The 115,563-nt window shown below is 39.0% G+C and overlaps 5 protein-coding genes and 2 long non-coding RNA genes across 14 annotated transcripts; 3 read left to right on the plus strand and 4 right to left on the minus strand.

Moving 5' to 3' along the window:
• The first annotated feature begins 739 nt into the window (after positions 1-739).
• On the plus strand, positions 740-18,080 carry slc7a2 (solute carrier family 7 member 2). 2 transcript variants are annotated; one of them, XM_066649037.1, is made up of 12 exons: positions 740-955; positions 2,707-3,080; positions 3,536-3,691; positions 4,574-4,739; positions 5,512-5,648; positions 5,792-6,014; positions 7,096-7,235; positions 10,103-10,205; positions 11,667-11,857; positions 12,131-12,297; positions 13,617-13,725; positions 15,188-18,080. In XM_066649037.1, the coding sequence occupies exons 2-12, from the start codon at positions 2,717-2,719 to the stop codon at positions 15,340-15,342; spliced, it is 1,911 nt and encodes a 636-aa protein (XP_066505134.1). In that variant the 5' UTR covers positions 740-955; positions 2,707-2,716; the 3' UTR covers positions 15,343-18,080. The 2 variants fall into 2 exon arrangements, with proteins under 2 accessions (XP_066505134.1, XP_066505135.1); XM_066649038.1 differs by lacking the exon at positions 7,096-7,235 and adding an exon at positions 7,832-7,968.
• Positions 13,766-15,250, minus strand: LOC136673518 (uncharacterized). The gene is made up of 2 exons (XR_010795937.1): positions 15,178-15,250; positions 13,766-14,998 (listed from the first exon to the last, which is right to left on the minus strand). It is a non-coding gene; the product is annotated as an uncharacterized lncRNA (long non-coding RNA).
• Positions 18,081-19,249: 1,169 nt separating the features above from the next.
• pdgfrl (platelet-derived growth factor receptor-like) lies at positions 19,250-24,396 on the plus strand. Its single transcript, XM_066649039.1, has 7 exons — positions 19,250-19,295; positions 19,414-19,670; positions 20,494-20,767; positions 21,091-21,242; positions 21,972-22,271; positions 22,478-22,614; positions 22,938-24,396. Exons 2-7 carry the CDS (start codon positions 19,616-19,618, stop codon positions 23,127-23,129), a joined length of 1,110 nt encoding a protein of 369 aa, XP_066505136.1. The 5' UTR covers positions 19,250-19,295; positions 19,414-19,615; the 3' UTR covers positions 23,130-24,396.
• A 22-nt stretch (positions 24,397-24,418) lies between these two features.
• mtus1a (microtubule associated tumor suppressor 1a) lies at positions 24,419-63,043 on the minus strand. Of its 5 annotated transcripts, none has more exons than XM_066649033.1 (15): positions 62,839-63,028; positions 54,323-56,107; positions 53,416-53,644; positions 51,709-51,879; positions 47,925-48,029; positions 46,989-47,096; positions 38,145-38,368; positions 34,872-34,938; positions 30,300-30,514; positions 29,900-30,005; positions 29,694-29,767; positions 29,469-29,564; positions 28,792-28,905; positions 28,296-28,393; positions 24,419-26,171 (listed from the first exon to the last, which is right to left on the minus strand). In XM_066649033.1, exons 2-15 carry the CDS (start codon positions 55,964-55,966, stop codon positions 25,952-25,954), a joined length of 3,471 nt encoding a protein of 1,156 aa, XP_066505130.1. In that variant the 5' UTR covers positions 55,967-56,107; positions 62,839-63,028; the 3' UTR covers positions 24,419-25,951. The 5 variants fall into 5 exon arrangements, with proteins under 5 accessions (XP_066505130.1, XP_066505129.1, XP_066505133.1 ...); XM_066649032.1 differs by having other exon boundaries at positions 28,792-28,908; positions 62,839-63,027; XM_066649036.1 differs by lacking the exons at positions 46,989-47,096; positions 47,925-48,029; positions 51,709-51,879; ... (1 more) ...; positions 54,323-56,107; positions 62,839-63,028 and adding an exon at positions 43,870-44,067.
• LOC136673517 (uncharacterized) lies at positions 63,037-68,117 on the plus strand. Its single transcript, XR_010795936.1, has 3 exons — positions 63,037-63,135; positions 64,972-65,183; positions 67,599-68,117. It is a non-coding gene; the product is annotated as an uncharacterized lncRNA (long non-coding RNA).
• On the minus strand, positions 64,205-67,947 carry fgl1 (fibrinogen-like 1). Its single transcript, XM_066649040.1, has 7 exons — positions 67,855-67,947; positions 67,550-67,718; positions 67,260-67,419; positions 66,666-66,763; positions 65,550-65,638; positions 64,974-65,161; positions 64,205-64,548 (listed from the first exon to the last, which is right to left on the minus strand). Exons 1-7 carry the CDS (start codon positions 67,918-67,920, stop codon positions 64,389-64,391), a joined length of 930 nt encoding a protein of 309 aa, XP_066505137.1. The 5' UTR covers positions 67,921-67,947; the 3' UTR covers positions 64,205-64,388.
• Positions 68,118-69,637: 1,520 nt separating the features above from the next.
• Positions 69,638-74,613, minus strand: asah1a (N-acylsphingosine amidohydrolase (acid ceramidase) 1a). Of its 3 annotated transcripts, none has more exons than XM_066649301.1 (15): positions 74,394-74,613; positions 74,128-74,269; positions 73,992-74,038; positions 73,471-73,561; positions 72,706-72,789; positions 72,503-72,581; positions 71,895-71,969; positions 71,757-71,802; positions 71,517-71,661; positions 71,375-71,429; positions 71,125-71,206; positions 70,590-70,721; positions 70,372-70,495; positions 70,197-70,253; positions 69,639-70,077 (listed from the first exon to the last, which is right to left on the minus strand). In XM_066649301.1, exons 2-15 carry the CDS (start codon positions 74,203-74,205, stop codon positions 69,988-69,990), a joined length of 1,185 nt encoding a protein of 394 aa, XP_066505398.1. In that variant the 5' UTR covers positions 74,206-74,269; positions 74,394-74,613; the 3' UTR covers positions 69,639-69,987. The 3 variants fall into 3 exon arrangements, with proteins under 3 accessions (XP_066505399.1, XP_066505398.1, XP_066505397.1); XM_066649300.1 differs by having other exon boundaries at positions 74,363-74,613; XM_066649302.1 differs by lacking the exon at positions 74,394-74,613 and having other exon boundaries at positions 69,638-70,077; positions 73,903-74,038; positions 74,128-74,228.
• Positions 74,614-115,563: the final 40,950 nt, after the last annotated feature.

The raw sequence follows: 115,563 nt of genomic DNA on the forward strand, positions 1-115,563 counted from the left end.
TGATATTTTCTCACAGATGATATTTTCTAAAGAGTATGTAGGTACTGTTTCCCTTTACAGTAATTTTCACTTTCTTATTTTGCAGGAGTGTACCTCTAATCAAGCAGTTTGATGTAGATTTTCCTGCTTTGGAATTTTTCATTTATGTTTTGTAGTCCAAGTGTTCCAAATGTGCACAATGCCTTCCATAAAAGTCTTTTATCTGCGATCACTCCTCTGCACTTGTCTGCCCAATCAACAACCATGCTTTTAGCCACTTGTTCACGTTGAGCTTAGCAAACATATGTGTCTGTTTCAGTGTTTGTCAATGTCAGTTGATTAATGATTTCTCAGTGGTCAGTAAGTGCTCTGGCAGCTGGACATGTTTGGTCTATGTGTGCATTGGAAAAAAGCTGTTTTGTTCAAAGTGGTTATTTCAGCCTCTTTCTACAGATAGACATGCTTGCATGCACAAACACACATCTACACACACACACACACACACACACAGTTGACAGTGCGCTGCTTTCACTGGACCCAAAAGACCACAGTTGCATGCTTTCAATAGCAACATTGCCTCCCTCTGTCTACGCTTAGGCTAAACCCACCCTCATTACTGCTGAACTCCCTCCTCTCGGGGCGGTACGACTATCAGACCAATCCCCCACCACCCCAGAGTCCAACCACCAGTTCAGAGCAAGTTAAGACTCAACCAGGATAGAATGAAGGGAGGAGTAAAAATAGAAGAGTTAGGGTTCACATGTCAGTAGTGAGGGCTTGAGCTTGAAGGAAGGAAGCTTTAAACTTGAGACTGGGGCTTTATTCATAGAATCACAAATAGTCTGCATTTAAAGCAGTCAGTAACAGGGTTCACCAAGACGTTTCGGAGCAATAAGAATTCCCTCAGAAAGGTGCTTTTCTGATTATTAGACTTGAAACTCTCTTGTCACTCCCTGTTAATTCACAGCTTTTACCGGTGAGTACTGTCACACTTTGTGCATTTTTTCAGGCTTCAGCGTTTATGCAGGTATTAATACGTTAACTGTATGAATTTCAGCCAAAAACTGAAGTGTAATGGCCAATATGTCAATACATATTACACTTGTCATCATATGTTATATTTGGTATTTCATTTTAAGCCACTAATAGGTTCATGAAAAAAAACAAACATAGCCAAACAAAACCCAAAACCAGCCATGCATGCACACGTCCACCCTTCCGAATATTATAGATTTAAACAGGCTGTTGCTTTTCCTAATGTCTGCTTCATTTGAACATTAGCGAATGCTATAACACTGTATTTAAAAGAAAACAGCAGCTGTAGCCTTCATAGATGAATAAATGCATATATTAAAAAATCCAACTTGTTTCAAAGAATTCCAAAGGTTTCAGTATATGGATTGTTTGTGCAGAAGAGTGGGTGGTATTTTTTTTCTAAACTATGTTAACAAACTGAAAGGACATTCTTGTGCAGCAATAATGTCTTTTAATCAGTTTTGAAAATTGACTCTGAGGGTTTTCAGCTCATTTCTCTGTACAAATAAGTTTTGGTTCAAAGATTTCATGACAACATCATTTGAAGTTTGCTTGTTGAATTAAGTACGGCAAACCATCCTGGCACGTAATACTGAAAAAAATAAATAAATCTACTACTTCCAGTGAGTTCTGTTAAGGCAGACTGGAGATCAGTGATTGGAGTTGAACACAGTGAATGCTGATGTGCCCTGAGGTTTTCCTGGAAGTCTTCCTGAGTTACAGAGTAAAAAAGGTTTTCACAACATGTCCTTCTCACCATGGCTTCACACCAGCTTACTTTATTATGCTAATGTCCTTTCACACTCGTGCAGGAATTCCTAAGCCTTTGGTAAAGAGCATATTTTGTGTAGCAGTGCTTTTTCAATGGCGTGCCTTTGAGGTGTTTCATGCAGGATTTTTATAGTGCAATCCCAAATACTGGATCGGCAACATGTGAAACAGCATGTGGAAATGGCAGACAGCCAAAATACAAGTTCAGTCTCTGATCACTGAAATGATTAATGGGGCAAGGACTAATGGAAAAAAGTGTATTACAATGCATGCATACAGACTTCATTTAACCGTATCTGTTCCTGTGCAAAATAAAAGTAACCACAAAATAGTTCTTAATGGATCAATAATGAGATGATTTTGTAATGACCTCTGAACCACAAGTGGAACGCTCCCTTGGCATACACTCAGCATAGTTAAAACACACTGAGTCTTTATCAGCCCGCAGCTGTCAAAACGATTTTTTTTTCAAATCACATTGTGTAATACTTGCTCAAGGCTTTTTCTATTTTTTTCATCAAGCGTACTACTGAAGAACCTGCACAAAGTGCAGACATATGCAAAGCAATGCTTGAAGCAAATTTAATTCGTTATTTTGTATGCTGTACTGCACTGTACGCTGACCTGAGTGAAGAATGAATATATCACTGTTGGAATATGCTGTATTTTACAAATTCCTTGAAAATCATTTGATATTTCCATACAATATACAATGTGAATTTAACAAGTACGTTCGGGCAAAATGCACTACCATAAAATTAGTGCCACATTTATTAACGATTATGAGAAACAGGAGGAAAGTAATAAAAAATGTAATTAATAAATTGGCTGTAAACAATTGACTGTACAATCAGGGTCTAAAAATGTGAGTTTTTACTATGGACACTAATGTATTAAAATAATTTTTTTTTAACATTCTAGAGTTGAAAGAATGTTGTCCCACTTGCTGTCATTCGGCCGCTCTCTGGTGAGAAGGAAGAATGTGGACTGTCTGGAGGACTCTAAGCTGTGCCGCTGCCTCTCCACGGTGGACCTCATAGCTCTTGGGGTGGGCAGCACGCTGGGGGCTGGCGTCTATGTCCTCGCTGGGGAGGTTGCTAAGGGCAACTCTGGCCCCAGCATTGTGGTGTCCTTCCTCATTGCCGCATTGGCATCTGTGATGGCTGGTCTGTGCTACGCTGAGTTTGGAGCTCGTGTGCCCAAGACAGGCTCAGCCTACCTGTATAGTTATGTCACTGTGGGCGAACTCTTGGCATTCATCACAGGATGGAACCTGATCCTCTCCTATGTCATAGGTCAGCACAAGAAGTAGGCCTGGGAATGTCGGGGTAGATCACAATTCAATATCAGTTTGATTCAAACAAAGTGATGCAATTACATGATATTTTCAATCACACTTTAAGGTATAAAAAGGTATGTTTTTATCATTGACTGGTGTAAAGAAAATCACATTACATAATATAATACAAAATATCAAAACCTTTTTTAAATATTAATTTTGAAATGTTTTACTAGAAAGATATATTCATGGCTGTTTCTTCTCTTGAAATGACGAATGCTTTACTATTTTTCACCTTATTTTTCCGACATGTCATAAAAAAATACCTGGACTGCAGGATGCCCTTATATTTTTCTGCTAGGGGGTCACATATGGACTCATAGAAGTCTCTCTACAAATCTATTTAAATGAAGGAAAGCTCGATGTTACATTAATGTTACATCAAAACAATTACATTTTCTTTCGATGCAGGGACTTCAAGTGTTGCCAGAGCTTGGAGTGGAACATTTGATGAACTCATTGGTGGCCACATTGAAAAATTTTGCAAAACCTACTTCAGAATGAGTTTGCCTGGACTTGCAGAATATCCGGACTTCTTTGCAGTTTGCCTTATTTTACTGCTTTCAGGTACTTCCTTACAGTTTTTTAATATTCGTAAAATAGAGCATAAAAAAACATAAAATGTTATGTAAAACCAATAGGCTCTGCTGCTAAAATGGGACTTAAAACTGTTTAAAAGTTTACCACTGAAATTCAAACACAGTGCCTTAGTACTTTGTCGTCAAACCTTTTTGCTCAGTGGACAAGTTTGGGCATGCCCTTGATGAATGTTTCCTCATATCCAATAAGAGAAATAGAGCATTATGTAATGATGGCTAAATAGGAGCCACGCTCACATGGCAAAAAGAAAAGTAAGGGGCTTTTGTGGCCTGAGCATGTGGCTTTGTGTTAGGATTCAGTCAGTTGGCAGAATATTTCCACACAACATGGCGGCCTGAAGAACTACTTGCTAGGTGACCCTATATAAATATATGTCCTAGGTGACCTAGCAAGTAGTTCTTCAGGCCGCCATGTTGTGGTAATGTTTCTGTGAAAACCCTGGATTGCAATATGCAAAGATTATGGAGCCCACTGGTTTCTGTTGTGTAGACACACACACACACACACACACACACACACACAAATTCTATAAGTTCCATAGAAAAGCATTACTAATAGAATAAGCACCACATGTTTGGCATGAGTTAGCATGGTGCTTATGATATATAACTAATCAACCAGCATTTGTCCCTTTCTTCACTAACGCTCTTGTGGATGAGTGCATTCATATTATCACAGCAATGTTCAGTAATATTGGATGAGAAGTATTGGATATACTGGACAAACATTTGATCGTACAGTCTATTTTGCATTTTCAGATAACATTTTTCATATGAAATCATAAAATAGGACCTAGACTAGAGTTAAACTTGTGCTCTCTAATGCTCTCTTACATCTTTATTTTCTCAGGTCTCCTTTCCTTTGGTGTTAAAGAGTCAGCATGGGTCAACAAAATTTTTACAGCTGTAAACGTGCTTGTGCTCATGTTCGTCATTATCTCCGGGTTTGTAAAGGGAGACTCTGTCAACTGGAACATATCTGAAGAATCCCTCATAAACTTTACAATTATGACAAGGTGGGAGATACTTCCAAGTTGAAGAATGTTTTGTCTCAGTCTGAGATGAAACAGGATTTTAGGCACATTTATTCATTCATTCATTCATTCATTCATTCATTCATTCGTTCATTCGTTCAGTTCAGGGTCGCGGTGGGTCCAGAGCCTACCCGGAATCACAGGGAGCAAGGGGGAACACACCCTGGAGGGGGCACTAGTCCTTCACACATTCACTCACACACTCACATATATTTCAATTGCACATATCCATCTCAAATTTACACACTTACTCAACTTTTCTCTTGGTAAGCCATCATAAATTTCAAAATTGTCAACATTTTCAGTTAGATTCAAAGCAGAAGATGGGCTAAACCAGGAGTGTCAAATCAGATCCACGGAGGGCCGTGTGGGTGCAGGTTTTCTTTCCAACCATGCAGAAGCCACACCTCATTCCACCTGTTTTTAATCATTGGATCTAATCAATAGATCTTGACTTTCAGTAGTGTGGGGCTTTTGTGTGGTTGTAAAGAACACCTGCACCCACACGGCCCTCCGTGGATTTGGTTTGACACCCCTGGGCTAAACCATACAAGCACCTTCATCTTTGTCTTAGAACCAAGTGTTGGGCTATTTTAGTAGTATGTATGGGGTCCATGTCATGTAGAATATACGCTGCAGAATAAATTCACCTGTCATCAAAAGTAAAATTGCTTATTGCTTATGTTTGGAGATGAAACGATATGAGTTTCATATAAAAGTGAAATGCCTGTCATACTTACACAATTTGTTATAGGGATCTGTCGTACAGTGGGAATGTCACAAGTGATTATGGAGCTGGAGGATTTTTGCCTTATGGCTTTGGAGGCACCCTTGCTGGGGCAGCCACGTGTTTCTATGCATTTGTAGGATTTGACTGCATTGCAACCACAGGTAAAGACATAACTTTATTAATACATAATACAGGGATTGTAAAATATATAAAATATAAATTTATTTTATGTAAAAAATCTGTTGCTTATGATATAAATTCTTGATGATGGAAAATATCAATGAGTGTTTTATATATCGATCAGGTGAGGAGGTGAAGAATCCTCAGAGGGCAATTCCCATTGGTATAGTCTCTTCACTACTGATTTGCTTCTTGGCGTACTTTGGTGTGTCAGCTGCCCTCACCCTCATGATGCCTTACTATCTACTGGATGAGAAAAGCCCTCTACCTGTGGCTTTTGAATACGTTGGTTGGGGACCTGCTAAATATGTGGTGGCAGTGGGCTCACTGTGTGCACTATCAACCAGGTATTTATAACTGACGATAATCTCTGTGATATTCATTTAAGATCGTAAATGTTAAATGTAATTCTAAGGCCTGTGAGAAGGCAGGGTTTTACAAAGGTAAGATTTATCTAATTAGAAAAAAAGATCTCTGTTCATTGTGTTGTGCCTAACTGGGTCTAATGTGGATTGATTCCTTAAAAACTCTAATGACGATTTGGTGGTGGTTTTATGTGAAAGAGAAGAAAAAATACGTTGCCTTGCACCTTTGCCTTGTTGTTGCACTCTTTCAGAACAAAACCAAAGCATGCCTGATATCTTTCTTTTTTCCTGGTGAAAGTTAGTAAAACAGTAAAATTAGCATGGCAGTATATCTGGAATAAAAATAGAAGCTGTACAGAATTTGATTTGGCTGCACAGCTTCTCTAAATTATTTTTAAAACTAGTTACATGTCCCCATTATTTTTTAAAGAAAAACCCAACGTTTCTACCAAATTAATAAATTTTTCCCTTCTACTCTTTTGGGAAAGCTGGACACTAGTTCTTTGGCAATTTGATGGTATTCAGCCCTGAGAACATTAGAGAGGCCAGGCACTGATATTGGTCGATTAGTTCTGAATCACAAAAACCACTACAGTTCATCCCAAATGTATTGGATGGAGTTTGATTACTCCAGGGAACACAAGTCCACTGCTCCGTATCCCCGTGCTGGGGGCTTTGTACATTTGCAGCTGACTCTTGGACATATACACCACAGACTCATGTTCAGCTCCACCAGAGTGTTCCATTTAATTTCTCGCTTTTATACAAGCTGAAAATGGATGTGGCTGGGCTTTTTTAAAAAAAAAAACCCAGGAAAAATAAAGATATTAAGACTGAATGGACAAATCCCTTACTCCTCATTAAATGTTTAATAGTGTCCTCATTTTGAATTTCTTAAAAGAACACCTAACAATATTAAACACTTTATAATGCATTACAGGAGTTTGAGGATCTGGCCTTCCTTGTGTAATTGTAGTGCTGTGTATGTATGGTGTGTGTGGCTGGTGTGAGGGGCTGCCTGACTAACGTGTTGCTCCTGTGCATGTCTCTGCTCTATATGCAGTCTGCTGGGCTCCATATTCCCAATGCCACGTGTAATCTATGCAATGGCAGAGGATGGGGTGCTTTTCAAAGTGTTAGCCCGAATCAATCCTAAGACGAAGACCCCAATTATTGCCACAATGACATCCGGTGTAGTTGCAGGTGAGAGCTGGGGGTAAAATTTGCTGTGTAAAACTGGCAACGTGTACCACCAGGCAAAAGTGGACAGGAAAATAATCACACAGGATCAGTTCACACTGCAGAGCAAATCAGATTTTGATTTTCAGAAGAATTCTTTTTTTCAGATTGCTTTTTTGAGGGAATGTTGACTTTGCAAGTTACAAGTAACCAAGTCCAGTTTGTATGATCAGACCAAAGTTGTATTTGTTTGTTTAGCCACATTGGTTGCCATATTAGTGACCCAGCTATGAGTATACTGAGAGAAGGAAAGTTAGAAATGCTGTGCACCAAATGAGAACAATCAAACCAAACCAAGAAACGCTGGTCAAATGTTCAGAGAGCCAAATGAAGCCGAATATATACCACTTACAAATATTTAAACTTAAATCTGATTTGTTGCTATTAAAACAGCACAATGAACAATGCCAGGGAAACTAAATCTGAACAGAAGCTTAATGGCAAGAAGTCCCTGAACTTAGCAGTTATTTTCTCATTCACTCTTGCCTGTGGTGTCTTACATGTTCACAACTGTCAAGAATGCTATGTGTTTGAATCATGACCCCATTTTTTATCCCTAGCCTGTTGGGCTCCATGTTTCCTCTGCCCCGCATTCTGTTTGCCATGGCGCGAGATGGCATTCTATTCAGATTTCTTTCCAAACTGAGTAAGCGTCAGTCACCGGTGGCTGCCACCATGGCAGCGGGCACCACAGCGGGTAAGCTCCAGTGGAGAGAGGCTTGGCATGGCCTGCTGTCTCATTGTATCAGCCTGGATGACAGTGCAGTGTGTGAATACTTGGACTTGTGGTGGTGGTGGTGGTGGTGAAGGTTGCATGTTCTTGGTCTAGTTGTGGTGGTAGTGGTGGTATGAATCTGATTGGTGTTTATGATCTATATCTATTCAGTTATATACGTGTAGGGTATTCTCTGTTGCAAATGTTTGTCTTTTTTCCAGTAATCTGCTGAGCTGATCACATCTTATCAAAACCACATAACCTTCTTGTATTACAAATGCAAGATGTCTATTATATAGTGTGAACAAATAATGATATAGTTCATAGTGGATAGATCCAAAGCAAGAATACAGATTTGTCTGTAATAAAAGCAACGAACGAAAACAAATAAGAGTAACTGGGCAAGATTCACAACCCTGTATAAGCCTACCTCTGTAAAATGATTGATTGTAAGTAATTAATATTATATAAGAGTGCCTGCCAAATTGTGTAAAAGTAAATATCTGCAGTATTGATCTGATAAAATGATATTGCTCTGGTCAAACCAAATGTGCTTTAATGCTTGTACTGAACTCATAGACCATGTTCTCTGTAGTATCAGCTGTAGAGGGATTCTTAGAGAGAAAAGTGGACATTGAAGACTTTGATGCTAGCAGGGGTCAGTTATAACATTGGTGTTGAAAGACTGTACACAGCTGGACAGAGAGCGGAGAGTAAAGTAGAACTTAAAGCAGTGGGCAGAGGAACTCAGGGCGTCCCACATTGGTTTGGGAGGCCTCTGTGATTATAATGAGTTAAGTCCATACTGAATCAGTTTGGGTTTATTAGTGTTCAGTGAAGACCTGCTGGGCAGACCTTTGGGCACCTGGATAAATACACAAGAGTCATGGAGCAGGTCTGGAATTGATTGCTTACACTCTATTACCAAAGGTGTTGCATTTTGTCTTCCTATCACATTTGTTGCAGGCTTCAATAATCAGTATGCACTATTTGCCGATAATAGTTTGATAATATGTCAATATACCAATATGTGATGGATTATATTTAATAACTACTGAACGGACATGAAGGAAGATAGGCTATATTTACACATGAACATCTCTCAGTTTACTTAGCTGTAATTATGTTGATGTAATACATTTTGTTTGCCTGAAAATTATGTGACAATTTGGACTCCTCTGAACTAAAGGAATGTAATTCTAGTCACATTATATTCTACACAGATCTTTTTTTTATATCTTTTCAGAATGGTTTTTCAGTGAGTACATTTTTTTTCTGAAGTATCCCAATGACCTATAAAATTGAGCATGGGGTTCTGTGTGACATCTACTGTTGTTTTATTGGATGCATGGACGCATTCATTTTCTTTCAGTTTTTGGTGTATTTTGTTGTTGGAAAGATGCTAACAAGGAGTTCATAATACAGTACTTGACTTAGACATTTATACTTGAGTTGCTTAGGCGTGTCGACATGGTACAACATTATGAGCATATGTGAATATGTATTTAATGAGGTATGGTCATTTTTAACGTAATAACATATGGTATATACTTGGTAACCATATTGAAAATAATTTAGCATGTCTTCAGATGGCATGTTTATGAATTCCTGGTAAGCTTCTTTCAGATGTTTTCTCTCAAATGATAAATTGCACTGTTTATTTAAGCCATTTACATTGGTTTCTATGTGTATTTGGTTTTAATTAAAAGAATAATACAGCAACACTTTTTCCCATTTTTATTTTTATTTTTATTTGTCAAGTAGTCAATTAATCAAGACATGCTTGTTGTGTGACATTTGCATTCTTACGTGGCTTGACAAAACTAACGCAAACCCGCATGGCTGGTCTTTAGCACAACCAGCATATGTCGTATTCTGTACACTGGTATGCTGCTCATCCAGCATTGCCCTGATTAACATCAACCAGCTTAGACCAGAATACAATACATTTATTTGTCAACATTAACAGCAACATTGGACACCAACATGCCTTGTTTTATTCTGACATGTAACTTTTCCTTTAAGATGATCTTTACAATGTGCACAATATTTTACCAGTAAAGTCATTCCACTTTCCTTTGTCTAATCTGTATTTGTTTGTGTATCAACTCCACAGCTATCATGGCTTCTATTTTTGACCTGAAAGCCTTAGTGGACATGATGTCTATTGGAACCTTGCTGGCCTACTCTCTTGTAGCTGTTTGTGTTCTTATTCTGCGGTTAGTGTCTGCAACTTTAATGACATTACTGTGTACTGAGAAACAATAATATGCGGTAAAGCAATCCACACACCCCTGCAGCTGCAGAAAGTAACAGTCTGCACAGTCAAAGATACACCTGAATGATGCAGCAAATGCTTTTGCATTAGACTTGTGATGTAATCAGCTGAATACTACTGTTGTACACTGTCAGAAAATTTGTCAATGTGGTGGTACCCTCAAGGGTACGCATTTGTACCTTTTAATTAGGGAATATAATAGTACCTAATTCTATTAGAATTGTAGATTTTAAAATTGTGTTGATTTTATACGCTACATTTCATCTCCAGGACTTAGGTGTTTTTATTTGACACGGTTCTATAATGAAAATTACAAATATTCACCTCTCCTTCTGGAGAAGAGAATGTAATGTACCTTTAGGGAACACAACTGAACTGAACACTGTTGTACCTTTAAAGGTACATTTAGACTGTTTGTACCAATGTGATCAATAATGTAACCAGTGACCAATGACCAATAATTTACCTCTACCGTACCTTTTTTCTGAGAGTGTAGAAGCCTCTGTGGCATTTTTTTTTCTAGAGAGACCATACCTTAAGGAGCTCACAGTTATGTTTCCCATCATCATGGAAAAAAAAAACCTGAAATCTTAAAAGGCTGTGTGTTGTTGACTAAAAAGTACACAAAACTAATCCACACACCAAGAGCTCTTTCAGCAGTTTGAGGGAGGAAGGCGTGAAGGCCTATTAGAGACTATGAGTGTGTGTGTGGTGTTCCTAAACCCCAAAAAACATGCTCACTAGTTACACAACAACTTACCTCAAACACTTGCATATTTCGCAAGCAGGAATTTTTAGCAAACTACCCAGTAAACAAGGAACGTCCCTGGACGTTCAAAATAGGTTTAAAAGTAGTCTGTCCATCAAGGACATATTTTAAACGTCAATGGTCGTCCAAAATCCATCTTAATAAGTTAGTTAAGTGGTGACCAATCGATAACGTCAGTGGACGTCCAAAATGCGTTTTATACAAGTAATTTATTTCGGGACCAATTATTAACGTCAATGGACGTTCAAAATACGTCTAATAGTCGTCTTTTCAATGTCTGTGTTTGGACGTCTTTTCAACTTTCATTTTCAACCTTAAGAGAACGTTGATTAGACGGCAGTCATTACGTTATTTCAACGTTGAATCAATGGCTAATTGTTTACTGGGTATGTACTACTTTTACTATTGTGATATTTCGCAACACCATTCAATGTTACATAAGTACAGTACATAGTGAGTTAAATTCTGTAATATGTTTTATTACTGTAAAGAGTTTTGAGTCACATGTCATCATGAATGAACCAGTAGAAATGATTCAGGACAAAATATAAATACATTTTCTTACAATAAATTCCACTACAATTCGAGATTTTTTTTACTTGTAATAGTTTCTAAAGTTATATGTTTTTGCAGATATCGCCCAGACTCTGTGTTTGACATTTGCAAGATGAATAAAGAGGGTGAAGAATCAGAGCTGACAGAGTCTGAGTCCCATCTCAACAGGCTGAAGGATCGGGAGATGACTCTACACTCCATCCTCCACCCCTCGCCACAGCCCACCAAAGCTTCATCCACAGCAGTCAACATGGCTGTCGGAGTCATAGGTGAGCACCATGTCTTTTACCAAAACCTGGGATTTAATGTATACAGTTTTTGTAGTTAATTAGTTTTTGAAATAGGTTTAAATTTAAGGAGGATGTCAAATTAAAGATATTTTAGATCAAAAGCTGCAGTATAAGAAAAAGGGGCAGCATGGTGGCACACCAGGGAGTGTCACTCTCACACAGCTCCAGGGTCCCTTCAATTTTCACATGTTTTCTTATTGTTTGTGATTCAATCTCCTGCCACACAAACATATGGGTTTTTTCCTTCTGTAGTTGTGGCAGTGTGTCTGATCAGTGCCCTGACTACACATAATGGACAGGCCATTCTCTCCATGGTGCCCTGGGTCCTAGGAACACTAGCAGCATCCTTTCTTGTCTTTTTCATTTGTGTCATCCTGGTCTGTAGACAACCACAGACAAGCAAGAAGGTGTCCTTCATGGTATGTATCATGTGAATTTTGTTTAGTAATGTAAAGGATATAGTACCATATTAGTGCACAGTTGAAATGGTGGTTTGGCCTAAAGTGCATACCATTTTGTACTTGCTTCAGCTGTAGTCAGTGAGCACTTGTAAAAATGAAGATTTGGAGGCAGGACGCAGGCAGATGTTTTTGGTTTAATAGCATACACAGTGTGAGGTATTAGCATACAAGCAAAATATGTAAGTAGAAACCAAATTCAATGATATGCAAATCATTTAAACTTCATTATTTATTGAAAAGAGTAGAAATACAATATTTCAGATGCTGAAACTGAGAAATTTTTGGAAATTATATGCTCATTATGAATTTTGTTGCAAACAAATTGGGACATCTCAGTAAACAAGGAACGTCCCTGGACGTTCAAAATAGGTCTAAAAGTAGTCTGTCCGTCAAGGACATATTTTAAACGTCAATGGACGTCCAAAATCCATCTTAATAAATTAGTTAAGTGGTGACCAATCGATAGCGTCAGTGGACGTCCAAAACGCGTTTTGTACAAGTAATTTATTTTGGGACCAATTAATAACGTCAACGGACGTCCAAAATACGCCTAATAGTCGTCTTTTCAAATTTCATTTTCAACCTTAAGAGTACGCTGATTAGACGGCAGTCATTACGTTATTTCAATGTTGAATCAAGGCTAATTGTTAACTGGGATATGATATGATTGGCTTATATATATATATATATATATATACACACACATACTGTACGTAAATAACATACTGTAAGCACTTATCCTATCCTAACACCTATCCTCCTCGGTCCCGAGCCGCGGACACCAAACACGAAGTTCGCGTTACGACGTTTACGACGCAAAACCACTTAAGTCGAAAACAAGGCTTTATACAGTAAATAGGAGATGTGTCGTAACCACGAAACATCGTAACTCGGGACTGACGTAACCCGAGGACCTCCTGTATATGATCTTCTCTCAGTATTTTTTGCTTTTAGAGGTAAAGTACAGGCAAATATTACGCTTCACAGTTACTGCTAATAATGTTTTTAGCCAAGCAATGTATTTTTATCTTATCAAAGGGTAGTGCATTTGAAATTAATAGGTTAACAACACATCTATTAGGAGTTTGAGAAAAAATATGAATATGCTCAAGACAGACAGGTCTGAAGTTTTTTTCAAGCCACAGCCAATAGAAATGTGCTTAACAAAAAACAAAAAATAGTGCCTCAAATACCTTGACTTTGTCTGTTTATTATTCACCTGCAGTAACATATGTGTATCAGTGCAGATGTTCACTGTGTGTTTATTTGCACTGCAGGTTCCCCTCTTACCCTTTCTACCCATTCTCAGTATATTTGTCAATGTTTACCTCATGGTGCAGCTGAGTGGAGACACGTGGATCCGTTTTTCTGTCTGGATGGCTGTGGGTAAATGCACCCTTATTTTCTCTCTCTCTCTCTCTCTCTCTCTCTCTCTCTCTCTCTCTCTCTCTCTCTCTCTCTCTCTCTCTCTCTCTCTTTCTCCAAAATACACACACACATATTTGAACATGACTGATATTTTAGGAGCAGCAGGTCATGTGTAAATATAAAAAAAAACATTCAGACTAAGATAAATATGTCCATTTTGAACACTTTTTTTAATCTAATGGAGTGAAACACACAAAACACTATTACATTCCTTGTGTTGTATGTATTCCTTATACAAAGTCAAATGTTTACTGCAGTGGCTGTTGGAGCTTGGACTTAAACTTAGTTAAAACTGTAAAATGAAAGGAAGCGTTTCTGTTAGACCCTTTTATGGATTTGAATATGAACATACGGTGCTTTTCCACTGCATGGAACCTACACGACTCGACTCTGCACGGCTCTTTTGTTTTCCACTGGCCAAATCTGGTACCTGATCCCCGGAACCGGGTAAGTTTTCAGTCCCAGCTCGCTCCGGGTTCCAACCGTGAAGAGTACGTAATAAATGGTGACGTGTTAACCCTGCAGAGCGCTGATTAACCAGAGCCATGTCAATCACCACAAAATCATAACAAAATCTCTTAAGTTACAGCAGCTTTCACATTAATTTTTTAACGAACTCACAACGGCAGCTCGTAACTTTACCTCGAGGTGTTTTAGAGAGGTTTATATGCTCCGTGGGACGATGGCAGATGAAAATTTCCAGTGAAAGCCAAATGTGCAACAAGTAAAACTGATCTATTAGAACTGGGGCGTGGAGCCATGTTCAGTCCAAACAACAACAACAACCTGCCAATACACGAAGAGTAAATGGCGCCTACATTTACTGCGGTTGTTGTTGTGGTTTTCAAAGCCAGTGATTCCTTTCATGGGGTTTTGTGACATCACCAGCTCCATTTTGTGGCGGGAGCTGTGCCAGTGGAAAAGCGAGCATTGCGAGCTGAGTCGAGTCGTATAAAGACAGCCCCATGTGATGGAAAAGCACCAATATATAGAACGTTAGATGGGACTTGTACAATATGTAGAACTTGGACATGACCAACCAAATCCTTCCTCAACCCACTCATGAGATTGTGGCCACTGACACACGAAGAAGTGGTTCATGGTTGTGGGTTGTATCCATGCTTCAGGTCATTGTCTGTGAGGAGTTTGGTGTGTTCTCCCTGTGTCTGAACTGGTTTCTTCCAAGGGTCCAATGATTCTGGGTGGACTCTGAACCCACCATGACCCTGAGCTTGATTAAGCGATTATAGACAAAGACATTAATGAATTAATTAAATGCATATTCCAATAAAAACACTTATTTTATTATTCAATATGCGAGATTTCACCGATCTAAGGAAATATACAGCAGTTTAAGACAGGACGGTTTGAATGGACTGTAGACATGTAAACATTGTGATGTACTCTTACACTCTGGCAGGTTTCCTGATTTATTTCGGTTATGGGATGTGGCACAGCAGTGAGCACAAGAGGCAGCGGGAGACCCCCAGCGACACAGCTCCTGAAAAGAAGACAGTGAAGGAGAAGGATGGAGCTGAGAAATTCCTACATTCAGAGAAGACCAGTCAGTTTTAAAGTATTATGGATCATGCCTTAAGACTGATTCTTTATCAGCCGCTGAGCTCCAGACCCCTTCACCAGCTCAGCTCTGGACCCTCACAAGCCAGGGACGGACACGCTACTGAGGAACATTATTTTTCTCTTAAAGTTGATGTCCGTTGGGATGCATGGATGTTGACATAATGCACACTGTATAAAAAAAGCGAGTTCTCAGTCAGCACTCTGCATTTTAATGGAGATTAAGAACGAGTCTTAACTCTCTTGGTTCAGAAAGTTGAGTTTTTAACAAAAGCAGACTAACGGTTACCTCTGATATTGGACTGTTCAGACCTAACAGCTTTAAAGGAATATGTTAGTGTTTTCAACTTAATCTTGGCTACATCTGCACCATAGTTTCAGTTATTACGGTTGATAATCGCTTTATACTTGGAAGATGGCTGACAAACTAGCCTGCAGAAACTGTAGATAGAGATTAGTTTGAAAAAGAACAGGCGTATTTCTTTAATCGTTTTCAGATTTTGAACAGAGCTTGGAGAGCATATGCCAGAGAACTGCATTATGAAAGTTGATCATATATGCTCTGAATTACATAGTTTAATCTACTGACAGTTACCAGTATTTAAAAATAACCTTTTCTATGTTTGTTTAATAGTTTTTTTCTCCCTTAGCTCCATGTTGAAGGAAACAAATAGGAGGCAGGCTGCAAAGCCTCCACATGGTGGCACTATTAACAATAGGTAGCATTATTGTTGTATAGATAGCTTTTTATTTTTCAAAGAGTTTTCACGCCTGCTACTTTTTCTTATGCCAATTTAATAGAGCCACTCTTTCGCAAAGTGGCGTGTTGCAGAATTACAACATATGCATTTTTATGTTGGTAGTCTACATTCCTTGCTCTGAGTTGTAACTTTTTTTAGTGTCCTGCCTTGTTTTGCCGTGGTCAGTGACCACCATGGTGTAAGTCTAAATATATTCTCTCAGTCTCAAAAAACCAGAACGGGAAGAATCCAGCATGTTTATCTTTGTCAAGAGCCTTTAAGGGAGTTAGTGTTTTGTTTGTAAGTATTTTGTAATAGAATGTGCTATTCATAGTCTTTCTCGTCTGTCCTTGTTGTTTTAAAAGATAAAAAAGACTTATATTCAAGTGTAAATATTTGAGAACACGAATAGAATGCCTTAGTGTGTTTTGTTCAAGGTCTATACGTGTTTATAACACAGCTTCATGCATCATCTTTAACCCTTACAGTCTGGCACTTTAAATGTGCTTTACTGCTGTGAATCACTACTGCTTATGTAGTTTAATAACGATACATCTACTTATGCTATACACTACATGGCCAAATGTTTGTGGACACCTGCTTATTGAGTTCATTCATTATCTGTAACCGCTTATCCAAGTCAGGGTCGCAGTGGGTCCAGAGCCTACCTGGAATCATTGGGCGCAAGGCGGGAATACACCCTGGAGGGGGCGCCAGTCCTTCACAGGGCAACACAGACACATTCACTCACACACCTATGGACACTTTGGAGTCGCCAATCCACCTACCACCGTGTGTTTTTGGACTGTGTGAGGAAACCGGAGCACCCGGAGGAAACCCACACAGACACGGGGAGAACACACCAACTCCTCACAGACAGTCACCCGGAGCGGGAATCGAACCCACAACCTCCAGGTTCCTGGAGCTGTGTGACTGCGACACTACCTGCTGCACCACCGTGCCACCCTTGCTTATTGAGTTATTCCTCTCAAACAAGGATAATGACCATTTTCTAATCTTCTGGGAAGGTTTTACACCACTCCAGTTCACCCTAAAGCTATTGGATGGCTTTTCATCATTCAATAGAACACAGTTCCCTTGTCTCACAGCCCAGTGTATGGTGAGCTTCATACTCCTCCAGCATGCGATTATTCCAGCTGTATTATTAGAGATGTCTACAAACATTTGGAAATGTATTGTATGTAATACTGATGGCCAGTGTACTGAAACAGACAATTCATTAAATGGATACATTAGTGCCATATGCATAAAAACATATTGCATCAACTCCAGTTCTGCATTTATCCAGTCTGATTGTTTTGCCAGTGTGGGGATGACCAAATATGACCAACTGTATGGTGCTTGATTTTCACCACGGCTGTGAATGTTTAATGGCTTCACTGTAAAATTAATTGTCATAGCAAGTGAAATTTATTTTTGTAAAATTGCTATAACTTTATATTATTATATAAAAAAATCAATATTTCTAGCCATTATTTTCTAGTTTTAAGCAAATTTATCGAGTAATGTGTGTTTATAATAAGTGGGTGACACTGTGGCTGTCGCACATTTCCAGGATCGTCGGGTTGTGGGTTCAAACCCTGCCTCAAGTCACTGTCTGTGATGCGTTTGGTGTGTTCTCCCTGTGTCTGCGTGGGTTTACACCCCACAGTCCAAAAATACATGCTGGTAGGTGGAATGGCTGTTCAAAAGAGTTGACTGGTGTAAATGTGTAATGTCCAGTGATGGACTGAGACAAAATAGACTTTTGTAATATTTGCATTAGATAAGATTTATGTAACATTTTATTAGGTAGCTATTATTTTTTAGCAGTGTTGATGCTGCCTAGAACTGAGAACATAAATGAGCATGATCTTTAAAATCATCCAGAGGTTTCTGCTTGAACACCATGAGTTTTGTATCATTTGTAAAAATAGTCTTTCTTAATGTCTTTCCTCTGTAAGCCTTTGTACAGTGCCTTTTGAAATAAACAGTAGTCTTATTAACAAGAACATATCACCACGGGATTCTGTAAAACGCAGCACGGTGGTGCAGCAGGTAGTGTCGCAGTCACACAGCTCCAGGGGCCTGGAGGTTGTGTGTTCAAGTCCCGCTCCAGGTGACTGTCTGTGAGGAGTGTGGTGTGTTCTCTCTGTGTCTGCGTGGGTTTCCTCCGGGTGACTGTCTGTGAGGAGTGTGGTGTGTTCTCCCTGTGTCTGCGTGGGTTTCCTCTGGGTGACTGTCTGTGAGGAGTGTGGTGTGTTCTCTCTGTGTCTGCGTGGGTTTCCTCCGGGTGACTGTCTGTGAGGAGTGTGGTGTGTTCTCTCTGTGTCTGCGTGGGTTTCCTCCGGGTGACTGACTGTGAGGAGTGTGGTGTGTTCTCCCTGTGTCTGCGTGGGTCTCCTCCGGGTGCTCCGATTTCCTCCCACAGTACAAAAACACATTGGTAGGTGGATTGGCGACTCAAAAGTGTCTGTAGGTGCGAGTGTGTGAGTGAATTTGTGTGTGTGTGTGTGTGTGTGTGTGTGTGTGTGTGTGTGTTGCTCTGTGAAGGACTGGCGCCTCCTCCAGGGTGTGTTCCTGCCTTGCGCCCAATGATTCCAGGTAGGCTCTGGACCCACCGCGACCCTGAACTGAATAAGCGCTTACAGATAATGAAAAAAAAAAAAAGATTCTGTAAAACACTGCCAGCACTTTTTTGTTCATATTTTTTATTTATATATTATTATTATTATTATTATTATTATTATTATTTACCTTGTTGCTAAAGAGGCACTCGGGCCTAAAAGGGCTATGTACCCATTACCTAATCTGCCGTATAGAGGTGCTGAGAGTAAGGGTTTACACTATAAATAGTAGGAGTTAAAAATGAGTTGTTACTTTCTCAGTGTGTGGGTTGGTGGGAACGCTAGATCCCCAAATTAAGGTGCTAATTTGATCCCCATTTTATTCCCTCTGTTATATGTCCTATTTATGTCGAATGGCCACTAGGAGGCATGCAGAACAAAATTAAGTGGGCTTCATATGACAGAGGGAGTCTGCAGTACTCATAGCCAAAAGCAATTGGAGCTCTTATGTGCTGTTTTATTTTTGTCCATTTAGACCTACTACATCGCAGAGTTCAGTGCTGTTGCTCACAACAGAACTTTACCTTGTTAGACCTAGGAAGTCCCAAGATCTGGGAGTGAAGAACAGTGACACAGAGGTTATGTAAGAGCAGTATTTCACTTACCATTCTTGTCCACTGTAAGAACCACTGGGACCAACTTTAGATTTTTAATGAAAATGTACTGGCAGTTTTAGGAAAGTGTATTCTTGTGCCCAGCAGAGGGCACCACAGGACGAAAAACTGGACAGAATTTTGGGGGTTGATCTGGGAGTTGCAGGGTAGAAGGCATTGCCTTCTTGTGGAGGATGAAGGTTGCAGTGTAAACAGGTCAGTTAAATTCAGAGAAAGTTCTCCTGCCTGGGCCTCCTCTGCAACTCAAAAACAAAGCCCCCCTGGACCTGGAAGTGTCCACTCCTGCACCATGAAGCTCTGGGTCCTCCTCACACTAACTCTGCTCTTGCTGGAGCTTCAGAATGGTGAGCCTACCTCCCTTTTTCATTCTTCTGCTTTGTTGTTCATCTCCTACAAACTTCCACAGCTGTAATTTGGACAGTAACTGTGGGCGTGTGGCTTGAAGACTTTGCCAGGAGTGACACTGCAGTTGGTGGAATAAATGATGAATCCAGATTCCAGACTCAGGGAGTGAAGCTGAGAAGAAATCCTTGTTTTTCAAAAGTCTTAATCACTCTTTGTAGTACATACAAAGGCTCATTTCTTCTCCGCATGCTTATTAAAAGTGCTTACACATTTTTGACAATGGTAAATCCTTCCTTACTCTCACTGTCTACTGTCTCATTTGTCTTCCACGTTGTTAACCTTTGAGTTTATAGCTAACGTGCACTGTGCACATAAATAAGAAAGGTGCAACTATAACAGTATTCAAGATACAAATATTTTTCATACTTTGTTCAATCGACAACTTTAATGTTAAATGGTCTGCCCTCATTTGTGTATTCTACACTGGTATAAACAAGAAAAACATACTTTCTGCACAGCTGTTTATACAACTGTGGGTTGGAAACAAGAAAGTTATTTTCCAGATGGGAGTTCCCTTCTGCTTCTTTGTTCTCTGGCTCTCCTTCTGGACCAAAGAGGTGAACCACTGCAGAAAATTAGTCTTGTTACTGTGGCTCACTAATTGTAATCTTCATTGCCTCTAATTGTAATGAAACTTCCATTTTATCTGCATTATCTACCATTCAGTCTACACATTCTTCTCATTTCTAGATTGGTAAAACACATCAATACATACCCAGTAGTTCTACTAATAGCTTTGTGTTGAATGTCTTTTTCTGACAGGTGTGGGTCAACAGTCCAAGCGGCAGAAAGAAACCCCAGAGATCCGACCCAGACCAGGACGAAAGAGGGTCAAAGTGCATAAACCGAAAGACGACAAGATCGGAGGAAAAGCTCAGTCTCTTCTCACCCAGGTTCTAGACAAAGGTCGGTTCCTACGTCTGGGTGATACTCTGACCTTGAACCCCGGGATAACTTTGGAACTGAGATGTAAAGGAGCCAGGATCGGCTGGTCTTACCCCTCATACCTGGACACATTTAACGACTCACGCCTCAGGTACTATGCTAACTCCTGTTGCTCAGCTTGGGTTAGAACTAGGCCTCATTCATTCAAGTCCAGCTTAAGATTTCATTCTGTTTAAATAGTCAGATGGTGAAGGAGAATAAAATGGTTAATAAAAGACTCACATTTTCAATTCATTCCTTTATTAAAGACCATGTGCAAAAGATAGCATTCAACTGATTAGCTCTGGTGTTAGCATTAGCAGTCACTCATCTGAAAGGTCAGCTGTTAGATTAGGGTTGTGAACTCGTGCAGGGGCAGCATTGTCTTGAATATTTAATATTTACTGGACGGCTTATTTGTTGTGTTTTTGTTAGCATTAAGCAGCATGAGAAGTTTGGTCAGTTGATACTGACTTCACCCTCTGCTGCTGACACTGGAGAATACCGCTGCTGGGTGGTGCTTTGTGATGGTGAAGAATGTGAGAAGGACCCTGAACGCATATCTTCCACTTACATATACTTTACAGGTACAACAGTATTCCCTTAGAATACCTGGTTGATGCTAGGCCTAGACTTAAGTAAAACAAACATACTGCGAAGTATGCAGCACTTTCAACACATTATGAAACAGAACTAAGTGTACAGTAACAAAAAAGAAAGTTATTCTTCCAAAGACATTTCTGGCAGCCAGAGGAGGCAAACACAAGGGTCTAGATGGATCTATAGTGGTTTATGGTGCTGTATCTGAAAATCTCAACCCAATTCGTTTTAACCAATCACATTCATCCCCGCCTGCTGGTTGATAACCAATTATTTTCTTTCTGCCTTGAAGGCGGGGCTAACTCCAGAACCATCTGAGTAGTGATTTTGCACACATGCGATAGGATGGAGCCATCTCCTCGTGTCTATGCTCATGTTGCTTGCTATCCATGGTCAGCTGTTTGTCAGCTCATGTGACACATCTGGCTAGTTTGCATTCTCCTCTGGTGTGTTAAGCTGCGCAGTAGCATGGCATGACATCTCTCTCAGTGCTGTTTTTAGTGCTCGGGGGCTGGCACTAGTCACTCATTGTCTACTGAACCTGTCACTGACACGTTAGAGTAACACAACACAACATCCTTATTTTGATGTCATAATTTTTTCAATGCTGATACATGTTTGTAATATGGCTCTAATTAATTAGCAAGTAAATATTAACATTTAATATCACTCTCCTGAGCACAGACCAACGCAAATATCTATGTCTCTCTTCAAAGATAAAGATGAGCTGTTTGTCCCTTCGGCCATCCACTTTGAGATTGTGTACCTGCGTCCGGATACAAAAGCCATTGTGCCCTGTCGGGTGACCACTCCCAAAGCTACAGTCTCACTGCACAGAGAGGTCCCTCCAGAGGAAGTCTTGGTAGATGGAAACCTCATCTCCTACAATCCAACAAAGGGCTTTATCCTTCAGCACCCCAGCCCAGAATACACTGGGACTTTCTACTGCAAAGCAAACATAAGCACTAAGACCACCTCTCAGGTCTCTACCAAGTATCAGCTGCTGTATGTTGAAGGTCAGTAACATGTTTCTGATACAGATACTGACATGTCTACTGAAACACATGTACTGAAATTTGTTTACAACGTATTTAAATTATCGGCAGTTATCCAGAGTGACTTTAATGCTGTTCCACGTGTAGGTGGATGTACATATGGATGAGAAGAAGAGCTCACTGTGGTTTGCTGACTGATGTTTTCTTGCCTCACTTCTTCATTCTAGTCCCTAGTGGTCCACCTTTTGCAACTATCGAGGCTTCATCAAACGAAGTGAGTGGAGGGGACATCTTTAACATCACCTGCACTGTTTTGGGGGAGCCTGAGGTTGAGATCAGCTTCAGCTGGAGCTTCCCAGGCAAGGTACATGCCATATTTCTTACTACCAAAGAAGTATAGAACCAGACGGGACAAAGAGGCTTGATTCTGTCTTCTGTGGGACATAAATATCTCTACCAAATACTGTATAGGTCATTAACAATAATGGAGAAATTTGTAAATTTCAGCTGATTGTGACAAATGGAAATTGAATTTCATGGTTAGAGCATTGGCTTTGAACAACACGGGGACCGTTAATTCATAAAATGTTCCATATACATTTTTTATAATACTCCTGTATAATAAGTAACAATCAGTGTAAAGATACAATACTTATCGTTATATCCTATTCTTGTGTCCTGCTCCAGGGCCAGAGACCTGTCATAATTCAGGAGTCCTGGAGGCTGATTAACAGAGGTGTGGGACACACCACTCGTATCTCTCAGAGTGTGATGACAGTGGATGATGTGGAGACAATAGATTATGGAAACTACATATGCACCGCTAAAAATCTCCATGGAGAGACATCTGTGGCTACACTTGTCAACTCTTATGACTAGATCTTTTAAAAACCAGGACAGACTCCGTTTACGCTGCAGGCATCTTGCTGATTTTAATACATGGTATCATTTTATGAAGAATTCATTGCAAGTGTAAAGGAATAAATGGCTGTGGGGAAATAGTCTTTATAAAAAAAACAAAAATGTATTGCAAGGTTATGGTATTGCTGAAATTACTTGCACCAATCAGCCATAACATTATAAATAGCCTCCTTGTTTCTACACTCATTGGTCAATGGAACTGATAAAATGGCTATGGAGGTGTACTTTGTAGTTCTACAACTACAGACCCTAGTCCGTGTGTTGTTCTTTGATGTTCTGTAAATGGCAGGGCCACCAAAATGTTTAGATTAGAATTTTTAATCATTCCCAGAGCTGCAGTGGCACTGATGTGTTGGTGGTGTGTGTTATGGGTACTAGTTGATCAGACAGCAGTGCTACTGGAGTTTTTAAACCCTGCCCCCTCACTGGCTCGTATTAGACATACCAACTTGTAAGTCGCTGTCCAATGAATAACTTTACAAGAAAAGGGGGGGGGGGAGCTTAATGTTCAGTGGAAGCCAATGTAAAAATATTTTATTCCAAGTAACTTTAGAAAATTTCAATTGGTCCATTTATGATGTAATTTCCACAAAATGTGAAGGACAGATGCTATGTTCAAATGATGCATACATATTTTTAACTGGACAGCAAGCTAAGTTTGTTAGCCATCATCTAATCCTACTCAAGTGCCCACTGGACACAGTTTGATGGAGGTTTTTGGTTGGTGGACAGTGGAGCTGATGAAATGGACAAAGTAGGCAATTTTAATGTTTTGGCTGATCAGTGTATATCATCTATAACTGACTGTAGACGTCAGTGTCACACATTGGTGCATCACTGGCAGTGATCATGAAAAACAGCTCAGATGGTGGAGCAGTGTGGAACGAGTGCTAAGCCTCTAATGGACTCCGTATGTGGAATGTGCAGTGCAGGCTCACTGCTTATTTTGGTTCAGCGTTACTCTTTTCCCTTTTTTTTTTTTACTTTCTCTCTCACACTAGTTTTGCCTAAGTGTTCTACCTTTAGCGCTGCTGTTACTAGTACGTTATAGTAATTATCATCTACACAGAGGTCTACTACCCTGCAAATAACATCAACACAACTGCTTTTAATATGACTTTATTTGCATATTTCAAAAAGTCTCAGCTTCACACCAATAAATTTAACACCCACACGAATATCTTACACATAAACAAACTCATTCACATTTCTTCTTCATGTCACTTACTCATATAAACCCAACTTTTAAAACACATTTGAAATACTCAGACCTTAAAGCTGCAGTAGGAGGTTTCAGACAGTGAGGGGTGCTCCTGAGGCCACTGAAACATGCACAAAGACTTCTCTTGGTCCCATGGTCATATAGGTCATATGGGCTGGAGGTGGGGTAAAGTAACCCGCCTCTTTCTTCTGGGCTGAATAAGATCCTAAACCCGTATACATATTTAAATGAAGTTATTATACTGGCAGATTTACATTAGAGGCAGTCAGTAATGAGATTTTGTAAAGCTTAGAAACCTTAACGTTTGAATTAACACTCAAAACACTTGAATTACTGGCTCTACTTTGAGTAAAAACCAACTGTAATTTCTCCTTCAGGCTCATTACATACACATACGTGTCTGAATACTATGACGAGCTCAGATGTGTTTTTTTTACGTTAGATTTCTCCATCTTGCTTTTCAAAAACGAGTTTCTTCTCGTTCTAACACTTTCTATCACCAATTTGGTACTAGGCTTTTGAGACTATGGTAAAGCAGTTTTACCTACGTACATTTCAAAGCTGCTATCGGTAACACTTCTTAAATCACGGAAGGCCTTTGTTTTGTTTTGTTTTTTTTATTGCTGATGGCACATTATCCCTCTGTTTATAAACTGAAAACTTCAACAAAAGCATTTTGTAACTTGTTTAAAAAGACAGCATATAATGTGCATTCCTAAATAATGCAAGATTTAGAACAATCCAGTGACAGAAAAAAAAAAAATCTGAAATTAAAACAAAAACAGGTTCTGAGAAAGAGTGAAAAATGGTGTACAAGCCCTGAGATTTCTTTTCTTCCGATATCAGACATGAAAGAAAGTTAAAAAAGGTGGCCTCATTGGTTAAGTGCTTCTGTGCAATATTTTCTTCAGTATTTATCATTCGTCTGTACAATATTCACCTGAAGGTCTTTTCACACCAAGTCAGATTTTTACACACGAAAAAAGTTTTGAAAACAAACGCACATTAACCGCGTCCTTCAGAGTCCGACGCTGAAATGGAACTCGTTCTAGTTTGTGCGTTAAAAATCAGGCCAAATATTCTGAGCGCCGTTGTCATGGTTACAGCCCAAACAAATGAGCAGGATTGTGGTGGTTGAACAGCAGAACAAACACTTAAAACATAACCCAAACGCTGACAAATAAAACATGGAGGTTAAAAAATATATAATCCATTTTAATGCAAGGAGCAAGATGCAGAAGCGGAGCCTCATACCCCCACAATGACCTTCGGAAAATTCTTCCCATAATTTCAGAACACATGGGGGGAAAACAAAAACAAAAACAAAAAAAACCCACCACACCTTGGACACGGTGCAAAGGTTCCACTGTTTTAAAAATCGCATCTTTTTTTACATGTGGAAAACCAACGTACTCAGTGTGAAAAAGCCTTTAGAGTAGATCCGTTTTGGATTAATGTCCTTCAGGTGAGATGTCCCAGACCCAAACAGCTAATATAGCTTTTCAGTATAGAGGAGGACGTCTTTGAGAAGCTGCTTCCAGGAAGCTGAGGCACAGTGTTATCTGGGTGAAATAGGGGGGCTTGTGGAGAAGAGGCCAGAATTGCGAGGGCTTTGGAGAGTGATGGACGGGGACGATGGGGAGGTTTTGCGGGGGCTGCTCAGGTCTCCGTTCTGCAGCTTCCAGATCAACTCCTCGTTTTCCATAGAGAGACGCTTGTTGACTTTGGTCTCCTTTTGAAGAGATTCCTGCAGTACGGCCTGCTCTGTGGAGAGTTGCCTGACAAAAAAGTAGAAGTAGCTTATAATCAGTTTTCACTAGTACAAATGGAAAAGCACTGAGTGAAATGAGACAAAAACTGACAAAGGTTTTCTGGTTGTTCAAGGCCAGAAAAACCAAGAGACAAGGCATTACACTGATTTGACAGTTTTATGCTACACCTTGCATCTACACACACTTAATACAAAGGCCACACAGCTGCACTTTATTCACTCCATTTTCAAAATGTCATAGACACTGCAGAATGAGGCCTATTCTTGCTAAAATAACCATGCATAGTGGTTTTTAGGAAAAGGCAATGCTCTGATGGGAGTACGAGTCTCTAAAATACCAGTAATTCTGATATTTGGTCCATGCCATAGGAACTGATGCTTGACCCCAACAGACATTAACTGTCTGGACTGTTCATTCATCTCTGACATGGATAACACCACTTCTATACTCCTGGCTCTGTCCTTGTGTAACAGATTCGGGTTGCATTGCTAATGTCGATGGACAGCGTCAAATGAGAACAGGTTTCCGATGTACTCGAGACAAAGTGACTATATTTAATCACAGGAGTATGATGGGTCCTCACACAATGTTGAGGGCTATAAAGTTCACACACACACACACACACACACACACACACACACACACACACACACACACACACACACACACACACACACACACACACACACACACACACACACACACACACACACACACACACACACACACACACACACACACACACACACACACACACACACACACACACACACACACACACACACACACACACACACACACACACACACACACACACACACACACACACACACACACACACACACACACACACACACACACACACACACACACACACACACACACACACACACACACACACACACACACACACACACACACACACACACACACACACACACACACACACACACACACACCTGCTGGAGGTCATTTGAAGGGCTTTGCTACCTCCTCCTTTGTGTAAGGAGGAACAGTGCCAGTCTTGCTGCTGGTTGTAGCCCTCCTACAGCCCCCTCCACGTCTCCTGGTATGTCCTCCATGCTCTGGACACTGTGCTGACAGACACTGCAAAACGTCTTGCCACAGCTTGCACTGATGTGCCATCCTGGATGAGCTGCACTACCTGAGCAACTACACAGACCGGTCGTCGACAACCTTTACCACTCAAGGAGCCATTTGGAACCATTTCACACAGTAAAGAAAACACTGGGAGCCATAAAATCCTTTTGAAATTTTACATGAAATAACACTGCGCATAACAGGGTTTTTTGCCTTCGTGCTGTGTATAAACAAACTACACTGTTACATTTATGAAATTAATTAACGACTGCAGAAAAATTAAATCACATTTCTGCACGCAACAAAACATTTTTAACTCTGAAAAAAAAGACGTTGTGTTGACAGTTAAGTAAAATACTCAATGTCTATTTGAGTCCTTGTAGTAATGGGGGGAAAAAAAAAAACAAAAAAACGCCAAACTTAAATTATCCACTGGCAGCAAACAAAAATGCTGTCCTCTCTCTGCGTGCCGTCATCCTTTTACTGGCGCCATACAGTCAGCAGTCAAAAAGTTCAAGAAACCGCACACTGGCGGGTGTCGCACGTTGGAAGTTGTGACGTGTTTTAAGAGCGACAAAATATTTTAAAAATTTAAATATTTTAGATGATACAAGATCGCCATAATCTTCATAGAATTACATTTTGAAAATGAACGAACCAAAATAAAATATAATTTTATTTAAATACTCATTTTCAAACCTGAGCCGCATCAGAGGGATCAAAGAGGTTGCCGCGGGTCGCCGACCCCTGACCTAGACACTTGCCTCTCATTTCGACCCGTTGTCTGTTCCACTTGCACAAAAGCACATGAAATTGATTCACAATCAGTGTTGCCCCTAAATGGACAGGCTGATTTCATACAAGTTTGATTGACTTGGAGTTACATTGTGTTGTTTACGTGTTGCCTTTATTTTTTTGAACAGTGTATATAAACCAATGGGTCCAAAAGTGTCTAACACAGTGGTCAATGTGTGATGTGTGTGTAAATACACAAAAAATAGGAGCATATATGAATGAGTAAGATAATACCTTGATAAGGCCGCATGTTTGTCCATCCTGGCTTTTAGGTCCTCATTTTCTTGCTGAACTTTCTTAAAACATTCATCAAGCTTCACATTTTTCTCCAACTGGAATAAATAAAAAACAAATAAATACATTATTAAAAAGTCAATACTTGGATTAAATTATGCTTTAAACTGTAGATCTTTTCGTAAGTATGTCAGGTTACTTCTTGGATGTTTCACTTTTCCACCCCCATTGGGGGGGGGGGGGGGGGGATAAAAATAAAAAAGTGTTTTTCAGCACTTCACACATTATCATAATTAAACACCACATAATGCGGATATTATGGGATCTCACAAGACATGTCACACTCTGAAATTGCAACACAATTAATTAATATGTATAGGAAAAATACCTTAAGAAATGTCTGAAATATCTGTTATGAAAGTAAAAATGGAATGCCTTATTAATCTGATATAAGGGTAAGCTGAAGAAACCAATGACCAAAAGGAGTCAAACCCACCACTTTATCCATTTGCATTAGTTTCTTGTCTTGTTGGTGAATCTGTTTGTTCTTAATATCCAGCACCACTTTCAGACTTTCCAATTCTTGCTCCAGGTAGAGTGTGTGGGAGTCCTTCTAGAAGACTCAAAGAGTTAGTGTACAAGATCAGAGTATTTTAGCACATTCAGAGATACTTCTTGGTCTCCAGCACATATTCAAAAGGGACATACCAATTGGCACAAGGTGTTGAGTAGATACAGACAGGCATTGTGAAAGCAATGTACTGGGTTTATTAACTAGGTACATTTCACTGAAATGCAATGTTATTATTTTATGCATTGTGTATTTATACCTTTTCAAATAAACAATTTAGTCAATTAAAATAAAAATGACATCCCTATTACAGATTGTGGTGGCCAGTTTTAGTGGAGGATTCCTTATCTAAATCCTTTTGTGGCCACTTTAAATGCTATCAATGTCAGAACCCACTTAGCACTCTTCAGAGAGGCCTGCCTAATATTAAACTGCCACTCCTTGAAAATAGTTAGGCCCTAAATGGTGAGAAAAGTGTTTAAACTTTGCTATCAGTGAGCACTATTCTTGTCTAGCTGATAACAGACAAAACAGCATGTTAGAGTTGGAGGTAGAATAAAAAATAAATAAAAAAAAATAAAAAATAAAAAATAAAAAAGTACCTGACATTTATCTGCCAATTCTTTCCTTTTGTCCTCCTCAGCTTTCAGCTTCTCGCTGAGCAAGTTATTCTCAGATGCAAGTTCCTCAATTTGATTCTGATGGAGATACAAAATACCAATATGAAAAGTAGTTAGCACCTTTAGTTCCTGTATTATTTGTAATACAGGAAATTATGCTAGCTCTGTTTTTATCTAAAAAAAACAACAACATGTAATTTGGCTTACAGATAACATTGCTTCTGAATCTTTTAGTGTTTTTTCGAGAGAGGTCATGTCTTGCGCATGAGATTTTCTGAGCTCTGAAAGAAAGTAAATCCATAAAAAGATCATTTATATTTATAAAATCTTGTGATGCTGCTTTAAGGCATTTTAGACTTTTCAAACTGAGCAGTTAGATAACGTCTTGGAGGGAGAGAAAATATTTGACTCACCTTCAAAAGATTTTTCATAGTAATTTTTAAGGCTCTCCATCTTCGCTTTATGACTAGCTTCTAATTCTTTCTTCAGACCCTCATGCTTGGCTACCAACTCCTCAAGCTACACAGAGAAAAACAGTCTGAGGCATTCTGCCAAGTGTTTGAAGGTTGAACAGAACTGGTACACAAAACAATGTGTAAGACTGAAAACACAAGAAAATTAAAGTCACTAAAGACCAGCAAATCTAAAGAAAGACATAAGTAAATTGGACATCAAATGAAATAAGGACAAGGAAACTAGGCAAGCCTAGATTTGCAGGACCGCCATTAGCCATTGTCACAAAGAATTTTCTACAAAAGAACATCGTGTGAGAATTCAGATTGATATTAAATAAAAATCATGCTTCACGCTCACTTGCTGCTTCATCTGGGCTTTGTACTTCTCTGCCTCTTCTTGGTATGTCTGATGGACCTTCTCCCATTCTGCTGAATAGAAAGTTTTCAGACGTTCCTCCAGGTCAGCCAGGTCGGAGCGATGTTGCTCCTGCACTTTCTGCAGGACTCCATCGAAAGCTAAGCGTACCTCCTCCTTCTCTTGCTCTAAACGTTCACATGACTGCACTGAGGTCACTGTGGGAAAACAATCATGTGTTACATGTCAAAGGTAAATGTTACTGAATTCTTTGAGTGAGGCATACAATAAAATTTAATAATTATAATATATTATGCCAGAGTATTGGTGTCTTATAATAGTGTGGGTGCTAATTAATAAAAGAAACCTAAACATGCATAATGCATTAAAGTACTATAACCACCCTAACTTAAGATTTACTTAAACACTGAGCAACAATAACTACTCAGTTTCATAAAAATGTCATTTTTGAATTTTAATATATATCTATTGTATCACAACCTTGTATGATTGTGGCATGCTTTTGCCATATCACCTTTAATTATCAGGTTTGTACAGGTCCTATAAAATGTTTATGAGATGATCCAAGTTGTTCAGTGTGATAGGCTGTTTCAGATTTCAAAAAAACTGACAGTGTGTTTCATGATGTAATATAACCGCAGTAAATCTAACAAATCAAACATTAGATCAGGGGTGTCAAACTCATTTTCACAGAGGGCCACATCAGCATAATGGTTGCCCTCAAAGGGCCAGGTGTAACTGTAAGACAGCGTAAATGTAATCAAATGTAATGTAGACTAAAAGTACTCTTTAATGTTAAATAACTCTGAATTTATTACTTGTTCAACTTATAAATATTTGCATATATCTAAAAATATATTTGCTTGTTGCTCTGTCAACAACAAATCCTGTTAACTTGTCGGGTTAGTTACGCGTCTCTACGGCCAGCTGTGTTGCCAGGTTTCCTGCGAGTTCCTTAATTCGGTCCTGACATTTTTAAATGTCTGTATCCGGTCGGGACACACCTGCTCACAGACCTTCAGCACACACTGCTTCAGAAATGCACCCCGTGAAAAAGACTTAGACGTGCGAGCGATTTCTTCAGCTACAATAAAGCTAGCTTTCACAGCTGCGTTGTTTTGGGCCATAGCTCTCGTGAACATATTCTGCTGCAATCGTTTTTCTTTTCCTGGACATTTTGGGATTAGTATTTGTAGCTATTTCTTAATTCCACTTTTATGGAAAAAAAATAAATAAATAAATAAATATTTCGAAGAGGATACACGGCAATCTAGTGGTGGAATGCCGTAACTTGGCGGGCAACAATTGGCATTGTGGGAAATTAGTTTAAGGTCAATGTACGCTTTAGAATTAGTAGCGGAATAATTAATAATTAAGTCTAAAAGCGTGCATTGACCATAAACTTAATTTCCCACAATTCATGCTGATAATGTTACCCGTGAAGCGACGGCCACTAGATTGCAGTCAATCAGATCTTTTAAGCTCTTGCGGTCCACATTTGCCCTTGAGTTGAGCATTAGATTGTACTGGAACAATTTTCTGCCTTCATTTTATTCAACGACTTTGTTAACATCGGAATCTTGCCTGAACTGGTGTTTGTGATTGAGGCGCCAGTTTAAAACAGTGGCAGCTTCAAAGACAAGCTATTATATGAACAAACATTTGCTGCATTGACATAAGGTGCTGCCAACAACCGAAGTATGATTCATAAGAAAAGCACTCTCCTTGGATACACAGTTGTCAACACAGTTATGAAATAACTAGCAGTGTGACAAGTTAAGCTGCAACTCTTAAATGAGAGTAAATGTCGTGTTACAACTATCGAGAGTGTTCTGATAGATCAAAGTATGTTAGTTCACAACAGTATGAGTTCATGTGTGAAAACCAACACTCAAGATCAGCACAGGATTGGATATGTTCTCAATTTCTAAGCAGCTTCTCTTATTATTGGAAACAGTTGCTCCTTAACTGACTCCCAAAGGACTAGGAACACACTGCTGCTGCAGTTTGAACACAGTAATATATCTGGTGGAATCACAGCTGCAGCTGCTGTGTTCTACAGTGTGTATAAAGTGGTCAAACAACCACATCGCAGCAGCAGGCTACTCTTGTAAATATCCAAATGCATGCCCACTGTACAGTTTCAGTTTAACTGGGGTTGTAGAACAGTTATCCTTGGCTACATTATTAATGTTTATCAATACTAGCAATATCAATACTAACAGATATGCCAACAGTACAGTAGCCTAAATTAATTCAAACAGATGCTTCCCTGTGCTGAGCTTGAATCCTGATCTCTTTCATAGACAACCAGAAACAACTTAAAAACACCTCAAATCCAAACCCGTAAAAAAAGATTTAAAAATACATGACTCCCAATTTTCACTCCTGGGATTGCATATAAATTACTACACAAACGGGTTTCATAAATATCTGTAAACCTACAGTGCAGGTCATGGCTTTTACCATCAGTAAAATGAGTCACTGACCCTCATCTGTTTCTAATCAATAGTCAAAAGGAGGAGCTTGGGGTCAATTTATTTGTGGCTATAGCACAAAGCAGTCTATTAACTCTTCAGGCAAACAGTCACACCCTATACAAATAACCAAACCATGTTAATGCTAGTGAGAATGAAATCAAAATAACCGGCCAAAGTGTAAAATATCTGCACTATAACCTATCCCTAATGTACACAAACAAGTATGACATCTGCAGTGCCAGAGACAGCAGACAAGCCAGACAAGTCACTAATGGCTGCATGCGTTTCATAAATCTGCAGTGTAATTCTATTACAGGAAATTTATGGTGCAGAGCTCAGATGCACTGCCTATAAATAATCTAAATAACGTGAGCAAATGGAAAAGCAACAGAGACAGTAGGGGTCTGCTTGTCATTGAACAACAGGACCAGGAAGGCACAGTTTTACTTGGATATCATAAAAAGCCACAGCTGTAAGATCATAATTGGAGCAATAATAATAATAATAAATCTACAGAAATCATTTTTGGGTTGTTCATACCAAGGACAACACAGTAGTGATGTTCAAGGTCCAAGCCAATTTTCAAGGCAGTTCAATGGTATTGCAATATTGCCAACTTGGTTGTCCACAAATAAACCATTTAATTATACTCATTTCTACAGAACGAATGAAACTGCTATGCATCTATGCATGTCTAAGATATTAATTGCATATAATTACAGTAAACTGTAAAATATGGCATAGACAAGGGATACCTCACCAGCTATTATCAGTATTCCCAGATAAAAGGCTTCAATCAGACAAGACTAGACTGATTTTCCAGACACCGCAACAAGCAATCTACATTAGTGCAATTTAATAAGACTAAGCATTTATATCGCCAGCCTGGAGAGGAGCCAAAACAAAATGCCTTATGCACCAATGAGCAAGCTTCAGTGACATCACTGCACAGAGACTCTCATGACAGTCATTAATAGCAAGTGTAAATCAATATTTACAGCTTGTATTGGTACCACTCTCCAATAGAGTAGGCCCAACATTTGGGCAAAGGGAAGGCATTGGGCTTTTCTAAAATACTGGAATGTGCTAACAGGCTGTGACGATGTGATTATAAATGGCAAAGATTACAAAAAATCATGCGCAGTATTACCAGAGCCAGCTATAATGGCAAAGACAGAATATATAATGCCTGAAAACTAGGATAGTCTGAGCTCCAGTGTACTAAAATCAAGACCACAAAACAAAGGCTTAGGGAACAGATTTTGGGAATCAATCATAAATACATCCAAGTCTCTGAAAGACAACACATTTCAAAGTTTCTGTAACTGAAATACATAATTGAGAATCTAGGGATGTACATGTATGGACTGAACCCAAAATACCTCCTTCCTCTAGTACTTCAACTTAATCATAATAACTGTCCCTATAGACATGGAGGGCCCGGACCCTGGGGTGCTTCTGCATGCCAAGACAGAGGCCTACCCCAAAGGTGTCTAGAGGTAAAGTCGTGTGGGAAAATGCGCGTTTCTGAAATCCCCCTCAAGCGCCAGTGACTTTGCCCTGCCATATTACAGGGCAGTAAAACAGATAGCACTTCCCCCTTCCCTGCCCTAAAATCACTCATGGTTCACTGGCTAGTTCATGTGTAGTGGTGGGTGGGTGAAATTTAACCGAGAAAAACCCCACTGTCAAATTACAGAGCAGGAGGGGAAGCCAGGTCATTCAGAATGTTTTTGTGGAGAAACAGCACACCCACTGTCCTACTCATTGATTACTGCCACTTGTGACAAGTAACCAGTTTATTTAAGCCATGCCCTAAAGGCAGTTTTGCTGTTCCCCCCCCCTTTCTGTTTACAAATACTAGAAACTATGTACCACTAAAAAGACAAACGGTATTGTAGTAGACAAATTTACTGATAAATTATATATATATATTTTAAAAATCATTTTAACACTTGTGAGTCACACTGTACATCCAAAAAGTAAACTGTCATTTTATTCAAATTGATAAGACTGTCTTCTTCTAGTTTAAGGTTTTGTCATGAGAGCTACAACATACAGCTTCTGCACTCACCCAGTTCTTCTCGCAGTTTTAGTAGTTCCGATGAAAGCTCCTGGCGCCGTTTTACAGATTCTTCATTCTACAGAGAGAAGGAAAACTCCCATCAGGACCTTACACAATACTTAAATACATCATTTTTTTTCCCTGAGCCTCTGTTCAGGTGATCTTGTGACCAAAAAAATTAAAAAATGCTGCTTTTAACAACATAACATTAGTTATGTTGTGGTGCTGAAGCAATTACTGTTTGCATTTGTCTTTTAAATAAAGTATCCTAAAGCATACAGACTTCTTCATTTCCCTGAACAGGGGACAGCTTCAGGTTAAGTAGAATGAGAAGCAACAGAACGTAATTCCTTTCCTCATGCAACTGGGTAAAGAATGATGCAGAGAGGTGTAATCAGTCTTCAAATCACTTACACACCCACCACTTGGTTTTCACTTTTTTTTTTTGATAATATGGATGACAGCCAGCACCACAGCTGCAGTGCTCCTGTAAGCCTCGCAAAAGGACGCAGAGGAAACCCAAAAAACACTTTTCAGTATACGCTTCAGTATAACGCTTTTCAAAAACTGACCAATAAAATCCCCGTTGACACATGCATCCACAAGATTCAAACTGATACATGAATTTGCAGATATGTACGAAAAGACAATGTGCCTGCAATTGCCAAGTGCTACATGATGAGTCACTTATAAACTCTCAAACCATATAGCCCAAGATTAATAATTAAAAACCAAACAGACAGCACACCGTGTGCCAGCATCCACAGATATAACATGTCTTATCTTACCCCTGATCCCAGAGGAGAAGCTGAATATTTTTTACCCTAGATCCTGCGCAGGGAACATTAAGGCACTGTTTGCTGCTGGAGCAGCCCATCTTCTGGCAGTCCTCTGCAGCACTGCTGAGTCCAGGGGACAGCAGCCCAGGTGGAGGAACCACCACCACCACCTCCCCACACAACTGCTTTTTCGCTTTACATCAGAGGGATGCCTGGATAAACCCGTTCCATTGGCCGTGGTCTCCTCCAACCACTCGCCTCTCAGTGGCAGGGACTTACCGTAACCTCTCTAGTACAGGAGCATTGGAGGGAGGAGACTACACTGCACATGGGCAGGGTATTTATTGCTGCACATTCAGACTGCCACAACAGGCAAAGCATAGAAGAGAGGAAATAATAATAAAAAAGCTATTTATCTGAGCAATGTGTTTATTTGCTAAAAACAAAAAAATCTGAACAAAACCACTCACAGCTACAATTTTATAGAATAAAATAGATCTTATATTTCTTGTTTTATATTATTTTTTGTATTTACTGTGATTATATATAACTTTATACAAGCACCACGCTGACTGAGAGGCCATATAATTCTCATCTTAGGAGCCTAAGACTTCACAGTACCGTTTATTTTCTTTTTAGGTGTTACTGCAGGTTTTTTGTTTGGATTTTCTGCTGGTATAGCTATTCAGTTGATTTCATAGTTATGTTTCACAAGCCAGAATGTTAATCTATTAAACAAAATTTGCTTTGTGTCATCTTTGTGACTTGCTACAAAGTAACACAGCTGGGCAAATAACCTCTAAATATAGTGATTCCATAATGTTTGCTAGGGGTTGTATTTCATATTGTCTTACTCTGAAGCCCTAGAGATAGTTTTCCTTACTGTAACAAGATAATTTGATAGAATGCATTAAAAACCTCAAGGAAACAAAATCAATATGGACAGTTATTCAGCCTGAAAAAGGACACCACTGCATGCAATGCATTAAAAGACGGTCAAAGCAAATGAAACGACTAAACAAAATTACCTTGCACATTCTCATAGTAAAATTATGGCTACAGGCTAAGTGTTGACAACTCTTTTCAGACAAGTGATAAGAACCAGCCCACTCCACCTTTCTAAATGCCTGGCTCTGCCTGTAACCATATCGAGTCAGCAGCTGTACATTCTCACACAGACATGGCAAGGCCCAGCCCACTATTCTTAAGCTAATGAATGATTTCACTGGAGCACACTGCGTTCCTGCACCAAAGAATCATATTAAACTAACAACTCTCATTTTACCTGGCAACAGCAAAAATGAACGATAATGTTTGTGTGGGGAGGACAAATGATCCTAAAGGACAAATGACCAAGGTTTAAACTAAATAAGGCATGATGGAATCTATACAACATGCCAGCTGTAAATATACAGTAGAAACATATGCTGAGAAATGTAATACCTTAAATAATCCATACTAATTCTACAGTTTCTCTGTTCCTCAATCTGTGAACTAATAATTGATCCCCATGTCTCAATGCAAGCATATGCAACATATCAATAAATATGGGCATTTGTATTAGGTATCATTAAATTATTTCAGGACAATTACTAATTCAAATGCTTGGTTCATGCAAACTATGCAATACACTGGATAATGGTGACTTATTACATTCACTGTACTGTGCTTTGCTTAGGGATGAGCATTTATATGAGTGTATTATCAAAGACAGTCTATAACTGGCCCCAGGTCAAAAGTAGCCCTCTCAGCACTAAATATACCCTATATACATATACATTTTATATATACACACACACACATATATATATATATATACACATACACACACACACGCCTGGGGTATATACAGCCATTGATTGAAACATTGCTTACACTAGGTGCTGAAAAGACATAACAAAAAGGCTACATGTCTTGTAGAGCTCCAGCATGGTTGTTAAGAGTTCTACTTTCTCTATAATACATTTCTTGAACCTTGGATACTTCACTTATTTACCTTTGTGCTTCTTATGCAAGCTTTTTGATTTTATTCAATGAATTATATAAATGGACTGTGGTCGCTGACGTTCACAAAGTTTAGAAGGGAAAAAAAGGGACACATTCACTCTTAATCGGCCATACATGTACAACCTTACTTTAGATGCAGTTAATAGGAAGTCAATGTCAATAGGAAGGCGTGAACCTACTTATGAAAGCGGATTACCGAACCATGTGAGGGCAACACCACAACAAACAGAGCAGGGGAGTGCACTCTTACCACTGCCAACATATGGTGCGCATGCGTGCACACACTCTCTGCATGAACCCACACTTCATACTCCCAAAGCAAAACAAGTACCCTGGCTCTAAATGATATAGCCAAATACACAAATCGCTGTCCAAAATAATCAAATATTTAGTATCTCTGAATGATAGCAAATCAGAAAATTGAGCTCACTATGAGCATGTATGATAATAAATAAAGAACATGGGCAGGAAAAGGGAAAATAATAATAAAAATTACCTCGGCACAAAGATTTTGTATGACCACAGCAATTGCCTCAAATCTGCGATTGTTGGCTTTGAAGCTAGTTTTCATCAACTGGATTGTCTGGTTTTTCTTCTCACACAGAGCCTTGAAGTATTCCACGCCTCGTGGCTTGGTCTCTGGTGGCACCAGGTCCGGATGGCTGCTTGTCTGGCCCTGATGCTGGCTTCGAGATGTCGTCTTCACCTTCCCCCTATCAACTGTAAGAGACAACCGGTTTAGAGGGACTACAACGTTCAGCATCCTATCCCACTCAAGTTTCGTGCATTAATATGCAATGCCCAGGTTCAACAGTTCCAGCTCTAGCAGTTAGGAGTCATATGGAGCTGTTTCTCTGTTAGGAGTCTCCAAACAGTAGTGCTGAATGAGATTACCTCTTTCTCCTGATCATCTCTCCCCCTCTGGCCTTTCTCAGACATCATAGCACTCTTATTTTAGCAGGGCCATGCCACTGGAGTTTTGATTTACATCAGCTTTATAAATACAACACCAGATCATAACAGCCTGAATCCCTCTAACAAGGGGGCATTACCGGTGAGTGGACAGAGGGGGAAGAAAAAAAATAAATAAAAAAAAGACCTAAAGGCACCTTCACTTAAAAGTCACTTTCAACTGCCAAATACACAAGGTATGTACAGCTACACACAAACAAATTCCTCTCTTTTTTTGAAACTGGGTACCAGTGGCTTGGATGTTGATGGCAACTACTTCTGTTTGAGCTATTACATCACAGCTCTATGAGGACATTTCTGAAATGCCACTTTTAATGAGGGAATTATGGTATGGTGAGAAATATCTTCTCCACCCCAGTGCCAACCTCAAAACTATAAGTTTCTCAAGCCTTGTATCAATTAAGCATTGTGACATTAAGGCAATTAAACATTCATATCAATGAATAAGAAATATTCCTGGCTTACAAAAGCAAACTGGGGTGAAAAAGCTCAGTGGACATTCCCACTTCAAAACAGGTGTTTAGTGCCCAATACCGTGTTTAGTAGTTTCTCAATAAATAAATAAAATACATTACTAAAAAGTTCATTTTAATGAATTCCAGCAACTCTAATCTACAAGCAAAATGAAAAGCTATTGTAACTCAGTCAGCAGTTGATTTGTCCTTCCCACAAGTACATACTATTTTATGAAAGCAAATACTTAAACTCCTTTTTACCCGTTTAACTCCAGGGTCTCACCCATAAAACAAACAAATGTTATCACATGTACTTAACACTGCAAACAAATAAAAACGTAATTTACAAAATGCAGCAGAGGGAAAAACCTCATTGAGCTAAGCAACTTTTTTTTGAACCTGCTGTTAATTTTACCATTTAATGATACCATGAGGTCACTGTGCTGATTAAGGAGGAAAATATGAACCTTCTAAATCCTGCATGTTATAAAAGACATTTAACAGTGAATGTCTGGGAAGGACCGCATTTCTAAGCTGTGTAGTACTTCAACAAGACATTGAATAGTAGAGTTTTTTTTTTGTTTTTTTTTTAAATAGCTCATTTGCAAACAACTAAAAGCATGAAACACGTTTGGTATGTCAGCCTATAAATATTTCATTGCTGGTTGTATGTGAAAGCACATACTTTCCACGGCTCCCTCTACTGGTCATAACATGGTATTTGCACAGTTTAGGGCTCTCATTACAGACATAGCAAACAAGGGCCTTATTAGTGAGTGCATGTCAGTTAAACAGTGAATGAAAGGTAGCAACAGTGGGTGACTACAATATTATACCAGTTCTTCCATATCACATTTGTTGATGCTGGTAGATTAGCTATAAAACATCTTCCAACTACATAAAGAGGTTCTGCTGCCATTTCCAATCTCTAAAAATACATAAAAAAAAAAATCCAAGATGGCAAAACTGTATTTACAAAACACTCTAAGGCTATAATAATAATAATAATTCATATGTAGGAACTCTCAAACCCAATGCCACTTGATACCAACAAAATAAAGTACAACTAAACAAAACACAGAATATCCTATAACTCTGGACATGTATATTCATTTATAAAATACTTAGAGAACATCTACACATTTGGGGGACTGCAGTTTTCTGGTTTGTTTACATTAAGAGGCTCTGTGTCTTAAGGTGGAATGGTATGTTTGAAGAGGAAAAACTGTACATGGCTGAAGTTGACTTGCCTGTAAGCTTTTATTCACCATTTTAATTAACCATATGAATTATTGTAGAACGCAATCTCACACATTTAGAGTGGGTTCCTAAGTAAATAATCTGAAACAACAAAAATTAGTCAATAATAACCACCTACAGAGCAGGAATAAAGCAATATCCTGATTTCGTTTCACGATCATCAACATTTGTAGGGCTCTTCATAAACACATTGTGTTTGCATGCTGGAAACAAGTCTAGAGAGATGAGGAAACAATCTGGGTTTTATAAAATGTGTTTGATTATCACCGTCATATTTAACTGAGTCTCCTATACCAGACTGATATGGCGGTAATTAGCTTGTGGCACTGCTGAGGGGTTCTCTATGTGATTTTAGGTCTAACTAATCAAGCGCAGTAATACAATGGTCTGCAAACCATGTGGTAGTAATTTTGGCATTCTGATTTCGTGCCAAGTCTTAAAGAAAAGAAAAGAAACTCTAAGACAGTCTACAGATAGAAGCATGAAGTTCTCTAATATCTCCTAGTAGATGGCTGCATTGACTTTGGAATTGATAAAACACAGTGAACCAACACCAGATGACATGTCACCCCACACTCCTTAGCCCAGGTAAGCCAATCCAGACATTGTCTCTGCTTCAGGAGTGGTTTGATATTAAGAAAGCACCAGTTATACCTCGAAAGTTCTTAAACTTGTCTTGACAATCCCCTCAAGACCACAGTCATCCCTGCTGCTTGTGCATCTTGTCCTTCCACAATAGTGTAGACAGCAGTTTTTCCCATGAGCTAAACTAGGAAGTAGTATTTATACTGTATATGTAATAATTTACTTAAAATTGAAATAAAATATTCTAATAATTTGAGGTACTGAGTCTCTGATTTTCATGAGCGATAAGTCACTGACCAAAAGTAAAACAAAAGCTTAAAAAACATCATGGGTAATAAACAATATGAGTGTGTTTAATGTTTTTAATAAAATTAACATTTACAAAACACTGAAGTAATTATCTGTAATGCTGAGCCAATGTGGAAAATCTCAACACACATTAACGTAAAGCAATACAACATAAGATTTGGTATTTTTGCTCCTGGCCACCCACTACTTTTGTGGCGTGTAATTCAATTTTACAGCAATGTCCTGAAATCAATGGGGAGAGGTAGGGACAAGTGGTGGTTTCCTGACCACCTCCAAAATGTACATAGTGCAGTTTCTGTTGTGCTGAGCCTGAATTAGCAATGACAGAGACTATTTCCCCTATTACTAGATAAAGCAGCATATCACAATGATTTTGAAGATATCATTTTAAAGGTAAATGTTACCTAGTGTTGATTTAATACTCAAGTGTTTAATTTGTTCACTCTATCACAGGCCATGTTCTTTCTGAGAGACATGCTTTTAGTTTTATTAAGTCTTTCTCTGCTTCTCATGATTCAAGTAATCCAAAGTGCTTCTGGTGATGTTAATGGCAGGGTCTGGAAAAAAGTTCTACTTAATGGTTGGCTTTTACAGTAACATGTGTGGTCTTTGCACAGTACTGTACATACAAAATATATCAAGTACAAACAAGTTAAGCAAGCCTAGTTTTGCCAGACTGCCATTAGATTTATAACCACGGTCACAGAGGTGTTTCTGGCATTTCAAAAATAGGAAAGCCCAAAATACATACCTAGTGAAAAGTGGAATAATGTAATGCAGAGCCAAACACAGTGTTCCTGTTTTATTTTTCTATTATTTATTTATATGAAATTTTGTAAATAATCCTATAATCCTGTCCAGCTCCACTGGGTGATAACGGTGTGCGAGTCTGAGCGAAAATGCCTATTCAAGGTCGACTTTTAGACAGTCCGGCAAAAAGTGTAAATTGGACTATTAAATTCCTGCTGTGAGGACATAGATTTGGGATCCACTAAAGAACCAAAAATCACAATGTACATAAAGCTAAATATTAAAAATAGATACATCAATATTTGTTGCTATACAGGGTAACCTATATTGCAGTGGATAAATTATTAATTCCCATATCACACACCTGAATTATTTAGACAGGCCAGAAAAAGCATGTACTCTCAGTCCAACACTGCCATTTCTGTCTTAATCAAGTCTTCTGCAGCAACTGGTAGCCTACAACCCTATGCTCAATCCTTTGCAAAACTGAGATTAGATCAATTGTGACTACAGAGACTAGGCTACACAGGGCACTGTAGACAGAAGGCAAAGCTACCTACCTTGAATCTTTCTCTCATTTTCAGAAAGTATGACATTTGACTTTTTGCTATATTCCACCACATTTCCCATGACACCATGTTTATACCACAGCTAAAACAACTACCACATGGTACTTCTAGGCTGTCAAAGAGGGTTTTTAGTCACACAATGAATGACATGAGCATTCATCATTTTCTTGTGCCACCAGGGGACAACTCTACCAGTCTGTGTAGGCTGCTGGCTTAAATGGAAACACTGTTTTATTATCGGTCTTTCAATACTTGAGAGAGCATATAAAACAATTATATCTCCATAGACGATAAATAAGATTGTGATGGAATATTCCATCTGTCGTCAATACTATGTGAGTGAATATATTTTTAAATCTGAGGCATATCTAGATTAATCAGTGAGAGATTATTAGGTTAATGCTGATCATAAAGGATTAAAGATAAGCAGGCAAACTAAATTATGGATTACATTCTGGCAAAAAACAAACAAGAAAAATCTACAAAATAGCCTGTTTACTAGTGGCACGTTCTACCATTATAAAGCAAAATCAAATAAAATCATAGTTAACATTATTTAAAGGCATTGTTTACCAAACCTAAAAGTCTAAGCCAGATTTGTGTTCTACTGTGGCCAACATACCACATGATACAAAAAGGCCATAACTGCCATGGAATCAGTGTGGCGAGGACTGCTATCAATATAACATTGAGACATATGTCAATATATGACATGGGACCTATACATTACCTGAACCTATACATAAATTAGCCACTTTATATATAGTTAAAAAGGAGCTATGCAAGATGAATAATTATAGTATCCCGCAAAAGCCCTTATTTAGCCATTGGCTCTATGAAAAGATGACTGTCAAACAATCTTTGATACATTTCTGAGGGATTTTCCCAAAACGAAAGAATGCTTACAAGGCATTAGCACTTACCCCATGACAAAATAACTTTCCTTTAAACTTCTAACCTGAGAAATGGGCGTTTAGATCTAGAAGCAAACGCTGAAAAGGAGCAAAAAGGTAACAGGGATATCTAGGTTGTGAACAAAAATAAAAAAATAAAAAATAAATAAATATACACAGACCCATGAATACCTGAGAAAACCTCTGCAAGTACAGAAAAGCTCCTTGACTATTTTAGGTCAATGAGCTGAAGCATGTACACAAGCAGCAAATATCAAATACCCTCTGGCAGTGAGGGTAAACAGCCAGACTAAAAATAGACTCAAAAACAAGAGACAGCACAGTGATCGAGAAATTATTTCATGCATAATGTAAACTAAACAAAACCACATTAGCTATTTTTAACTACACAATTTTAAGGAACAAACCTGCTCTAAACACCACGGTGCTCTTCTTACAGCCAGACAGCAACTGGAGGCTCCGGAGTAAGCCTTTAGCAGTCAGCTTCACATGGATATTGGAGAGGGAAAATTTGGGAGAGAACAGCATCTTGCCAGTCCAAAAAGAGGTGTAACTAACAAGGCTTTCCAAGCAAACCAAAACAAATAGCACTCAGGCAAGCAGATTTGTTGTGAAGACACATGCTGAGAGATCAATGCAACTTGACATGGTTCATTTAATCACTCAAGCACAAGAAGAGACTAAAAAAAAAAGCAGGGAAATCCTGCAATAAAATCAGCAAAGGTTATATGGGGGAAACCCACATGAACAATGTCCAAACAAACAGCCCTAGTCCTGCTATAAAAGCCAATATCAAAAAAAGGGATTTCTTATGTCAGACCCTCAGACAGATGCAGCAAAAACCAATCAGCTAAATCCAGAGATACGAGGTAATCTTTCAGGGAAACCTCCAACAGCATCTCTTCATGGTACTGCTGCTATGGAGGTGGATGATGCTAAGGGAGAGAGGAGTTAAAAAGAGGGATGGAGTGGGAGGAGTGAACAGCAATGCCTTCAGTCAACACACACAGCTACTGCTCTTGCCCACACGCAAACACACACACACACCCTCGTGTGGGAGGAGGAGAGAATAAAAATGGCGGGGGTTATGGCAACAGCTCACAGCGAGATAACTGATGTTCAGCTGAATTCAGCCACACTGTGCTCCCACCTGCCAAGCTCTCTGCAAATACAGACATGTATCGTACACAGCAGAAATTGTACAAAAACATTAACACATCCACCAGTGACAAACTCATTCGTGTTTTAACCCTTAATATCAATAAGGATACATGAAATTTCAGTTTAAATGGATTTCAAACACTTAAGACTCATTTGTCTATTATATTTAAAGCAATGAATTAAATTAGAATAAAAAATCATTTAAAAATCTATGAGTTTATAATTCTCTTGGCAATGAATAATACATCAAGCACCAATAAAAGATCCTACTATAAAAATGTTTAACATGAGCTTAAATCTCTTTACAGATTACATTCCTTGCACTTACGTAAAAGGTTTCTTATATATTATCAGTTCAGTTATCAGTTCAGTTCAAAATCCTCCTTCTCACCTACAAAGCTCTCAATAACCAAGCTCCCTCTTACTTATTGGACCTTCTTCAACCATACACACCTAATCGCATTCTCAGATCTTCCTCAGCTGGTTTACTCACCATCCCCCCTTCTAAGCTGCGTAGTCTTGGAGATCGAGCCTTCTCCAGACATGCCCCCCACCTCTGGAACTCCCTTCCTCCAGAAATTCAACAGTCAACATCTCTATCACTATTTAAATCCAAACTTAAAAACACACCTGTTTGCGGCTGCATTTAATCCCTCTGTTTCTGATTAGCCCTTGTTTGTTTTTACCCTTGTTCCTGTGTTGTATCATTGTATGTTATGTAGTGTTATGGATGTGATTGTGTTTATGTGTTCATCTGATTGTAACAGCGTCTTTGGGTTACTGAAAAGCGCTTTAAAAATTCCATTTATTATTATTATTATTATTATATATTATGTGTATGTACACACACAAACAGACAGACTAAATCAGAAAAACAGGGTGGGATGCATGTTTGAACCTCCATTATTATGTATACAACATTTCAAATTTGTACTAAATAGGAGCATGCACAACAAACCCTTATGATACAGTTTAACAGTTTGCATGTACAAGCTGCCCTGTGCAAAATGTCTCTCACACAATGCGTCCTGCTGGATTCAAAAAAACAAAGCCTGCACCCCATAGGGCCATAATCTCACATCTTCAGCATGATGCTCCTTTTATAAAGGAGAATATGTGGGCAGTTGCTGAGAGAAAACACTGCATGCCTACACAGCCCAAGCTGCAGTCCATAGACAGAAAAATCTTTTCAAAACAAATATTTAAAACCAAACCATGGCTCTTAGAACTGTGTAATTTTACAAATTCCAGAGGATATGTAAAGATTGGAATGCTACCATACAAGCACAATCTATTAAAACAAAAGCACAGGGACACAAAATAAACACTCATTATAGGAAAACAGAAAGAGCAGACTTTCAGTGACAAGTGCTACTTTTTTTTGTTTGTTTTGAGAGGAACATTCAGAGGATAAATTTAGAGTTTGTGAATGTGCAGTGCACAGACAAGGTTCAATTTTAAAATCCCACAAGACAGACAGCCTGCAAGTCAACTGTGAAAACAATACAATACCCATACACAAAACACAAACAATTACTGATACATTTTAAATAACTGAAGGTAATGTAAATTATACAGCTGAACAATTTGTCACATCATTGGAGCAAATAAAATCTACCATTTATGGTATGGCTGTTAATGCCATAAAACTAGTTAAAGAACAAAAGTTATATATCAAAAATATAAATTAGGAATGAAGTAATATAATTGTACATCAATCATCAGCGTAATGCAAAACGCAATCCAAAATAGTGCTCTGTCTTTATTGAGTGTTAGGGACTTTGATAGTTCTCGATTTTCCAGGTTTAGCCTAAATGAAGTCTATATGACAGTATAAACATTGCAGTGGTATTGGCAGCAGACTGTGTGTGCAGGGATACTGGCTGTGGCTGTTTTCCCTGTCTCAGCTGTGCCATATACTTGGCTGCAGTACTTTGTCCCTGCACTGCTGAGACGGCACTTCAGCAGAGCCCACAGTGAAAACCAACTGCGACCACGTTCATATTGAAAACCACGAGTACACTGATTTATTACACACTGAAAACTGCTGCTCCCATGAAACATGTTCACCCATCCCTTTTGGTACAAGAACATAGTAATAACTGTGGTGACATTAAAGGGATTTCAGACCGTCACTTGGCCCTTTTGTATTCTGTACAGAGTTGTGAGTGTTAGAATCAGCATATCTAACCACAAATGAGTTTAAGAAAACCTTTGAATCAAAGGTTTCATTTAGGTGTGATATTGTTTATACATATCCAAGTAAATCTAAATAACCTTATTATAGTCTGGATCATATTTAAGAGGGCAACAAAAATATCTGCAAATATTTCACCCCTTTGTGTTGTGCAGAAAGTGCCACTACCTGATAAAGCTCCAGTAAGCCGAACATGACGTGGTGATGAAGGAGTTTTCAAAACACTGGGTGAAGTCCTTACAGATGCTTGTGATGATATAGGTGTGCCCTTGCATCCTGTCTCACAACACAGAAAAGCAATAATACAACATTGTTAGTCTAGTTCGTTTTCTGTTAAAGAAGTACAAACCACATTTCTAGAAAAGCTAGAACGCTGTAAAAAAAAAAAAAAAAAAAAAAAAAATCAGTCCAAGTCATGTTTACTGCAACAAGTAGCATTTTCTATACTAGTTTTAGTCACATCACCATAAAAGATGTGACCCCGTGGTAAACATACCTTTGTTCCAGTTTTTGGGGAGTGCACTGCTTATTTTTTTAACAGAATTAAGTTCACAAATAACTGAAAGTGTTTTCATTGCCGTTTTGTCAGTTAAAGAAATTTACTTAAATTTAATTCAACATTTCATTCATTCGTTATCTGTAACCGCTTATCCAGTTCAGGGTCGTGGTGGGTCCAGAGCCTACCTGGAATCATTGGGTGCAAGGCGGGAATACACCCTGGAGGGGGTGCCAGTCTTCACAGGGCAACACAGACACACACACACACACACACCCCTACGGACACTTGAGTAGTCAATCCACCTACCAACGAGTGTTTTTGGACTGTGGGAGGAAACCGGAGCACCCGGAGGAAACCCACGCAGACACAGGGAGAACACACCACACTCCTCACAGACAGTCACCCGGAGCGGAAATCGAACCCACAACCTCCAGGTCCCTGGAGCTGTGTGACTGCAACACTACCTGCTGCACCACCGTGCCGCCTTCAACATTTCAGTTATTGCATTTTTAGAAAGGCTCCCAAATTTCTGGTAACGAGGCATGAACATTGGCATATAGCACTAAAGAAATATGTTGCTGTATGCCGTAGTTATATCTTTTTACCTGATGATGAAGCCTTGGGAGGCAAACTTTGGAGCCTAGGCCTGAATGAAGTATTTCGGTTAGTGGGGGGCTTGCCATAAACTCCTGAAGAAGGTTCCACATAATCTGAGAACAGACAAACAAAGGTAGATTACTTTTTAAAAGCTTTTCACTCACTGCAGTTAATTTCAGCATACAAAGCATTTAAAATTTGTTGTAAAAGCCCAATGTTTTACATAATCCCTTCTCACTTGTTCTTTCCATGAAAATGTGGATTACACTATGAACTTACCATTTTTCCCTCTTATGTGGTATGGTACTGAAGTATTAATTCAAAAACTAATTCACACATGAATTACTACACACCTCAAAGACTGCAAATCAAGACAGTATTTGCAAACAACTGGATGCATTAAATGAAAATTTGGTACAATACAATTATTTTAATCACGCAACTTTAACTCTTTAGTCTCAGGAAGTAATGAAACACAGCACTTACTTCTCCATAGCTTAGCCTTAGTCTTCCTACTATAGACGGTTAACAAAGGAATGATACAAAAGTGATAAGTTCCCATGAGGAGGCATGTCAAAAGAGTAAGATCACACTGAGTACAGGCATTAGATTGGGGAACCAGGGTGGAGTTAGTGAAAATATGTAAAGAAAATTCAGTCCAGGTGCAGCTGTGGAGGCCTCCATATGCGGCCATGGTCTTATCCAGTACATTCAGCAATTAAAAAAAAGAAAACGGGGGTTTTCTGCTTCCCATTCAGCCTCTGGTTGTACTGTTTTGCACTGCTTTCTAGTTTCCTCTACGTGAACTGGAGCGGAACAAACCATGCCTCCAGATATCTGGGACTGTGGAGCACTCTTCATAGGACAGCATGGACATCCACCAATAAGCGAGCAGCAGGATTTTGAAGACGTTCAGTGAAGAGAGAGGGAAGGGGGGCCCTCTTTGTCCAAGGTTAGGGCTTCCCTGCTCTGTCTGCACTGGCAAAACTGACCTACATTTCAACTGTGCTTTGCCCCAGTTCTAGAAGGGACTGTCCATAACAGAAATGGATTTAGTTTATAGAGTGACTGATTTAGATTTACATTTCAACTACAGACACACATTCACAATGACATTTCAGATCACACAAGCTTGGATCCGTATTATTATAAATCTGGATATTTAGCAGGAATTCATTAAATACTAACTGCTGAGGATGAATCAATCCTACAAGGATTCAACTCTTCAGGCCTTGGATTAAAGATGCAACTGACTAGCCTGAAAAAGTGGGTCAAAATGGACAAGCTTAAGGTTGTTACTGTCTGTATTTTCTGTGAATGTGATATATTCCAGAAGCTTAAGCACAGAGAGCAAGACAGTCAGATAGCAAAGTACAAACATATTCCACTGTTGTTCTGAGAATAGCATTAAGATAAACATTAAACCAATTTATATCTTCTGTAGTGACACAACACTTCAGAATTGAACACTACTGAAATGACAGCACAACGAGAAGTGTTTCAGTTTCTGTTCATTTTAATTTGTCGTCTTTCAGTTGTTTCTAGGTTTATTAAAAGGAAGCATTTCCACAATCAAATTAATTAGAACTGCACACACCAAAATTGTGTATCTTTAAATAAAGTGTTAGATATTTTAAAATAAGTTTCAGACCAAATTACATCTACAAACCCTGTTTCCCAAAAAATTGGATGATGAAAAATGTAAAAAAACAATGTGCAAATAATTTAAACCCTATATTTATCTCAGAATTGTACAAAGAAAACAGTTTAAAATGTTGAAACTGAGAAAGTTTGTTTTATGGAAAATATATGTCAGTTCTCAATTTGGTGCCAGCCATGCGTTCCAAAAAAAAAGCTGGGAAAGGTTCATGTTTAAAACTGAGTTGCATCACCTTGTTTTTAACCACACTGTAAATGTTTGAGACGTGAGGAAACCAAACGCTGTAGTTTCAAAAATCAAACATTTTTATTATTGTTGTTAAAAGATGTGTAGCTGAAAAATGCACCAACAGTTTTTCAACAGCTGTCAGTCCTGGACTAGTTTATCACCTGACTTTTTACTAAGGAGCCATGCTGTTGTAAATCCTTCCAGAAGGTGGATTGGAATACAGATCCAAACATCCATCCTAAGTAGTGATCGACCGATATGGGTTTTTTGATGGCTGATGCCGATGTTTAGACAGCAGTAGTGGCTGATGGCCGATGTAAAGCTGATATTCCCATTCCTCAGGCAGTGAATAAACTAGAGGCATTTTCATGATTTATTTTTACAGAAAACCCTTCAAATTTGTAAAAGAAACCATTTAGAGTTCCTGAAATATAAACTATAAACTGAAGAGTTCATGAGTCACATTACTTTTTTCTGAGAGCTGCACTCTGATTGGCTGTAGAGCAAGGCTACCTCTCCCACACCCCTGCTGCATTTAAATGTTCTCAGTGGGGGAAATGTAACTAGTAAAAGAAATCTAAGCTTTAAAACATGTTCATTGACAATTGATTATTGTTTGTGGAGCTTGTGGCTGTCAAACAGAACCGTTTGAGTCTCTCTCGCGGTGTCTGGGTCTGTTAGGCGCTGAAAACATATGCGCTCTGCTGCGCGTTTGTCCCTCCTCCTTGGGTGTGCATCGCCATAACTCTGCCCCTGATTGGTCTACAGACTTGATTGACATGTCTTTGGACAGCTGAGAACCTAAGCTACAAGACAATTGGTGTGACATGGGTCCACGGGGATCATATTTTAATATTTTTTTTTTTAAATATGTACTATTTTTTTCGGCCAGTACTCATGACACAAACATGAGGGGACTATCTAAGGTAAGCGTTGCTAACTGAGTATGAGCCACTTGTGGACTCCTCAGGCTTCGAGAAGCTGCGGTTTTGTCATTGACGAGGAAGAAACCTGAAGTTTGCAATATCTTATTTTTAGTTTTTAATTCCTTAGTCCTACATTTTATTGTATATCCTCGTGATCCTGAGAGCCTGACCGTTCGATTGGTGTTTGATATGTACACATTACTGAAATATGGCGCCGTGAAAAATCTGTACTGTCAAATTTTTTAAAATAACAATTTCCAATAACAGCAAAAATACTTTATTGAGTGGGATTATATTTAAAATTATTAAATCAATGAAAATCAGTGACTAAGCTTTAATTTGGTACATGAACTGTCAACTTTGTACCTGTAGATATACTGACGGATAAAACAATGAGTGCTGTTTTCTCTGATGAGAGGCATGCAGCTACAGGTTGGAGGCTTGTACTTGTGCTCAATGATGTCTGCCTGTAAATTACATCAAGGGGCGCTCTAACAGCCAGAATGACGGTGCTGCCCACAGCATTGCCTGTGTGCGTTGTGTAAATATCGGCCTATGCCTAATCCTAAGACCCCTGAAACAAGGAGCGGGAGGATGTGATCTGTCCCAACAATCAGATGTACTCAGCTAATCTGAACTGTGCATCTCTTGCAGCCAGTTTTGCATATTGGACACAGCAGAGCAAATACATACATAAACACATACATTTTCAACATTTTAAAAGTTTTCTTTGCACTAGTCAACGGTTCTAATTTTTGGCATTTCATTTAGTATTTACAATTTGCACATCTTAACATATTGGGAAATGAGTTTGTATATTAAAGAATAAAATAAACAAAATGGCCAATAACCACAAGCTGAAATTTCAGCAAACTGAACTCAGTGCCCCACATTGTTCAGAAACTAGCACTAGTCCATGGACATGACAATAAAACAAATATATTATAAAACCTACCCCACAGTTCCCCATAGTCTAACCTGGCTTGGTGTGTCCACTGGAGCCACTGGTGTTCTTGAGTTGGCCTCTCTGCTTCACAGGCAGTTTTGAAGCTGTATTATGCAGTTGAGCAGCAGTTAGTGTATGACTTGTATGGGTTGGCCCTGAAAGCTCTGCTCCTGTACCTTCAGATAGATGCATTTTTGGATTCACTACAAGGGAAAACGCAATAAATATCCTTAACATTACAAATAAACAGGAACCAATGCCAGTTTTATTTTTCTGACATAAACAGCAATTACAGAAATGTGAAAAAAAGTTTACTTTTTACTCTTTACAGTCTAAGTTTACAGAAGCCATTCAACTTTATAGACTTCTGTAAAGTTTGTGTTGCCCTCTGAATTTATCCAGCCACTTTTTGCTGGAAGCCATTTTTACATCTGTCTTTAGTTTCAACACACATGAAAATGCAGTGCTTGTGTACATGGGCAGGGTGATTGATAGATAGGGAGATGGGCATGAAGGCCAGCCAGTTTGTTTAGCCCTAGAGAAAATGATTGGACAGGACTTTTACTGTCCTGTGGCCTTAATATAAAAGTCCTTTTCTATGTGGTAGTCAGATTGTTTGATTTACTAATTGCTATAGGATCTAAAGTGAATTTCAAGAAATAATATAATTTTAAAAGACAAATTCCCAATTCTGCATTGTAATGTGTTCAGAAGTTATTACACTAAATAAATAATTTGGGGTTGATTCAGCTGCTGTCTGCAACAACCAAATACCTTGTCTATAGGGGCATAAAGGCATACTACATAAAAATACAATACCTAATGCAAATGGTACAAGAATATAGAAAAAAAAAAAAAAAAAAACTGGGAAGGGACCTGAGAGTGATATTTAGGTACAGTCACAATATCCACATAGTTTCATTTAAATGTAATTGACAGCTTTTTAAATAAGAATTTCTAACAAGTTTAGACGCAGGGTGTCTGTTAAAGTGTGCAGATCTGTGTCCATGTTATGCAAGCCTTCCTCTGTCAATGACAGAAAACCTCTTTATTATCAACAAAAACAATTCCTTCACACAGCTGTCACATCAGGCCTGTAACTTTCCAATCCAAGTATCAGCCATCACCACATTCCACGTTTTTATAATTACAGGAAAGGTCAACAAAAAGATATCAGCAAGGAACCATAAGGATAGAAGCTGCATTTGTGTCTTCCGCTAGTCCCTTGGGAACACAAGTTTTAGCTATTACAAACAGGAATGCCCACTTTGACTGGAGTAGATCATTCGCCTCCTTGTGGAGAAAGTGAGAACTTCAGCCAGGCAGACAACCTAATTGTTTATTCACATATGCACATCAGAATTAGGGTGCAAATAGAAAGTTCAAAATACCAAAACAATCAGAATTATTTATTTTTTAACCCTGTTCACATGCCGTTTAAAACTAAACAAAAGATACAATTTCAGTTCTCCTGCTTAATTAACAATGACATATGCACTATATATCAGTGACAAACATAGCATTAGTCAATAAACCCAAACGGTGATTACAATTAAATAAACGTGAAGTAAAAATCTTGGCATGCACAGGAATAAACACCGACTAATGACAGGCATTCAACAAAAAACAACATTCTTCTGAAGAACTACAATAAAACTACAAACAAAAACTCTCTAATGACCTGTGTGTAGAATAAACTAAAACAAAGACTTCAGCCATGGAGAAAGCTATTGCCTCACCTCCAGATGTGCTTGGTTTGATTTTTGAAGAAGGCATTTCAGCAGTGACACAGCCATTTTTCCCCACTGTGCCAGGCTTGAACTTTGATGCGGACAGAGGCGGCTGCCGAAGGTTTGCAGCTGGAACCCGAGCAGCAGAAGCACCTCCTGCCCTGGATGATGGCTGGGGGCCAGGTTTGCCTTTGCCCCAGTTACACGGTGCTGGTTCTGCCAGTCGGGGCGAGGGTGTCTGCAAGAAGAGCTCCCTTTGAGTCCCACACTCCCATGTGAAAAGCCCCAAATCGGTGCGCACCACACTCACTACAGTATTGGCCATAACAAAGCTGAAGAGCGTGTGAGAAGTCCTTTAGCTCATGCCGCTCAGAAGTTGCTATTGTACTACTGTCCTCTTGGGAATAAGAAAGTCCCTGCCAAGCACCCCCCCCACCACAACCTCTATAAACATAGTGAGTGTACACATGGAATATATTTTCCAGAGAGTCTGAGCAACAAAGTCTTATTCATTCAAAGAAGAAAGCAAGCAATTTCTTTTCTCGCTCACTCAGACTCATAATTTGACTCCACGTGTTTGCAATTAGGTTAAGTTCGTGTCGATTCATTGATTCACATCTTAAGGCAACAGAACGTGTGCTTCTGGTGTTTTTCATAATCAAGTTGTGACTTGATAGAGTATGAGCAGCGGCTTCAACATTTAGTTAGTAGCATTACAACATTGACATAATAGCTACACACTTATCTGCTGCTGCAGGACTGATTACACACTCAGTCTGCATTAATTAAAATATAATCTAAAAATAATCCTGGCAGGGTACAAAAGTCCTGTGGAAGGACTTTAAAAAATGCAGTGAAATAATGTGACACAAACTATATTACTCAAATTTTGTTCATTCCTAAAAAATATCCTTACTTTCAAAGAGATTTTCTGTGATCTCCTGGAAATGCTGAGTGACCCATCCTCTTGTTTTTCTTCTCCAGAAGCTTGTTTGTCTACAGACGAAGGTTTTCCAGAGCTGAAAACATTTACGTTATTCCTGTCCTGTGCTTCTTTATCAGATGTCTCTTTAGTAGTTTTAGAGGAGTCAGATGTCTCAGACAATGTACGAAATCGAGATTTTGGACCAGTCACACCTACTTGGGAGGTGGAAGAGTGAACCCTTTTACTCACAGTGCTTTGAACCTTTTTAAGGCTGTTACAGGTAGATTTAATAACGGTGCTTGAAGAAACAGCAGAAGCAGATTTGGAAAGAGATCCCTTGAGCTGCGTGGAGTGGGAAGGTTTATTAACCTGATTTTTGTTGACATGAGATGAGATGCCTGCCACGCCAGATGGTTTTAAAGAACTGTTGGGTCTTGATGCAATTTTAGATTTGACATCACTGAAGTCTGGCTTAAACTTCTTGATCTCAGACTTATTAATTTTGGTCGGGGCAGTCAAAGGTGTTTTGGGTTTCTGAGAGACAGAACATTGCTGATCTTTTATGACTTGGGCCATTGGACTTCCAAAGTCACCTTTACCCTTGCTAAAAGAAGAGTCTGAGAGAGATGGAAGGCAAAAAGTCTTTGAGCTCAAAGACTGAACAGGAGTAGACGTTTGGACATTACCACTGATGTCCAATTCCTCAGACGCTGCAATTAGGATTGTTTTTCCCTCAGCTGGTGTGGAGTTATATGACCCACTTGCATGGTGCTGAAACCTTGGAGCTTCTGTATTACTTTTGTTCCAATTACCTGGTGTGACACATTCAGACGGATCAACTCCTGGTATCAAGTGTGAAGACCTGCTATCCCCAGTTCCTCTACGAGGAAGCAGAGATCCAGAGGTTGGCTGAAAGACTTCCTCTTCCATGATGAAAGTCTGATTGGCTGGCTGAATGAATGTGACCCCAAATTCTTGGCGTTTTGGGTCCTTCCCTGAAGCACTATTATTAACGAGACCTTCACAAACATCAGGTAACAAATCAGGCTTCAAGCCAACATCAGATGGGATATCTGATGACTCTTCTAGAAGAGAGTTACTGAGTAGTGGCTCAGACTCATGGAGAATAAAACTATTACTCCTAAATACCATATCACTAGAGCTCAGAGACATGCACCTCTCGTCAGAACTGCTGCAAGACAGCTTAACAGAGTCTAGAACCTCTTGCTCTCTAGAGACAAGGCAAGTTTTTGAGGCTCTGCCATTCCCCCGAACAACAGGTCCACGGACAGTAGAGAGCTGAGTATGTTCAGAAACAGCACTGCGGTTCGGCAAGCCCGAAACCATTAAAGTCTCATTCTTGTTATAGCTGTTATTATTAGTTTTGATATAATCCACCATGTCTGTGTTATCTGATTGAAGAACCACTTTTCTCATTATATTCTTATCAGAATTTACTTCACCGATACAGTCCTCCGACATCTCCACATCATCAGGGCTGTCAGTGCTGCCATGACTCAAACTACTGTTTGTTCTCAGGGAGACAGGGGAAGGGTCAACAGGACAAATTATGTCATTTCCATTTCGGTCCTCCACAGGCCATGTAAGATGCATGAGTTTGTGGGGGGCATCCATGCCTTTAGCTGTTAGATAGATATCCAACTCAGAATAAGTGACTAGTATATTCAAAACTGTATGCTCCTTTTGCCAGATTTCTGCAGCAGTAGGCTTTCCACTCACAGGCAATATTCACTGCATACCTTTCAAGGAAAGCACCTGAGAGAGAGGGAAAGGAAAAAAAAAAAGAATTAAGAGACTTCTGAGGATCTAGGAACTACTGAAGTTCAGATACCAGTAATATTACAAAAAGCCAACAACTTATTACATTAAAATAATACATTGTTTGTTACAATTTAAGCAAGAATTTAACACATCACTATGTGAAGTTAAATGTTGCTCAATTCTGAGAGATACCCTTCCAGGAAGGAGGATATGATACACTACTGAATTATTAATACATCTTTGAACAGCTCCATACAAAATGCATAACAGAATTTTGTTCATCTTTCTTAAACTTAAACCAGGAATACTGCTTTTACAATAAAGCTGCAATATTAACTGTTATCAACATCTCTATTTGAACAAGTGCAACTTCAAAAATGTAAAAGCCTATATTATCTTCAATATTGTCTATGTTTTAAACATTTAGCTAATAACATTAGACCAACCAGTGGCAACCAAACACTGCTGTGTAAATAACTAAAATACAGCCTGGCACACTACATTCAGTGTTCAAAATTAAAGCCAAATCTTCTTGGATATAAAAACATGCCTGGAACTTATTTACAAAAAAATATTTGCAATTCAAATCACAAATGCAATGCTGGTAAAATACATATTTTCTCCAAATCCTTAAGGGTTCTTTTTAAATAATTCTTATTTAACCAACTAAATTTAGAGAAAAATCACAGCTATATTATAAGATTGGCAAAATTCAGATTATCGCCCATGAATTTTATCTAGAAAAATATCCAGCTAAAACATTCATGGACATTAGACAGTTATATACCACTCAGAATGCTAACACACTACTGAGTCTAAGCTATAAATTCTAGTGAGTTTAAAGCATTGTGAATTTTAAATGCATGGGTGGTCAGATCTCTGAATGGAGGCCATGAGTGAAGCGGGCTCCTCCATGTAAAAGAGGAATGGCTAATGCTAATCAAAACAGCTCACTGTTTTGTTGGGATTGACTTAACTTTGTGATAGCAACTAAGCTGCCAAGCAGACAAGCCCCTTCTCTAAACAAAAGACTCACTGTTGCATAGTTAGAGCATGATTAGGATATGGCACACATTAACACTTGCAAAACTTGCCAACAAACCAATACATATTGTAGTGACCATAACTGCATGCCATGTATTAAGCACATCCTAAAAAACTAGAAAAACTAAACAATTAAATGAATACAGACTACAATGGCACTACCATGGAAAATCTGAACCTAAACTGTCACAATAGATTTAATGTTCTCTCGGTTTATGCCATGATCACAGTAACAGTCCCTGGGGTGGATACAGCTTGGCATGATCCTGAACTGAAAGGGTCTGCATGCTCCACTGAACTTTGGTCAAGCACAATAAGTAAAAGGGAATTTATACAAGAGGCAGAGAGAAAGAGGTTCTCTGCCTCCAAGCCTCTTACCAGTAAAAACAGAGCTTTTACATTAAACAGTAAAAAAGAGAAGCCTTTCGTAACCAAGTCTATCATAATGCCATGCCTGCATTGGAAATTCCACAATGAAAACACTATTACAGGTCAAATGGTTCTTTTCAACGTCATTGCAACAAACAAAATCAGTAGAACAATATTTCACTTTATGCAGAAATGCAGGGAGGGATTTGAAGCAGATAAGTTACAGGTAACAACAAGAGGATACAATTAACCACTGAGTATAGGTCCATGTCTGTCTCAGATCCTTGAGACCGCTGCTTTAAATAACATGATTATTACATATTAAGGCTAGCTGTAGAGCTGGGATTGTCTCTCAAGATGTCTAGACATGACTGTTCAAATTGTGTAGTTTTACATGCATTGCATCATTAAAATCAAGGCTTACAGAGTTAGTGAAGATATTTAATTGTGAATAAATGCAGTTATTTTCTTAAATTAACCTGGAATTTTTTCCCCTCAAGGAAATCTGTTTTCGAGTGCGAAGTGTAATGTGCCTGAAAATTAGTACATTTCTGCATTACATTCAAAATTTTTAACAGTACTTAAAGTGGCAGGTTTTTTAAAAATGCATTCTTAAAATGATTAAATTACAGTTTGGGCATAAAACTGGTGCTCAAGCAATCTCTTTAAACACAGAGGAGCCTGGTAATTCTTCTGAAATTACCATAGTCTACCTCAGTTAACATTAAATACGGCTGTCACAGCAAGGTGTGCAAGTAAGCATTCATTTAAATTTGCTAACAAATGAGTCTGGACAACCTTTGTTAAACCTCAAACAGAAAAATGCTGAACAAGGATTAATTTCAGTCTTCTCACACAGTGAAAGGTTTCCCTGGGAACACAGCACTTGCTTAGCCATTTACGATCTCAGCCAAGGAATTAAAGAAACAACCTACTAGGAACAATCAATGATGGCTGTATAGCAGTATATTTCTACAGGGATGTTCATACATTCAACAGTCATACAAATGTCAGCCAAATTCTTCAATAAACAGAGAGGTCATTTAGAAACGCTAGTAATAAAAACAGACAGGGGGTACCCCGGTCTATTAGGTTTTACACTGAACAGTTCTGCCTCTGTTTATAGCATATCCCAGAAATTATACCTACTGTAATAGATCATTACAGCAACAGAATTTTATAAAAGTAATGACATTTTGAAACAGACACTTACTAGGAACATAAGAGATGGTAAAATACAGTGGATTCTACTAGACAGAATGGTTTTAATTGGTACACTGAAATCATGTAAAACGTGTAAACAACAAAAATTCAAATCAAAAAGATTTTTGGCTGATATACTATATTTAATTAACCCTGAGTGCGGTCTCTGGAATAAATACAATGTACTTTTCCAAGTAAAACCAATAATCATTAGTTCATGCTAAACATTTTAAATGGACCTACCCAACAGAAATGATATATCCAACTTATGCATCCTTCCTAGTCTCTCGTTCCTGAGTCAGTATCTGCTCTCTCTGAATCAATCCCATTAGTGCTGTGGTAAACACTCTCACAAGCACACTTACAGCCGTAACCCTACTCCTTTCAGACACTCAAGCAGCTGAGCTCAAAGCCAAACTAAAAGCTCACCAGAGCATCAACAACAACTTCGGAGGCAAAGGGAGCTTATTCAAGCTTAAAGCAATGGCTTCTTACCCAGTAATGCTTCACAAATTCGTCTCGTCTGCACACTTGTGGGCACTGACTCCACTTGTTTTAATACGCCTCTACTCCTGCTACACAGTTCAAGGTCCAGCTCAGGCCTATAGCAAGTTGCAGGGCTAAGTTTACAGGGGACAGGCACTGGTTACTTTATCCCTAACAAGTCCCCACACAGAGTGGGAGGGGCCTGGGCACGTCAGGCCAAGCAATGGCTGTTGCCTGGCAACCCAAGCCTTCCTTTTATGAAAGAGTTGAGGCCAGCCAGTTTTTTTGAACAGGACTGAAACTGAGACCAAACTCACATGTGGACACAGTCTTGAAATAATTCAGTTCAGTATATAACTGGCAACCACATTCATGACAAATATTCAAATGTTAAACCAATTTCAAATTAATTTCACTAAAAATAATATTTAAAGGTGTGAACAACTGTATAATACTTACGTATTTTCACAATTCAGGAAAGCTACATGATGATTTCATGACATAGATTGAAACTGACTGTGCACTTGCAGAGATATTTTAAAAACTACAATCAAAAACTCTAGGTATATCCTTGGAAAAGCATTATTTATCACTAGTTCACTGATCACAATATTACATTCATATAGCCCAAATATTGTTCCGTATCATAATTACATTTGAAAATATATCTTAAGCGGTAAACCCCTATTTAAATATTAAACATGGGACTAAACAAAATGCAGATTTTATTATGGTAGATTTCTACTCACCAACACACAGGTTATGTAATTTCTTGGGATAAAGTACATCAACTGGTAAGCTGTAGGTTTAAGACATGACCTTGAGAACACTTCTAGAACACTGTTCTATTCCTGCCTAATCCATATAAAGTCCTTAGAAAGAAGTGAAAATACACAATCTTGGCTTACAAATTACACCAACTAGGCTAAATGCAGCAACCCAGTCAAGGCATTTCTTAATGGGTTACAAAATGGGATTAGATAGAAGTCAAATCACACATGCTTCACTGATTAAAACAGCCACCCTATTTTAAGGTCAGAACACAAAAGCTGGTGATGAGTGGAGTGACTTGCAGCTCTTAATGAAGATTTAACAAAAATGTAAAGCATTTGGGATTTCCAGTTATAACCTATGCCAGTAGAATCAAAGACAATATTTGGTAGGGAGTTAGGCCAGCATGGATGCTGACATCGTCTATTTCTATACAAACACTGAAGGTTTATATTGTCGCTTGAATTTATCATCAGCTATTAGTTTCTATTTGATACATGTTGGATTTAGGGAAGAAAATTTCTCATCGTTCACTATAAAACTCAATGTCAAGTGGTAGCCTGTGAAAGAATGAAGACATTTACACAGTTACATACAGTAGACAACTTTCTGAATAAAAGTAAAATGCAACATTTGTCCCTCTAAAATACATCAATCAATACATAATCACATTGCCTTAACAGGAAATACCTCCATGTATACCATGTTTGTGACTAGCATCTATGGTTTCTGCTATAAGAGCATAATATGGGTTAATGAAGAAGAAAAAGTACAATTAAAGTACACATCCAGTCGGTGAAAAACACAAAAAAACCCTTAAAACTTGACTCTACACCTCCAAATTCATTCAGTACACATGGAAATATGAATATTCAGTTAGTCTCCGCCTCTGTCTCTACTTAGCTCTCTGCCAACGACCTGAACAAATTGGATTCTCTTAGGTTTGTCATGATAGAAACCCTGTCTAATCCATCTGTTTGAGAATACTTGATATGCTTTCTAGCATAAATAAACAGAAGCACATAGACATGTTAATAAAGTAAAAACATCAATTTTAAAAGTAGCAAGTCATTACCTTAAACATCCAGTGCAATGCTGAGGCAACCTGTTCTAAAACCTGCTCTGGCATCTTTAAAAAAAAAATAAAAAATTTAAACAGCAATTTAAGTTCCATGTGGATGCCGTACAACACCCTCAGGGACAACAGGCCAAGCCATGGCATGCCAGGCCTAACCCATTTTTCATTCGGTAAAGCTATACAAACTAGTGCACTGCATGCTACAGCAAAGCACAAAAATGCACATTACAGCTGTTCCAGACACCATTCTTTCAACACAACACTATCGGGCCATAACAAGGAATATTTTCCTCCTCATCTTGCCAAAAGATCTCAGGGCTTCTATAAATATACAAGCAGCTTTTTAATGCAAGTCTAAATTTCAAAATGAAAAACAATGTAAAGGAGAAGTACAAAGGAAAACAACGCTTAGACTAATTTGTAGTAACACATTCCTCTATGGCTTCTCTTTCATATGAGATCACACCTCCCTGAAGCACAGTCTATTTTCTGAACACTGTCAGTCAAATAGTTTTTAGCACCTGACATATACATAGCAGAAGACTACACTGGATGGCTGGCAGCACTTTCTACAAATAGTGCTGGTGTGTAAACATAGTTGTAAAGCTACAGGAGACAGTCAGAATCCTGCAGTGTGTGTGTGTGTATACATATATGAACTAACAATATAAATATCTATGACTTAAGAGGAGTAAACAAGCTTTATTTTTAAATAGTTAAAAATAAGTAAACCTTGGTGAATACACAGAGAAGAAAACACCGGCAGTATATATCAATTATGCTAGAAACTTAATAGTCTAAATTTGATTAATTATTTTGGTTAAACATTATTTAAAAAAAGCCACACAGTAATTCAGGTTGTTTGGTCTACACATTACATAGACCTATATAAAATGATCATCAGCATACCTCTGAAAAATGCTGGGGAGAAGAAAACGAACGCGTTTAATTCAGCTGACCCTTAATTCTGTGTTCCTTTAAAAGAAACTGGGGCTGGGACTTGACGCTTTCATTAAGTAAACTGTTGTTAAGAAATACAGGAAGTATCAACAGTTTACTTAAATTAAATTTTCTTATTAGTTTGAGGGGAAAACCATTTATTTTCACAAAATGTCAGTTATGCCGCATTAATTATCTTGGTGTGGTGTGATAAAATATAACAAATATTTTCTAATAGTTTCATTAGGAATATAGACATTTTTATTAAGCAAAACAAGCAATTTATTACTAATATTATTACTGAATAAATGAAGCAAATAGCTTGTGGATAGGTACATTTTTGAAAACGGGTGGGGGAAGTAAAATCAACAATGTTCCTAGTGTCCCCAGTTTCAACGATGCCTCAGAGAGGGAAAAAAAAACTTAAAATTAACTTAAAGACAAGAGTAAATGAAAAATTAATTTAAAAGTTGTAAAAAATGCAACTCACTTCTGAGTGAACATGTGTAACAAATGTCATGAAAAATAAGCTTAGTAAGAGTTTTGGTGAGTATATCTTGAAGTAAAACTTATAAAAAGGAGAACTAAGCTGTGTGCAAATCTTTGAAGAAAGTGGTAAACATTAAAATTAAAGATTCAAAAACTAAGGTATTTTAAGCAATAAAGTAAATCAATATTTTACATCAAAAATAATTTCGCAAATGAAACAGCAAGTGCTTTCTTACTCGTTTAAGTTTATCACCTGCTCTCAAAATGTTCAGGGGAACAAAAGTTGGTGAATTCAGGGTGAATGGCGAATAAATGTTTGATAAATGTTTTTATAGTGAATATTTACCGTGATTTTTCGGTCCCTACAGCGTTTGCCGAGGAAAAATGTTCCCGTAAGACAACGGCAGTATCAAATATTATATAAGCATTTTTCAGAAAAGACATAAAATGGGCTTTTTATAAGCATCGTCAGGCTTGAAATTGCCTACAGCTGATGTTAAGCTAACGGCTAAATCCTCTCAGGCTCCACGCGACCTTCACCTGCGCGGGAATTACGTCACTCTCCAGGATCCGTTGCTCTTTACGCAGACACGGTGTAACAGGACCTGGATTTCTCATGTTTTATGCAAGAAAACCTTTTTCTGTAACTACTCACAACATATCTGGGTTACAGTTTCCATTAATCTTTGTATATTAGACTTATATATCACTATATCCCATAACAATGCACTAATAAGCAATGTCCTTATCAGATCTACTTAATTAGGTGTATTTTGTAGTTCTACCCCTGTATTCCATCTGCATTTTTGGTTAACCCCCTTTCACCTCTGTTCTTCTGAACCTAACACATCAGGTATTAGTTTAGGTAGTGAATTGTTCTAAACATTGCAGTGACATTGACGTGGTGGTGGTGTTTTAATGTGATGCGCTGGTATGAGTGGGTCAGACACAGCACACTGTAGTGAAGTTTACTGTGCCCATCTCAATGGCCACTCAATTAGACGAACCTACCTTGATTGTCCAACACAGAGTTGCAAATTGAGACTGTAACTCGTCTGTTGCTGTTAGTGTTTGTATTAAAAGCAGGGGTAAGCCTATATGGTAAGTGGAGCTGATGAATCTTTAAAGAGTGTAAGAAACTAGAGTGACAAATTTCCAAATTGTTTGAGGGAAAAGAAATACACATAAAATGCATTTTTAAAATGTCAAACTATCCTCAGTTCACAAGCCCATAATTGAAAACTAACCTGAAGAACCTTTTTTGAAATAAGTGTTGTTTCTCCATATATCCACCCACTCAGTCTACAGCAGTTTAGCCCACTCCATGTCTAAGTAGGCATATTTGTATATATCAAGGTTGGACAAAATGCACAGATCTTAGAAATTAGAAGAATCTGCAAGCAATAGTAGATCATAATTGACACATTTTTTTTTCTGCAACAGACAAATGCATTTTCATGTAACAGATTAATACAATTTGAAATCAGAAACTTAAAAGTAGGTATTTCTTTTAAAACGTGACACAATTTCCAACAAATTGCACTTTAAATTAAACAAATACATCACCCAACGTACGCTAATACTTGTTCAATCTAGCAACAGTTGTTGAAGAATGTATTTATGAATAGAACATGGATTGGTGGATAATTTTATTAATGGTTATTTAAAGTCATAATCAAGATAGATTCCTGCCTCTAGTATGCTGCATTTTACTTGCTTTGGGATACATATTTATAAAGCATCTTCAGATGTGCCTTTGAGAATAGTACAGGCTTTACATAAACTAAAGGTTAAGTTTGCTGAAAGTTACTGTGTCTTCCATGCACAACATACTGTATGTTTCACATATGTCTGCTTCTCCTGCAAAACAGTCAGACCGTTGCTGATCATATGAATTTAGATTTCATTCGGTTCAAAGTCAATCGGTCTGATCTTCATCTCCACAGACTTGAGGGAGTACCACCAGCCGTGCCATGTGTACCACACAATCCCATTATCAGTCACTGAACTGTAAGGACCCTTATAGTACAGTCCATTCAGATTGGCAGAGTGACATCTAGAGGAAAGAAAATGAAAAACAGCTTGAGAACTCCATTAGATGTGTCTGTAACATAAAATGTATTTTACTTTTTTATGTATGTGGCAGATACATTTAGTTTTAATCAGGCTACAGGATTTAGGCTAGTGCAATGTTAGGAATCTTGCCCAAGAACTCTGATCTGATTCTAGTGTGGTGCTCCTGCCTAAGCTGGGAATCAAACATCAGTCTGCTGAATGAAGGGCTGCAATGTGTACAACTCTGCTTTGTTTTTAATAAAGATTTTTCTTAAGGGCTTGTTTTAAAAATCACAAAAAGATAAATAAACTCATCCTAATGGTTCTTTTAAATTTATGTAGCGTGTAAAACTTTCAGTCAATGTAATGTGAAACCTAAACTGTAGATACATCCCATTTTTAATTCGCTGTCATATTTCCACAGACCTGTTGAACCACCACCCAGACTTATCCTCCAGAGCACAGTTGCGCTCGTATCGATCATTGTCTTTGTCCCTGGTGCTGAATTTCATCCCTTGATGACTTGCCCATCCCTGGACTTCAGGATGTGAACTGCCTGAGAGTGCATCTCCTGCATTCCCTGTGTATCCAGCAAACTCCAGTTGGTAATGGCTCTGGAAAATGAGAAAAACATGGGTAAGTTATGGCTGAAGAAGAAACACATTCACAGTTGAATGTCAACTGACATGTTCATTTTCTGTGTTACTACAAACAAAACTTCTACAATGTGTAATTCAAAATTAATGTATGTAACAATGATATGAATTCCTGTGCAGCACTATGGCACTTTTATTTATTTTTTATTTTAATCATATTTTTCCAATGTATTAACCAAATGCCCAGACAAATAACCAGAAATTGTGCAGCACAGCTGACAGAACAATGGTAGACTGGGTTCCATTAAAAAAAGCATCACTTAACAGACAGTTTCCAATTTTTTGCATAAAATGGTAGGTGTAAATACTTTAGTTGTTAAACTAAGAGACAGTTTTACTGTGCTACCTGTTCGTTATCAACTTTGAACTTCCTGTAAACAGCAAACCGCTGGCTGCCCTCAAAGTCCTCCAGGTTTATTCTCAAACTGTAATCACCTGCATGACAGATTATCACTTTATAAAGAAACACAGGATACACATAAAGGCAAGTTCCTTCAAAAGCCTCATACCTCAAAAATGGAAACTTTACTAGAAGGAAAAAAGCGTACATTTCTGTAAATGTTAATACAAGGTTATTTTATTCCAACAAATGTTGGTGATTTCTGCCAATCCTTTTTTACAATCCAAATTTTACAATATAAAAGGCAGCTTGTGTTTTAAAATTAAGTCAAAATTATATGAATATACACTATTATATTCATTCATTTATTCATTATCTGTAAGCGCTTATTCAATTCAGGGTCGCGGTGGGTCCAGAGCCTACCTGGAATCATTGGGCGCAAGGCGGGAATACACCCTGGAGGGGGCGCCAGTCCTTCACAGGGCAACACACACACACACACATTCACTCACACACTCACACCTACGGCACTGGGAGGAAACCGGAGCACCCAGAGGAAACCCACGCGGACACGGGGAGAACACACCACACTCCTCACAGACAGTCATCCGGTGCGGGAATCTAACCCACAACCTCCAGGTCCCTGGAGCTGTGTGACTGCGACACTACCTACTACGCCACCGTGCCGCCCAACGCTATTATATCCATCCATTATCTGTAACCGCTTATCCAATTTAGGGTCACGGGGGGTCCAGAGCCTACCTGGAATCATCGGGCGCAAGGCGGGAATACACCCTGGAGGGGACGCCAGTCCTTCACAGGGCAACACAGACACACACACATTCACTCACACACTCACACCTACGGACACTTTCGAGTCGCCAATCCACCTGCAACGTGTGTTTTTGGAGTGTGGGAGGAAACCGGAGCACCCAGAGGAAACCCACGCGGACACGGGGAGAACACACCACACTCCTCACAGACAGTCATCCGGTGCGGGAATCTAACCCACAACCTCCAGGTCCCTGGAGCTGTGTGACTGTGACACTACCTACTACGCCACCGTGCCGCCCAACGCTATTATATGCAATATAAAAATTTTTATATTAATAAGTAGCTCACCTTGAGATGTGAGAAAATGTAAGTGGTCATTCCCTAACCAGAACTCTCCACTTGCAGATTTCAGGTCACCAAATCCAGCTTTGTAATCTTTCCAGTCTCTGCAAAAGCAGCACAGTTTTCACTTGGAATATATACAACACAAAAACTGTGTATGACCAAATGTTTCTGGACACCTGCTCAAGCAGATATTCTCCTAAAATAAAGGGTATTCATAGTTGGTTTTTCCCCCTTAGTTGCAGTAACACGCTCTTCTCTTCTGATATTTCTGTGAGAATTTTATAACATTTAGTCACAGATACATCAGTGAGGTCAAGTACTGATATTAGATGATTACTGGATCCCAGCTGCCACCAACTTTTCCCTAAAACGTGATTGAATGCAGCTCCATTTATGCTGCTGCAAAGACCAAGCCTGAGGTCCTTTATAATCCTCTAGCTAACATTTGGCCCCAGGCATGGTGGCCTTAGGCTCCTGCACAGCTGCTCCAGTGTCCTATTCAGTTTGTCAGTGCTGTTCTATACAATTGTAATTTAAATTAGAAAAGGCATGTACAATCTTTTAAGACAATTCTCTAGGAATTAGAATTTTCTTCACCTGTCAAAGGATTCGGTTCCATCAGAGCGTCTTTGGAAGACTGTCCATCCTCCACCCTGAGTCATATCACAGTAAACTTTGATCTCCTTTGGGCTGTTCAGAGGTTTTATCAGGTAAAACCCACTCTCTTTGTATCCGTCGTTGAAAATCTGAGCACAGTCTGCAATGGTGAGAACAATTTGAACACTGAATCTTCAAATACACACACACACACACCAACAACAAAAGCAAAACAAAACAAAACACCCCCATACAATCAAAGACCAGCATGCTGTCCTTTATAAGAGCACCTTTGAATGTTTTATTTCCCAGGATAAAAAAGTTGTTTTGATTTTTAAGGCTCTGCTCTGTGAGGTTCATGAAGTGCTGGATCATCTCCTGCTGCTTCACAACGCGGATCTCCATGGATTTTAGCTGAGCCCTGAGTCTGACTCGTTCCAGCTGACACTCTTCAGGAGACTAGACACAGAAACATATTACACATTACACTTACACATAAAATAAAACACTTCTCTGAAAATCATAAAACTAAGAGTTCATTGTAACCATGAGGATGAAACAAAAGACTACCTAGAAATATAGAAACAATACTCACAGAATCACACAGGTCCATGGACAGAACAATCCAAATGAGAATATGTGACACTTTTGTTAATTCCATATCAATATTCTAATAATTTCATAAAAGAGACTCCCCAGTGATTTTGCACAGCAGTGGTTCCTAATCCAGCCCAGTGTATGCAGGGGAGATCGTTCAGTACTCAGCTGTGCTGTGCTGGAACTGGGAGTGACCTTTCTGGAGTATCAGGGATGAGTGGGTACAGACAGATACAACTTCCAACAGAGCTTTTTTTTCTTAAGTACACAATTTATTGTAAAAATGGAACTGTTAAAAGCATGAACTGCTTAAAACTATGGCCAAAAAATGTTAAATAAATCTCTATTTTCTATGGTATCTGAATTCAGCTGTTGTCATCATTTATGTTTATATTTTCATGATGAATGGCCAATAGAAATGTGCCAAAACTGGAATTAACATAATGTTAGAAACATATAATTTCTCCTGGCATTTTTTAGATGTTTTATTTTCTCATTAAATTCAGAATAATTCTCTGGTATATCAGTAAAAGAGCTTGTTCAAATGTGAACAGTATTTTTAAATGTAATGGACAGTTCAGTTATTATTTATTTATTTAGTGTACTAAAGTTTTTTAATCTTGTTTAAGAAGATGCAGAGTAAAACAGCTCCAGCTGGCTCATTACACAGTGTAATTTTATTTGAGAACTCTAGCACAAAACACCATGTGAAGGAAAAAAAAACTCCTAAAATTATAAAGACTTTCCACCTTCCACCCCCATACACAGTCCCTGCTGTCCAGAGAATGCCTGATTTGATACACACATAAAAATGGAATGTGAACTACGTGTTTGAGGTACATTAACATCTGCAGACCAGCATCAATCACCAAACTAGGCTCAGAACAAAGATTGTAAATGAAAATATAATAAAAACTAACCGTGTTTCTAAAAGTGTTATGTCTATTTAATTATTTATTTTGATGTTTAGAAAATTTTTTTTTCTTTATTAACCTGGGTTTTTCTGAAAGAAGAGGGGTTCATTTTCCTGCAGGAAGGCAAAAAAGGGGAGAACATAACCATGTAAATACATGAGTTTATCACATGAAGGATGTAGTCGTATGATTCATTAAAAAGTATTTAAGTTCTGTTGGCCAATCAAAAACACTGGAGGTGAGAGAATAACTTTGTTTGACAAATATTGTTTTAACAGCACCAAATTAATACATCTTTGTTGTTTTGAACTTAACTGTTGCAGTTCCAACTTGGCTGCCATGGTGGTGCATCAGTCACACAGCTCCAGGGACCTGGAAATTGTGGGTTCAAGTCCAGCTCCGGGTTACGGTCTGTGAGGAGTGTGGTGTTCTCCCTGTGTCTGCGTGGGTTTCCTCCGGGTGACTGTCTGTGAGGAGTGTGGTGTGTTCTCCCTGTGTCTGCGTGGGTTTCCTCCGGGTGAATCCTGTTTCCTCTCACGGTCCAAAACCACGTTGGTTGGTGGATTGGCGACTCAAAAAGTGTCCGTAGGTGTGAGCGTGTCGCCCTGTGAAGGACTGGCGCCCCACCTCCAGGGTGTGTTCCTGCCTTGCGCCCAGTGATTCCGGGTAGGCACAACTTATTGCATTAGCAGAAATCAACATTAAAATAATGATATACTTTGTAAGAGTTTTTAGTGATACTGAAATACTGGATGTCACAAACTTAACATGATTCACTTCCAGTCTGTGGTTCAGGTTTAGAAATATTTCCCAAAAAGAGGAACTGAATGGGGAACACAAACTACAGCTGCCCTGGAAAAAGAATCACTGTAAGATTTTATATTCTTGAACAAAAAACACAAGACTTGAAAAAATATCTATAATTAATTTTATTAAAGATATAAAATAGTCATATGATAAAACTGTACCCAAGTCAGCCCAAATGAAATAAACAAATGATGTAACTCTGTTCCATTCACTCTATCAGTAGTTATTTGCACAGAAGGTTCACACCATAAAATATTTATACTTTTGAAATAATTACAGAGCTGTTTTTTTGTGAGGAATACTAAAGTGCCCATAATAATGACATATAATTTACAGTTCAGAGGTAGAGCAATCACCATTATGGTCTATTAAACGTGCTTTAAAACAGGTGTACAATGTTGGTGAGGTAATCACCAGGGAGTGCAAGGATTTGGGCAAGCCCTGAGATAGGACTCCAGTTTACCTGAGGAAACTTCCATTAGTGAAGTGTAGGCTGTCAGCTAGAGAGTGAGGGACACAACAGAAAAATCCACCCCTTATTAAAATAGGAAATGTTTAAAAACAAAATGTAATGGTGCATCTTAGTTCTTTATAATTAATCACAATAAAGGACTCTCACCTTGTTTAGAACTGGTTTTGTTGAAAGCACATTGTATATCGTCTGCAAGTTGATGTTCTGAATAAACATAAACGTAAGTGGTGAGTCCAGTGAAGCATAGAAATAATGAAAATTAACAATAACACATGTACTGGCCAGAGATACATATCACTGAGCATTGAGTGCAATAACTTACTGCCTGTGTGGTTTGATTCATGCATTTCATAGCTGGTTTACGGCGGTCATCTAGAAAAAATGGCTCCTCCCAATGATCATAGTTTGTTTCAAGTACGTACCATCGGCCAAGATACAAGGCAATCCTAGAAATCATGAAAAAAGTAAACATCATTCAAATGTATGTTTAAATGTGGATTATTTCAATGTTGTTAATTTAACAAGATCATTTAAGCTCACTCCCAGATATCCAATGTGTTGATTCTAGTTCTAGTTATCACACAACCCTGACCCGTCTGGTTCCCACCCAAGATGAAGTATGCTGGCGCAAGCAGCTTGGTCTGAGCAAGTTGATTTTTGGCGTCTTCATAACTGTAAAAAAATAATAATAATTCTTGGTTAAAAAGAGGATTCATTTTGCTTTATTAAAAAAAAAAAGAAAAACAACAACAGATGCTTTCATCACTGATATGTTATATGAGAGATGTAGCCCTGTTCTATGACATTAAACATAAGTTACTGTTGTATGGCTGTGAATTTCAATAGGGTGGAATGTATTAAATTCACAATAATTATTTTAAGCTTTGGCAGAAGTATATTAAAAAAATGCTAAATTTATATATGTATATATCAATTACAAATATATCTTCTCTTAAAAAAAATACAACATTTGGGGGCCATAGCCCCTGGTTTGAAAACAAATGGTTTAGAACATCAAGTACAAGGCTGTTAGCAAGAGCTATGGGCATGTGACAGAAAGAGTGGAAGACTCCACCTGGTTGCATTTTCCAGAACACTCCGAGTGAGAAAGCTCATCCACATTCCATCTCTTTGGCCAAGAATCCATTCCAGGATTCCTGTGAGAAATTATGCAACATTACTGATCAATCAGAACAATGAGTGCCAGCTGACTGCCAACTGGCAAGTATTCTGAATAACTCTGTCAAAGTGATGGTGTAGAAGTATTGTTCATGACCAGCACAGAAAACTATTTTACTTTATCTTCTTAAAATGTTAAGCCTTACCTATGTACCCTCCGTCAAGGTTGAAACGCTCATTCATTGTTAGAGTAAACTCTTTCTAAAGGCAAACAAACATGGTTATTTTTTTGTGTTTAGAACATAAAGCAAAGTAGTATTTTATCTTGGCAAATTTTGAAACACTTACAGGTCTAATACCAGTGAGCATTCCCACATATCCGGCAAAGCTGGTGGATTTGAAAACTGTTCTGTTTTTGCGATGGAAGTCAACATTCACCACAAGGGGTTTTAGTTTCTCAGTTATGGTCCAGGTTTGATTTTTTTTATCCCATCTTAAAAAGATAACACACACAAAAATATCCTGTGATTTAAAAGGCTAAAACATACATTTAACCAAATATATATGATATAAACTTATAAATTGTACCCCATAAATAATCCAAAGTCCAAATTCCGAGCATGGTATATATTTCCTGGAAAATAACAAGTAATGTGATTTATGGATACTAGCTTCCAAATAATCATGAATGACATATGGACCAAGTCTGGACATGAAATTTCTCACCTTTTAAGTCTTCCGCAATCACTGAGGTGCACACAGTAAACACTTCATAGAAGATATTAAACAGCACAACTTCCCCTACAACAGAAAATATAAATCTGTCAGCACTTAAGTCACTTAATTTAAAAGTGTAGCTGTTTACACTAAATGTATAGTTCAAATTTTTTTTTTGTATAGTTCAGTTTTTAAGTGTCATTCAAACCCATTCAAACCCACAGACACAGGGAGAACACACCACACTCCTCACAGACAGTAACCCGGAGGAAACCCACGCAGACACAGGGAGAACACACCACACTCCTCACAGACAGTAATCCGGAGGAAACCCACGCAGACACAGGGAGAACACACCAACTCCTCACAGACAGTCACCCGGAGCGGGACTTGAACCCACAACCTCCAGGACCCTTGAGCTGTGTGACTGCGCCACTACCTGCTGCGCCACCTTCCTGCCCAGTATAATAATTTGTTAAGCATATATATATATATATATATATATATATATAAAAAAAATAAAAAATCAATTTACCAAGGTCTTATACATAATTACAACATACTCTAACAGATTTCAGAAATAAATGGAATATCTAAGTCAAACAAGTAATCTTTACCTAATGGGATACCGGAAACAGCGGAAATTCCTTTAATTTCTTCATTAAAAGGGTAAGGGAGTGTGTCCACAATCAAAGGCTGGAAAAAACACAACATAAAATTAATAGCAATTCAATGGAAAACAAGAGTGATAGACTAGAGTTTAATTGCATTTTGGAGATATATTCTGAGTGTATAATTCATTCTGAATCAGCCTACTCACCAACTCCTTGTCCACTAAACCAATTAGCTTTCCATGGAAAAAGCCACCCGCTAAGTCTCTTATTGCCTGTATCATTGCGAACAGCTAAGAAAACATCACAAAATGTTTATAAATCTAATAATAACAATTCTGAATTATATTGGACATCATTTAACCAAGTTCTTTTTATTGTTCTTTGTTTCAGTTCCCTTAGAGGTACATTAGAAAATAGGGAACAATCAACCACATCTGTATAAAACAAACAAACCAAAACCTGACTATAAACACTGAACACAAACTCTACTACTTTCCTTAATGAAAAAAAAACGTTACTTCTGGTATGGCCTCACTAATAGTCTTTATTCCTAAGTGGGTTAGATCATGGAATGCTTTTCATGAGTGCACACACTAAGTTAGAGAGGAATGGCAGGCAATGTATGTTGTCCATTATTTAGTGCAAATCTGTAATATTATCATTTTAAATAACACAAACACTTGTTCAACTTTCTCTGAAGTTAGACATTCCACACAAATATCTTATCGTTCTCAAATACAGATGGAGAAATATTGATTGGATTAGTATTTTTTTATTTTGGACCTTGATGTCTCTTGACAGGAGTGCTGACAGAATCTTTTTTAGCCTTGTGCTTTAGAGAACTGTAAGCAATGGGTTTGGGCATGCATATCTGAACATTCAAGAATGTTTTATGTGAATATTTGTACTCGGTTCATTTAGAAGACAAATAACTAAAGGTTACAATTACCATCTTAGGCTTAAGAACTTACTTCAGGTTTTTTCTCCTTTATCACATGACTCCACCGATCACTGGGTGGTAAATCAAGATCCAGAGTGAACCAGGAGACATTACCTTTAAACCTATAGAGATATAGAAAAACAAATCAGAGTGACATTGCAAATCTCATAATTCATCATACATGTATGGATGGTTTTTTTTTTTAAATACATATTTATATATCATCAAAGCAGTTATTGCCATGGCTGAGCACTGAAACTACAGTGTTCCAAAAACAGTGTCAATCAGGCAAATTCAGAATTATAATAAATAATACCTCATAAAACCAAGGAACCAATTCTATGTGAAAGGTATCACTAGGGTACACAACGTTATGAGATTTGAAGTCATTGTTATGATACAGCAGGTCAAAATTATAAGATCGTTTGTCAATATTTTATAATGAGATATAGGTAATAATTACGTGGCGAGCTTCCATTTGAACCATGTTATACACATATGAACATGAGTCATTTTCCCTTAATGAAACAAAGAACAGAAGGTGTATCATACGTCGGGCCTTCGGGTGGGTACATGCTGCTTCGGCACTCTTCGACAGTCTAAAATAGAAACAACAGACTCCATGAAATAACGTCTCTTTATATTGCGTTTCCGAAGTTATATGAGACCTGAAAAAAGACCGACTCACCCCATGGATAAAGTGTGAGGAAAGGCTGGTGAATGTTATAAATATTATAAATCTGTTAGGAAACATTAACCACCTCATCTCTCCTCAACTTTGTGTTTTCATTCTGACTCTCAGCTTCCGAAGCGAGGATCTTGCTCTTGTCCTGGAATGTACCAAAACGAATAGGGGTGGAATACTTCTTTAATGTTGTCCAAAATAATCAATGTAGCCTGCAATTATTTCATTATTACTTTACCAGTAACAAATAAGGTACTCAGTTTACAAACTATAAAGCAGGTCGTGCTTGCTTTGAAGGGTTTTTCAAATGTCCCCCCCGCAACAGGGAAATCGTTGTGGTCCGTTGGTAATGCTAGTAAACAAGGAAGTTACGTCTGTTTTCTACAAAAACAAATAAACATTTATTGTATTAACCAACCAATACTTCGCACTAAATAAATGAATAAATTAATTCGTTTTTAAAAATCCGACGTTCATCTGCAGCAACACAGAGCTGATGTGTCATGGGAGGATCAGTGTAACGTCACTTCTGGACTGAGGGGATCCCAGCAACTTAAATAAATAAATAAACTGTGGGCGGAGTCCTGTAACCACCGATGAAGGGCTAGAATTATTAACTCAAATTTTGCAGCATTAGATCATTAATTCACTCACTGCACAGCTGCAAATGATCCTCCAGCCCTATAGTCTGTAGGGTTTCTAAAAAAAAGTGTGACAGTTGTTTTATAAAACACTGAACACTGAAGATGTAATGTAATTTAAGAAAAAGGAATCGATAATATACCCAGTAAACAAGGAATGTCCCTGGACGTTCAAAATAGGTCTAAAAGTAGTCTGTCCGTCGAGGACATATTTTAAACGTCAATGGACGTCCAAAATCCATCTTAATAAGTTAGTTAAGTGGTGACCAATCGATAACGTCAGTGGACGTCCAAAATGCGTTTTATATAAGTAATTTATTTCGGGACCAATTATTAACGTCAATGGACGTCCAAAATACGTCTAATAGTCGTCTTTTCAATGTCTGTGTTTAGACGTCTTTTCAACTTTCATTTTTAACCTTAAGAGAACGTTGATTAGACGGCAGTCATTACGTTATTTCAACGTTGAATCAACGGCTAAATGTTTACTGGGTATTTAGGGATTGATAATGTATTTACATCATTCTAAAAGTAGTGAGGCTGTATGTGAATCAATGCAACTGTGCATCTGCGTATGTTGTTGGACAGTTTTTCATGCGGCGGTTGTTTACATTTATTAGGATGCAATTTGATCAAAAATTGTGTCCCAAACCATGGGGGGATTTTTGTTGTTCTAATCACAGGATATTAACGCTCAAACAGTCTCAGAATTGGATCTTTAGGGAACCCAGATTTGTAATCTCCAGCAGATGTCACTGTATGACTTTATGTATAAAACGTCCTGCTTCCCTGCAGGGAGCACCTATTTCCGTCTTCGGTTTCATATTTTAAATTGTCCTTCCGCCGTCAGTGTTTTAATGATTATCGTTATAGTTTATTATACTATATTCAATTGCTGAAGTACATGGTCTCAATTTACTACTAATAATAATAATAATAATAATAATAATAATAATAATAATAAATAAATAAATAAAAATAAAAAGGTCAAATTTATGCATACTGCCAATTTGTATAATTTATGTTTGTAAGTTGTGGATATATTTTCGTTACAGGAATATTGTTAGAATGAACCCAATGTATGTAGTAACAAGTTACATTTATACACGTATTTAGAGTAATATCTGTGTGCAAATCAGACTCCCGCTCTTCTGAGGGCAATAGCTTGATTGTAGCATATGTTTTTGAAAAACTGAAAGCAGGTTTCTCTGAAAGATTGCATGGTATAATAAAGGAAACGCGTGGGTACTCATAAAACTGAACAAATTTTAAATGTATTTGCTGAGGCGGTTAATTAAATGTTTTGTTTTTTCCCTGATGCTTAAAAATATTTAATCTGCAGTGTTGACAGGAACTAAATTAATGGTGTTTGACTTCTGCACAATACACTGTAAGCTATTAAAAGATTTTGATGGATTCCGTGAATACTGAAAGAATGGTATCTACGTTGGATATCAATGCATTTAATGTCTAGGCTAACGTTGTCATTCCTTGGATGATAATAAAAATAGGTCCAGCTACATGAATATTGGTATTTGACATAAAAATCTTAGAACCCAGTTCTCAGAACAACAGGCTTAATGGAGTATATTTTGAACCTTTCGTTTTCGTACCAGTCAGTTTATCAGTACATCTAAGCTGAGCTGGGTTTTTGCAGTTAAAGATGGTTTGTGTAGAAGTGTAGAAGTGTGCTGTCCATCGCAGAGAGCAGGGGAGTGCAGACAAGCATGAGTTATGAATCTTTCACACATGGGAGATAAAAGCTGCCAAGCCACTCTGCCAGCTGAGGATCCTCCATTAATTAAACACTTTGCAATGATTATCCACTTTGATGGAACTTATCTCCTGAGTCAAAGGGAGTGCTGGTGTCCATCCCGGCCTGGAGAACTCACCTAATGTGGAGATATGTCAAACAGAAACACCACCAGGACAGAAGTGCCTGAGGCCAATACTTACAGTGAGACAAATGACGTAGTCTTAGCTCTATAGTGTGACAAAGCCAAATCCTCAATGGCTGTGAAAGTCTCCAGACGAAAACTGCCCATTGGATCTGAACTCCTCACAGACAGTCTCCTGGAGCAGGACTTACAACCTACAACCTCCAGGTCCCTGGAGCTGTGTGACTGCGACACTACCTGCTGCACCACCGTGCCACCTTATGGAAATGTATATCATCAACTGACATCTTTAAATGTTAATTATCTATGTTTATAAACCTTTCAAAGCTGTATCTTGTCATGTAGTGCAGAGGTTTGCAAGAAATGCCAGGCCTGAGTTTGAAATTCTTTTTTTTTTAATGTTTCATAATGTGCTACTATAAATATACTGACCACCTTGTTTCCTTGCTGTACAGTGCTCTTACTTTGCCAGTACCTCAACCATCTGTCCATCTACAGCATTCTTGGCAAAATGGTAAGGTTTTGAGCTTCTGTACAAGCTCAGAGAAAACACAACCACAATCTGTCATATGTGCATTGTCAGATGGAGGGACGTTGATTTAAAAAGCAGTGTACGGACCCTAAAACATGGATCTTTGGAGATTTCCTTTGTCAAGTATTTTATCTGATAGATTTTCAACAAGATGTGTCTTGTTGCTTTCCTCTTCTCTCTCTGACTTTTGTCATCTCTTAAAGAATGTTGCCAAACATAAGGCTTGCAATCATCAAAGCTAGCCTTATGCTGATCGTGGAGAGTGATGGATAATGCACAACACATCAAACAAGAACAGCTGTCAGTGCCTTGTGTCAGGTAGCTTTAAGTTTATACCGGTGACTTGAAGATTTCAATGACTCAAGCTGGCAGCATGAATAGTAGCTTTTCTAAGCTGCGTGACATTTTCCAGTGCTGTGTCATGACTTTAGACACTATAATGCTATCTCTACAGTAATTACAATTAAAATTAATTGGGTAAAACACCCCAGCACAATTTTGGTTCTCCACTATAACAATTCATAGTGTAGGGTCATGCTGATTAAGGTTGGTAACTTTGTCTCTCTGATTGTGTCCTTTCACAGGATGCTGCCATGTAGGACCTGTAATATTTCACAAAATGTATCCTTTGTTTTTAATAACCACTCAGACTTCACATTTTTCAGAGCAAGTTTCAGCTGTTGGTATAATCTTCAGTTTCAGAAGGTATTTCAGCCGAATCTGCATAGCAATATACATAAGATGTACAGTGTTGTTTCATCACCTTTTAAACTTGCGATCTGTTCAATCATACTGTGAAGAGTTCCATTTATGTTCTTTATAATCATAGTAATTTGACAGACATGATGACTACAAGGTTAAAGTGCAGAATGTCTTTAATTTGAGCATATTTAAATCTATATTGGTAGAACCTGGTAAGAATCTCAGCATGGAAGTGTTTAATTAATGGTTGTCAGTAGGTTTTAAATTTGAACCCTGCTGAATATAGACCTTTCAACTGAAACCCTGTGTGAGTAGCTGGGATCCAGGTTCTGTAAAACTTAAGGTAATTATCAACTATGTTAAAAGTACTCTAGATGTTCATGTGGTCTCTGATGCTCATTATAGCACATTCTTATTAATTCTGCTGGATTCCAGTCCCCATGAGTCTGAATCTCACTGCAGAATCCCAGGACATGGCATTTACTTAAAGTGATGTAATCAGAATCATTAATATTTGAGTTGTGGGGTAGAGTATGCCTATGGGGGACAGAAGAGCCTCCAGGAGTTTAATTCTGACAGCCACCACCATTAGAAAAAAAAATCTGTTGTTGTAGGATTGTTCAGTGCAAATTGTTTTTTTTTTTTTCAATTTTAGTTTTTTTTAATACTGTTTTTGGCCAAAACTGATGTCCTGCTGTAACACTGTGTTTTTGTCAAATTTTAGGTGGACACTTGCTTATTACTTCTGACAGGTTAATAGACACTGTACCTGTTTTTAAAGAATGCTACTGAGTATTTTGTCAATATAACGAACCTGAATATACTGTCACACAATTAAGGGTGTGCTCATGTTGTAACATGAAGTGTGAAGTTTCACAGCCTTTATTTTTGTCTTCTTGTTTAATTAAAATGTAATACCGTTCTTATCAGTAAAATAATGTTTTTTAGGTCTGTGTTTTTTGGTCAGTTTGTTTAAAATTAAGTCCATTAAAATGAAAAAGTCCATAGTACATTTATTGAATGGCTGCATTCATAAAGTGACAGTTATGTAAGAATTTACAAAATCTATTTAACAAAGTTCAATTGTAACAGATGCTTTTGTCAGTTTTGATAACTTTTCCTCTCAGGATTTTAACTTAATGGAAGCAGCCTTTATAAATGTCTCTATAGACTATATAAGCCTATTAAACCTAATTGATGCTAGTTTGGTCAAACACCATTGGATAGTCCAATGGCGATGGTCCGTGGTTGAACTACATTTATATCTTTAATTCCCAAAAATCAGTCCCCATTGTTTGGCTTCATTCATAAAAAATAAATAAAAATAATAATAATAATAAAAAAACCCTCCAGTAATGGTCATCAATGCCTAGCAATTTAGCTCTGACCACAGTGCCTATATTCCCAGTGTTGCTAAAGCTGGAAATGATTTGAGCATCTGTCTTGCAGAGCAATAAATCATATAGCAGTAGAGCACTGCGGGCTAATGGCTTGGGTGTTTTGGAGTATTTTCATTTGCCTTCAGTCTCCTGAGCCCCCTACTGTTTCCCTGACATTGCTGACTGCTCCCACACGGCAAATTGCTTATTGTTTGGCAGACCGACTGGGCCATGTCTGCTTATCGATTGCCTTCCAGTTGAATTCGTAGTGCTGACATCCATTACTGAAATGCTAAATTACAGATCATTCACTACTTTTTTGCTTACTCCTAGACAGGAGAATGACATTAGTACAGAGGGGGAGTTACTATTTGTTGGTTAAAAACAAGCCCACTGTCAAACTGTAAAAAAAGGCAAATGGAGAAGCAGGTGCTAACCTCTTGCCATTCAGTATGGATGGCCTGCAGGTCACTAAATCTTCAGCACTAATCTAGGACTCTGCAACTCTAAGCAGATAAAAGAGATGACCACCTGGACCTTGATGGTCTCAAAGCCTGTTAGAGCTAAAGCACTTAAGCCAGATCAGACTATGTTTTAATACTTTAGGCTAACTCCTAATGGGTATTCAGTGTGATTTATTAAAACACTGTCACATCACATTTAGGAAAACACAGGGTCTGGTGCTGTGAGGACAAGTGATCATTCTTGTTTGGCAAGGATGCATCTGCAAGGATCTGTCAAACATCAGTTAAGCATGCTCCCAGGTCTAGAGCTCATCCCTCTTTATCTCTGGCAACACCGACACCAGTCTCTGAGGGAAGTGTGAAGGAGGCAGAGAGCGTTCATACCGTTGACGCCTGTCTTGCTCCATTTACGCGCACGCACAGAGCTGGGTCTCTGGTGTAACGAATGAGATGTGAACACATTGTAACACTCCAAATGAGCTGTCAGTTCACTGTCATTGCGACTGCTTAGCTCTGCATCACAAGCCACTGTGCCACTGTCTGCCCAGAGCAGGACCTCCCCTCAGAGTACCAGTGCTAAAGTTTAATCTCAGAGCCAGCCCTCAGGACAAATCCTTAATGGACTGGAAAGGAGAGTAGTCATTGTGTGGCAGGGCTGCTTCCCGTTGGTTGGACCACTTGATGCAGTGGAGAAATAGTCTGAAAGTGAAGTCCCAGCGTGAAGTGGATATTGGTCTTTTGCCTCCAGGTGGTTGCTTAATGGCTTGGAACCTCAGGTTCTGAGATGTGAGAATTGTCATTGGTCACGGTGACAGAAACACTACAAACCCACTTTCTTGTTGCTGAAAGTCTCGGTTCTAGCTGATCTGCAGTTCTTTTAAAACCGTTGTTACTGCTGAAGTTTTCAACTTAGGGTTTGGTGACCCTCAGCCAGTCTAAAGACATGACCTCACTAAGATATTTTAGAAATTGAACGCAGCAAAAATATAGTCCTCAACGAACAAATGACAAGGGCATGTAGTGGATGTGAATAGTGGTTTTGGTACAGATGAATTCAGAGCTGTACCAGCAGGTCAACAACAAAAGGTCTAACAGCAATAAATTTTGTCTCTGAAAAAAAGTTTGACAAACAGCAATATATTCTGCCTCCTGTTTAGTGCTGTTTAGGACTGTGTATTCTAAACTATTCCCCTCAGAGTCTGCTCTGAACTATTAGCAGATATTATGCATTTTTAGATATTACAGTTCATTTTCTAAAATGACAGAAAATATTATTTGATAGTCTCAGATCTCTCACCTCTTGCACATGGTTATAATTTTAGATCTTTTCACTTTTCACCTTTCATTTCCAGAACATGATAAAACTAGGATACATAATATTAGCCTGCAAGCTATTATTAGCTAGCAAGCTAGTTTAATTTGAGGCAAATCATGTGTCGAAAGATACTTTTCATATTTGTGTATAATATCAAAAAACAACATTCCAATTCCTATAAAACATGCAGTGAATTCTGCTAACCCACCTGTTAATGCATTTGTGGACATTGAACTAAAGTATAAGTGCTGTAAAATAAGCCAATACATTTGTAATTAGGCACTCTTTTTTTTGTTGGGGAAGTAGTTGCTTCAGTTTATAGTGGAATCCCTGAGGACATTTCTATAGCTAGTGTTATTGACCCATTTATCCCAGATAGTTGGATTAAAGTCACTTTTTTTTATGAAAATCAATCAATTTAAGATTGGTCTAGCCTCCAGAGAATATTACATAAATAAAACAGCTGCTTCATTTTGTGTGTGCCATCCCGATTCATCATATTAAATTAAAATTCCATGAAAAAGTCAAATTGGTGTTTTTGATGAATGTTCTGTAAACAGAGAGTGGGGCCACAGTAACTTTTTTTTTCTCCCCTCTAAAATGCGAGGCATGGATTTTTACTGCAGGCAGAAGGCAGTGAGAGGAGAGCAGCAGTATCTTCAGTGTGGCTCCGTGTCAGTGATGTATATATAAGCAGGTTAAAGTCAGCCATCTGCAGAACACCATCCTGCTGCAGCGGTTTAAATAATTTTTCTCATATGCTGCCACAATTTAGCAAAATATCTTATAGCATACATATTAATCTGCTGAGTTTAGGGATACACATTTAAAATAAAGCTTTCTAAATGGCCCCTGACTGGGGTGCATGGATCTGTGGAGAATGTTTTATTGACATAAACCTTCTTGTTTTTTAACATTTAAAAAGGACATTGTAGATTCACACATTATATTCCAGTAAACAAGGAACGTCCCTGGACGTTCAAAATAGTTCTAAAAGTAGTCTGTCCGTCAAGGACATATTTTAAACGTCAATGGACGTCCAAAATCCATCTTAATAAGTTAGTTAAGTGGTGACCAATCGATAACGTCGGTGGACGTCCAAAACGCGTTTTATACAAGTAATTTATTTCGGGACCAATTAATAACGTCAATGGACGTCCAAAATACGTCTAATAGTCGTATTTTCAACTTTCATTTTCAACCTTAAGAGAACATTGATTAGACGGCAGTCATTACGTTATTTCAACGTTGAATCAACGGCTATTTGTTTACTGGGTATATTCAACTTTTGTTTTTTTAAAGAACCATCTGTTAATCTCCATTCTTTTGGCAGTATTTTACACAAGGTTTTGAAACATTTCTCTGAGATTTTCATGGCATACAACCATTAGAACTTGAGCTGTAAGAGTTCATTTTGGATGATCACTAATATTGGATGATTAGTTTTGGATCACAAAAGCTGTCCTTAAATGATCAAACTGAAGATTGGTATTATGACATTAAGCTTTGTGCGGCTGCTCTAGAGCATCCCGTTATATTGGTTTGTGCTGTTCTACAGTGATTTTACCGAATGTGCATGTATAAGTCTGTGTGCAGAACGGGTGCATGTTAAAGAAGCTGAATTCATTTGTCTTTGAGTGTATTTTGAAACAGATTTTATTCTATTTTTATGAGAATAATTTCTCCTCGGGTAAAATCTGTTACTTCACTTTAAAGCAAAATATACCACATCAGGCTGCAACTCATTCAGATCATACACCTACAATTAAAATATTTCATTTTAATCTTTACAGTTTTAGTAAAAGAAAAAACAAACCAAAGTATTCTTGAGGGGAAGAGATTTTCTTTCAGTCTGAATTTAGTCCACCCATATATATTTCCCATACAGTGAAAGAGTTCATTACACTGCAGTCCAGCATCAGGAGTGTGATGTTTATTAGATATTCATGGTCATGCAGTGTCTAACAGTGGAACGTTTCCTAGTTAATCAATCTAATCACTTTCCATTAGCATCTGTCAGAAACACAACAATAATAGGTAATCAAGTCCGTCATTAACCTTATCTAAGTCCATAGACCCTGAGCACTGTGTATGTGCACAGGAACAATAATTAAACCACAGTCTCAAGATAAGCCACGGCATCTCATGAATCTTAACTCATCAAGTCCATTTGATTGCTCTTAAACTGCAGTCTAAATAGGGATTATTTGTTTACATTTTTGCACATTAAAAACAATAATTAAACGACCAATACATTTGTGTATATTTTAAGTCAAATGGACCAATAGAGATGCTATGTTTTCCACAAAACAGAAAAGTAATTTGTCATATTTGTCATGTATTAAGGTGGTACGGTGGCGCAGCAGGTAGTGTCGCAGTCACACAGCTCCAGGGACCTGGAGATTGTGGGTTCGATTCTCACTCCAGGTGACTGTCTGTGAGGAGTTGGTGTGTTCTCCCCATGTCCGCGTGGGTTTCCTCCGGGTGCTCCAGTTTCCTCCCACAGTCCAAAAACACACGTTGGTAGGTGGATTGGTGACTCCAAAAGTGTCCGTAGGTGTGAATGAATGTGTGTGTGTGTGTGTGTTGCCCTGTGAAGGACTGGCGCCCCCTCCAGGGTGTATTCCCCCCTTGCGCCCAATGATTCCAGGTAGGCTCTGGACCCACCGCGACCCTGAATTGGATAAGCGCTTACAGATAATGAATGAACATGTATTAAAATTTAAGAATGTTTTTCCAATTACTTTAAAAGAGATTTAAAAATAATTTGGGGGATATGGGAGTTATAACGTATTGCCAGGAGGCTGTTTAAAAGCCATTTGTTATGAGTTATATTTAGTCTCTCTAATGCTGGGACAACACTACATGGAATTAAGCACCAGTAGATTAGCGATATTTTCAAATATTGATGTTTACAACTCAGTGAATACTGAAGTGTGCGATTGTCTGTGCCATAATTTAATGAGTGATTCGGAGAACGAGAGCGCTCAGAGAGAGAGAGTAGGGAGGAGGGAATGTTTATGCGTTTGTACAGTGGACCTTGGAGACAAAGGAGCTACTTGTTTAATAATTAAAAGCATTCATAACATTAATATTATAATAAAATGGACCGGTAGGTTAGGGACTTACATTTTGCAGTCAGCTGCCAGTGTTTAGTCAATATTTATCCACCTAAAAACATCTGTAGTTTTTGTTTTTCTTCTGCAGATTGGTGATTCATTAGCTGCTATTTATTATGTGTGAAATATTGTCATTTTATCTTATATTTTTAAATTGTAACATTATTTATAGAGATGTTAAGTTAGCATTGGCCCTATCATCAGAAGATCAGCAGTTCAGTCCAGGAATCCATGAGAGCACAGCTGGCTTCACTGGCTTCGTTCTCCTTTTGATTACTAAACTGTCCAGTGATATATTTGTGGCAGTTCAAAAAGAGGTGGTGGCTGGGTTCACATATGTCAGAGGAAGCATGTACTTGATTTGACCCTTCCAGGTTTGTAGGTCTGTATATGAAGTGGAAGAGGTGATTGAGAATAAATATATATATGGGTTAAAAATTATATTTAAAAACAAATGCTATGCATTGAATGCTCTCCATTTTAGATTTTAAAAAATATTGCACACGTATACATTTTATTATTTCATATATATTTAATTTCATATAGTGTTTGCTCACCTTCATTGTATGTGTTTGTTCATACATTTGATGAAACGCAAACATTGCTTTTTTTATGTGTTTATAATTAATCATAATCAAGACAACAAAATATGAATCCTTAACGTCTGTGAGGCTGTCCAAGTCAGAAACATACAAAGTAGCATTTACCTCTACTTAGTATGAGCACATCATATAAACATAAATATTACCTCAAAAAGCAATTTGAATCTCCATATCTGACTCAAGGGATGACTGAATAATTCTTTATACAGTCATTTCAGACTTTAATACACAGGATATTATTAAATTGATGAGTGGATGGAACATTGATTTATGCTGTTTCTCTTTCAGGGAACAGAAATAGAAAAGAGAATATTGTATCAGGTTGGCTCTCCATCATTGTCCTCCACTGACACAAGATGTATGGATGTGGACTTAATGAAAGTGTCTATCAGACCTGGGTAGAAACTTCACCCCAGGAAGCTCCTTCAGTTGTTCCGATAGGGAGCCTTTAATCCGTCATTGTCTAGAGGTGCAACAGACAGATACTAATCTAAGACCAAAGCTGCTAAGAGTGTTTAGGATAGTGTGCACAAAAGGGCAGTGAATTCAGGAAGGTGCTTCCAAAAGTAGAGCAAAGATTTAACACCTATCTCCGCGATTTAAAAAAAAAAAAACCTGCTGGAGGAGTATTAGGAGTGAATGCCTGAATGATAAACCATTTAGAAAATGGTACAGTTGCCATGGCAGGGCTTGCCAGCAATGATTCACATTCATTTGCATTTTATTAAATCATTAAACTGAGTTTACACTTCCACTGTGCATTTAAAGGAGAGTTTCACCCGTTTTTAATTGCTTAATTAAAGGAACCATCAGCCATTTTTTTCAATTTATTATATATTATTTATTTATTTATTTTTAAACATTATACTGACACCAAGTGGCCTGGATGTTTCAGGATTTCATACTAAACCTGTTTCAAACATTGCTGCCCACAGGCAGAGGATTTGCTCTATGAAACATAAATGAGTTCATTCATGGAGTACAAAGCAATTGGATTGTTCATTTGATGTGAGTGTTACTTTGTTGAAAACATGTAAAATAATAACTGTTCACTTTCATAAATATTGTTTGCTGATCTTTGTTTATATGATTGACTGATTGGTTTGTTGTGAAATGCTCCATTTGAAGAAATTAATAGACTAAGTATTGTTTAAAGCAGTGGTGATTAAAACCCAAAAATCTAAAACTTTAATAACATTAAGCTCCTTCAGAGAGTGTTATTACAGGAAAGCATAAATTGATTCAGAATATTTTGAAATATTGGATTTTGGAATGGAATGGCCAAATAGTTCCAAATAAAAACACGGTCCTCCCAGATTTATTTAGTTTACATTTGTAATCACTTAGATTGTAATCTTGGTTCTGTTCACCCCCATTTAGAGCAAGACTCTAAACGACCTTTTAAAATTGGATTAAGCTGATAATTTTGATGGTTCCCCTTTAACAAGAAATCTATAATAAGTGCTCAGTTACATATTTAGTGGCAATATCAAACGATTTAATGATAAAGCAATATGGCATAATGTGGTTATTATTAGTAATACATTACCCAGTACAAGCACTGTATTAATAGGGGAACAGAGGCAATGGATGTGAAAGTTGGCTCTGTTATCTTCTAACGCTGGACAGTGAAGTGTGAAATAATTTAAAAGGGGGCTAATGTAATTATCGTGAATTATGAATTAATGCATTATGGCCTATCCATGCATGTAATTGTTTTTGGATTTGCCTCTACGTTTGGTGACTGCAGAACACCTCATCGGGGTGAAGACATACCCCTGGAACTCCATTAATGTAATGGAGTAGCATATTACACACAGAGGTAAAGTTTTGCAAGCTGTTTCATGTATCCAGAGAGTTAAGGGTGTATTTTTTTTTTTTTTTTTTTTAAATCTACCTAATTGATAAAAAACAGTATCCTGGAGTACTATTTGTTAAGTTATCCAACCCCAATGAACTCTGTGTAAAAACTATAAATGCTATCTTAGTTACCAGTTTAGTTGATCACTGGAATAAATTACATTAAATATCATTAATTCATTATCTGTAACTGCTTATCCAGTTCAGGGGCGCGGTGGGTCCAGCGCCAACCTGGAATCATTGGGCGCAAGGCAGGAATACACCCTGGAGGGGGCGCCAGTCCTTCACATGGCAACACACACACTCACACATTCGATCACTTTTTGAGTCGCCAATCCACCTACCAACGTGTGTTTTTGGACTGTGGGAGGAAACCGGAGCACCCGGAGGAAACCCACGCGGACACAGGGAGAACACACCACACTCCTCACAGACAGTCACCCGGAGCGGGAATCGAACCCACAACCTCCAGGTCCCTGGAGCTGTGTGACTGCGACACCTACCTGCTGCACCACCGTGCCGCCCGTAAATGTAAATTGAAATTTCTAAAGTTTTATCAGAGAAACATATTGACTACGCTATGTTTAAATGGAGAAAATGTAGCGCAGTGTTGAATCTTCCTAGGAGTGTCAGAACTACAAGAATTCCTCCAAGATCAACAAACATTTTCAATCACAATAGAACCCAGACAAGAATCTAAGGAGCTACATGGCTCTTTCACTTGCAGAGGAATGTAAAAACCTCTCATATTTGCCCCTACATGTCTTTGAATACCAACCTTTCTTTGAAATTATGTTCTGTGTTTTGATAAGTCAAAAGTGGATGTTTTTAAAAGACAAGAGTCCTGTGACATTTGATATAAAGCTAACACACAGGCGGGTTATAGGATCATCATATCAACAATGAAACATGATAGTGGTAGTGTGATGGATCTGGGAGTCTTACCACATACTCAGTAAAACCTTCCTGAAGAAAGTGGGGCCAGATTTCTCTATGATGTAAAAGATTTCTAGTTCTGTTGTGTTTAATATTTAACAAATGCAATTTGGTTTGTGAGTGAACACACTGAAAACATATTCTTACATATTTTTAGTTTTATTGCATTTTTAGCGTCTCTAATTTTCTCGTAATGGAGTTTGTAATCTTGTGATTATGCTGGGTTTCATCAGCATGTGCAAAAGACTGCTGTATTTAAAAGTAATCTCTGAGAGGTGTAAAGGCACAATATGCAGCAGGAAGCTGAAGGTTATTCAATCCAAGGCTGTATCGAACCACATTTAGAGGATGGAGACTGTTAATGTCACTGAGTGTTGGCAGGGTGTTTCAATTCATGATGTTCCTGAGGAATATATTAACACATTAATGCCAGCTGACCAAAGACCCACCAATGAACACAAACAATATTGCGACCACATGTCCGAAGAAGCCATTTGCAATGGAGATCACCCTATAAAACCCTCTCTGGCAGATGGCCTGGAGGATCCTCCTGACTGTTGATAGAGCCTTTCCTGTCCCATAAAGGGCTTTCAAAACAACAATTTAATGCACCCTCTGAAAAAAAATATATTACCAAATCATATTTTGTTAGACCTGTTTGTTAATGCATTTATCATTCTGAAAATGTAGAGAAGCATGAAACAAAAAATATTGTAATATTGAATGAAATTTGTGTTCATACACATATGACATGAATTTTTAATAGCAAGTTGTTTTGCTTTTCTTTTTGGGATGTAATCTGTATGTTTGTTTTATTAAAAACATGTTATATGTGCACTACGTTTCATGTTTCCCCGCTGTCACTGTCATGTCAATATGACACAAATTACTCCCCACATATGATAGCTTATTGTAATTTTAAAACGGCTCTCCAATCCTCCATGTCTCATTTATAAAACTGCTGTCTAAAAGGCCATTCATTAAAATGAAAGAGCACTTACTGGCACCATAATTTTCTGATCAGACTTTTTTCTCTCATCTAAAAAAATCCACAGCTGTTTCTGTCTGTTCTTTCTGTGACAAGACTGCACAGCACAAAGGGTCTGCAAGAATGTGGAGCTTTAAGGAGTCTTTACTGAAAAAAAAGGAAATAGACACAAAAGAATATAATTTAAAAATCAAGCAAAAAATCTGCTGATATTTTTTGAACCGATTAGCTTAGAGTTCAGAAATTAGCATGATTGAATGGGTTTGGAATTACTTGACTTGAAAAACAAACATCCAGTGTCGTTTGCGCAGCAAGTCGCAGTCACACAGCTCCAGGGACCTGGAGGTTGTGGGTTCAAGTCCCACTCCGGGTGACTGTCTGTGAGGAGTGTGGTGTGTTCTCCCTGTGTCTGCGTGGGTTTCCTCCGGGTGACTGTCTGTGAGGAGTGTGGTGGGTTCTCATTGTGTCTGTGTGGGTTTCCTCCAGGTGACTGTCTGTGAGGAGTGTGGTGGGTTCTCCCTGTGTCTGTGTGGGTTTCCTCCGGGTGACTGTCTGTGAGGAGTGTGGTGGGTTCTCCCTGTGTCTGTGTGGGTTTCCTCCGGGTGACTGTCTGTGAGGAGTGTGGTGTGTTCTCCCTGTGTCTGTGTGGGTTTCCTCCGGGTGACTGTCTGTGAGGAGTGTGGTGGGTTCTCATTGTGTCTGTGTGGGTTTCCTCCAGGTGACTGTCTGTGAGGAGTGTGGTGTGTTCTCTCTGTGTCTGCGTGGGTTTCCTCCGGGTGACTGTTTGAGAGGAGTGTGGTGTTTTCTCCCTGTGTTTGTGTGGGTTTCCTCCGGGTGACTGTCTGTGAGGAGTGTGGTGTGTTCTCCCTGTTTTTGTGTGGGTTTCCTCTGGGTGCTCCGGTTTCCTCCCACAGTCCAAGAACACGTTGGTAGGTGGATTGGTGACTCAAAAGTGTCCGAATGTGTGTGTGTATGTTGCCCTGTGAAGGACTGGCGCCCCCTCCAGGGTGAATTCCCGCCTTGCACCCAATGATTCCAGGTAGACTCTGGACCCACTGCAACCCTGAACTGGGTAAGCACTAACAGATCATGAATGAAAGCAAATGTCCAAAAAAAAAAATCTGTGAAAAATACCGAATTTAGCTGCAAAATGGGGTGATATTGTGGCATTGCACCAAGTGTTACAATTCCAATTACCTGTGTCTTTCCCTGCATTTGGGGGTCACTGTCTCGGACGAGTTCCATGTGTACTCCCCAAGTCTGCATGGGTTCCCTCTGGTTGTTCCCACAGTCCAATAACACATGTTGATAGTTAGATTGGCTATGTGAACTCACTGGGGTTGCTCATGCTCGTTCACTTGTAGTACTGGTCCCAAGACCGGATGAATGGAAGAGTTGCATCAGAAGCAGCATCTAAATTATATCAATGCTAAGCTGAATGTGTGGATTATAAATATCTGCTATGGTGACCCTAGCAGGAGAAGCCAAAAGAAAAATATTTATTAGACAAAATGGTCCTTAGTGATCATTTTGACAGGGAATTAAATGAATGCTGAGTGCCGTCTGACATGATTAAGATAAGTGGACCTGATTAAATGAATGACAATTGCAGATAAAAGAGAGTTGTGCCTAATAAAAGGATCAATATGTGTAAATATGTGGTCTATACAGAGAGACCTCTGTGCTAGCTGAGAAAATCTATGACGAGCTGGCACAGATAAGGAGAAAGCACAGCATTGATGTTAAATTTTTGTGTAATTAATATGACACGCTGAACTCAACAGACCTTTTCTGGCTCAGTTGGGGGTAAATAGCTGGTTGGGGTTGTGAAAGCACACATTTAGTTTCCCTTTTACAGCAGCAGCAGGTGTATAAATGCAGGTTCTCTCCTGCTGTATGACATTACGTGAGTAGCATAGTGTTGCAGAGTGAAAGAACATAATACCTTTATGGAGAAACAGATGGTGGACCTGCAGCACTGGTTTATTCCACACACTCCTCTGAGATGAGAGTGTGCAAATGAGCATTGCAGAATCACAGCGTGGGAATGAGGTGGGGGGAGCTGAAAGGCTGCTGATGGACTGAAAGGATTATCAGTAGTCGATGTTTTTTTTTTTTTTTTTTAACAGTTTCATTTTTTCAAACATCTTTAACAAAGACAACAAATGAAATGTGTTCTTTATTCCAGACTGTTGATTACTCTGTAACTCTCCTTTAAATATCTTAATCACTTGGTTTAAAGCAGAGTTGCAGTGCATTTAAATGGACTCCTGCACCACATTGATTAGCATCCCTCGCCTCTAACTCAGCTCATTCTACTCATCAGTTAATTATCGAGCCTTTCATGAGCTGAATCATGGCTCTATGAGCTGAGGAAACGAGAGGGAAGAAAGGGGAACATTTATCTTTTCACTCTATTAAGTACAATAAGCTAACGCTGCTGTGCTTGATACAGCTGCTGCTACCATGTTGCTATCACTGCTGTGTTGATAATAGTCCACCAGCCAAATAATATCTGGTCAGCAGTGTTCCTGTGGTGCTCCTTTTAGTTTGATGGATGGAATATAAGGGGTTTATAGCAGTAAATGGGCTACAATTCTCTACAGTAACAGAACACTCACCATGTGCACATATAGTACAGTGCAATAAGCAGAGACCACCATTTTACTGATATAATTTCCAGTCAAAACAGCAATTACATACAAATTATACACAATGCTATATATAAAATCTAATCTCTCAGTAGTTAACGTATCCAATATTCCTTTTTTGTTCACCATCAGACCACTTTAACTTCTCTATTCTTCCAACCATTTTTTTTTTCTCTCTCCAATTTCTGTCATTGCCGGTTCCACCCAATTACTGTCTGTCTCCCTAAGCACACGATGCTCCGAGGCTTAGAAAAGGCAAGGAAAGTCTTCCATTCAAACACGCAATGTCACTAACTGAATGTTAGTGGTGCTCAACACCCTTGTAGGAGAGCACTAATTGTTCTGGTACATCTGGTTTACATGCTTGTTGTTGGTGGAGAGTTTTTGATGGAATGTATTTGATGAAGTGTACAATGTCCTCCTGGAACTGTTCGCCCAGGTGGTGTTCGTAGAGGTTTGGCCCTCATTATTAATGGGCCACTGTCTGCTCAACCAGGCATTTCTGAACTGTCAGTACTACAGCCGAGTACAGTTGCCAGAAGGCTGTCAAAACTGCTCTATTTACAGGTAACAATTGATTTAATCCCAGCATTGTATACATCACACATTGTTTCCCAAGCATCATTGGCCAAATGGTTCTAAAAATTTGCTTAAAATGTATAGAAATGTATAAAATATGAATACAATGCCAGACATCGTGTTCTTTTAAAACATGCTTGGCTACATCACCTGAATACAGGACATATTTCTGAGGAGATTAGAAGCGGGTTGTGTAGTGGTGCTGCAGGTAGTGTTGCTGCCACATAGCTCCAGGGTCCTGTGGTTCTGGGTTCATTCCCCACCTCGGGTCACTGTCTGTGAAGAGTTTGGGATGTTCTCCGCATGTCTGTGTGTCCTCCGGGTGCTCTGCTTTCAACCCATAGTTCAAAAGCATGAGTTGGTATTTGGATTGGCTTTGCAAAATAGCCTGTAGGTGTGTGTGTGTGTGTGTGTGTGTGTGTGTTTCTACCTTGTGCTCAATGATTCCATATAGGCTTCGCATTCACTGTGACCCTGAACAGGATAAGATAGTTACAGAAAATGAATGAATGAATGAATTAAAAATAGTCAAATAAATGAAAAACAAATATCTTGTTGATGCATTTTTTCCAAAAATACTTAATGAATAATTTAATGGAAAAAAAGATAATTAAAAATACAAACAACCAGTGTATGTTCATGTGTTTTTGGGAATGGTTTTCGAAGGAGGGCTGAAGGTATGGGGTGTGATTTTTTTATTCCGTTTTTTAAAAAACTAGCTTAAACATGATGTTTACTGTAAAGAGTTCTGCTCTAGCTTTAATGTAGATTATGAACTGGTGCATATTTCTTAATTCTTAAAATCTCAAAGGAAATGTAGATATTTACTCAATATTCTGTTTAATTTGTTTCTCGTTTGTCTTGGACTTTATTTATACGTCTGGCCAAACATCTTACATATTTAACACAGGCATTTTACTACAGTGTGCATCTTGGCGTATATTTCAACACTATAGTCACCAGCAGCTGAATTTTCTCCAACATCCTCCTATTTCATGTAAGCATTACATCACTCCCTTGTGATCAAAAATGCATGAAACAGCTGCATATCTCAGGCAGACGGAGAACTAACGATAAAAGAAGACGTGTGATCAAGAATGTCAGAGAAAGCCCTCTGACAGCTTTTCTCCTCTGGGAGAGCCATAAAACCACAGGCAGAGGAATGAAGAGGCTGGGATATTAGGGTTTACCTTTAAACACTGTTTTGAGGGCAGCCATAAATCTAATGTCTGACCTCTGATCTGAGTACCACACAGTGCACAAAACTGTAAGCAATCATCGATTATCCTTTACACTGTAGTGAAGCGATTCAATGCTAGAAATTGTAATGCATAATGCATTTGTTTGTGCATTAAATGAAGTGCTGGGATACCACTTCCATCTGCGCATGATGTGAGTGAGCATGGCATTTCAGAAGCTGGTTGTGGCATAATTGAAACGTTTCTCTGTTAGAGAGTGCTTCCCTCACCTTACATAATTGCATACTAACAAGAGGCATTGTCGTTTCATTAAAATGACAACATCAGAGCTTCAGAGGTTATGTTGTTATTGAGCTGGGTTGCGCCACATCTGAACACAGTGGAAACTGAAATGCTAATTACAGGATGATTTGCAGCCTGTGAGCATTTTGGTTGACGATTTAATATTAGTGCAGAACACAGCACTAAACCTACAGTGTGTAATTAACTGAAGTGTCCAAAAAACATTCCAAAATCAATGCCACTAAAAATACAGTGAACCTTTTTTTTTTCACTTGTACTCATCAAAAACACTTACACTGCAGGAATAAATCCCTGGTATACGGCTAGGGACTGTAGTCCATATGTACTGCAGCCACAAATAGTGTAGAGTATAGTACTAGTATTAGTAATAGTATTTCTTACTAGTGGCGGCACGGTGGTGCAGCAGGTAGTGTTGCAGTCACACAGCTCCAGGGACCTGGAGGTTGTGGGTTTGATTCCCGCTCCGGGTGACTGTCTGTGAGGAGTTGGTGTGTTCTCCCCGTGTCCGCGTGGGTTTCCTCCCACAGTCCAAAAACACACGTTGGTAGGTGGATTGGTGACTCAAAAGTGTCTGTAGGTGTGAATGTGTGTCTGTGTTGCCCTGTGAAGGACTGGCGCCCCCTCCAGGGTGTATTCCTTCCCTGCGCCCAATGATTCCAGGTAGGCTCTGGACCCACCGTGACCCTGAACTGGATAAGCGCTTACAGATAATGAATGAATGAATATTTCTTACTATCAGGTGGATTTTGGATAAATAACCAGATATATTTCAGGTGCTGTGTGATTAAAAGAACATGACCAAAAAAATCTACTATACAAAAACTGTAGTGGGAAACTACAAAAATCATAAAATACTATATTACCTAGAGAATCAGAATCAGAAAAAATACTTTATTGATCCCAGAGGGAAATTGCAGTTATTACATTCGCAACATTTTTTATTACATTTGTTTGTGTAAAAGAATAAAAACTCTAATAATAATAATAATTTTAAAAATTGCATTTAAAATATTTTTTAAATTCATAAAAAATACAGTAAATTGCAGAGGGTTCAGCTCACACCATGCGACAAAGTCTTTCACTGTCACCCTGTATTCACCCCCCCCCCATCCCCCACCCCCCCGCTGATATATCCAACTATTGCAGAATCATCAGAAAACTTCTGAAAGTGGCAGGTCTCTGTGCAGTGGCTGACGTCCGTGGTGTAGAGGGTGAAGAGGAATGGAGAGAGGACAGTTCCCTGCAGGGCTCCAATGTTGCTGACCACTCTGTCCGACACAGTGCTGCACACTTTCATACTGTGGTCTGCAAGTCAGATAGTCAACAATCCATATTTACCCCATATTTCTTTGTGCCCCGATCCCCTGTTTTCTTCTAATCCATTCATATTCAGCAAATGAGTTTAGTGAAGTTGGTATACTAAAGGGAATGTTTCCAAGTATTATTATTCTGATTAAATTCTTTAGTTTAAATGTGAATGAACGCTTACCAACAATTATTTTATTTTCTTGGGTTACATGTAATTTTACAACTCATACTGTTATTTAATTATTATTATTATTATTATTATTATTATTATTATTATGGGCGGCACGGTGGTGCAGCAGGTAGTGTCGCAGTCACACAGCTCCAGGGGTCTGGAGGTTGTGAGTTCGATTCCCGCTCCGGGTGACTGTCTGTGAGGAGTGTGGTGTGTTCTCCCTGTGTCCGTGTGGGTTTCCTCCGGGTGACTGTCTGTGAGGAGTTGGTGTGTTCTCCCTGTGTCCGCGTGGGTTTCCTTCGGGTGACTGTCTGTGAGGAGTTGGTGTGTTCTCCCTGTGTCGGCGTGGGTTTCCTCCGGGTGCTCCGGCTTCCTCCCACAGTCCAAAAACACACGTTGCAGGTGGATTGGCGACTCCAAAGTGTCCGTAGGTATGAGTGTGTGTGTGTGTGTGTGTTGCCCTGTGAAGGACTGGCGCCCCCTCCAGGGTGTATTCCCGCCTTGCATCCAATGATTCCAGGTAAGCTCTGGACCCACCGTGATCCTGAATTGGATAAGCGGTGAGTGAATATTATTATTATGTTTTAAATAGTAGTTTTGGTTAAAATAAGCCTTTTACTTGTTATGAAAAATCAGTACCAAAAAAAACTAGTTTTTTGTACAAGTAAATTATACATCAAGTGATAAAGTTATAACTCTTGATGGATTTAGAAAGATCTGAAACGTTTTGATATCAGTGGGTAAAAACATGAAAACATTGAGCATTGCTCTGAAATCTAGACAGACAGTTTGGTGAGCAGAGACAGCTGAATGAAGAACTGGACAGAGAACTGGACCAAGAGGTAAAAGAAAGAACTGGATGGAGCATTAGATTGTGTGGAAGTGATGGTCTTTCCAAACAACCATCCCGTTGATTACAGCTATGTGTGTAATTATTTCAGCTCAGTGGAAATATAATAATCCACCTCAGCTCAGATTGAACCACATACTGCCTATGTGGAGCTGATTTGGTACAGCATGAGGAGAGTACACTTTTCACAAATCCATCTCCACGCATCGGAGGAGTTTTGACTGGTGTGTAGCCAGTGTGTGTGTGCGTGCATGTGTGTGTGTGTGTGTGTGTGTGTGCGCTCCGCAGTGGACTGGGTATAGCAGAGAGCGTAGAGCATATGATGGTCCATTAGCAAAGGTCCAACTGGGCAGCGGTCAGTCTGCGCTCTGTGAGATTCTGATTAATCGCTCTCAGTGCGTTGGCCCGTTTAGATTTAGACGCGGTGTGGTGTAGAGAAGCCTGGGGGTTAAGGCCTAATGCCCATGTGATTGAGTCTCCATTTTCCATGGCAGCAGGGATTCACCTCTGAAACCCAAAACAAGCCACAGACCTCAGTGCTTCAGCCTCATACAAACACACCACAAAATTCTAGATATTCCAGATTCCAGATGAAAGAATGTTTTCTGGATTTCTAGAGTGGCCCAGAAAAAGTATGTTAAAAAAAGTTACTAAATTATTCCTGTTGTTCAACTTAAAATGCCATCTCCACCTTGAAAGACTCACACAATCAAAAACACACTAGTCGTTCTGCCTTGTAAGTGAGAAAGAAACTAAATTTTCATTGGGTTTTTTATACTGTAGTTTAACAGCTGTTATTTGAGCACTTAAGTGCTTGGTGTACTGTAAGAGCTTAATACCACTGCTTCCTGTGCAGTAGACTATGTGGTCAATTGCCCACCTGGACAAGCTCATCACATCATGAGAGACTTTGAAATGTCAGTTACAGTGGATAAGAGCATCTGCCAAAAGCCATACAAAAGACACACCTATGTGTGAGGTGTTTTCTTTCTTTTCTTTTTTGCAGGTGGCTCTCATTCCTCATTTCTCACTAGCAGCTCAAGAGGAAGAAATGGCATTTTTTTCATTTTGTCATCAGACTGAGGCTCACTGTGGAAGGATACAAAAGGAAATAGCTTAGTTAGGACGCTTGGCTGCATTTTTTGGCTTCTGTGAAAACTCGGTACTGAAATGAATATCATAACAGGTTCATTTTAGACCGCGTTTCAGGTCGTTTTAATGATTCTACAGATTTGCATGCAGATAAACATCGAAAGTAATCAGAAACGGACAAACATAAAAGTGATAAACGTTCCTATGATATATTTTTATGTTGTCACCAGTGCTTTTAATTGGCAGGATAACAAATCTGCTTTTACACATTTCCAGAAGGCTTCAGAGTCTCACTTCTAAAACTTTTGTGGGATGTGGCTTTGTCTGGATGCTTGAAGGCCTGTGATGTGGTGATTAGCATGGCATACTTTGTGTTTGAAGCATTTCTCTGCTGGTTCGACAGCTGTGAATGAGGCAGAGCTGCAGAAAGGCCAGGGGGGTGGGGAGTATTTGTGATATGATTACTTATCAGATTCCCATTGTCGCTCATTAAAGTGGCCATGACTAACAGGCCGCCTCAAGGACAAGTTTTTTTTGCATGGACATGTTTTTAGACAGCACACGTTCTAGACCCTGTTATCCCTTACTAACATTTACATTGTGCCCGAGATTAATGTACCCCGCTGCTACATCCAGATGGAGAAGATTGGAAGTGTTCTATGTGTTCTGCCCCAATATGTTGAGGTAGAAGCATCATTCATTTTCAACAGTTTTATGACTCACCCAATGAAAGGCATTCCATCTGTTTATCCTTTCATCCACCTCATCTTTAATTTATAGGGCGAGCTCGCCCCACAACACCTCAATCTGTTTCCATTTAACAGCTGCTTAAATAAGCTGGTCTTTAAAGCTGCTTTCACGTTTAATCAAAGTGTGATCACTTGCCTGCGCACATCCTTTATGAAATCACATCACTGAAAGTATTCCCGTTTTCTTTTGTGACGCAGAACTTAATGGGATGTCACTATAGAAATATATATATATTACACACATATCTTATACACATGACTAGCATTTCATATTGGTTGCTTTTGTGTAAAAAAGACTCAGAGTATAGTAAGCACTACTTAAAAAGATTACAGAGAAGTTCCACTGCAATCTCAGCATAGGTAAGATGTAAAGAAAGCCATTTGCACCAGTTTGAATTGAAATGTTCTATTCTAGAGTAACATTCATTCATTCATTCATTATCTGTAACCACTATTACCACTATGCAACCATTATTATCCGTAATCCAAGTCAGGGTCGCGGTGGGTCCAGAGCCTACCTGGAATCATTGGGTGCAAGGCGGGAATACACCCTGGAGGGGGCGGCAGTCCTTCACAGGGCAACACAGACACACACACATTCACTCACACACTCACAACTACGGACACTTTGGAGTCACCAATCCACCTACCTACGTGTGTTTTTGGACTGTGGGAGGAAACCGGAGCACCCGGAGGAAACCCACGCGGACACAGGGAGAACACACCAACTCCTCACAGACAGTCACCCGGAGGAAACCCAAGCGGACACAGGGAGAACACACCAACTCCTCACAGACAGTCACCCGGAGCGGGAATCGAACCCACAACCTCCAGGTTCCACCGTGCCGCTCTAGAGAAACATACAGAATCAAATCAGAAACATCCATCTCATTATTTTGAAATAATGATTCAACGTAATGTCTCATCATGAAAACTAGAAAGTCAAAGATTTCATTTTTATGGATTCATAATTACTGAAAACTTTCTCATGACTTAATAAATAGACATATATATTTTTCAGTTGCTGTAAGTTACAGCCCTAGATGGGGTTTCTTATCATTGTGGCAGTGGGTATTAAATTTTAAAATTACAGATGACCTGACCTGGAGCACACAGGCCATTGCAGAACTTTCTTTGTATATTTTATGTGATGATTCAGACGTGAGTTTGCTGAAAGATTTAGTGTTTCTTTGCTGGCCCTGCATTTTTTATTATTATTTTTTTTATAAAGTTGGATGTAGAACCATTCACTTATTAGTCAATTTCTCTAACCAGTGGTCCACAGCAGCTTATTGTCTTTGTGCTGCTTTGTGTTGCCCAAGTTGTACTGTATCAGCAAAGTGCAGTATTCAGAAGAGAGTGGCGAGTGTTTATTGTTCCCCAGCTCTCCGGCCAACAATGCTGCATTAGAATTCCCTCTGAGAACTTTCAGCTTAAATACTTAACTGTCCAGTGAACTTGGGTCAAGAATTAAGTTGAGTCAGGGGAATGGGTTCTTAAACTACTGCAATGATCAGCAGAGTGCAGCCCATAATGTATATAAAAACTTCAGGTAAAGTAAGCACTACTACTAAAAACAAACTAATAAATAAATAAAATTACTTACGAGACATTCCACTGTAATCTCAGAATTTCAGCATAACAGATGTAAACAAAGCCTAAAACATGCTAGTCTGAGTAATTCACAGTGGTCATGATAAGACGCTGCCATTTAAATCTTATTGCCTCTAAAATGCTGTATCAAAGAAATGTATTATGTGAAATAAAATATAATTTTATTGATCCTCTTCCACTCAGTGCTTCCACTTCAGCGCAAACTGTTTATTTTTTTAATTTATTTGAAACTGTATTTAACTGAAAAATTACAAAGAATGTACACAGATATAAAAGGCTCATTGGTTAACTTGATTGTGTTGTTAATATAAAACAAATTTGAATTTGGTATCTGAAACACACTTCAAAATTTGGGACAGGAAAAAATAAAATTAACATATTTATACAAAATACATGTCACACTATCTTCCACTGCCTCATTCTGTACATGCTACAACAACATGGTGTCGTAGACACAGAGTGCATATGTTTGACTGGCCTGCCTGTAGTCCAGATCTGTCTCCTATGGCAGAACATAAAAGGAAGAATTAGGCAATGACGACCACAGACTGTTTAGCAGCTAAAGTCTTGTATCAACTCAGAATTAGTGAAATGTTTATTTCATTCATTCATTCATTCATTCATTCATTATCTGTAACCGCTTATACAGTTCAGGTTGGCAATGGGTCCGGCGCCTACCCGGAATCATTTGGTGCAAGGCAGGAACACACCCTGGAGAGGGCACCAGTCCCTTACAGGGTGACACACACACACACACACACACACACACACACACACAGACACACATTCACTTACACACTCACACCCTACGGACACCTTGGAGTCGCGAATCCACCTACCAACGTGTGTTTTTGGACTGTGGGAGGAAACCGGAGCACCCGGAGGAAACCCACGCGGACACAGGGAGAACACACCACACTCCTAACAGACAGTCACCCGGAGGAAACCCACACAGACACAGAGAGAACACACCACACTCCTCACAGACAGTCACCCGGAGGAAACTCATGCAGACACAGGGAGAACACACCACACTCCTAACAGACAGTCACCCGGAGGAAACCCACACAGACACAGAGAGAACACACCACACTCCTCACAGACAGTCACCCAGAGGAAACTCATGCAGACACAGGGAGAACACACCACACTCCTAACAGACAGTTACCCGGAGGAAACCCACACAGACACAGAGAGAACACACCACACTCCTCACAGACAGTCACCCGGAGGAAACTCATGCAGACACAGGGAGAACACACCACACTCCTCACAGACAGTCACGCGGAGGAAACTCATGCAGACACAGGGAGAACACACCACACTCCTCACAGACAGTCACCCAGAGGAAACTCACGCAGACACAGGGAGAACACACCACACTCCTCACAGACAGTCACCCAGAGGAAACTCATGCAGACACAGGGAGAACACACCACACTCCTCACAGACAGTCACCCGGAGGAAACTCACGCAGACACAGGAAGAACACACCACACTCCTTACAGACAGTCACCCGGAGGAAACTCACGCAGACACAGGGAGAACACACCACACTCCTCACAGACAGTCACCCGGAGGAAACTCACGCAGACACAGGGAGAACACACCACACTCCTCACGGACAGTCACACGGACCAGGACTTGAACCCACCAAAATGTTTACTTGCAAAGTAACAGTTAGTATCCTCAGTTCCACAGATTCTCAGTTTTAATGACAATAGTATCATTCAAAGAAAAGGTTATGTATCACAATGGTAAACATGACAATGTTAAATGAATGTTAAATAAAGGTTTAATAAAATGAATAAATCAAAGATTCTTGTTTTATTGCATTTTATAACATGTCCAAACTTTTCTGGAAATGGGCTTTGTATTTATAACCTGTATAAAAAATGGCTAAAATGAAAAATGTATTAATGTTATTGTTTTAAATATCTCAAAATGAAAAGTATTAGATATGTCAATTTGATTTTCACATCCAAAGGTAGAACTCATTTGCAGTGTATATTGAGCTTGTGTGCAGAAACTTGACTCTAATTTTGGAGCTTTCAATGTAATAGAAAGAATACAATTGGCAAAAGACAGAGGTGGAGATTTCAAATACTATGCCATAAAACAGTAAAGCTAATTCTAGACCCCTGTGTTTAGATAACTGTCTTATCTTTAGAGAAAAAGAAAAAAAATACTGAGATTTTTGTAACATGTCTAACAAATTATGAAAGAGAAGTGTGCATTAAAAAAAAGAAAATTATTTAGCACACTTATGCAAACACTGAGGTCTAGGTGGAGCTTTGCCCATTTATTGCACAGTATTTCAAAATCTCTGCCCCAATGCTTTTTAACCAGTCACATTCATCCCTGCCTGTTGGCTGGTAACCAATTATGTTCTTTCTGCCTCAAAGGCAGTGCTGCCTCCAGAAGCATTTTGAGTAGTGATTTTGCACACAAGCATCTGGTGATTATACAGCAAGGAGAAGTTCTAATGTGTGTTACATTTGATGATCATGATGATCATAATTTCATGAGCTACACTACACAGTGTTCAGTAGTCTGTGTGAGTTAATAAAGTTCCTGTATTAACACTGTCTTGCACTTTCATGTATTTTTAAGTTTCTTGTCAAAGCCACACTCTGATACAGAGGAACTACATGAATATATTTGCTGGCTTTTGGAAGTGACAGAAATCCCAGACGCTGCTTGACAGTTGCTGCATAAGTGGATGTCAAGGAGCCACAGAGAACAGTGGAACGCAGTTCTGATTCACACTGATTGGACAGGCGCCCGAGGCCACACCAAACCTTCCCGCAGAAAAGAGGCACCTTCGTCCCGATGAGGCAATGGCAGTGGAAGCTGCAGTCAGCGAGATTAAATGATAGATTGACTGCAAATCAATGGCAAACTGGTGCCTTTCTTCCTGGTTCCCAGATAAATCTTCCCTAATCTACTCTCTGCAGGTGTCCCCAGCTTCCCAGGTACTGAGTCAAAAGGACATCCCTGCAAATTACACCGCAAATTACACAACAGATAACCCAGCAGTGATGCACAGCACTCTAAGGCCACTATTAAAGTGCGGGTTATATACTCACTTCTGTACCATAGGAAGTGCCAAGAATTTGGAAATGTGTGAGAATGAAAAAAAGAGCGCTGGCAGTAGAAACCAAGTGTCTGAAGCAGTTAATGTCCTTGAAAAGCTACATCACTGAAAGCTATTACAGAAAATGGTTATGAATATGATGGCTCTGATATTGTTTTGATAATTCGTTTCCTGTGCTGCAGAGAAATCTGGACGGATTAAAATGTTCCACAGCAGCGGGAACAGAATGTATTCTTTACATTTGTATTTATGGCATTTGGCAGACACTTATCTAGAGAGAGACTTACATTTTAATCGTAATACAGTTGTAGGAGAATGGAGAGTCTTGCCCAAGGACTATCATTGGTGTACTGGTGCGTGTTTACTCAGAAAGGTGAGTGAACCATAGTCTCCTGCAAAGAAAGTGTTATCCACTGCACTGTTTTTGTTTTTAGCTGCTACACTCGTAAGTTGTTTTTTGACAAAACACTTTACTGCAGTTATTAGTTTACATTTCTAACAATTCTTTTTCTTGTGTATGAATTTAGGATACTCTCTGTTCATTTGTACCTTTGGAAAACAAATAATTATCTCTATAGTACTTTTTTTTATTATTATTTTTTTTATTATCGTTACACTTATATAGCGCCTTTCTAGACACCCAAGGACGCTTTACAATCTACACTGCTCAGAACGCTCAATTCACACACACACTGGCGAGAAGCGGCAGCCAAACGCGCACAGCGTACTCTCAACCAGAAACGACCGTCCACCTGGAGGACTGCGTCGGGCACTAGGGTTTAACCCAGGACAGAGCGCCAATCCATATCTGGGCTCACACATACAGACATTCATTCACACACCAGGACAGTTATTAGAGAAGCCAATTCACCTACCCTCCATGTTTTTTTTGGACTGTGGGAGGAAACCGGAGCCCCCGGAGGAAACCCACGCAGACACGGGGAGAACATGGAAACTCCACCCAGATGGGACTTGAACCCAAGATCCCAGCGCTGGGAGGCGAACGTGCTAACCACCAAGCCACCGTGCCGCCCAATACTTTTATTCTGACAGTGATTAATTTGGCAAAATCATCAGATTAGCACTTCTTTATAATGCAATCACTAAATATATGTGAGCATCAGCACCTCTTATGCTGCAATTCCTAACCGTCAGTGAGTGAGTGAGCAAGTGAAGAAGAAGAATTCATTAATTCCCCTGCATTAAATCTACCCATGGTATTGAACACAAAGAGTAGTGAGCAAACTGTAGCATCCAGGGAGTAGTTGGAAGTTAGTTGCAATTGCTCAAGGACAGTTCAACTGTGGATGAATTTTTCCTGCCAGTCCTGTGAATTGAATCAGCCACACACTGATTCAAGCTCACCTCACTAACCTTACGTCATTATGTGAGTGAGTGAATGAGTATGTGATTGAATATCTGTGTGAGTGTATATGAGTGAGTGAGTGAGTGAGTGAGTGAGTGAGTGGGTGTGAGTGAGTGAGTGGGTGGGTGTGTGTGAGTGAGGGAATATCTGATTGAATATGTGAGCATGAGTTAGTGTATGTTGTGGGTTCGATTCCCGCTCCGGGTGACTGTCTGTGAGGAGTTGGGTGTTCTCCCTGTGTCCGCATGGGTTTCCTTTGGGTGCTCCGGTTTCCTCCTACAGTCCAAAAAAACATGTTGGTAGGTGGATTGGCGACTCAAAGTGTCCGTAGGTGTGAGTGTGTCTGTGTTGCCCTGTGAAGGACTGGCGCCCCCTCCAGGTTGTATTCCCACCTTGCGCCCAATGATTCCAGGTAGGCTCTGGACCCACCGCGACCCTGAACTGGATAAGGGTTACAGATAATGAATGAATGAATGAATGAGTCAGTGTATGTAAATGAGTATGTGAAGTGAGTGACAGACTGACTGGGTATGTGAACAAGTGAGTTAGATTGTGAGCGAGTGAAGTGATTCCCATCTAAAAAATGGCTTCACAAGAGCATTCGCACAACAGGCATGAAACAGCGGACAGTGCAAAACTGGGTCCCATCAATTATTCCCGGCTAATCTCAGGGTGACTCATGTAGGATGAATCAATGTGTCGTATATACCAACCTAAGAAAAATCCCCTAAAAATAATTTCTCCAAATTCCGTCACACTGCCAAAGCTTTCACAGGAGCGTAATCATATTTTCCCCCATTCTACATACAAATGGAATAGAATGACACCTCGCTGACTTGTAATTTAACCCATTTATGGCTGCAGACACGAGTCAGTCAGCAGCAGTGAACATTCTGACAGCTGTTATTGCTACAAATACTGCTCTAATATTACTCATTCATTGAACAAAGGACCCACTGCATTAAACCGGTGAGCAGGAAGGGATGCCATTAAGGCTCATTTCAGCCGTTTTGACAGAAAATCGTTTTGTCGTTTTCAGGACAGGTAGAGTGTTAAGCATTAAAATGAATAATATGTCAGTGTGGAATTTTTGGCCCAGGGAAAGTGGGTCTGGATTGAATCTGATGAATATGCATGCGATGGTTAATGTGAGTCAGATGGTGTAATACAACCCCTGTTCTTTTCTTGCTTATCATAACCTGTAAAACCTCACTTTAAAAAAAGGCTTAATAAATAATTGAAAACTATTCACCGTCACATGCTTCACTGCAGATGTGTCTCTTCCCACGCTCTTCAATCCACACCTTCATCCGACACCTTTTTGTTCCGGCCTGCTGAGATAAAGCCGAATTCTTTCTGCGGAAACCAATCATTGACATATATCTCATGATTTCTTTGTTTCAGATATATGTGTTTTCTCAGAAACTGCTTATTTTTAAGTGCTAATGAGGCCTGTATAATGTAACAACCAACACATTATGAATTATATATAGTGGCTTTCTTGTTTTCACTCATAGTGGTTTGAAAAAAAGGAAAAGCAGACCTGCAGCATGTCCCAGTTCACTTTTGAATGTGCATCAAAGGCTCTGTGACAGCTACAACACAGTGGAGAATACAAATTACAGAATGTATATGTACAATATGGTGCAAGAGACAAGCCCAGATTTATATAATTCAGCATCGAGAAAGAAAAGCAGAAAACTTATTTTTAACAGAAGCATGACCAACTAAATAAAACATTATATGTTTAAGCATTTACTGTTTCCACTTCTTGCATATCCATTTTTTCACCATGACATTTGCACTCAGTTTTTCAGTGAAATTTGCAGGAATGTTTTGCACATTTTCAAAGTTCAGTCTAAACATTGATTGCATCGTGATGACAAATAGTCAAATTCCAAATACATTCAGTGACGTTGGGGTCTGGACCCCAGGCTTTGGGGCAAATGATTTCATTGTTCTGAGAACACAAGTAGCTTCTTTATATGATTTTCTGTTTGATGATCTGTTTGTCAAGCTCCTGTTCTCAGCAATGTTTTTGAAACATCGCCATCCTTTCACACCCATAGTGTAGATCCAGAGTAGGATCTGCTCAAATCTGAGGTTAGAGTGGAGCTGACTTTCTCTTTGCTCTCTCAAAACATAAAGTACAGCATAACTGATGGCGACCATTTTGTTTTTTTCATGGTTAATAGGAGTCTGATGTTCTCTGATATATATACACTTGACTCTGACACTTGGCCTGAAATAACACTGATTACACTGATTCACTGTTAACACTGAAACACTTGTTTTTCTTTTTTAAGTATTAACAGTACTTTTTGGCTGAACTGCAAAACAACACATGGCTCTATAAGGAGGGTCTTGATTAACTTAACAGATGAACTTTGTGTGCTGATAAACAAGAGGCATCAGTCTTTAAGACACTGAATACATTACGAGGGGAGGTTTTATGGGTTTACCAATTACAAGGCCAATCCCAGTGAAATCAATTTTTCAGTTTAACCCTTTAGCAGCTTGGATACTGAGCACTCAGTTCAGAGTGAAATATAATGTGTTGGAACGGGGAAGAAATGATTGAGGAGATGCTGGTTTTGCGGTAATCCCTTCTGCAATCCTTCTTTGTGCTGAGCATTTTCCTGCCGAGCTTTCGGATCATCTTCAGCTGTGCTTAAGCAGACCGGGCAGAGGTATCAGGAGGATATTGGATTGTGTGGAGGATGCTCAATGGTACATTTGATCTTGAAAATGAGGGGAGGGAAGCAAAACAAAAATGCATGGAAAAATGTGTGCTTCTGCCATCTCCCCGTAGAGATGAATGCAAATGGCATATTAGAACACAAGTGAAAAGCAATTGAGAGCCCTAAATTAGGAGCGTTTGCTCATCCCACTCATATAAACAGACGGCAAAGATTCTACAGCTGCCATCCAGCCTGCATTCCTTCAGAATGCCAATATCCGTGTAGTTACGGTCTAGGATGTGTGAACTAATAAGTAATTCAACCAAAGCCAGACCACAGGTTATTTCTGTATCTTCAAATACATCTAAAGTATGCTAGACACCACATCTAATTAATAAACTCACCCTCTAGGGTCTAAGGGCATTTTTTCATGTTATCTTCTTAAGTTCTCTTTTAAATGCACTTAATCCCCATATGGTTGATATCAAAATCTTCAGAACAGTCCCAGATCTCTCTGTAGTGAGGTCCCGTTTTATTCAGAGAACTGTGAAAAGAGATATTTGGCCCTGCTGAATATCTTATGTCAGCTTTGAAACGTTCTTCATACTTATTGTGAAAACAAAATGTACTCAGGTGTCTATTCATTGATCAGATTCAAACAAATTCAGGCAGACACACAATCCCACATCTGAATCAGAACATTTAATTGCAGTTTGAATCACTGCCCAATCAAAAACATGTATCTCCAAAATAGTAACTTTAAAGTAGAAGGGGGAACAAAATCACAATTCTTAATGTAAAACAATGTAAAAAGATTTTATACCAATTAATTTTAGCGCATTTCTATTGGTATATTCATCATGAAATTTTTACACAGTGTGAAGGACACCTTTTGTGTTCAAACTGACAAAAATGGACATACAACCCCAATTCAAATGAAGTTTGACATAAATAAAAATAGAATTTGATGATTTGCAAATCCTTTTCAACTTATATTCAATTGGTGCAGCAGGTAGTGTCGCAGTCACACAGCTCCAGGGACCTGGAGGTTGTGGGTTCGATTCTGGCTCCAGGTGACTGTCTGTGAGGAGTTGGTGTGTTCTCCCTGTGTCCGCGTGGGTTTCCTCCGGGTTCTCCAGTTTCCTCCCACACGTCCAAAAACACACGTAGGTAGGTGGATTGGCGACTCAAAAGTGTCCGTAGGTGTGAGTGTTTGAGTGAATGTGTGTCTGTGTTGCCCTGTGAAGGACTGGCCCCCCCTCCAGGGTGTATTCCCGCCTTGCGCCCAATAATTCCAGGTAGGCTCTGGACTGGATAAGCGGTTGCGGATAATGAATGAATGAATAAATGGATAAACTTTTTGGGGCGTTTGGGAACTGAGGACACTAATTGTTGACGCTTTATAGATGGAATTCTTTCACATTCTTGCTTGATGTACAACTTCAGTTGCTCAACAGTCCGGGGTCTCCATTGTTGTATTTTGCACTTCATAAAGCACCACACATTTTCAGTGCGAGTCAGGTCTGGACTGCAGGCAGGACAGTCCAGTTACCGCACTCTTTACTACGAAGCCAAACTGTTGTAACATGTATGTGTGGCTTGGCATTGTCTTGCTGAAATAAGCAGGGACATCCCTGAAAAAGACGTTGCTTGGATGGCAGCATATGTTGCTCCAAAACCTGTATGTACCTTTCAGCATTAATCGTGTTTTCACAGATGTGCAAGTTACCCATGCCATGGGCACTAACACCCCCATACCATCAGATATTCTGGGTTTTGAGCTTTAGCTAATAAAAATCTGAACAGTCCTTTTCCTCTTTGGCTCAGAGGACATGACGTCCATGTTTTCCAAAAACAATTTGAAATGTGGACTCGTCAGACCACAGGACACTTTTCAACTTTGTGTCAATCAATCTTAGATGAGCTTAGGCCCAGAGAAGCTGGTGGCATTTCTGGGTGTTGTTGAAAAATGACTTTCACTTTGCATGGTAGTGTTTTAACTTGCACTTGTAGATGGAGAGACGAACTGTGTTCACTGACAACGGTTTTCTGAAGTGTTCCTGAGCCCATGTGGTAATGTCCGTTACAAAATCATATTGGTTTTTAAATGCAGTGCCGCCTGATGGATTGAAGGTCACAGGCATTCAATGTTGGTTCTCGGCCTTGCTGCTGATTTCTCCAGATTCTCTGAATCTTTTGATGATATTCTTGACTGTAGATGATGAAATTCCTTGCAATTGTACATTGAGAAACGTTGTTCTTAAACTGCTGGACGATTTGCTCACTTCATGAAAAGGATTTGCAAATCATCATATTCTGTTTTTATTTATGTTTTACACAACGTCCCAACTTCGCTGGAATTGGGGTTGTAAATCTTTTGTATTTCAGAGCGACAAGATGCAAGGACACAGTGAAATAAGATAGCATTCCCCCACAAGGGCATAAAATTATCATGGATGGAGGTGCCATCAATTTCCAGCAATTCATTACCAGTGTCAAGAGCAAATCTACACCATTGTTCCCCCATGACCATGGTGCACAGTGTTATAGCAGTAAAAGGACAGCAAGAAAATACATTATGGCTAAGCTTAAACATCCCAAGTTCTCAAAACTGAGAAGGCACTTGTAATAGCAGTTACTAAACAATACACAATTCAGACACTTGACCTCCAAAGTGTCTTCTTTATCAGCAGAGATTAGCAGGATGGCACACCTGTCCTTCATGGCGAACAGGATGAGGAATATCTTCAGAATGTTCCGCAGTCCCAGTAGCTTGTAAAGTAGCTCCTGGGCTGGGTGAAACCAGTCCGCTCCACCAACTCTGAACACCAGTCCTGGTCTTCCCTCCTCTGGGGGAATAATGTGCAGCTCCAGAATGCGGGAGAACAAATGATGAGAAGAGCAGCCGATGAACTGTCTCCTCGAACATCTCTTTCCAGCGGTTACAACCCCATTCCTGCAGAACTGCACACAGCTAGCTACCAAATATCCCGAGGCTTCTGCAGAACCTCCGCAGAAAGGGTATTAGCCATTCCTCATCCACAACAAGATCCAATATATGTTCGTTTTAATGAGGAGAAAGTAGGAACCCCAGGAAAACATCACTAAAAAAAAAAGGTACAGTAGAAGTGCATTATTGGCCACTAAAGGTACAAATGGTGGCTTTAGAATCCAATTTTGTTCCCTGAAGCTACATTGCATTCTCTTCTCCAGAAGTAGTGGTGAACATTTGTAATCTTTTATAGAACCATTACATAGAATCATTATAGAACTGTGTAGAATGGAAGAACATAAGTCCTGGAAAATAAATTGGGGATATGAAATAAGGTACAATTCTGTTCCTTAAACTAAAGGTGCTGAATATGAATGGTTGAGGGTCCCACCACAAAGACAGCAAAAGCTACAACCACTTTATTTATACCTTAACTTAATGTATACCTTAACTACATTTATGTATACCTACGTATATATAACAGTCCATGCACAGCTGTTATAAGGAGTATTTCAGCCCAGAGTATAGTGTAATACAGAGCAGACAATCAGAGCAGAGGTCTTTTACATGTATTTAAAGTCTTTAAAAGTAGTTATTTAATATTAAGGGAATAAATAAGTTTGAAAGATAATCTTGTAAACATAATGTAAAACTGCACAAACATCATAAAGGGAAAAATATTATATAAACCCTTTAAACTACTTGCTGACCAAATAACTTTGCCACATAACTCAAATGGAAAGCCTTCCAAAAAGAGAAGAGTTGGGGGAAACAAAAACTAAAAAGTAAAATTTTAATTTTTTTTTTAATTAAAAAATTTGTACATGAGCCCATTGTTTTGAGGAGTGTATGTGCTCACTGCATTGCCATACGCTGAGAGTAAAGCAGCTTAATTTACCTGGTGTCTTTCCCAAACAGCACTAAAATGCGCCAAATCCTTAAGGGACATAAAGCGGTGGAGGGGTTTAGAGCAGGTGGTGTGTAAGCCATGGACAAAAAGCAATGAGCCTTTCCCAACATTATTTCCTCAGAGAGGAGCTTATACACAGCAGGAATCTGCCTCACACTGTTAACCTCACCATGCTACACTTCACTATGGTGAGAGGCTATGATCCTCCATTAGCACTGAGAGGTGACACTGCATTCTTATACATTGCTTCACATCTAAAGTGAGCTAATACAATAATGCGAATTTTAACACAGATAACTGGCATATGGTGAGTGATAAAATGCTAGGTGTAAAATATGGTAAGTCATATCCCACGACTTTATTAGTCTAAGCCTGAAGAAACACTCATTTACATTAAATAAACAAACCAATGGCATGGAAACGAACAAAGGAAATTTGAATGGTTTATTGGCTTTACATTCACGGGGCCATGCTATGGAATTTAAATTTTTTTTGCATTTTTCGAAATATAAAGTTTGGTGTAGTATGTAATTATTTCATATTTAATAGCACGCTTACACATCTAACACTGATTTTACAGTCACAAAAACCAACATGTTTAAATATAACTGTCTTTTCAGACAACATCATCAGTTTTGCTCATTCGTGGTGAAGTTATAAGAAGTGTTTCAACCTTGGCTGTTTACTGAATGAGGCAGAATACAGAGCAGCCAATAAGAAGTTCTGTTGCATATGATTGTATACAAGTATTCATTCATTCATTATCTGTAACCCTTATCCAATTCAGGGTCGTGGTGGGTCCAGAGCCTACCTGGAATCATTGGGCGCAAGGCGGGAATACACCCTGGAGGGGGCGCCAGTCCTTCACAGGGCAACACACACACTCACACACTCACTCACACACTCGCACCTACGGACACTTGAGTCGCCAATCCACCTACCAACGTGTGTTTTTGGACTGTGGGAGGAAACCGGAGCACCCGGAGGAAACCCACGCAGACACAGGGAGAACACACCAACTCCTCACAGACAGTCACCCGGAGCGGGAAACAAACCCACAACCTCCAGGTCCCTGGAGCTGTGTGACTGCGACACTCCCTGCTGCGCCACCGTGCCGCCAGTTGTATATGAGTATATGAGGCATAAACTATATCCTGATTAAAAATGCTAATATACAAAATAATTAAAGGTTTTTATTGGTGCAAAAATCCTACACAAAAACAATGCCAGATATAAGTCAAATATAGAGAAGATAGTCCCTTCAAAGTTAATCATTTCAGATATACCCCTTGAAAACTTTCTATGAAATTTGTGACAGTTCACAACAAAACAAATCTGATATTCGAATGCATATGAGTTTTTTCATCAGTTGTTTTGGGCAGGAGAAAATGAAAGCTTCTCTGAAAGAATCTCATCACATGAGCACTATACACAAAGCTCAGGCCCCTGTATCACATTCTGAGTTATGCAAATGAGCAGACTGAGCCTTGCGCTTGGCCTTTGTTGTTAGGGAGGAATTGTTGAAGTTCAGCCCACTGGAAACAGATAGTACCTCCTTCAGCATCTGTTACCTCCAGATAGAGTGTCCAAATAGAATTTCACAGCAGAAATACACTGGCACGTGCACCCATGTAAGAATGCGAAATCTCTATCTGAAATAGGATCTTCTCCTCAGATTTTTTTCTTGACTATCCAAGCATGACTGAGCTTTTCTGCAAACACTGGTCTCTATTACATGGCTTTACAAACCTAAACATGTAAATCCTTCTTGTGAATGTAATATGACGTTAGTTTTCCTGCCGTTTTATATCCTCTGAATTTCCTTGGGATTTTGATGATCCGGATCCAGGTAGTTTGGCTACCCTCAAATCAACATGGCACAATTCTGACAGATGGTAGATCCAAATATGCGAGCAAAGAGTGCACTGATAGGCTTAATTAGGATTGTATTCACTAATTTTATTGCTCCCTGTCTGAAAATAACAGCCATTCAAAATGAGTTCCACATGACATTTGTCCTCCAGATACTCTCCTATTAAAACTGGACTATATCCAGAGCACTCTTGTCAGTTTTGGCCATCAAAACATTTAGACACACATCATGGACTTGATAGTGATGATGTATAACTGTAACAGACATAGTAGTGGTTAATGTGAGCAATGTAATGCTGCAGTAGCAGAGGGAGGAGGATAAGTCATTTTCAACAGCAGCCAATCTGATAGCTGTGGCAGTGTTAATTGAGTAAACCCCTAAAAATGTATCTCTGTTCGTCAATATTTCACATTTAGAAATGTTTTATCAAGAACAACATCCCTTAAAAGCAATTTTAATAAAAACGTTTCCCCACTATTTGCTAGCTGTCTAGTTTGTCTATGCACTAGAAAAATGTTGGTTGTTTGTACGCAGACCAGGCTCCATAAATGGGAAACAAACTAAGCGTCTTAGTGTGAACTCACTCAGGGGTTTTCTTCCTCTGTCTGCTCAGGCATAGCCGAGAAACAGTATCAGGAGGCATTTCGGATGGTGTGGAGTGACTCGGAATGTTGAAAAGCATGAAAAGCGTTGTTGATGTTGCTTAGTTACATAGGACTTCAAATTATGGGATGTTAACTACATGAAAGTAGACATAAACAAAAGTGCTACAAAACTAAACAGCTAGAAATACAATGAGTTTCTGTGATGTCATAATAAATTAATAAAAACTTACAGGTAACTTAAACTCCAACAACAAAAAGGCTACAGTCAGCTTCTTACTCAGACTTTTTTTTCTATGAGAACTGTACTTCTCTAAATTCATCTATGTGACCTTTAATGCCTTAAAGTTGGATAGATGTAACACCACACCTTTGCATTCATTCAGTACACACAGATATATGAATATGTAATTAGTCACTTCCTCTATCTATATTTCTCCCTGTGCCACACACCTGAAGCTTAAAAGCTCTGTCTTGCAAGTTGACATGATTGGTTACTTATGTTTATAATGTTAGAAACCCATCTGAGACTGGTGTTTAAAAACAGAAATGTTTATAACTCTGACTGCTCCTTTCACTTAAGGTATGAAATAAACAACACCACGCGAGCATGTTAACAAGGTTCAACACATTTTTTTCATTAGCAGCTGTCTATAACAACAGGTTGTAGAAAAATTGATGAATATTTTGATGTGTTGTTTATTTTACTTTGCCTACAAGCCAAGTCAATTATTTATGCCAAGTGTGGCTGTATAATTGGGCAGCACAGTTGGTTCTTGAGTTCAGTCCCCCATGTCAGCTTCTAGATTTCCACCATTTCCACTCCTCATAGACAGTCACTCGGAGGAAACCCACGCAGACACAGAGAGAACACACCACACTCCTCACAGACAGTCACCTGGAGGAAACCCACGCAGACACAGGGAGAACACACCACACTCCTCACAGACAGTCACCCGGAAGAAACCCACGCAGACACAAAGAGAACACACCACACTCCTCACAGACAGTCACCCAGAGGAAGCCCAAGCAGACACAGGGAGAACACACCACACTCCTCACAGACAGTCACCCGGAGGAAACCCACACAGAAACAGGGAGAACACACCACACTCCTCACAGACAGTCACCAGGAGGAAACCCACGCAGACACAGGGAGAACACACCACACTCCTCACAGACAGTCACCCGGAGGAAACCCACACAGACACAAAGAGAACACACCACACTCCTCACAGACAGTCACCCAGAGGAAGCCCAAGCAGACACAGGGAGAACACACCACACTCCTCACAGACATTCACCTGGAGGAAACCCACGCAGACACAGGGAGAACACACCACACTCCTCACAGACAATCACCCGGAGGAAACCCACGCAGACACAGAGAGAACACACCACACTCCTCACAGGCAGTCACCCGGAGAGGGACTTGAACCCGCAACCTCCCTGGAACTGTGAGTGCAACACTACCTGCTGTGCCACAGTGCCGCCTCAGTCCAAAATCACATTTTGGTAAACTGTGTAAAATTGACCACAGGTGAGAGGGTGTAATGCTCTGTGATGGACCAGCACCCTGTCCGGGATGTGCTCCTCTGTTTTGCCAAGTGATTTTGTTCTGCACTTACTACTTCTGGACCCAACGCTGAATAGGATGGCGCTGTTACAGAAAATGTAGTTATGGAATGAATGAATGACTGCTGTAAAACTTGGATAACACTGATCACTGGGCAGTTGGCTGTGTGTAGGCTGCTATAAATCATATTGGACAGCTGTGATTTTTGAAATTCCTATTCATGTTTTTATTCTGAAACTATTGGGCTTCCTAACACAGGCAATCCCTCAATAAAATTGAGTTTGGGGAACTTTCTAAATATTTTTCAAATGGTATCTTTGATTTGAATCAAAGCATTGAAAATGTGTTTAGTCCACTGCCATTAGCAGCTGGACAGATTTGTATCAAGATTTAATTGGCTCCTGGCTGTATGCATTTGCATACTCAGTGTATTTTCCCCCTTGTTTTACTCACCGTTATGGTTTTATATATCCTCTTTGGGTATATTTACTTGAAAGTTTTATTTTAGTCAGTGTAAAGACTAATTGCCTATGTTGTAGTTGCTGGTGTTGTAGTTTGTTTTCATTTTTGTGATTACTGAAAGTAATTCCAATAAGATTTAATGCTTTAGTGGTTGCTTTTAAACCAAATCAGTCAGATTAACTGGACCAACACAAGACAACATTAGATTCTAATTAGTTGACTTGATAAAATTTAGCCAATTTTAATGAATTGGATCCTTGGCAATTTTTTAATTAGCTAAAGTTCAGCTGAAGTTGAACTTCATCTTAAATGATTCAAAATAACTCAGTAATAGGGGCGGCACAGTGGTGCAGCAGGGCCCTGGGGTTGTGGGTTCAAGCCCTGCTCCGGGTGACTGTCTGTGAGGAGTGTGGTGTGTTCTCCCTGTGTCTGCGTGGGTTTCCTCCAGGTGACTGTCTGTGAGGAGTGTGGTGTGTTCTCCCTGTGTCTGCGTGGGGTTTCCTCTGGGTGACTGTCTGTGAGGAGTGTGGTGTGTTCTCCCTGTGTCTGCGTGGGTTTCCTCTTGGTGATTGTCTGTGAGGAGTGTGGTGTGTTCTCCCTGTGTCTGCGTGGGTTTCCTCTGGGTGACTGTCTGTGAGGAGTGTGGTGTGTTCTCCCTGTGTCTGCGTGGATTTCCTCAGGATGCTTCGGTTTCTTCCCACAGTCCAAAAACACAGGTTGGTAGGTGTGAGTTTGTGAGTGAATGTGTAGCGTTTGTTGCCCTGTGAAGGACTGGTGCCCCCTCCAGGGTGTGTTCCTGCCTTGAGTCCAGAGATTCAGTGTAGGCTCTATACCTACCGTGACCCTGAACTGGATAAGCGGTTACAGGCAATGAATGAATGAATGAACTCAGTAATAAAGAATATATTCTAAGAAATATATGAATAG

Source organism: Hoplias malabaricus, chromosome 17 (assembly GCF_029633855.1).
Source record: "Hoplias malabaricus isolate fHopMal1 chromosome 17, fHopMal1.hap1, whole genome shotgun sequence".
In the NCBI taxonomy this organism is placed as follows: Eukaryota; Metazoa; Chordata; class Actinopteri; order Characiformes; family Erythrinidae; genus Hoplias; species Hoplias malabaricus.

Coding starts and splice junctions, on each gene's coding strand:
- slc7a2 (XM_066649037.1), top strand. CDS start 2,717: ATGTTGTCCCACTTGCTGTCATTCGGCCGCTCTCTGGTGAGAAGGAAG. Junction 6,015..7,095: donor CTGTGTGCACTATCAACCAG/GTATTTATAACT, acceptor CTCTATATGCAG/TCTGCTGGGCTCCATATTCC. Junction 7,236..10,102: donor GACATCCGGTGTAGTTGCAG/GTGAGAGCTGGG, acceptor TCAACTCCACAG/CTATCATGGCTTCTATTTTT.
- pdgfrl (XM_066649039.1), top strand. CDS start 19,616: ATGAAGCTCTGGGTCCTCCTCACACTAACTCTGCTCTTGCTGGAGCTT. Junction 22,272..22,477: donor TCAGCTGCTGTATGTTGAAG/GTCAGTAACATG, acceptor TCTTCATTCTAG/TCCCTAGTGGTCCACCTTTT. Junction 22,615..22,937: donor GCTGGAGCTTCCCAGGCAAG/GTACATGCCATA, acceptor GTCCTGCTCCAG/GGCCAGAGACCTGTCATAAT.
- mtus1a (XM_066649032.1), bottom strand. CDS start 55,966: ATGGATGCCCCCCACAAACTCATGCATCTTACATGGCCTGTGGAGGAC. Junction 48,030..51,708: donor CAGTGGACACACCAAGCCAG/GTTAGACTATGG, acceptor GTCTGTTCTCAG/ATTATGTGGAACCTTCTTCA. Junction 47,097..47,924: donor TCCCAAGGCTTCATCATCAG/GTAAAAAGATAT, acceptor GTTGTGAGACAG/GATGCAAGGGCACACCTATA.
- fgl1 (XM_066649040.1), bottom strand. CDS start 67,920: ATGGAATTAACAAAAGTGTCACATATTCTCATTTGGATTGTTCTGTCC. Junction 66,764..67,259: donor GGAACCGAATCCTTTGACAG/GTGAAGAAAATT, acceptor CTGCTTTTGCAG/AGACTGGAAAGATTACAAAG. Junction 64,549..64,973: donor TCTGGGTGGTGGTTCAACAG/GTCTGTGGAAAT, acceptor TCTTTCCTCTAG/ATGTCACTCTGCCAATCTGA.
- asah1a (XM_066649301.1), bottom strand. CDS start 74,205: ATGAGGTGGTTAATGTTTCCTAACAGATTTATAATATTTATAACATTC. Junction 72,582..72,705: donor GTTTAGTGGACAAGGAGTTG/GTGAGTAGGCTG, acceptor TGTTTTTTCCAG/CCTTTGATTGTGGACACACT. Junction 71,430..71,516: donor TGCTCACTGGTATTAGACCT/GTAAGTGTTTCA, acceptor GTTTGCCTTTAG/AAAGAGTTTACTCTAACAAT.